The sequence below is a fragment of the Clarias gariepinus genome, chromosome 10, assembly GCF_024256425.1.
Source record: "Clarias gariepinus isolate MV-2021 ecotype Netherlands chromosome 10, CGAR_prim_01v2, whole genome shotgun sequence".
NCBI lineage: Eukaryota > Metazoa > Chordata > Actinopteri > Siluriformes > Clariidae > Clarias > Clarias gariepinus.
The window spans coordinates 7543558-7687736 of record NC_071109.1 but is presented as its reverse complement, the minus strand read 5'-3'; the positions used below and the strand labels follow the sequence as shown (position 1 = coordinate 7687736).

Here is a 144179-nt window from a genome sequence, read left to right as displayed (position 1 = left end):
TTTTTTAAGCAACTTCAGGAACATTCTGTAATAAAAATTAAATAAAATAAACTATTTAATTTAATTGATCGTACGTCTTATAGTTTTAGTTTTAACTAATTTATTAGAAAACTTGATATCCTTAAATGAAATAGCTACTGGTGCTGAGCAGTGTTGCCAACTTAGCAACTTTGTCGCTAGATTTAGAATTTTTTTTTTTTTCAAAAAAGCGCCTAGCGACAAATCTAGCGACTTTTGGACAACTAGCTAACATGGATGTGAATGAGTTGCACATGTGCCACGGGTCTTGCCACGGACCTATCACTTACCTGCTTCTACTTTGCTTGAAATTAAAAATATACGCATGACATCATCTAGCGACATGTGGCGACTTTTCGAGCAGACTTTAGCAACTTTCTGTTGAAAATAGTTGGCAACACTGGTGCTGAGTGATTGTTAGCTAAAGTGAGCGACTTAACCGACAACTTTGTTTACATAGCATCCTAGCTTAGCTAATGTCACAAAATAAGAATGTAGCTATTTATTTTCCCTGGTTAATGTGACTATGGTTATTTTCAATCAAACAGATTAGCGTTATTAAAACCACAAAATCCGTTGTCTTTTAATTTAGATTGCTATTTTTGGCAGGGTTTTGGGGCAACATGCTGTGTGTTGTGTTTTAATTTGCACGTTTGGATAAACACAGCTGGGGGTGAAGCCTCCTATAGAGCGTCGTCTTCTTATATTACATAAGTAATGTGGTATTTAACTTTGCACTCTCTCTCTCTCTATCCCAAGCTATTGCTTGCCTCAGCAACACACACAAAGTCAACACACAAACCGATATTTAAGACCGTTTATCCTGCTGGAAACACACACACCAAAACAGCAATTAGATATCAGAACATGGATTAGCTGAGAGTTTCATACTGTCGCTCCACACTGAAACTGGAATGATCTGCTCTGCTGCTGCTGTCGAGACGCCTCCAGTTTATTTCTGTACCGAGTTCAGACATGTTGCAGGAAATTAGCCAGGATTTCCCCTGGCATGATCAGCTGTGTAATAAACACAGTGTTTTCCTGCATGTGAGAGGAGGCAAAGTGGATGGTTTTTAAAAGCCAAGGAAGCCAGCAGAGGAACGGGGGAGAATGCACATCGCATCCCACACACTAAATATCAGGCCAAAGATGCACACAAAAATAAACCATGCTTATGAAAACACATTTTACTTTTTATCATATAAGGCAATAACTGTTGTAATAGTCGAAGATGCAATTTAAAGTAATACTCCAGCAAATTTCAAACAAATCGTGATGCATGATGTCTGAAGCTTGTGTGTGATTACAACAGGCTTTAAAAAATTACACTTTTCTATAAAGTTTGAAAAGAACTTGAAATTCCCTTAATGAAGACTAAAGGGCCGTTTTTGAGCTTTTGGATTCCCAACTCTGATTGGTTGAAAGGTGTTTTAAAGCTACAGTATAATTTGAATGTTGGAATTATATAATACGTGTAAGAATTTTTAATAACAAGCTAATAACAAAAAAATAAAGTTAAACGTGGGCTTTTGTTTGTGCAGAATAACAGGATACAATTCTGCCTTTACTTCTCTATATAATTCCCTTCTACACTAATGCACGTTCCCCCCAGTGTTTCACTAGTGCTTGGATACCATCGAGGTAGACTGTGTTCTTAATACGCCGGAGCCATAATCGGACTGTGAGCTTCACATCTGAAGCACTGGTCTCCCAGGAACTCTTTTAACTGACACAACATGTGAAAATCACATGGAAGTAACTTTCAACAGAGTTCCTGTGATATGCAAGTGGTGCAGCGGGCAGTATGAGGATGTGTGTGTTCCTGTAGAAACAGAATGCCTTTGGTGATCCAACCAGGCTGGGGTTTTTTTTTCCATTAAAGGAAAGGGCCACTAAAGAAGGTTGTGGGAGGCTAGCATTTCAGTAATGATGATTATGTGAAACAGGCAGTCCAACCATGCTTTGCCATACTTAGAAACACTCTACTTTCATCTTTCTAGTGCTGGTTTGATTTGAATGCCCTTGTAGTGTTAGATATAATAATAATAATAATAATAATAATACTTATAATAATACCAGATATGATAGTATCTGGAGCGAATAATAAATAGTGTAAAAAGAAAAGTTATTTATGAAGATAAAAATTATAATATTTAGTAGGAAAGTGCTTACTAAGAAGATTTATTAAACATTTAAGGTAGGAATCTTCAGTATTCATGTGGAAGGGGAAACCCTTCAGGGCATTCTTGTTATTGCAAAATAATCACCTTCTGGGTGATAACAGTAATGCCATACTGCACATATTTGAATTCTTGTGCAACACATGTTTTGAAGAATGCTTTGGTGGATGAGTCAATGATTTGAATTGTGGACAGGGGTGGGTGTGGTCCTACTTTTGTAATTAGATTTCAGATGAAGAATACGTGGATTGTTTTACTAAAGTGGCTGTGTGTGTTTGATACAACAAAACATGTAACACGTAAATTATATAGAACAACTTCAGAGTGTTGGAAAGTTGCATTAACCTCCACTGCGTTGTAGAGCAGCACGCTATGATTATTTACTTATGAAGTTCAACAGCAACCCATGGGCTAAATTAGCGAGGTTTATTGTTTCAAAGCTTGTACAAAATACAATTATGCAAGAGCATTTCTCTCAGCACATCCTACCATCCATCTGTCTCCTTTTTCATAGTTCCAACGTCAATGTGGGAGGCAAGGCCTTGTCACAGGACAGTGTCTTCACCTCTGATCCACCTTCTCCTGAGACGAACGAACCTCTCCAGTCATCACACGACAGCATTCACGGCAAAGTGAAATCCCTGCAGGTATTACAGAAGCTTTAGAGTTTAAGTTGTTGCTGTTTTTTGTGTTAATGTTTTTAATTATTCGTCATTAATTTAAGTGTGCAAGCTTATCTGGAGCAGGAAGAGGATATAAATTTCTTCTATCCTCAGGTTCAATTTGATTAATATTGAGGTTGGCATCTCATAGGGACCTGGTGTTAAATTAGCAAGTCTGAACATAAACCCCCAGACACAGGAAGGTGACACTCGGTTTTTTGACATCTTACTTTCATGTACTGTTCAAAAGCACAGGCACTATGTCTTTTTTTTTTTTTTTTTTTTTTTGATTTTCTCAGGCAGTGAACAAGATCAAGTTGTTGGAATAATACATGTCGTACAATAAAACATTACAGACTGAACTGATTAGGATCACTCTGTCTAAGACACAAAAAGTCCAGTTTAAGTCTTAAAATAAAATTCCAACGGTTTTCCCAGGCTGTCACAAACACACGTTCATTAACTTCATCTGTGCTTTTATTTTTTCCCCCCCAATCATTATTTTCTGCTAAACTAATGCCTCAGTCTCCATCATGTCTGCTGACATTGGAATAAAACTAACTGTACTGTTCTCATTGTGGTTGGATTCTTCCTGAAATTTATACCACAGTGACACACACGCTATCATCATTGAGCCAGAAATGTTGTGGGTGTAGTGCTGTTGTTCTTGTACTTAAGTCGTATTTTGGGGAGTAAATTGGCTTTCTATAAAGCCCCTATCGGTGATGATAACTACATTCATAACATTTTATAATAATATATTTGATATTGGATTATATGGATTGTCACATACATCACATGCAATAATACCTTAATAATAGCATATGATGGAATGTAGTACAATATAGAATTAGAGTTTCATTGGCACTGTGTTATAGTACACACACACACAACACAACACAGTGCCTCTAATTCCACAGTGTACTACAATATATCATACGCTTGTATTAAAGTATTATTGCATGTGGTATAATAATAATAATAATAATAATAATGGTATGCCAAATGTATAATAATAAATATAAATAATATAAATAATAACCATATTTATAATTAAAATATTTATAATACAAACGATCAGTATTGTAAATACAGTGTCATATTCTTATTCATAAAGTATAACAAATCTTCATTATTAATTACAACAATGTGCGTAAAGCTTTATCAGTGCTTTATACGAGATTAAGTCCATATTCTTAGATCTTGTATAACATAATGTTCAAAAGTGTAAGCAAATCAGATTCATGCCATTTTTCATCTGGATTTCTATTTCTTTTTCCAATGTTTTTGCTAAATTTGCTGTACAGATGCAGCTGAAGCAGGCGATCCGACTCGGCTCTCCTCCAGCGGTGATTTCCATGAAGAAGAGTGAGGACGGCGGGGTGGTTTCGGAGGATGACGGTTTGCCCTGCAGTCCCCCGGAGTACTCAGTCCACAGCGTGCTCACAACTTCCTCTCAGAGGGTATGACCGTCTGTTTCCTGCTTCCTTCTTTCTGCCTGACCTCAGAAATTCTGGAATTTTTAGCTGGAAAACATAGGATCTTAAAAAATAAATAAATATCTGTAAATAAATCAAGTTAACAAAATATATAAATATATTGAGGGGATCCAGAAAAAGTCTGGAACCAATGGGAGACAAATAGTGAGACGAATCCATCGAATAAAATAATAGCTGAGAAGATGGAGATGCACAGGATGTAAGGGAACATGTACACCAAAAGCCACCAAAATGCTCAGGAAGCAGAAACGAAAGTGCGACACAGCACGGCCTATACAAAAACAAACAAAAAAAGGAAAGTAGATGAATGGACATCTCTACGTTTGATACATTGGAGGACACGAAACCAGTCTCAGAAAAATTGTTTGTGTGTCTGTCCAGCCGGATTATGTCACAGCATCACGCAAAAACTGGCTAAACGGGATTGAAACTTATGCAATACTTGGATATTTTCCTGAAATGAGTAAAAGCAATGAACAGTTATGTGCCGGATTTAATAATCTAATTTAAAATAATAGTGTTTTTATTTCTCATCTGTGATTCTCACTCTGATTACCGGACTAGAAGTGTATTCGGCTGACGATGAAGGAAGTACAATTCAGCAGTAAACAAGGCGTGAGATACTCAACCTTACAGACAGACGTGTACTTGAAATAATATTACTGATTACATTAAATCTGATCAGCATTTAACCTTTCAACCGTTTCTTACAAACTCTTTTCCCGTCAATGACTGGTAATGACGCTGGTAATAAATATTAACGTAAATAGATGTCATTTTCCTTTTATTAGTTCTTGACTTGTTCGACACCCTGTATATAGTACTCAGCAAAATATGCACTCAGGATTCCGCCTGTAAAACAAACACATTTTCTTTTTATATGGAGCAGACAGCATGTGGATTACAGCTGTGTACATATGTTTTGGAGGATTTTCCATCCAGTATCTCAGAACTGTTCTGTGATTTACAGAATTCCTATGTAGATATCTTTTTAGTATGTAGTTGTAAGATTCCTACAACTAGGCACTCTTCTTAATCCGACATTAGCGAGCAGTCAGGAGTGAGTTGTGATAGCACCAGACATCACAGGGCCTGATTGCGGAGACTGGAAGCTCCCTGATGAGTTGTCTAAATGGATTAATCCTCCTGCTTGTCCGCAGTCGGATTTAATTAAGGCTCACGGTACCTGTCTCGCTTCTCCATTGCTAGGTTCCATGCACGGGGCTGTCTGTCTCCGTTTATCACGAAAACAGGATTAGTACAGTTTAAGGCTGCCTAAATTAAACACAGTCAAAACTCTTCTCCTTTTCTTTTGAGTCACAGTGAAGCTTGTGCAGCGTTGTCACTGTGTCGTGATTTATGTTGCTATGGCAGTGACATTAAAGGTTGCATAAAATGATGGAATAAAAATATACTATTTTTCTTAAAATGATGGTAATGGTTCAGGCATTTTCAGTGCTATACTGTACATATGGTGGTAGTTTTCAAATCACGAGTATTTATAGAGATGCTGATAAAGGTGCTCGTACACACAGTGGTTATTTAGATTCAAAATCAATTAAAAATACATTTTATTTGTATAGCGCTTTTAACAATCAAAAGAAATTATGTGTATGAAAAGTGTGTGAATTAAAATGATCAGATTTGAAAAAAATTACTCTTTCGTTCCTTGACTTAAAACTATGCTTTTTAAAACCAGTGTTTAATAAATTTTTTTTAATTGGATTGATGAAGTCGTTCATACATCATGCATTGAATAAATCACTTGTGGGTGAGCTGTAATAGAAAAATAATCAAATACAGGATAGTGTAATGTAGTCTAATGTGAAGTGAAATTCCTGTTAGGTCCCAAAAGTTAGATATATTTCTACAACAGCACATACTGAAGTGTTTTAATCCCCTTACACTACACATAAATGAAGCCAAAACATGGTATTTATTAAAAAGGCCTTGGTAAAAAAAATTCTTCAGAAAGGATCATATAACACCACTTTTCATATCTCCCAAATCCATGCTTCGTTTTTATGTAAATATACATACACATTGATACCTTTATCAGATAAAATGAAGCACATTTGCTAAATACAATTTCACAGCCTTTTATGTAGTGTCCGTAACTTTTTATTTTGAATTCATATCTTTTAATGATCTTAATTCTCATTTAGAGGAAACTTTGCCAATTTTGATTTCGCATAAAAAGACCAAAATAAAAAAAAAGATTCCAAAATGCAAAATTGTTAAGATATTGCAGCATGTATTTGACATGGTTACGGACACTGGAGTTTTTTTGTTTTAAGAAAAAAAAATAAAGCAAATTTTTACAGGCTTCTAAAAAACATTTTTTGTATCAATACATAAATATGAATAATTTTCATTTTTTATTATTATAGTTTGAAGCCAGACAGTATATTTAGGGGCACGTGCAGTATAAAATCATCTCTCAAACGGCTGAAGTTAGCAACTTGAGATTTTTAGGAACGCAAGATTGGTCACTTCTATGCAGCAAGTAGCTTCTATGGCGCATACGTATTTTTTTTATATTATATGTACAACAAAAAAAATAAATAAAATCAGCACTAATAGTGTGTTTTGGCCCTTAACTTGAATCAAGTTACTTTTAACATTGTAGAAAATCTGACGACTTAGATTTTCGTAGTTATAAATAGGTACTTTTTCTCCAGCTTCATTTTTCTCTTTTGTTAAGATAATGAGACGAAAAAATGCTGTTTGTCATGTATTAACTGTCAGAAAGCTTAGTATCTAGTTTCAACTCTGGGTGTCATGAAGCGCTGACACCGGAGATTCCTCCTAAAAATGCTAAAGAATCATCTTGTAGAAAATTTTACTTTGTTTGTTTTTGTAGATGTCCCGTGACAGAAAATTAACAACATTGTTTGACCGATCAGATTTGATAATTCAGCAGCACTGTAGTATAATCTGAGTTGAAGTCTTGATCCACCCCTCATTATTTATGTTAAAATTGCCTATATATACAATAAAAAAAAATTGGTTGTTTACGTAACAACCTCAACAGCAACCTCATCTCCCCTCTCATCTGTTCCAACCTCAGCCTTCAGCATCAGCGGTATAATAATCATCGGCCTGATCATCATCGGTCATCATCCGCTCCTGTTTCTCACTGGTTCATTCCTTAAGTTGGATGTTTTTTATGCTTGAATGTTTCATACATCACCGTGTGGCTTAACAAAGAAAAACATTCCTCTAAGTCTGCTCCAGGACAGAAAATGAGACTTTCTCACAGAACTCTATCTGGTCGACTGACTGAAAAAAAAACAACCAAGCAAATAGAAAACCTTTTAAATTCAGACAATTTATGAGAACACCCATATAAATAGTTAAACTTTTGTCTCTCTCCTTTCAGTCTTCAGGAGTGGTCCAGAGAAGTGGCTCCCTTAGCCTGGAGGGATCAGACAGTGATGATGAGCAGGTAACACATTTATCATCTTCTCTCCAATTATCTAATGCAACATGTAATTATTATGAATGTCAATACCTGGATTGTCGTTGTCCCTCGTGCAAAAAAAAAAAAAAAACATAGTGGATTCTTCACCATCTTGAGTATTTGTCTCATAGCTGCAACAAAATCATAACTACGGCAAATGTCAAATCGAACACATTTTACCCAGCAGCTGGACGTGTGGACCTGTGAGCAAGCCAGAACTAAATCACAAAAGGTCAAAGTGCAAAGTATAATTAAAAGAAATGTGACTCATTGCCTTGACATTTTGTCTTGCTGTGGACATTGGATTACACAGAGCCTCATTACACAGTGCCTTATAGTCATTCCTACCAGAAATACCAGTTTTCAGCTGAGTGTATATTGAATTTCGATCCTCGGCTGGGGGGTTTCTTTTCCAAAACAATGTTACAGTTGCCGTCAGAAGTTTAGATACACTCATAATGAGCATGAATGTCATGGACTTGCAAAGCTTTCTTCTGAACTGGTCTTTTTGCTACGGAAGAAGGAAAAAGGTTGAATTTGTTTTGTATATTTTTAAATCAGCATATGGTCAAAATTATACAGTACATACAGTACAGCACACAAAATTTTGTTTGGACAAGCTCGCCTTCTAAGCACAGTTCACATAGATTTTCATAGTATTGAGGCTCCGAAAGCTGAAAGTCTGCCTGCACCTGATTCGATGTGTGTTTGAGATCATTGTCCAGTTGGAACCCGTAATTCTGTCTAAGATTCCCCCAATCTAACTGAAAGTTTAAGGTTTATGTTGATGAATCCTGAAGTAGGTAGTCCTCCTTCTTCATTATGCTTGTGCAATGCACCAGTTCTACTGGCAGCGTAAACGGCCCCAGAGCATAATGCTACCACCACGCTTTACAGCTGCCCCAGTGTTCTTGATGTTAAATGACCTTTACTTCTTCAAGCATAAACCTTCCCATCTTTGTCCTGTGGTCATCACAAACTTTATTTATTTAAGAAGTTTTTGATTTTGAAAGAGAGGCTTCCGTCTTGGGCCGATTCGGTCCATGGAGATTGAAACTGGGTTATAGTGGTGTTCTCGTAACTTCTGGTACATGGCAGACCTGTAATCAGTGGCTCCTGGGTTGTTTCTGATGATCTGATCGAGTTGGAAGACAGTTTGCGTTCCCCCACGTACCAGTTTTTTAACAACTGCAGTTGTTTAAAAGTGGCTCCAAGAGACATTCCTGACTCGTCTACATCCACTACCTCTTTCTCATGAAGTCATACCAATATTTGGTTTAGATTTTGGCTTTGAAACAGACTTCATTATTTCGTTTCATCCAGGTTCGACGGCGGCTATAATTGCATCCATGCTATTTGAGCTAATTACAGTTTGCGTCTGCATTTCGGCCTGGTCACCGTAACTAGCATTGGTCAGAGTCTGGCAGGTGGTGACATTTGATCTCACTGTGGGTAAAAAAAAATAAAAATGACTTCAGTCTGAAAAAATTAATTACTGCAGCCAGGAAGTGCTTGTCTTCGCTGCCTGTCACCGTTGAAGGCAAACAGATGTTGAGCTCAGCAGGACAGGTTTATCTCAATGGACGCTGCAACTTGCTGGGCGAGAATCCTGAAAAGCTGTTATTTTTGGCATATAACATTTTGATTGTATGTATTAACTGATAAAAGTCGCATCGGTTACGCAACATTTAGTGCATGATGCACTGTCATGTGTTTCTTAATTATTATTATTTTATTAAATGTTGTATTTTGTTGTACACTGATGTTTGGTTTCAATTACGGCCAAAATTCTTGCATACAGTTATGGCTTAGTTTTGTTTATGGGTGAAAGTAACACCGCGTTTACGGCGCCAGTCACGGCCACGGTACCTATAAATTCTGGTTTCGGTCGTCCTTTACTTTCTCAGATCTCTACAGAGCTGCTTGGACTTTACCATTGTACTAAGTGTTGTTCAATCCAATGAATGTCATCAGTGAAAGCTACCAGCTGTAGTCAGCCATGATCACTAACAGGAAGTTGAGAGGTCAAAGGTGTACTCTGCAAAAGTCATTTTGGGACTTCCAGGACTCTAAATTAATAATCTAAGTGGGTTTATGTTTATTTTTGATCCTGTATGTATCATTTTGACTTTGTGTTGAAATCAGATCCATTACATTTAACCTTGTGCTCCCTGGACTTTTTCAACACGAGTTCTATAATCATCCTTCGGAGAAATCATTTAAAGCCTAATCTTGCCATAACATTCATTATATTCATGATACGTGTACATAAACTTCCAACCACAACCGCATTTTATGTACATTATCAAGGTTTTTCTATAAAACCATATGTGGATGTCATGTATTATGTACTGTATACACACTTTAACAGCAGAGTAAAAGAACGTTCCCAGACTCTGAGTGAGCCATCTAAATACTATTTAGTTGGCCCGACTGCCTTGTTTACACAAAGCACACTCAAACACACTGTATTGACTCTGACAAGAAGAATGCAAGAACTTGAATACTGTTGTTATATGGATAATGGCTGCAGCGCAACGTGGGAAATAAGGCAGTAAAGAGTAAAACGTCAAGCATCATAAAAGCATCAGATCCTCAGCTATATCTGACTCCGTAAGAAAGCACACTTTTAATCACGCTCACTTTTTCTCAAATCTATTTTGGTGACCCGGTGTGTCCTCGGCATCCACTAGTACAGTTAACCAGGCTAGGAATTCTTGATCTGACTGTAATAACTGGTCTTTCTGTTCTTCGGGTCATTTTTGAAGGATTCATCATCTGTTGCTTCACTCCTGAGGTTCTCATCAAAGTTGCGGTGCGGTCTGAACCCGCATTCCGGTGGCTCGGCTTGGCAGTCGTCCTGTCTGCCAGAAATGGGGTTATTACAGTATGCCGAGGCTGCCAGGCCGAACCCGGGCCGCAGCACAAACACACATTTCTCTTATAGCCTGTAGCCCCTTGGCACTCGTGATCTCTGTACACACAAAGAGTAGAGAGCACACTGACTTGTTTTTTTTTTTCGGCTTCGGATTTCCCAAGTTATAACTGCTTCTTTTAAGGACGAGATTGTTCATGTGAATGTTCAGTGTTTGTCTCATTTCCTGTTTTGTCATGAATGTGAATACAATGAACAGGACATTAGCGTCACAGTGCATTTACACATATTCAGGAATCGATCTGTAACTTGGTGGTCTAACTACTGACCCACCACCTTCACAAGCACACTGTTGGTATTAATGAACTCGTTGATGGTTTATTAAATATGCATATCATAATTGTCCATGTTTAAACTCAACAACAATGAACAGTTTCATCAATGGAATGCCATTAGTATAGACTGGTATGAGCATCCTACGTCAGGGTGTCATAATGTGTAAAACAAGGTTATATAATATATTATGAGGTTTCAGTATCATAAATAAATTCAGAGTTACCACCTGTATCCTAATTCTTCTTTAATTTTCTGTTTGATAATGAAGAAACTACTTAACTTTCCTGGGAATGTCTACTATCCAAATAATATTTACCAGCATTTCTTGGGTGGTCCTTCTTTTTTTTTTTTTTCTTTTTGGATTGCATAGAGGGGCTAAGAGTAACTGTACGCTCTCCTGGCTCGGAAAACAAAACGTCTCATACTCTAATATTTCATTTTACTGTCTTTGAAAACAGCACACGCTATGGTGGCCAATCCATGTGTTTAAATTATTCCTTATGCTCCGAAAAAATCACTTTTTCGAGTCCTGGAATATATACAGTACATGCCACCAGGGAAGGAAGAATCCATAGATGGGATTTAAATTTCTGCCTGGTCATTTAGTCCATTCATCTCGTCAGCTGACCTCGTTTTATTGTCACATAACGTTGCTCAGACTAGACCTGAGCGACTGAAGCAACCCCAGATCATAACACCCAAGTCTCCGAGGCTTGTACAGTGGACACTATCTATGAGGAATGCATGGCTTCATGCGGTTCCCCTTCTTACATCACTCTGGAATAGGGTCAATCTGGTCTCATCAGGCCACATGACCTTTTGCCCCTTTCTCCACAGTAAAATCTTTAGGCTCTTATGTTCGTTAGCCATAGCTGAGATTTCTACTGTCGGTTTTTTGCTGTGCAACTTCACCAAGCATTTAAGTGACTCATTTTTCCATGTCGTTGATGGTTCAGCACAATCCTTCCAGGTTGTAATAATGCAACAGACAGTTCTTAACCCAATTTCGGGTTTTCATTCTTAGCTTGATGCAGGCCAAACATTCGAACCTTCTGTATAAAAGGTCTGTCCATTGGGTGCATATCGTACTCGCATGACAATCCGGTATTAAAATACAATCTGTGTATTTTGTGTCGTTAGGACACTTGGCTTAGCAATGTGTCGAATAAGAAAACCCAAGTGTAAAAATATATTATGAAGTTTCTAGACATTGGTGATGTCAGAGGACAAAAATGCTGCCCCTCATCCGTGTTCCACTGTTGATCCAAGCGAAAAGACCTTTGTTTGTGTGTGTTTTTTCTTTCCTTTTGTTTTCAAAAAAGGAAATAACTTAAGACACCAGTCAGAGTTGACTAAGCTAAGAGGAAAGAGAATACAGAAGAGAGTACAGAACTGAAAGACTTGGGTCTTGGGCCTTAAATGAGACCAGGCCCTAAATATACTTCTGATCTGTTTCTCCCGTGGTTGAATGCAGGAAGGAAATCCATGATTATATTCTTAACCGTAATGCAAGTGAAAGGCCAGTTGTTAAAGGGTAAAGGATATGCCGAGTAAAAAAAAAACAAAAAAAACAGTGTGTCTAATATTCAAAAATAGTCCAGAGGTTTCTGGGAACAAGCTAGTTTACACTTCCATCGCCCCTCTTCCATTCTATTCACTCCTTGATTATTCTATTCATTATTCCCATAAAAGCTGTGTGCACAGATCATTAGACAAACAAAAGTGTCTGTGCATCTGAAAAGAACTGAATAGCGTCGTTCATAAATAAATTACTTCATTAAAACCCTGTTGAGTTTTATTGCTGGTTATGCATTGGAATAGAAATAGATGCAGATTGATGCTGATTTTATTTCTCGTCTCTCTATGTAGATGTCTGGGGCTTCATCGAGACCAAGTACCCCACAGACATCCATTCCTGTGGACTTCAGTGAGCCAGCCAGCTCCCTCTCCTGCCTGGACAGTTCTGCTGCCCATCACCGCATTGCTGTCAAGTCCAGAGCCTGTGCTAAAAGAAAACCTGCCAGTGTGAGGAATACCTAGCACTCACTCATTCACTCTTCTGGGAGCTAAAACTCATACTGTGTGCTTGTTTTTACGGGTTTTAGACCCTTCTCAGTTTGTAGAGTGGCAGGAAAGCATTTCTGGACTGTGTCCAAACCCACCACAGAGATTCGTATTTACATATTTGGAATTGGCCAAGTAGGTTGGACAATGGACGAGGTGTTCAGGGGTAGTTATCTAGACGTCATGCGGTAGCCTTTAATTTGACAGTTTCAACAAGCAACCTTTTTGCATGTATTTAGAGGGAGATGTTACAACCCAAGAGAAGAGACCTGAGAGAAAGAGTACTACTTCGAGACACAGAGGACAAACTGAGAGCTGCAAGAACAAGCACAGAAGAAGAGGAGAGTAAAGGTGGGTGATGTTCAGTTCTTACCCTAACTTTAATCTTAAGGCACTAAACTAATAGTAACGTTTAATTCTTAATCAGATAATGTTCCAGAAGAGATCTGCGAAGTCCAAGAGGAATTTCCAAAAAGCCCATCAGTGTTAGAACAGGATGAGGAGGAGCTGCCAGTGTCTTCTCAAAGTCAAAGATCATCTACAATAACTTCCAGCTCTGCTGAGGCTTCTGATGATGATGATGATAATGTTGATGATGAATGTGTCCCTGATGAGGATCACGGCCTCAGCTCTATGATCCTAGAAACCTCCTTTGAGAATCCAGTAAGACTGGAGCTCCAGACTGAAGACTTCCTGCTGGATGGAGGATGTGAGGTTGTCACTGAAGAGCAGGGTTCCCTGCTAGAGGAAGTGCTGAGTTCCCTGAAGGGCCCCCTTGTGTCGAGGCTGGTGCTGGAGTCCGAGGCTACAGTTGAGCCGATGGAGGTTGGAATTTAATATTTGAGGGGAATTACCTCTCTGTAGCTCATAAATAGGTCTTGCTAATCCCCAAGCAAAAACATCAGACAATGTACTTTAACCTAACCATGTTTAAATCTTACCATTTTCTACCTCAGGTTGAAGACACAGCTGGCGAAGATGGCCTAGATAACCCAGATGTGGACAGCGCAACAGAACAACCCGACTTCACAGATCCGTCCTCCGTCCTAGACGACCAAGTACCAGTTGAAAAGACTCTTTCTGAATCTGTCACACTTTTACAAGAGGTAGAGCAAGTTTTACAGGAAGATGAGAAGCCAGAGTTTGCTGATGAAGTTCCTTTTGAAGAAGATCTGCAGTTGCGTGAGGGTAGTATTGAGGACGAGGAGTATCAGGTTGAACTTGAAGTTCAGGATCAGGACAACAATAAAGAATTGGAGGAGGAAGTGGTTGAAGATGGTGAGAACATGGTCGGTTCTTGGGAAGAAGTAGTCATGGACCAAGAGGATGGGCCTAAAGAAATGGAGGAAGATATGATTGAAGAAGAGAAGCAAGAGTGTGAGGAAGATGCAGAAAATGAAGCTGATCAGGAGAAAGAGATCTTGGTTGAAGATAACAAAGAGGACACAGATGCTAAAGAAGAAGGAGGAGGAGGAGAAGAAGAAGAAACCGAAAATGAAACCAGGGATCAGTCCTGTCCAATGGAAGATAAAGAACAAGAGGTCGAATTGGTCACAAGCATTAAAACTGAAAGCTACCATGAGATTGACCAATCAATCAAAGATCGTGAGCCTGAGAATCTTTTATCACAGGAGTATACTGAGAAACCATCCTTTGTAGTGATGACTTCTCTTGAGCTCAGTTCTCCCAAGAAACTCTCAAACCAGCCCAAGGAGCTGGAGGATGTCCCTCAAATTCTACAGGAAGCCACTAACGAGGAGCAGTTCGTTCTGGAAGAATGCACCGATCATTCTGCGGAAAGTCTCCAGATTAATGATGAACATTCAGAGGAGGTCCTTCAGGAGGAAGTGTTGTCTGAGGGTCTCCAGTCAAGCTCCTCTGAAAGTGAGGCTGCTCAAGATTCGATTCACGAGGTCTCGGATGATGAACCTGTGTTTAAGTCACCAAGCAGAGATCTGTCCTCTGATTCAGTGAGAGCTGAGCCATCTCCCAGCCAAGTGGAGACTCTGAGTCTGCCCTTATCCCCACTCCAAGCTGATGAGGACACAACTCCAGAGAACCCTTTTGGAGTACGGCTGCGAAAGACGCCAGTTCTTCACCGCTACGCTTCTGAAGGAGAAAGCCCAACTCCTGTCACAGAGCCCATGGAGACACAGAAGTCACCATTCTTAGAGCAACTTTCCAGGAAACCTGCTTTGTCCAAGAAGCCCGAGGTGGTTGATGGTGTTGTGAAGCCCAAAAGAACCTCAGGTACCAACTGCTTATTTTGTATTATCTGCACTCACTGTGCTAAGTCACAATCAAGAGATATTTTATCTATCTCGTATCATGGCGTATCGTGTTTAAATGTTAAATGAAAGCAAAAAACATAAATAAATGATGATGCTGTTACAATTTACAGATGTAACTGGTAAAGCATCGGTGGAAAGCTCAGAGTCTCCAAGCTGGATCTCTTTGGCCAGGCAGAAGCAAAAAGTCTTCAAAGAGAACGTCCTTGAGGAATCACCTGAGAGCAGGTTCCCAACCCAGGTGAGCATTCCTACTTATCCTTGAAGGAATTGTTCAGGTTTTTAAAAAGCTGCCTTAAATCAAAATTGACTTGATTTGAAGTACATTAGCGTAGGTCTTGGTCATTATAACATTTCCTGCTCTGTTCACCGACTATTTTGTAAAGTTGGTCACTAAGAACATGAGTAAAGTGTAAGTAATCGGGTTCAGACTTTACATTTACAGCACTTGGCAGACCACCTTATCCAGAGCGACTAACATTTAATTTCATTATACATCTGAGCAGTTGAGCGTTAATGGGGGCCCAAGAGTAGCAACAGGGATTGGAACCTGGGCCCTTGGGAACCTGGGAGATAAATCAAGTTGGTATCTTTGGATGTTGTGGTCAGCATTTAGTACAAATTTAACATGGAGCTGCCATGTCGGTTTGACATGAAGACGTAAACAGGGAGTGCAGTCATATTTGATGTTATAAAAGACAACCTTCTCATTTACTCTTTCGAGAAAAAAAAAAACGTTCAATAAACGTGCAAAAATAGTAACAGCGCCATCACCAGTAGCAAATGGTGCATAAACATAGAAAAATATTATTTTAATATTTTGTAAAAAAAAAAAAAAAAAAATTTAATATTTGTTATAGATAATGATGTTAATATTCCTAAAACTCCAAAAACTCAAACGAAGGAGGCTTTAGACATCGAACTGCATGTTCGATTGAGTTTTCAGATATGTCAGGTTTATGTAAAGTTATGATCAGTTTTAATACACAGAAAAGGTTACTGCTACTGGAATATATGAAAATGGTGTCGCAAAAATGTTGAACTCTTAAAATGCTCGTATTCGTATAACTTTTGGTCACAGAAACAACAGAAAACAAACATAAAATTATATGATCTTATGCATCTGTGCTATTTGTTCGCCTGTGTGACCCATTTTTACATTTCTTTGCTCTGTCATTTTTGTATAGTAGATTGAAATGTTATTAAATTTGATGAATTATATTGCCCAGGTTGTGCTGGAAACAAAAACACTTATTTTATATCGCACAACCCTGACTCTCTCTCTCTCTCTCTCTCTCTCTCTCTCTATATATATATATATATATATATATATATATATATTATTTTTATATATTATATAATTATGGGTTTTAAGAGCTACACGACTAGCACCTAAGTACTTGTATGTAGTCTTCTTAGATTTACGGTCTGAGGAATTTACCAAACTGTGGAATACGTTTGTATACTGTCACACCCCTACAGGCTATACAAACAAAATGCATTTTCTGTTTGTTTCTCTTCTTTAGTCATCTGTCCCAATCCCAGAGAGCTATTTTTCCATGTTGTAACCAGGGAAATATGTAGTGCATCTAGAGTCGTTTTTTTTTTAAATATATATATATATATGTCTAAAGTAAGCATATACATTTTGTAAACTTGTCATACATTCAGTGACTTTTTCTTTTCTTTTCTAGGAGGAACTGAACAAGAAGAGTTTGACGGATGATCTGTCAGGTCCGGTTAACAAGGATCAGCTAAAACCTGTCGCTTCACCAGTTAAAGGTAATAACATTGTTATTGCATCAAATACTGTATAAACCTTATCCGTATACAGTATGCATACATAAATTCATGGTTATTCTGTTTGGACTCAAATGTGCACCATAAACAACAGCTGTTAAAGCCTTTAGTTTAGTCCTAGGACTGTTTTGAGGACAAACTGGAGGCTGAAGAACAAAATAAACTAGAGTAAAGTTGATACGTTGCTGCCCTCTAGTGGAAGTCTTAAGTTACTGTCATGTAAAATATATCTCAGTGGGATTTATTCCTCATTTACTTAAATTAACAATTCTTGTACATCACTTTAACATGTACTTTTTAGTCAGGAGTACTTTTTTAAATTTTATTCTTTTTTCTGGAACAGACTATTAAATGTCCTGTATGAAAGCTCACATACTTTAAGGTTTAATTGTACACCTATAACTGATTATATTACTTTTCCTTTTTTGTGGCCAGTGTCGTGTTCTTTGGAGATATCCAAACCGGCCGTGGTGGAAAAGGAGAAGAGAAGCATCAGCCACCCAGTTCCAGCTCCTCTAACCCAGGATGAGCCTCCATGGCTGGCCCTGGCCAAGAAGAAAGCCAAAGCCTGGAGTGAGATGCCACAGATTGTGCAGTAAAGACCAAGAAAGCTCCAGGCTCAACGCTCAAAGCTTCGTTTCAGGACATTTTGCACACACGGAAACGAACTTATCCAGTACCTGCGATGTCTTTCTCTCTTTTTTTTTTTTAGTCTTTCTTTTTACACACAAAACCACAAATCTTTAACAGACATCTAATTAACCTGACAATATAATCCACATATTAAACATTCTTGGGCCCTAAAGGTAAGAACTGACATTTTACTCGGTAATACATATAAATTGATCTTAAATCTTTAAATTAAACATTCTTACAAAAAAAATGTCTGATTTTTTAAAAAAAATTTTACTCAATAATGTTTGCCTTTGATCAGCTTCTTGAAGTAATTGTTTAAAAACATAGACACCTTTGTATTTATTTATCTCTTTCATGTAATGTTTTATGCAGTGTTGGTCTATTTTTGTATTATATTTACAGTTGTGTGTCTTGTACATAAACATTTAAAAAAAAAAAAAAAACTTCCTTGATTGATTTTGTTCATTTTAAAAGGCGTACAGTATTTACACAGACTTGTGTTAAGTTTCATGTCAAACATTTGTGTTATGCTTAATTATTCATTACTTATACACAAAGAAACAGAAAAACATTGTTGTTATTATTATTTATTATAATATTTTCAGCCTTAAATTCATATCTGGAATTTCAGTGTCTTTCTAAAACTAATTTCCTTATTGCCTTTTTTTAAACCAAAAATGAACCAACAATTTTTTTCCCCTTTTATGTCTGTACATCAAAATTAGTCTGTAAAAGCACCTTGGAAGAATTCCAAAAAAATGGATGAATAAGAGTTAGTCATATATTTGTGTATAGTTCAACAATATCACATGAGATGGAGTGCTGTCGTGCCGAATATCAGTACTGTGGTCATGGGGACAAGTTTGCAGCAGAGTACTAAAGATATCACAGATGTGCTGATATTTAGTACAACCTCATTCGAGACATTGCTTTCACAAAACAGTCCCATGATCATTAGATTACTGCAACAGACAACTAACTAGGATCTGGCTATCTGACTATAGGATCTGGCGACTGACAGCTAGTGTAATTAATGGGTAAAAGTAGTGTTAACTTCTTTAAAGTTCTGGGGTTGAATCCCAAGTAGCATTACACAGACCTTGCCTCTGAATTGCCTCTGAACTATTTAGAAGCAGTTACTAAGGAGACAAAGTGTCCATTATCAGGCGTGTTTTCTGAAAAGTGATTCCATGACTGGTTTTAAATGTGGGTTTTGACGGGACATATCCATACAGACCTTTTTTTCCCCCCATACTATGACTGACAGTGTAATTAACTATTGTGAGACACCAGTGACAGAGTATAATATAATATAATTAAACAACCCAGTGCTGTTATTTGCTATTATGCTGTCAGCACTATCACCTACCCCTCGTCCAATCAGATTACACCGTCAGAACTAATTGTTTAATTTACAATATCTGTATTATTGAGGCCCTATGTTATCATTGTGTGTGAAGGGCCCTCTTGTTCTTCTTAACATTATTAGGGCCCAGGCACTTAAGCCTAATGTCAGAATGTACGAGGGCCCTATTGTTTTTGTTTTTTTAAGGATTATTTATTATGGCCCGAGCATTATGACATTCATCACTATGATGTCATAGTCATGATGTCATCGCCTTGCTAACAGTCTATATTAATCTTTTTGCTGTAATACATTTATTGTTCCTCTTGTGAGAACCTACAGTACACTTAAACATACAGCAGACAGAAAACATTTCTGTGAGGAACAGTTAATGTTCAGTAAAAAGGTTTCAGCATCACCTGTAAAGCCTCCACTTCATATCAAAACAACCCTGGTGTTGATGATTTTCCCAGAACAGCATGTACTGAAATGCTTTATTCTTTTTTTATTATTGTTCTTTAGTTCCATTGTACTCTTGTACACTTACTTTAAAATGACACCACGCGTCTCCATCTCCATTAGGTCCATAATTAATGATGGAAACATTCAATCAAGCTGAGTCAATTAGCTAGAATATATATGCAACGTTACTTGTCGCCAACTTCAAAAAACTCAGCAACATTGTAAGTTAGGGGGGGGATTTATATATATATATATATATATATATATATATATATATATATATATGCTCTAAAATGATTTAAAAATTTAAGTAACCATAGAAAGCTGTTTAGTCCAGTATGTCCTCAATACTGTCTATTTAACTGTCTCTATCTTTCCACTATCTCTCCATCTCCACTAACTACATTCCTAAATCAAGCAGAGTCTCTTCTCACTCTCTTTTACTTTTCTTCTCCATCACTGCCATTTTGCCCTCCAGCCTCTTTAGTTGACTCTCCAGGGTGCTCAGGTCTGTCCCTCTTCTCCTGCTAGTGGCTACATTCAACACGGCGGCGACCATGGCCAGCAAGAACAGACGCACAAGCGTGGTTTCAGGGGAGGCCTTTGGATCACTGATGATCCGACTGAAGATCCACAGGAGCATGATGACCTTCAGCATCCAGAATCCACGCTGTAACAATGCTACAGTCACATGCATCACGGCACAAAGGATCCAGTAACTAAACACCGCCAGGAGCATCCATTTCGCTGCTAAGGCCATGCCCTCAGGGGTGAAGTGAGGCATGGACACAACATCTGGAGAATGGGAAATAAATGAGAAAAAGCATTAGATAAGATGCTAGCTTAGTGCAGCATAGAGCAGAGATATTTAAGGAAATAATAATAATAATAATAATAATATTCTTCTTCATAAAATGTGATGGATGTTCAAGTCAAACTGGGACTTTGATGAAATTTGTTGTGAATAAAGGTTTCAAACTGAATGACATTTACAGAAGTCTTTAGGCACAGAATGTTGAGACACTTCGCCGCAGTAAATCTTTTTTTAAAAGGCTGTCTGTAGGTGATGGACAATCCCTGCTTTGGAATGCCTTAACAGATAATTATTGCCACATCCCCCTACAGGCATGACCTTGCTTCAATCCATTTCTACATTTTTGGGCCATTACAGGAGTTCCTGGGAGGCCAGGGTTTCAGATGTGAAGCAGGCGGTCAGATCATGACTTTGGTTTACTGATTATATAGAGAAATAAAAACAGTTCTGTTATTCTGCACAGTAAAAAGTCTCGTTTTGACTTGAACACCCCTTGTATGTTTAGGAAGTTGCTATTCATCGAGTTTACCATTCTTAATCGGCAAAGAGTGTACCTGTCATGCACTCTTTCATTAACAGAATACCTTTCAGAGTAGCGACACATATATAGCATTCCTGTCTGTCTCTCTCAATCTCTCTCTCTCACACACACACACACACTGAAATTGCATCAATAGTTTCTCAAACATACTTTCTCTCTTACACAAGCATGAACTCTGGACCTTCCTGGGTGTGTTCCTGTGCGTGCGATTCATGTTTCAGTCAGAAATGTTCAGACATCCACCTGTACTACACTAGTAGAAAACTAATTTTTGAGTCTTGATATTCAACCGTAAGTTTTTACAAGTTACCTACCACCTAGTCCAGTGGCACGCAGAATCTCAGCCATGTAAACAACGATGACGTTCAGGCCTCCAGCAGCCCCTTCGGCTACAAACTGCAGCGCCATGTCCAAGAACTAGCAGGAACAGGGAAGAAATGGGAACACCGTGTGTGTGTGAGAGAGAGACAGGCGTCAGGTCAGATTTGACAGCATTAAGGAACAGACTAGCGTGTATCAAATGGTCTTTATCCACACACAGATAAAGAAAGCAGAGCTTCGTCACTTTGCCGATCATTAACCCGATGCTGCTTTGCACATAATGAGCATTCAGGGGATATGATAAAAGCATTAGGGTTTGAATGTGCTGAGTATGATGAGGATCAAAATCCACCACAAATATTGATCAGATAGGACATGGTTTAGTTTGGACTGAAATGACGTACAAGGCTGATGTAGACAACAGGTAATACAAGACGCTCTTACGGATGGGAGGCGATCAAGTTAAAGCAGGACTTTTTAATGTGCAGAATAAAAGAACACAGTTGTTGTTGTTGGTCTTTCGGTCTTTCCGATACGCACACAAGCCTGGCACAGGTTTTATGCCAGATACCCTTCCTGACACAACCCTTTTTTTTTTTTATCCGAGCTTGGGACCAGCACTACATCCAGTGGCTGAGGTTTCTGCATTGGCTGAGAATCGAAACGAGGTCGTCCATATGGCAGGTGAGAAACCAACCACTGAGCCACCAATGCCCTAATAACAGGACAAAATTACGAGAGTAAAAACCACCTTAATTTTTTTTATATAGTCCCCTGATACACTGATGCACTTATCCCAGTGTTTCACTAGTGCTTGAATGCCAATAAGGTAGAAAGTTTTCTTAGTGTGCATAAGTCATGTCTGATACGCTGGCCTCCCAGGAACTCCTTTAATGGCCCAAACATGAGGAATTCATTTGGAGTGAGGTCATTCTTTAAAACAAAACCGAAAAACAAAGTAACAAATTTAAAGACAAAATAACAATGAAAACAAAACAACAAAAACAAAAACAAATACAATATAACAAATCAGAAAACACAACGACATATCCAGAAACAAACTACTAAATGAAAAAACACAACAATTCAGTCAAACCGGAAAAGGTGGGTATAGTTCGCAAATTAAATTCTTATTGCTGATTGGACGAGACATCTGTCACTCAAAACATACAAGCAGTATTATCAAGTGAAGTCAGAATAATTTTTAAAGCACATTTAACACAACTTAGTTGACCAAAGTGCTGTATAATCCTAAAATACTGAAATGAAAATGCATCTAAATGTCCGTGTAGTTGCAGTACTTCATATATGTACTATATTTTGAGTGACAGATGTCTCGTCCAATCAGAGGTAAGAATCAACAAGTCAAAACTTAGGTGTGTTTTGCGAATGACATTCTTACCGCTGATTGGGCGAGACATCTGCCACTTAAGATCAGCACCAAGAATTTAATTCGCAAACCACACATAGGCATGTTGATTCTCACCGCTGATTGGACAAGACATCTGTCACTCAAAATACACAGGAAGTACTGCAGCCACACGGACATTTAGATGTATTTTCATTAAAGGATTCATTTCAGTATTTTAGGATTATATATTATTTTGGTCAACTAAGTTGTTGTTAAATGTGCTTTAAAAATTAATCTGACTTTACTTGATAGTACTGCTTGTATGTCTTGAGTGACAGATGTCTCATCCAATCAGCGATAAGAATTTCATTCGCGAACTATACCTACCTTTTCCGGTTTGACTGAATTGTGTTTTCTCATTTGGTATTTGGTTTCGGGATATGTTATTGTGTTTTCTGATTTGTTATATTGATTTTGGTTTTGTTATTTTACACTATTCGGCCACTGTAATTTTCCTTTACTTCAGTTATTAGCATACTGTGGTAAAAATCTGTGAATGTGAATCGGTTTTATACGTTCATTCACGAGAGAGTTCATCACAAGTCCCGGTTTGACTTGAACAACAAGTACTTTTGCACTTTAATCCAAATCAAGTATTGTAACCAGAATAATAGAGTGCTTATTGTAGTTTAATAATTTAATGAGAATTGGTGACCATATACAATACCTATTTTGACGGTTAGCTGCACTGGCCTCAAACAAACCCACACATACATTATTAGAATCAGTTGCCATTTTATTAGGTATGCTCACCACATAGTAGAATAGTACATCTGCTGCTCTAAAACTACACCAGGGTACCTCTACATCACCTGGATGCTTTAAATACACCGCTACTAGTATTGCAGGGACCTGAAAGTGATGTCCATGAGATAAAGAGCTATACCCACGTCCATGCTTTTATAACCTCTCGTCTTGACTATTGCAATGCTTTGTTCTTTGGATTTAGCCACACCACTATGGCGCGCTTACAGTTGGTGCAAAATGCCACAGCCCGTTTTTTAACTGGTATAGGCAGACGAGAGCATATTACCCCAATCTTGGCTTCCCTTCACTGGCTTCCAGTGTATTTTCGGAATAAAATTCTTTTATTTGTATTTAAGTGTTTAAATGGTCTTGCTCCAGCCTCTGGTGGAATTGTTGCACCCAGGTCTACTGACAAGCTGCTTCTTGAAATTCCAAAAACCCGTTGCAAACTTCGAGGTGATCGTGCCTTTTCAGTAGCTGGTCCTCAATTATGGAATGAGTTACCCTTACTCATTCGACAAGCTCCATCAGTGGCTGTTTTTAAATCACGGTTAAAAACTCATTTTTACTCTCTGGCCTTCAACTCAGTGTGAAGCATTTTGAGATGTTTTGTGTTTTATATCTTGTTTCTCTTTGGATTATTAGTATTTTTATTATGACTATTATGAGTAGTAGTAGATTGTGTCGTTATGTTCTTAGTTGTTTCCTTTTCTTGTTACGATCATTTAAAATTTTCTTTTTTATTTATCATATTTAACTTATTATAAAACAGCCTACTGTTTATGTCCTGATTGTTGTCTTTTGTACAGCACTTTGGTCAGCTTTGTTGTTGTTTTAAAGTGCTATAGAAATAAAGTGGTATGGTATGGTATGGTATACCCTGTAACTGTGCACCTGAGGAAAGGTAGCGTCTCATAAAAAGGTCATTGTTGATACAGTGTTTAAAAACTTCAGTAATTCTGCTGTACCTGTAGATACCTGTATGTAGACTTGGGAAACAGGTTTTCAGTTGTCTAATGAGAGCTACAGCACAACAGGCTGTGTGAAAACGATACTTGAGTTCAGACATAGAGCTAGTGGAACGAACAAACACACACACACGTTAATATATATGCATTCCTGCTACAAGGTCAGCTGCTTGCATGCTAAATGATTTAAATATAGCACCTGTTCGAAACATGGACAAACCTACACACACTCCTGAACCTCTGATGTTATAACCAAATGTTATGCGGGGACCTCACAAGGTTGTGTAAGTAATTAGTCCACTTGGTCAGATCACCAAGGATGCATTTTAGCTCAGGGGGCCAATCCAACACAGTGCATACACACATTCATTCACACACTTCAGGTAATTTGGGAACGCCATTTAGCCCAATCTGCACGTCTTTGGACTATGGGAGAAAAACCTGAGTACCCGGATGAAAACCCACCAAGCACGGGGAGAACATGCAAACTCCATGCAGACGGAAATCAAACCCAGACCCTGGAAGTATAACGTGATGGTGCCGCCCCATTTCAAACTCATTTCCCTTTTTTTTTTTTTTTTTTTAACTGTGTAGCTTTTTCGGGAGAACGACCATTGTTAAAAGCGCCATATAATTACAACTGAAACTACCAAGCCAAAAAAAAAATTGCACACCCTTATATTTCAGTCAGCTACCTTTATTTTAGATTACAGCACATTATGGTGCCAATCCATGTGTTAAAATGATTCCCAGAACCATTCGTTCACAATCTGAGTCTGGGAATATACCCGTGCCGTCACATGAAGAAATAAAAATGGGTTGATGTGATATCTTGGTCTTTCAGGTCGTCATTTTATTGCCACCGTGTCGCTGAGCCTAGGCCTGACCAAATGAAGAAACCCCAGATCATGCTATAACACTTCCTCCAGGGGCATGGCATCATTCTTACCCTGACACATCTATCACCCTGGACCCAGGTTTCAATAACGCTTTAGACAGTTCTTAACACCATTTTGGCCAGGCGTTGTATGTAGAAATAATACACTAGCAGTCCAAAGTCACTTGATAAACTTAAGGTTGAGAAGCACTATGGAGCATCATGGGCTGAAGGTTTTTTTTTTTTTTAGCCTTTAACCTCCCTGTTTGTTAAGTGACTGGAAAAGCCTAACTAGGTCGTGTCAAGAGATCAAACTGAAGGGGGAAAAAGTTATTCTAAAAAATAAAGTGTGAATACCATAATCAAAATATGAAAAGATAAAACTTTTATAAGCTTTCTTACAAAATTTACTTACCGTCAAACACTTCTCGGTTGTATGGGCTCCAACTACCGAGTCCACATTGAGGCGCAGACTCTTTGCCATATCCGTCAGTCTGCAGCCAATTCTGAAAGGGTCCTCACCCAGCGTCTTTTCCCCTTCACACCTCACTTTTAGCGCCATGAGCACAAGCAGCCCCACACCGAGCAACCTCTGGCAGCCTGCACTCTGAAGTCGTCTACCACACCAAATCATCTTCAAGCAAAATGTCTTATGAAATAAAAAAAAAGAAAAAGGAAAATATACACCCAAGTGACTAAAACTTGAATTCCGAAAGGGCCCAACTGGAGAAGTTCACTTGAACACAAACGCGACTGTCAGCCTTCAGTACTCTCAAATCAGCACTTTCAAAATAAATCCAGATGACAAGTGTGTCAATCTATTTCAGTGGTGCAGATTTCATGTAGGAACCTGTTCGAGTTTCACTGGGAGGGGGAGTGTAAAAAAAAAAAAAAAAAAACAGCAGGAAATCACATCACAATCCAATTCTTTTATACAGGCCAGGTAATACTGCATTAAGTTTTCTACGAATCTGCACTGAATAACGTCAGAGTAATACAGCATTCAGCTATACAATTTACTTTTAAGAAATAATTAAATTAAAAACTAACTTTACTTTCTGAAGAGAAAAAGAGAAGCTCAGTAAAAGCCAATGAATCATAGAAGTCATCAAAGCCTTTTGTTATATAAACCCTTAAAAAAGAGCAAAAGAATAAGCAATCAAATATCCTACAACAAGAAAAGCCTTTATGGAGGCGTCCTGTCTGTGCTTCTCTTAACGTTTGGCAAGTGTACATGTAACGCAGGTGAAACTTGTTTAACTAGCAGTGGGAGGGAGCAGGAAGGAAAGAGAAGGCAGGGCTGAAAAACAAACTCGAAAATAAAGTTGCTTTTTACAACTTATGACATTAATTTACATTGGCCTTTCCCAGATGGCGTATTTGTAGAAGATCATTGTTTATATACATCGGTGGTTCTCAAAGTGTGGGGCGCGCCCCACTAGTGGGGAATACAAACATGACAGGTGGGGCGCAATGAACGGGAGGGAATTAGTGGAAAATAATAGGAAAGTACCTATTCTAATTCATGCTTTTCTTTATTGACAATAAAGATCGGACACTCGAAACTAAACAATCACACGCAAAGAAATGGATCATTAATACAAGTAATTTAAAATCACATTAGAGAAAAAGTGGAGCCATAGTGCAACAATAATGGTGTAACGTCGGCATGTTAATTCCAGAGGAACAATATATAAGGAAACAATCGGTATTATATATGTCATTTCATTTATTCCAGTGCGTATGCTGATGTTTCTGTATTTTTGTTTAAAATTATTATTCTTTCAGACAGTACTAGTCTGGCATTTCTAGTTTCCAGTGTGGTAACAAAGTTGCTTTTTGATCCTTCAGGCGCTGAATAGAATGGAAGATCAATATCGTTCTACGCTTTTTGTTGGTGTGCAGCATTTTGAGATGATCCTTAAATCATTCGTTGCGCCGTAGAGAATAATGGTGTTTATGATTTTAAACATATATAATTTAAGGCTTAAAGACAATGTAGAGAGGAAATATATGTGGGTATCTTATTTGTGGGTTTATTTATGCAGCTATTGAATTCGGAGATGCGAATATAAAGCTAACTTTAGCGCGGACACAAACAGGTTTTATGCGCTAAAATGCCACCCTGCCACGGATTGCCCCCTACATAATCTCTATCAAATATTATATTAGGACATACATTCAAAGGTTTATTATTATCGAATATATTATTACTATTATAATTAACCCTAGGCACGTGACAGCCGTCGAGACAAATCCCCCAAAATGATAATTTTATGGCACATTTATTTTGCAGGGGTTTGTCAATGTACAAATAACTAATTATTTATACCAAGTTACACTAAATAAATATTGTTTGTGGTGAAAAATTACATCAAATGATTTTTATTATAAAATAAGCTATATAAAAATATACATGTTCTATATGAAACAAATATATAAGTTTTATATTTTTCCCCTATACAACATTTTTTTTATATTGCTTTTTTTTATAATTAAATTCATTTGTTATAATTTGTCATTTGTAAACCATAAACCTATGAATTTATGTTCTAATATATTATTTGAAAGAGATTATATGGGGGGGGAAATCCGTGGCGGGGGTGGGTGGGACATTTTAGGGCATAACACCGGGTCAGTAGCGTACTGTACTGTATGTAGTCAGCATAATAACGTCAATGGATACATTTGTTACATGGACCACAAAAAAGCAGGTGATTCAGCACCAACAGCCTAATCAACCAAAGAGCCAGCCAAAAGGAAAACATGATGAAGCCCACTGTATGTTGCGCTTGGATTCATGGTTGTGATGGTGGGGCAGAGGAGAGACCCGTGTGTGTTTTGTGTCTTAAACCGCTGGCAGCAGACAGAGACCCAACAAAGTAGAAAGACACTTAGAGACAACACACCCCAGTCACGTTAATAAGCCACTCGACTTCTTTGAAAGAAAGCTCTAGATAAGTGACAGAGTAAGCCTGTTATTACAATAGCACGTGTATTTTATCTGTTTTGAACTTGGTGTTATTTGATCTTACTGGTTTAGAAATTGATATTTCAATAAATAGTACATTTGGCCGATTTCGTTATCATTTTTTGACAAGTGGGGCTTGAAAATTCGCCCACCCCCTTAAGTGGGGAATGACAGAAAATGTTTGAGAACCACTGATATACATGATATATAAATTCATTTAATAGCAGAAGTTTTTTGTTCTCGACTTTTGAGTTCTTGGATGATGCTGGATGACAGAAGTTTAATGATCTATACAAGAAATGCAATTAACAGCTAAAAAAGTGCACACACCTGACCATTACACTCATATGTACATGATAAACATAACGTCCTTACTTCCTTAACCTGCTCCCTTTTTTAAGATTTCGAGCTATTTTATATATTGAGGTGCAAATTTTAATAAAATGAAAACAGAATGAGTCGTATGCACAGTTGGACAGCAATTTAATGAATTGCAAATAATCAACCCACATAGCTAGGCAGTTTTTGAAATATTATAATAATAATAATAAAAAAAATAATACAAAAAAAAAAAAAAACAAACAACACCACCAATCAGTCCAGATGACCGAAGATCAACAACTAGAAGCCTGGCAGGCAGTTCTTTGTCAGAGGAAGTCTCTAGCTTATCACTAATGATATCACATTGATCCGGAACAAAACCGGTTGAGGTGGAATGGAGAGCAAGAGCAAGGGCCACCAGATTGAACATGCCAGAATACAAGCAGCAGTTAAAGGCCTGAGACTGATCAGACGTGACAGAGCCGAGATATCATGTCAGGTTCGTTCCTTCAAACCTAAACTTTGTAGTCGGTTGGTAACCAAGCAAGCGTGATGGAATGTAGAGTTACAGCTGATCGTGGCTGGAGAGCACGCTTCACAGCAGATCCATCTACATCTAATGATCGCCTCGATCAGCTGGATAATCGAGTGACCGATCAGTAGACCAGGCCTATCCGATGTAGATACGGTGGAAATCGTTGGCCCCAAAAGCGGCGTTGCACTTTGGGCACTTCCTCTGGCGTGTATCGTAACGCGTCTTTACACACTCGAAGCAGAAGACGTGGAAGCACTTCGTCAGCACGGCATCCTTTACACGGGAGTTGCAGCACGGACACGTCAAACGGGCCTGCGAGAACAGGAGGCGTTTATTTACAAACTGCACCCATGCTGGAGTAATAATAAAGAAGCTGTGTTTAAAAAAATAATACCTTGTATTCATTAATTTCCTCATTAAGTATCTCATCACCATTGCGCATGCTTTCAGCAGGTTTCTTGGCTTTCTCGATCTTCCTGCGCAGTTTGGAAATGTCCTCCTAATAAGGCAAAATAACCATAATAAACATACAGTAAATATTATTTCATCCAATTTCAGTACATTACACAAAATGAATGTTAGATTGTTGTGTGTGAACACAGCATGTGTACCTGTGCGCGGCGAGCATTAAAGGACTCTTTCTCTCTGGAGATGCTGTTCTCGATCACCTCCTCACGGACTTCTTTCAGTCTCTGCTGCACCGTTTCCAGCTGACCCCGTAAGTCCTCTGAAAGCGACGCGGAGTCTTGGGCCTGGATGCGCAAACATACATATAGGTGCTGATTTAGATCTCCGGGAACATCTTTATCCCCCACCTTTATCTACTTTAAAGCAGGCTCAGTTACTGTGGCTTTTATTAGTTGACGTGGAAGTGTCTTTGTGCAGTTAATCTAACTTTAACGGTATTTTTACACTGCACAAAAAGCTAGAACTTTGCTAGTCCGGAATACTGCAATTGTGCTTTTGCTTTTTTAAGCTACCAATAGTTTTAGTTTTGTTTTAAATCCTTGTTAAAAACTGGAACTCAAAGAAACTCAAAGTGGGGTTTGCACTGACTAATCGATCAATAAACAAAACAAAAAAGTGTTCTTTCTAAAACAATACAAGTTTTTATACCACTTTTTCAATAATGTAATTTATTATATGTACCATAAAAATTCAGATATACCATATGTGCTAACCATCATGTATGTACCTTGCGTTTGTTCATGTCCAGGGCTTGTGTTCGCAGAGAAAGCTCTCTCTCCGCAGCGCTTATGGTGCCCTGCAGAAGGCGCTCTTTCTCCTCCAGCTTTCTCACGACCTGCAACTGAGCATCCACCTGAGAGGAGAATAAAAAGAGAGAACTTTATTAACAACGTTTATCGTGTAACCGGCGATATGACCCGGTGCTTTGTCCAAACTCACTCACCTGTGTCTTTAGTGTGAGCAGTTGGTCTGCCAGCTCTTCTTTTTCTTCTTTCAGAAGCTTGTGGATCTGATTGGATTTAATGCGCTCGCTCATGAGTTTGAAGTTGGCATCGTCCTTCTCGCGGAGCTGCTGCATCAAGCGTATGTTCTGTTCCTGCATGTCCTCGAAGGCCTGTCCCGTGACGTCCATCTCGATCAGTAAGGCGTCCTCCTCCTGATCAAAACAGACATTAAACCAGCTATTGTTACTAGTGATCATGGAATACTGTTATACAGATAGTATGATAAAATAAATAATTAGCTTTGTTTTACTGTGCGGCAGGGAAATACATTTTGCTGGAACTACTTGATTTTATATCTGCTCTGATATTCTGCACCATTTCCATAGTATAATTTAATAAGAGAGCCGGAAAACAACATTTAGAAGCTGTATAAGAAAAAAATATATATTTCTTTTTTATTTCTTTAAATAATTTATTTATTCTTTCCCCCCATTTATCTTCTATATCGCTTGTCCTGTACAGGGTCACCGGGGTCTGAAACCTATCTCAGGAGACTTTCAGGAATATCAAAAAGCCTAATCTGAAAGTCTTTCAACTCTGAGAAGAAACCAGAGACCCTGGAAAAAACCCAGCAAGCACCGTACACGAACATGCAAACTCCACATACACACACCAGAGGCGGAAATCAAACCCTCGACCCTGGATGTAGGTGCGAGACCAAAACATTACTGTGCCGCTTATATGTAATTTACTATTCTTAAAAAAATAAATATATAAATGATTAACAGTGCTTGGCTTTGTGCCCTCCAACACCTTATTCAATAATGTTGGTCACAACTTTAACTTGGAGCTTGAGTGCTGAAAAACTTCTCACACACACACACACCTGCTTGGCCAGAGAGAGTTTCTTGTTGAGGATGTCGATCTGCTCCTCCACCAAGCGGATCTTTCTCAGAGCTTCCTCGTCAGCCATCTTCTTTCCTTCCTTTCTCTCTCTCTCCTCTAGATCCCGCAGACGTTGACGTAGTTCCTCCGCCTGAGACATACACGAACACACACACAGACAGGTGAATGTAATATCCAGGGGCAACCATCTAAGTTTCTGTTTCATGTAAATACAAACTAATAGAGATTCGATCGTGTGCGTGTGTGTGTGAGTGAGTGAGAGAGATTTACTGTACGTGTACCTCAGCTTTGGACTTTTTCTCTGCAGCCATCAGTTGCACTTTGTCCCTCTGTTCTTTCGGAGCAGAGCGATACATGTCCAGCAAGAGCTTCATTTCTCTCTGAGACTCTTGAGCTTTCCTGCCATATAATTAACAACTATATAAAACTGAACATCGTTTGAATTAGACTCGCATCGTATCCGAATCAGAATAACTTACTTAAGCTCCACCCTGACGATTTTCAGTTGCTCCACTTCCTTTCTCTTTGGCCCTCCGATCACAGCGCAGCGATCAGCCTGTGCGTCGTCTGATTGACTGTTACTAGTGCCTGGTTTCTCCTTCTCCTCTTTCACTGCCACACGAGTTAGCCTCTCTCTCTCTTTCTGATCTTTTTCTTTCTTCTCCTCCTTTTCCTTGTCTTTCTCCTTCTCTTCTTCTTTTATTGTGCTTTCAGGGTCAGCTCCAGGCTCGGTCTTAACCGACACTCCTGAAAAGAGACACAGATATCGACATCCACATATTATGACTAATCCATCGTGTCAACTTGTTCTCTTCTGCTCTAATGAATTAATGTAGGAGTTATGAATTTTATTAACATTGATTCCTGTATAGATAATGGCAAATTGCAATGAAAATCTTGAAATTGTATATGCATGGTGTTTTATGGAAAAGGGGTACTCTAGATACACAACTCAAGCATTACCTGTGGTAGTGGGCGTGGCCGAATCATTATCCGATCCCGCTTTTACAGAGACATCGGATGCGCCTGACGTTAAAACAGAAGTGGGTTCTTCTTTTATGTCCATGTCAGTGCTTGATTGTGATTGGATGGCAGGGTTTCCCTTTGTAGCACGCAGCTATATGAAACAAAGTCCTGAATGAGACATTTTCATTTACTTATAATAAAAAAAGCATAGAATTGGACTAGTGTTTCCCGTGGATTAGAGGACTGCGTATGTTGGATACTGAAAATATCTTATGAATAACAAAGAACCCCCTGCTCGCTTACTCACTCACTCTCTATACCGCCTGGATCATGTCCCAGGGGACTTGGGAACAAAGTAAAATACACATTGGACAGCGTGCACACAAAAAACACACACACAATGGACAATTTAGGAACGCCAATTTAACCAACTCAAATGCCTTTGGACTGGGGAGGAAACCCACCAAGCAGGGGGAGATTATGCGAACTCCACGCTCATAAACCTCAGGCAGGAATTAAACGTTTGACCCCATGCTCATTTAATTAATACTAGGAGTCAAATCAAAACTGCACAATAACATTATATATTAATAACATACTGAACTCTATATCAACCATAATGAACACATCTTGTGTAATATTGAACTTCCAACTGCTTAACACACTGCAAAACAATTCCTGCTAACTGTTATCACAAATGAGGACAATCTGATCATTCTGATTCACACATTTTCACACATTTCATCATACTCATTTCCATAATTTTTTGATTCTGTAAAGCTGCTTTGCAACAATGAAAACCTTTAAAAGCACTACACAAATAAAATTTAATTAAATTGATCTGATGAAGCTTGGTTTTTAAATCACATGATCCAGCTTATTTAAATGGAACAAAATACATAGCTTAGTCTCTCTAACCTGGTTAAGCTCTTGCTGGGCCTCCCTCAACCTGATTTTGAATTTGACCACCTCTGCTTTCATCTGCTGGTTATGCGTCTGCAATGTGCTGATAAGGTGACGCATTTCGCGGTTTATTGGGCCTTAAAGAGAAAGAAATAAAATCGTAGAGCAACAGAGCTTTGTTTATTAGGAGTGCTGAAGGATTGTATGCCAGATAAACATCACACCCAGCAGTGAAACATGAAAGTGAGAGCAGTTACCTGCTTGTTCGTTGGCAGCGAGCGTTTGCTCAAACTCAATCCTCAGCATCTCGTATTCCTTACGAACCTGAGCCAGTGTATCCTCCAGCTGAATCACTTCAGTACGAACTTTACGCTGCAGAGACACCTCGTCATTCTGATACACACACACACACACCAAAAACAGAGTGAAAAATGTTTTACTTTTAATAATAGTCATAAGGTAAGACTAAGGTAAGTCTTTTAGTCAGTCACTCAGTCGGTCAGTTACACACACACACACACACACACACACACGGTCAGTCACACACACACACACACACACACACACACACACTCGGTCAGTCACACACACACACACACACTCGGTCAGTCACACACACACACACACACTCGGTCAGTCACACACACACACACACACACACTCGGTCAGTCACACACACACACACACACACACTCGGTCAGTCACACACACACACACACTCTGTCAGTCACACACACACTCTGTCAGTCACACACACACACGGTCAGTCACACACACACACGGTCAGTCACACACACACACACTCGGTCAGTCACACACACACACACACTCGGTCAGTCACACACACACACACACACTCGGTCAGTCACACACACACTCGGTCAGTCACACACACACTCGGTCAGTCACACACACACTCGGTCAGTCACACACACACTCGGTCAGTCACACACACACTCGGTCAGTCACACACACACTCGGTCAGTCACACACACACTCGGTCAGTCACACACACACTCTGTCAGTCACACACACACACACACACTCGGTCAGTCACACACACACACACACACTCTGTCAGTCACACACACACACACAGACACTCGGTCAGTCACACACACACACACAGACACTCGGTCAGTCACTCACTCTCACACTCGGTCAGTCACTCACTCTCACACTCGGTCAGTCACACACTCTCACACTCGGTCAGTCACACACACTCACACTCGGTCAGTCACACACACTCACACTCGGTCAGTCACACACACTCACACTCGGTCAGTCACACACACTCACACTCGGTCAGTCACACACACTCACACTCGGTCAGTCACACACACTCACACTCGGTCAGTCACACACACTCACACTCGGTCAGTCACACACACTCACACTCGGTCAGTCACACACACTCACACTCGGTCAGTCACACACACTCACACTCGGTCAGTCACACACACACACACACACACACTCGGTCAGTCACACACACACACACACACACTCGGTCAGTCACAAACACACACACACACACTCGGTCAGCAAGTACCTCCATGTGGTCAAGTTGGCGAAGGCGGGCAGATCTAGTTGTGTTCAGACGAGCTCTGGTCTCATCTAGTTGGGCTTTCAGTACCAGAGATTCATTATAAAGCACAGAGAACTGGGACTGCAGACACCGGTACTCTGCAGTCTCTCTGACCATTCCCTCTGCCCTGCACATGAGCTCAATCTATAAGAAATACACACAACCATTAAAGTAAAACTTGTTCTTTTTTGGATTTTTCACTACAAATTTAGTTGTATCCAATTCCCTCCCATAGTTGGAGGCTGGAAGTTACAGCATCACCCGGGAATCAAACTAGCAATCTCCTTGGATGATAGGGCGAGCACTTGACCAGTGTGCCACGTGGAGGTCTGAAACTTTTTGAAATAGCTCTCATTACAATGCAAAGAACATCATGTGACAAAAATTGTTTCCTGTAACAGAAGTTCATCTTGTAAAGGTAAAAGGTATAATGATTCTGATGCTGTAATGAAATGCATGTACAAATGTGTACCTTCATGTTGTTGTTGTCCTGGACAACTGTCTGCAGGTCCTGCTGCAGTTTCTGCAGCTCACTAAGCCGGTTCTCCGCTAACTCCCTGTTCTCCTCCAACTCACTGTTCATTTCTTCAAACTTGAAAAGGACATAAAGGAGTCAAATCAAAACTGCACAATAACACTAAAGACTAATAATAACTTGCGCTACTTTCTTACCATGCTAAAGATTATTAAAATCTTATCTAAATAAAGAAAATATTTTCAATAAAATAAGAAGAAAATTAAATAAGTGCTTACCTTTCTCTTGTTGATTGTGATGGTCCCACACACACTGCTGGCCTCGCCACAAACTTTATAGCCTTTACTATTTAGCTGAGGGAAAAAAATACATATATACACACACATCAAAAATATGCATTTTAGCACATCTAAAACCAGCACAGAATCACACACATACACACACACACGTATGGTGGAGCAAAAAATCTTCACAAGGTTTTCACACACTGTTGCTGGTATTTTGGCCCATTATTTCATGTAGATCTTTTCTAGAGCAGTGATGTTTTGGGGCTGTCGCTGGGTAACAGACTTACAACTCCCCCCAAAGATTTTATATGGGGTTGAGATCTGAAGACTAACTAGGCCACTCCAGGACCTTGAAATGCTTCTTACAAAGCCGCTCCTTCGTTGCCCGGGTGGTGTATTAGGGATCATTTTCATGCTGAAAGACCCAGCCATGTTTCATCTTAAATGCCCTCGCTAATGGAAGAAGGTTTTCACTTAAATGGAAACGACAAATGGCCCCATTTATTCTTTCCTTTACACGGATCAGTCGTCCTTGTCCCTTTGCAGAAAAACAGCCCCAAAGCACGATGTTTCCACCCCCATGCTTCACAGAAGGTATGGTGTTCTTTGGATGCAAATCAGCATTCTTTCTCCTTCAAACACAAAGTTCTCTTTTGGTTTCATCTGACCATATAACATTCGCCCAATTCTCTTCTGGATCATCCAAATGCTCTCTAGCAAACTTCAGACGGGTCTGGACATGTACTGGATTAAGCAGAGGGACACGTCTGGGACCGCATGATTTAAGTCCCTGGCGCAGTGCTTTACTGATGGTAGCCTTTGTTACTTTGGTCCCAGCTCTCTGCAGGTCATTCACTAGGTCCCCCCATGTGGTTCTGGAATTTTTGCTCACAGTTCTTGTGATCATTTTGACCGCAGGGTGTGAGATCTTGTGTGCAGCCCCAGATCGAGGGAGATTATCAGTGGTCTTGTATGTCTTCCATTTTCTAATATTTGCTCCCACTGTTGATTTCTTCACACCAAGCTGCTTACCTATTGCAGTCTTCCCAGCCTGGTGCAGGTCTACGGTTCTGTTTCTGGTGTTCTTTGACCGCTCTTTGGTCTTGGCCACAGTGGAGTTTGGAGTGTGACTGTTTGAGGTTGTGGACAGGTGGCTTTTATACTAATAACAAATGCAATTAATACAAGTAACAAGTGAAGGACAGAGGAGCCTAAAGAAGTTGTTACAGGTCTGTGAGGGCCAGAAATCTTGCTTGTTTGTAGGTGACCAGATACTTATTTTACTGAGGAATTTACCAATTAATTTATAAAAAATCCTACAATGTGATTTTTCTTATTTTGTCATAGTTGAGGTATACCTATGATTAAAATTACAGGCCTCTCTCATCTTTTTAGGTGGGAGAACTTGCACAATTGATGGCTGACTGACACACGCACGCGTTTACTCATGCACACATATACTCACACACACATATATACTCGCGCGCGCACACATACTCGCGCACGCTCACCCTTTCCAGCACCTCCCCTAGGTGTGTGTTAAGACGGTTTTCCCTGCGGCGGATCTTCTCCGTGTCCCACTGCAGCTCCTCTATTGACACCTGCAGTTCGCTTATTCTGGTATCAGCACGACTAGCGGCACGTGCCAGGGAACGAGACTGAAACACACAACAACATAACCACAAACAGACACAAACCATATTACTTAAAACACTTCAATCATCCCTGAGCATGTAAAATAAAACAATTACAAACATAGCCTATTGGAAAATTAGCTGCTTTTAACGCTGAATCAGGACAAAACATAAGCATCAAGAACAAGCACCAACATAAGCGTCCTTACATTTGTTCTCACTAGAAATGTCAAAAATGTATAAATATCCATGATTTGTTTGCTCGTAAATTAATTGCTCACTGTTAAACTGGACATAAATCAAACCTGTGACCTATATGACTGGATCAAATGACTCTTTCAAGAGGTTTTGCAGGACTTAAAACTTAAAGCTCTCCTATTGAACATGTTTTAAAATTAATAAACGTTAAATATGACACAACCACCCATCTGTATAACTGCACAAAGGCATCCGTGGAGCTTTTAAAGGGCATTGACATACTAAATAACCATTTTAAATAGTAGACACAGATTCATGCACCAGCAGATACTGTAGAAGCAAAAAATGTTTTATCTGTTGTGACAAGTGCAGTATTCTTTGCTTCCATCTGCTGGGGCGGCAGCATGATCAGAATCAATGACTCTAAGAAACTCAACAAACTCATTAAAAACTCCCCTGGAGTATTTAGAGTTTGTAATGGACAGAAGGATGTTACACAAACTGTAAATCAGCTCCACAACCCACTGGATAAACAGCGGACAAAGAACGCTACAGGAGGTCTTTTCTGCCAACTGCAATTAGACTTTACAATAACTCTACTCTGTGTCAGGAGAGGAATCTTTTCCTCTGACATCACAATAAACAGGCTCATGTACACTCTGTCTTTACTGCTCTACACTGCACTTTTATATCCTTCATTCCTTGCATTCTCTTTTTTATTAGAGGATACAGTATATTTGCTGGTTATATACTTGCTGGTTCATTCTCTCCATTACTCCTTGCTGGCGCATTTACAGTTTCATCCGCACTTGAATATACAAACATCATGCACATGCGGTATTTTCATATTCATATTATTTGATGCCATTTTCTATCTCTTTAAAACATCTTTAAGGTTTAAGGTGAGTGAGGTCAGCTAAGTTAAGCATGCAATGACTTACTGATATTGAAAAAAAAAAATCTTACAAAAATGCTTTCTTACCTCACTGGTCATGTGACTATGTTTTTGTTTGAGATCATCTGTCAGCTGACGAAGACGTTCATTCTCGCTGGCCAGAAAGGTGTTGAGGCGAGCAGCGATTTCCAAAAGGTTACCATCTATAGTTAACAAGACAAGTTATAAGGCTTGTAACAAAGACCGTAAAGTCTGTGGTACTTGTGTGTCTGTATGTACAATCCTACAATCTCTCTCTCACCAGTGTCAGAATCCAGGTCCTTCTTGAGTTGTTCTACAGTGCCTTTCACGCTTTCACAAATCTCTACTGCACAACTGGCCAGTTTCCGGCTGGACTCCACCCTCTGCTGTAGCTCCGCCTCCATTTCCTCAGTGCTACTACTTGCCAACATGGCAAGAAACGAGCTCGCTCCCTCTCCCTGCGGACCTGGTGGATTACGAATTTTGACAGCTGGTCTAGTAAGAAAATACAACACAACGCTGTGAAGATTTTGAATGAATTCATTAGTCACCTCTGTCTTTTGCTCTCTCTTGATTAGAATCTCCATCTGGCTCCGGTGTCCCGGGCTTTAGGCTCCGCCCCTCACCAGGCTGACTATCCACTGTCTGGCTTCCTGACTGGTCACAGCGGCGAGCGATCAACCTCATATTATCGTCAAACTACAAGCAGAAGTAAGCGAGAAAACAAATGGAGGTCAAAAGTAACAAATAAATGCATATACTGCAACTACATTGTGAGCGTTGGGTATTTATAGTATTCACCACAAAAACTAAAAACATTTTTTAAAAAGGTAATCAGTTAAGACCTGAAAAAAAAAAAAAACATGATAGAAAGCTAAGGCAAAAATACCACCTTAATTCAAAATGAAATGATCTTTAATCCACCAAATACATTATTATTAGGCTCGTCATGAGTCATGAATACTGAATATGGTGACACCTGTTGGACAATAAAAAGCTATGTTTCGTGGCCATGGTGTAACTTACAATCTGAAGGACCACTTACCTGATTCCAGTATCTATTGAGGATAAGTAGGCTTGCATCATCGGTAGCCTGGCGAGTCTCAAGCCTTTCTACTCGCTCTCTCAATTCATCTTCAATCACCTTAAAACAGAAAGACAACACATACATTCCAAACCTCCCTACAATCAAATTTATATTTTTGTGTATGTGTGTGTGTGTGTGTGTGTGTGTGTGTGTGTGTGTGTGTAAGGTGAGGGGACACGCACCTGTCTTTGGTCCAAGGCCTCTCCCAACTTTCTGTTTTTCACCTGCAGTGCTTTAATGTCCTGTTCCTCCTGTAAACAGGTACACACACAAAAACAGAAAGAATCATTAATGATCAGGAATTAATAGCATTTGACAGACATGGATAAAATACAGTTTATTTTGATCCTTCGACAAATGTGTGAAAGGACACAGCACAAAAGACTATAAATTGACATTACACACAACCAGAGGACACATACCTGAGTAGCATATTGTTTTCTAGTTATCATATAAAACACACAACGATCAGCCACAACACTATAACCACACGGCTAATATTGACTAGGTCTGCCTTGAGCCATCAAAATAGCCCGGACCCATTGAAGCATGGACCCCACTAGACCTCTGAAGGTATCCTGTGACATCCAGCACCGAGTAGCAGAACTTCTAGGTTCTATAAGCTATTAGGATGCTCAACTAGATTGCGATCTGTAGAATTTGGAGGTCAAGTCAAAACCTCAAACTCGTTGCCGTCATAATGTTACGTCCAATCGTGTGTATATAACAATGGTATAGACAAATGTTTTTCCTTACAACCAACTTCAAGAGATTAAACATGACACTGCTCACTTCTATACAAAAGTAATCACTTCTGTAAACACCAATCTGCTATTTTTTCCCCCATTATTAGCCAAACTTAATAAATGTTTGCAAAAGTAGATATCGTGTAAGAGGTTCATAACCTGTGTACTACACCAGGTTTGTAGTTCCAGCGCAAAAGTAGATAAGTACAAACGCAACCACATGCATCCCTGACTGCACTTAAGATAAGAGTAAAATCCTTTCTTTCACACAAAAACAGGCAGACAAGTTTTTGTCAGTTATCCACACTGCTTCCCTGTGTGTCAATGCGTCAAGAAACGACTCCATTAAAATCTTAATAGACCTCAGCAACAGAGACCACACATCTCACCGAGTTGGAGACGCCCCCCAGTTTGATGACTGTCTCCACGGCGTTGCTTGCCCCTGTGCTAAGTCCCTCGCCTGAGTCTCCTGCATCTCTGTCTCTCCTTTTCTCAGGGGGAGCACTGGCAGAGCTGCTGGGATCACACGGCCGCTTCTGAGCAGACATCTTGTACTGCCAGCTGTCCCTCTGTGACACAACAGAACAAAGGTTAAGAGGTTAGATTAAAAAATAATTTCATACGAGACAAGGTGAGGTTTAGATATGAGATAGGTCACATTATTTTAAACCTGGTTAAGTGAACATACAAGTCTAAAAGGAGTACAAATGTACTTGGAATTTAGCAATTATATTTTAGTTGACATGGTTGATATCCTATTTGTTCCTTTTTTTTAGGAACCATTTACTAACATTGTGGAAATTATGTATTTTGGTTAACAAAGTCAGGATTGTTCCCAAAATAATTCTTTATAAATATGTGACAAATAAAAGGGTGAGTCAAAAATTATTCCTATACTGGCTGTGGAATGTATTTTAATTAACTTTTAGGAAAGACAAATACAGAATTTTTCGACATAATCTCCTTGCTTTTCAATACCCCTCGTCCGTCTGTCAACAGGCTTTCATATCACCTTATTAAAACGAGTTTGAGCTGCAAGCCACGGAAGCACCGCTTTCTTCATTTCTTCATCAAAAGTGAATCGTCAACCTCATAAAACCGCTTTCAGGGGACCAAACAGGTGAAAGTACAACAAAGTAAGATTAGGACTATAGGAGGATGCTTTAACATCTCAAATGCATCGTCACACAAGATCACGGCGCCCTTGGATATCGGTCCTCTGCGTTCGATCCAAAGTTTAGGCTCTAGCTCTTCAATAAGCGTCTCACTGTAACGAACACTGTTGATTGTTTAATCTTTTTCCTGATAATGTTTTAGTACTGGCCCCTGAGTATCCACTGATGAATTTTCTTTTTGATGAAATTGGACTTTTGAACTTTTTCCAGCGATTGAGTTTCCGTCTCCGTTCCATAATTTGCTGTTTACTCTCAGGCTTGTAGTGATTAATCCGTGTCTCATCACCAGATTCGCAGAATTCGCTATCGACGGTCTGGCCCGAGCTGCAGACTTTCCTCACCTATTTCAGTCATGGAGATGATGGGCTTTTGCACTGTGAACACTATTGCTTCGTCTCAGGGTCGTACCCATACACTCAAGTTTCGTCAGCAGTAATAACCCTTGACAGAAGGGATGGGTTAATGTGGTTCTTTGTAGACTTTGACACAATGTTCCTTGTGCTCCTGGGTCAGCAGCCCAGTGGCGAACATGGCAGCAACACGGCGCATGTTCAAATCACACGTGATGGTTGCCAGGACTGTTCATTATGATTCCAACATTTAGTCTTCCACTCATGAATCATGTCAAACACCTCTGTGGCAGATTTGCCCAGTTTCACACAGAATTTCACATTCACTCTTTGTTCTAACTTGCTGTCTATAATGAAATAGCTGATGTGGTAACACATACAATCAGAATAGAACCAGTCGCACTGCTCCTGATGTACACAGGATGACGTCTACTGGGATACAGACTTATGATGGTCAGTGCTGTCTGTGACTGTGCGTGCAGCCTTGCACTGCCGTCTGTTTTTTGTGTTACAAAACTAGACTCAAACCTTTCAGATACTACCCAGTATGATAAGGGAACATTCTCTGACTTAAATGTGAACATTATATTTCTGTGAAACCAGTAACTGGGAACTGTCTAACTTATAGAGATAAAATACCTCACACACAAGAACAACCTTCACTTCACTTTTTTTTCACTTTTAAACTAAATACCCAACCTTATTTATAATCAATTAACGTTATTTTATTTTTCAATACTGTGAGATTTATTCCTTTTTTTTCTATTTTTTGCTAAATTTCGCACCTAAGCTAGCCGTGGCTAATCAGTGACTAGCTTCGAAAGCTAGCTTCAAAAGACTTAAAGATTAAATTAGTTCTATAATATTGTCCAGTTAGTGGTGTTTCTCAGACTTTCAAAAACTATATATTTATATATTCTTTTATGCATGCATTTATATCTCGTTTATTATTCGCGAAATGTATTCCAAATCACAAGTGAGCTACAGCTGGCTAATATGAAAAAACCGGAACACTTAATAAACGTTAGCTTATTAAACAACCAGAAAAAAGGACACGCTATAGTACAGACAGGACAGTTAAATAATGGTAAATAACAAAGTATATAAAACACATTTTTCTACATACAAACCTCGCTTTAGTGTGTTTACTGGTCAAGTTCTAAATGTTGATGTTGCGGAACATTTGGGAGTCGGAAAACGACCCGGAAACGGAAACTGGGTCTACATGCTTACTAAGTGCGTACTACTGAGCTAAGTAGTGGTTATGACTTACAGCGTAATACTGTTTTGTAGTGCAACCTGATTTAGTGCGCTAGTATGCGAGCAGCCAGAGCGGGGATTTTCTGCTGCAGCGCCCTCTGACGGTGGGAGGTTTAATTTCCAAACCAAACTAATATCCAAACGACCACAGTTGTAACTGTGGATGGATGGATGGATGGATGTGATTGTACACTGTATATCCAATATATAGTCAGTAGACATGGGGTAGATGTGAGAAAGTTACTAATGCAATGCTACAAACAAAAAAAAGCACTGCTCCATGCACACAAAACTTGAAGCGGGAATCGAACCCAGACCCTGGGAGTTGCATGGTGACAGTGCTAAACTCTAAGCCACTGCACTGCTCAGAATGGTATAAAGAGATAAAATATAATAGTGAGAATAATGAGCAGACCATGAAACTAACATATAAGAGATTTATGTGGGTAGCACAGTGAAGTATATAGCAGAAGAGTCTTACACCTAGATCTCCATGCCCCTGTAGAGAGGTGTTGAAAAGCAGACGGACTCTGGGGACAAAGGACTTCATGAGTCTGTCAGTTGAGTAGCTTTGCGAGAACTAAACACACTCAGAAACCATTTAAAAACACATTTTGCAGAAAACTATGTGCAGTGGGTGGTGGGAGTTGGCCGTGATGGACAGCACTTTGTTTAAATTCCTACCCTTCTTCACTTTGTTGTGGGAGTCCAGCTCCAAACCAACCACTCAACCAGCTCTCCTCACCACATTGTCCAAGCGTGTGGCATCCCTGCTTCTGAGGCTACCTCTCCAACATATAGAAAAGTCCGCATGGTATGTAAATTTAGGTATGAATCATGACAAAATTACAAGAGCATCTTTAAAAGATTAAGAGATTTATTAATTTTTATCCGCCATACCTTAGATTTCTTGATTCCTAGATATTTCCATTGCAAACATATTATTACATGCTTCCTGAGACTGGAAATAGTGATGGAGAGGAGAGGACTGATCCTATCACCAATAGAAATAGAAGGATAGAAAATAATTAAATAAATGAAGAAATTTCTTTTGGTGACAATATTATTTTATACTTCTCTGACTCACTTACTTACTCACTTATTCATCGTCTATGTAAAAACTGGAATTCTAACCAAAAAAAGTGGGTGAAATATTATTAAACACATAAAAAAAAAAAAATTTGACTAGTAGGTCAACTTCTTTATTACAAGCAACAGATTCCCGAATACATGGACATTTGCAAGTTGGCTATAACATGGAATGTCTTTAGCAGGTCCTGGGTGTGTGAATCAGAATAAAGAAATGTGGTTTGATCTTCCTAATAAAAGACATGGATGAAAAATTAGCAAAGAAATTATTACATTTCTGGGGATCCTGAAATCTTTGCATGGGTTAGAGAAGTCTAGACAGACCCCGGACCCACTGGGGGCATTCCATGTTACAGGATGATGTCTGGAGTCGACCAAAGTTATTTATTCATTTTCTATCCACTTCTTTTGGTAAGAAGGTCAGCCTGTATCTGATTCCCCTGATACCAGCACCATCATGTGACATGATATGCAAGTTTGCCTCACCAAAAGTACAAAGCATATCAGTGTGTTTCAGCCTGGAAAAGCATGCAAGTTTTATGGCTCATGGTTAGGTATAGGGTAGGCTTATATGAGGTGATGGATCATGTCCACTGAACTTGTGGATCTGCAGATCTCACTACCATATTCTGTTTGTGCTCTGGGCATGAATTAAAAGCTTATGAACTCTGTTCCTGCGTGATTTATGACCCTTTGTCCTAGGGTCCGGAGTCCATATTGTGAAATACTTCGGCTTTTTTTACTATTGGGGTCAGAGCCCAGACGTCAGCGCTCAGCTCTTTCACACCACTGCTGAATGTTTCTTAGTGTGTTATCCTTTTGACTTGCATCACCATTCATCAGTCCCATCAACCCACTCACATGTTCTGATATGATCACTCCACTTATTGGGAAATCATTTACTACCCCTACTCAATCCTTTTACCTGTGCATCTAGCTACTTTACAGATAATCTAAGTGCTCTTTTTTAATTATAGTAAAAAAGAAAAAATGATACATTTCTTTCAAAACCTGCAATTCAAAGTGAATGTAATTTCCCACCAAATTTCACTAGTGTACAGTACAAAGCTCTGTAGGATCGAATAAAATAAATAAGTCTTTGATGACATTAATTATGTTTCTGACCATGTCAGTAAAAATAATGTTCATACTGCCTGAAGACCATTGCCTTGTGTATAAATATTAATTAATATTTTTTCATTATGAATTCATTCATAATTAAAATTCATAATATTATCATATTTATAATGCTGATTTATGTATGAATCTGTAATCATATTTATAGCTCAATATCTATATTTTTGACATAGCTAATACAGTCAAATAGAAAGAGACGCAAGCAAACATTAATGTGATTTAAAGTAGCAGCAAACATGTTTAATCAAAGCAGAGTTTACGTAGAACAGCAGTGTGAAAGATGCCCATGGCCTGCTTTTTATGCATCAATTTGCAGAAATTGATCAGCAAGACATTCATGAATCCTGCAAGTGATGCATGATTTAAATAAAATTTATACATTTTTTAAATATAAATTTATTAATGAATAAATAAATGACTCAATTATAATATCAACAATAGACCATATATCCATCTAGGAACCTCTGTATTCCAACTAGGGACTGTGGAGGTCAATAGTAATCATTGAATTTATTCCCATTTTTATGACCATGGTAGGACCTCTAGTCAACATTCACAAAAATATGGACAATTTGGGAACTTATTAGACTAATCTGCAGGTCTTTGGACTGTAGGAGGAAACCGATGGACCTGGAGGAATCCCGCCAAGCACAGGGAGAACATGCAAACTCCATGGACACAGACCCCTAGGAGAGAATCGAACCCTTCCCCCTGGATTTGCAAAGCAACTGTGCTAACCACTAAGCCATCATGCCACCAATAACAACAACAAAATCAATAACAACAATACAACTGTATGCTGAATTATAGCAGGATATTGTAAGATAGCAAAGAAAAAAAAAACATGTGTATACAGCAAGATTGTCTGATCATTTTGACATTAAATATAATTTAATCTTTAAGCATCTTGCTGATTTATTTCAGTACTAGGCGTTACATGCAGCTCCATCCATGTGCAGATCCTGATGCCCGCGTGTTACCATTACCGTTACCTACGAATGGAGTGTGCGGTCACATCGCTGCCGCTCCTTACACTGCTTCAGTGTATCGCCAGATATATTATTACCTCACAGTTTTACATGACAGGTGACAGGGTGATGATAACACTGCCAACTGTTACACGGTGAGGGACACTTGTTACACCGGCTACCCAAACACTGCCCACCGGCGGCAGGCCAAACAGAATCTCTGTCAGGGTAACTACTCTACCTACCTATGTGCAGATCCTGATGCCAGTTGTTGATGATGCTGCCTACTGTTACAGTCGGTGAGGAACACCTGTGATGGTCACAGCTTAAATTTTTCTGGCAAGGCTTTCCACAAGGTTTAGGAGTGTGTTTATGGGAATGTTTGACCATTCTTCCATAAGCGGATTTGTGAAATCAGACACTGATGTTGGACGAGAAGGCCTGTCTCACAGTCTCTGCTCAGAGTCTCCGCTTTGTGCAGGCCAGTCAAGTTCTTCCACACCAAACTCGCTCATCCATGTGTTTATGGACATTGCTTTGTGCACTGCATTGGTGCGCGGTTATGTTGGAACAGGAAGGGGCCGTCCCAAACTCTTCCCACAAAGTTGGGAGCATGAAATTGTCCAAAATGTCTTGATATGCTGAAGCATTAAGAGTTCCTTTTACTGGAACTAAGGAGTCGAGCACTGCAACAAAAAAAAAAACAATAAAAAAACACACACCAGTTCCAACATGACGACGCACCAGTGCACAGAGCAAGGTCAATAACGTCATAGCATCAGTGCACAAGCAAACCTTCCCAGAAGAGTTGAAGCAGTTATAAAGCTGAATTATACACACAGCATGGGTTAAACCTTTCTCTCATGGTTTCTGGGTAAAAAAAAATTAAAATGCATACATTTTGGAAAAATAAAGTTAAGAAATGAAAAGTCTATAAAAGAGAGAAGTCTATAAAAGAAGTTCTTGGTTATGCACAAACCAAATGTGTTGCATTTCACATTCTTTACAAAAACACATCATGGTTCATGTTTCAGCTAGAAAGTATGGGGATGCATACTTTTGAACAAATGGTGGGTGTGTGCGAGTCTGCACAAAACACACGGAACGTTCAAAAGAAGCGCTTAATGATGGACAAACCAGGTGTTGAAACTTAAAAAAAAAAAAAAAACCTGACAGACCAGTCTGTTGTTATGAACAAATGATTTGGACAGAACTGCCTGTTAATATTTTTGTCCCCCGTACTTCCTGGTTGAACTCATTTCCTTTGATTGATGTACAAATTCCCTTTGATTGATGTACATTTTCGATACAAAGTAGCATTTAAAAGAACACAGCGCGTGAGTAGTTCGTTAATTTAGCTTTGTAAATGAGCACGGGGGTAAAAAAAATATATCTATACCGCGGTTATATCTATTTTGTTCCAGGGTTGAAAGGTTGAAAGAACTTTTTTTGCGTGTTCTAACAGAGCTACACGTACACGGACACGCACACGTAGACTTCAACCAATAGCTGGAGCGCAAAACGTGAACTCCCACACACGCAGGATCTGCCTCCATGTTCAACCGAAATAAATAGTGCTGCTGTGATCACTGGCTCCCTGCAGACTTTCTTACAGCCCAAGCAAGGGATCAAGTGCCTGTTTCATCCTCGGCGGTACATCAATACAACAACCAAGTAAGAACACCTTTGTGTTTGTTTGTTTATTTATTTTAAATACTGCCTTTGTTTTTAAACGTTTGAAAAAAAAAAACTCTCTTTGAAGTAGCCGCGCATTGCAACATTGTAATTGTGTTACTGTAACACACTGTTAACACTTTCTTTGATCAATTATATTTCTAAAAACATTCCTCAACTGTTCGATTTCTTTATTTAAGCTGGTAAACAATTATTTAATGAATGCTACATGCCTTATATTTTTAATACATGCTAAATTATTATTATTATTATTATTATTAGGTCCTTCCCTGACTGTGCACATTGCATCATATCTTAAACATAAAAAAAACTTTGCTAGACAGAACCATATTATGTCATGTATACATTATGTAGAATCAATTACGTTTTTTTCTAAGAATAAATTATTTGCGATAAAGCATGTTTGTGTAATACTGTACTGTATATGTTAAACATTAGGGCTCACTCATCCTGTATAACATCCATGTCTTGTTCCAAGCATGTTAGAATTCTGAGAACGTTCCCCTAAAAACCTTTAAACAACATCAGTGTTTATTACAAAGCAACCTTGGGTGAGTGTATACTTATAATAAGGCCTCATATAATTCTAGAGTTATAAAGTATAAGCATATATAGTTATATATAAAGTAAAAGCAAAAGTAGAATTTTACGAAATGATTCCTGAAAAAATAACTAAAGGAGAACCAAATGTTAACATTGGGGAAATGTTTAGATGTTAGTTTTAATGAAGATTGCTTTAACTTATCCAGGTTTAATATATCTACTTCTCAGTCATATCTAAAGCTTTTATGGTCACCCTGTAGACTAGTCTAACAGCCTCGTTTCCACCTTGCACGGCAGAATGGCTCGGTGTTTGCCCCGACTTGGAACAAATCACCAAAGCTCAGTGTTTGTCCAATCTCTTTCAAAATCCGGTTTCATTCCGAGCACAGATCAGCTTCTCCTAAGCAAAGCTCTTACTCAGAGGGAGGAGCACCTCTGGGATAAATGTGTTTCAGGCCAAATATTTACTAACTGTGCAAAAGTGCATACAGATGCCAAATCATAAGTGTAAACATGCACAGCCTTTAGATTTACTGTTTTAATGCTTATCCTTATCATTTTCATCCTCTGATCTCTTTTTTTGTTTTTTTGTTTCAGGATGACCCACCAGTTTCCATCCCTCTCTCCAGAGCAGAAGAAGGAGCTGGCCACTATCGCCCAGCGTATCGTGGCTCCTGGAAAGGGTATCCTGGCTGCAGATGAGTCCACAGGTGAATTCATGTGTTATCTTAGTTAGGGATTAGTTTAATCATTGTTAGTTAATCATTGTTGCATGGTGTTGACAAGGAGTTAAAGGTTTCCTTCCAGTCCAAGGCTTAAAAACTGCTCTAGTGGACTGGCTTGCACAAATGCAAAAGTAAGAACTGGCTTTAAATGAAAAGTTTCTTTTACATTTAAAGGTGAGAATGTGTACAAATCCTTGCCAAAAAAAAAAGGTGCATGACTGGACCTTAAGGGCTACTTATGCGCCTTTAACTTTTAAGGAAAAGTATGATGTTTTATTATGATATTGTACATGGAATATTTCAATTAGTGTCCCGTTGTGGGATTGCCATCCAGAAATAGCAAACAGTGGTTCAATGCATTTATGGGAAAGTAATCAGTGACATGTGGTGTGCCAGTTCCACTGCAAATTAGTAGCATAAGTCATAATCATGATTTTTCTCCATTTAGTTACTATGCTTTTTATTACCCTCCCTCCTATTCCTCCTATTCTTATCTTCCCCACTGTTTATATAAAGAGCCTTTTTTTTTTTTTTACAGTTTTATTTCTGTCTATTGACTCGATTATATCAAAGCATATTTTTTCTGATTCAGGCACCATGGCAAAGCGTCTGCAGAAGATCAACGTGGAGAACACAGAAGAGAACCGCCGCTTCTTCCGAGACCTCCTGTTCTCGGTTGATTCCTCTATTTCTCAAAGCATTGGAGGAGTCATCCTCTTCCACGAGACGCTGTATCAGAAATCAGACAAGGGCGTCCCTTTCCCAAAGCTCATCAAGGAGAAGGGAATTGTGGCTGGCATTAAGGTAATAATGCAGTTTGTGCAGTATTTAATTTCTTTCTAAACACTCAAGTGCCAATACAACAATGCACAGCCATTTATCTAAGACAGGTTATCATGGGTGCTTGAAGGAGATTGTTGAGATTGTCTGTCTGTTACTGTGCTGCTTACTCTTGCATGTTTAAAGTGCAATCGATCATTGTGTGGCTCGCCCAGGAGGACAAAGTTCACACAGAGTAATTGAGTATAGAGATTGCGTAAAAGCTCTTTTTTACGACTAGGCTCTAAAGCAGGAGCCGCCAACAAGCACAATGCAGTCGAAATGCAGACCAAGCAAACCAAAAAAAACTTGATTTGTGTATAAAATATATATATATATTGCTTACTGTTGCCAATCACATGCATTCAAATTTCTTAATTCATGTGAAATCAAGTGAATGCATCACATTGAGACTTTCTATTTTTTAAAATTCACCCTTTTATGTTCTGTATAATTAGTAAAGAGGCTTTTCTTTTAAATAGATAATAAAAAACAAATTGTGCAAAGACATAACTTTCTCTTTGCTTCCAATTCAAAACACATCCCATCTGTTCAGAGTGCATCGTGTCAAAAGATCCAATGTCAATTAAAACATCACCATTTTACATAGTAATTATATATTGCAAAAGAAATTGAATAACAAGAAGAACATTTGTGCATGTCGCTTCTCTGGGCCATTCTTAAAAAACGCAGGCATAATTAAAAAGGAAAAGGAATAAACAAAATTCAGGGCTGCGTGTCCAACTGGTTCGACCTGTATAACCAGACACATGAACACACGGTGTGTGAGAACTGTTTACTGACAATCATTTTCATTTATCTGTGTTCCCAAACGATCATTTATGTGTTAATTGGTCTTCCTGCGTCTTAAATGACTCTTTTTCCTTCCTCTTATGTCGGCAGGTTGACAAAGGCACAGCAGGGCTGAACGGAACAGATGGCGAGACGACCACACAGGGTAAATCTAGCATGATGGTTCGAGCCTGCTATTAGAAGACCGTTCGGTGCTTCATCAGTCGATTAAGTCTACGAGCATCTGTGAGCTCCTGATTAATCCTGTCCCCTTGTGTGTGTTAGGGTTGGATGGCTTGGGTGAGCGCTGCGCTCAGTACAAGAAGGACGGGTGTGACTTCGCTAAGTGGCGCTGTGTGCTCAAGATCTCGGACGGCTGCCCTTCTCCTCTTGCCATTGCTGAAAACGCCAACGTATTAGCCAGATACGCCAGCATCTGCCAACAGGTACACAACCAGAGCACATCCTCTTTTTTGATATATAAATCTTTTATTCTTAAGTGAGCTGAATAAGGAAGTAAGGTCTTTTTTTTAATTCAATAGAATGGCTTGGTGCCCATTGTTGAGCCTGAGATTCTCCCTGACGGCAATCACGACCTCCAGCGCTGCCAGTACGCCACAGAGAAGGTAAGCTTCTTCTGAGATCATGAACGGGACACACATCAGTGACTTCTGTGATTGATTTAATCTTAAGAACCGTAAGGTTTGCCACCATCCAAGGGATTTTATTTGTTCTCCAGTACAGTCAAAGAGGGATAAATCCTCATTCATGATTCTTGCACTTAGGTCCTCGCTGCTGTCTACAAGGCCCTGTCTGACCACCACGTGTATCTGGAGGGTACTCTGCTCAAACCTAACATGGTCACAGCCGGGCAGTCTTGCACCAAGAAGTACACCCCGCAGGAGGTCGCCATGGCGACCGTTAGCGCCCTCAGACGCACTGTCCCAGCTGCAGTTCCAGGTAATTGGTTTGGACTTATTTATTCATTTATTTTAAGTAAATTACATCCTCTTATTTGAATCTGCATTTCGTCTTTTAGGCATCTGCTTCCTGTCAGGAGGTCAGAGCGAAGAGGAAGCTTCACTCAATCTCAACGCCATCAACCAGACTCCACTGCATAAGCCATGGAAGCTGACGTTCTCCTACGGACGTGCTCTCCAGGCATCAGCTCTCGCAGCGTGGAAGGGGAAAACGGAGAACAGGAAAGCCGCCCAGGACGCATTCACCACCCGTGCCAAGGTGAGTAAAGAAATGTCGAACTAGCACAACCAACAAGAAACGTTTTTTTCCGATTTGAGTCGGTTGTTGTCGTTTCTAAAGAACGTATAATATTTTTTTTGCGGTTCTAAATGTAGAATAAGAATTAAGACATGACACCCTGCAGGGAATTTTATTCGTACAAGCGAAGAAGATGAAGAATGTTTCTATGAAGCAACAGATGTTGATGTGACAACTTAACTTTATGCTTCTGTTCCCCACAGATTAACGGTCTGGCATCTAAAGGCGAGTACAAACCGTCAGGCCAGGCTGACCAGGCTGCCACACAGTCCCTCTTCACTGCCAGCTATGTCTACTAGACCAAACATGCCAATGTTAATGCCAAGATTTCTTGGACACACCAAAACTGTGAATACACAATGACCAAAAACTGCTCAAGATAGCATTTTCATGTTAACTCAATTTATTAACATGTATATTCTGCATACACAGAATCTTAATCTGGAAGCTCATGACCAAATCACCAAATACTTTTATAGTTTATAAAGAAGATAAGGATCTTTTCACGTTCAATAAATAAAAAATATATGGACTAATGGTTTGTTGGTCGAGTCTTGACTTGATATTTATGTGGCCCCGTGATTGGGGTTATAACATACTGTATGTAGAACATCCGTCACTGACTAACTGGCAAAGACGCATCGTAGGAGAGCAGGTCAAAATAAAGGACAGGATGTTTAGCAGTGTATGATGCACACTTTGTGTTTTTTTTTTTTTTTTACATTTTTTATCAAGGTTAAGATTTCTTTATTTTTGTAAGTGTTTATGAATTTGCCCCACCCCTCCCCATACAGTGTGTAAGATTTTAACTGTAAGTAATCGACAACCACAACATTTATTCAAATATTTTTATTTGACTAAACATTAACAACCCAACTACTCTATGAATACACACATGCAAGAGCAGTATCTAAGTAGCTTTTCCACACTTACAATAAAATAGCACATTTGAAAGCAGCTTGCCAAGTATAAAGGAAAAAAAAAAAATCATGACAGTGTGCTTAAAAAAATAGGTGCTCGTAGACGACCTAACCGCTACCTGACTGGAAAAATCTGATGGCTGTGGAGTCTAAAATAGAAAACGTGTGCTTGAACGGCGACAGAAAACTATTTAGTGCTTCGTCAAAAAAAATGTTCATGATTATTTGAAGCATTTTTTTTCTTTTTCAAAATCACACGACAAAAGTGGTTAAGACCTTATCAATCCCAAACCTACGTAGCCCTTACCATTAAGACCTAACACAAAATAGGAAGACAGTCTATTTTTCAGAAATGGGAAGCAACAAATGATGGTCTGGTGAGGTATGGAGACACAGTGAGTCAGGCTTTATGGTGAAGCAAGTATGATGTCGATCTAACCTGAGATTCAGACACTACAGGCTGCTTTGGTGAATGAATACAGAGGTGTGCGTCGAGACTAGATCGCTGTAGGATCCGCTTGCGAGACGAAAAAAGACCTGGACGTTCGTTCGGTTTTACTGCCTGCTTTATCCTGGAAAATGATGTGGCGGTATGAATTACTCAATTCTTTCTAGTTCAGGAAAATAAAACTGGCTAAATTCATTAAAATATATTTTGTGTGAAATCCAGAACTGTGCAAGATCGGTCTTTTTCCTAGAGCAAATGAGAATGGGGTTTAATACCACCCCAAAAAAAAGGTGCACACCTCTAAATTAATGCATTTCTTTTGAATCCTAAAACAAAAATCTGGATACTGTGAACGATAGTATTATTTTTTTTTATTATTATTTAAATTTTTTGGTAACTCATTTCCTCACAGAATGTCCTCAAGAACCTTAACAGTTTAGACTTAGTCATGATAAAATCCTGCTACACTTGATCTAAAAAGTTGTCACAAGTATTCTGTATCGTAATGATGGACCTGTCAAAACACGGCATGTGATGTAAAGTTTAGTCTACTATACCAACCCTTCACAAATAGCTACCAACAAACTGTTATGTCTTTCTACACCTAGTTACATCAACTGAGAATTATGTGCGGAGTATTGCCACTGACGCTACTACATGTTCTATAAAGGTAACTGCGACGGCAGTAAGAATGTGTGTGAAAATGTGCGGTGTTAATTAACCATTTCATGGTAACAGATTTTACGGGTGCTTAGGCAAGATATTAGAAAGTGCTCCGTATTAGGCTTTAAAGACTTCTGTCTAAAAAAAGAAAACCCCAAAAATAACACGGACACCCGGTGATTCAAATGAATGGTCGTTTTTTTTTTTTTTTTTAAGCACGCTAAAAAAGGCAGAAGCTCTCGAATATATGATGTGGGAGCCGTGTCCTTTTGTCGTCACACAACTGTCAAGAAGCGAATAAAGGACAATGCCGGAATATCGACCTTTTTGAAATGATGTATTGTTCTTCCCTATTTTCACCATTCAGTTGTATAGTAAAAACCTCCAATAGATTAGAAACCTTTTTTTTAACCCCGCCCCCCTCAGAAAAGGTTTGGTCTCTGGAGGGCAACTGAATTCAGTCTCATGGGCTGAGGAACAGAGGCCTTCAAACTAGGTTTCTTTCCTTTCTTTTTTTGTGTTTTTGGGATTCCTCAAGCCCAGGGGGGTGTTGTTACAAAAAAACAGAAAGGCTTGAACTAAACTCTCGAGGTCTCATCACATGATGTAAACCTTCTCAGCCTGGGAGAAGTTGAAGACTTCTTTGGTTCTGGGGCAAACCACCTTGTCATCTTGGCGAATAGACAGGAGAGACTGTATAGGAAAGAAAAAAATAAAACATATCAGCATATTATTTAAATCTCATTGCATTAAACAGAAAAGCCAAAAATATTTGGACAAACATACAATTTTCATGTTTCTCCTCCCTTTGTTCACCACCACCACGGATAAAAAAAAAAACGAATAAAGATGTGATTGAAATGTAGACTTCCAGCTTTAATTCAAGGGGATTAAGAAGAATACAAATTAAACCCTGCAAACAAGGAGCAACTAAATACTGCGTTTCAAAGGAGGATTTGGATCCAAGTAACATGCCTTAGATTCCTAAACAGTAAATGCAATATTTCTGGTTAAACCTTTTGAATTATAGCTGAATTTAAGATGTCAATTATATCTTGAAATTTATATTTAAATGCATTGTAGTGGGGTATTAGAAAAAGTTTTCTAAAAGTTTTTTTATTAGAAAAGATTACGAGCATAATTCATTCCGTATTTCAAAACACTCATAAATCAAAGTAAATTTTCCCATAAGAAATAATGGGAACTCAAATTATTTATTTTACAACCCAAAAAATAAATACATAAAAAGAATTAACACAAAATATAAAGGAAAAAAAATAAAAGAAATTAAAATAAATCCAGACAGATCAGTGTTTCCGTTTATCCGCGCAGGCGTTCTGTGCATGTGTGTATGTATGTAAAGTAAGAGGAAGAATCAGCCTCCCCCTTCTCATCTTACACAGTAAACCTTTCTCCTCTCTTATTTGATTTTCACACAAACACAAACATTAACGGAAAGACTGTTTTGTCAGAAAAATTAGCAAGGAACACTAATCGCTAATGACACTAGTCGCTAATGGCCAGGGGTAGCTCAGTGGTTAAGGCATTGGACTACGGTTCAGAAGATCCCAGGTTCAAACCCCACAACCACCAAGTTGCCACTGTTGGGCCCTTGAGCAAGGCCCTTAACCCTCAACTGCTCAGATGTATAATGAGATAAAAAAAAAAAAAAAATGTAAGTCGCTCTGGATAAGGGCGTCTGCCAAATGCTTAGATGTAGATGTAGATGTAATGACACTCGCGTGATCGCATACTAACAGAATCACTGCTGTAAAGTAAAACAAACAAATGAATCTGCACTTTACTTTTGAAAAGAATCATGACAGAGCAGTGTTTCCGAGTAGAGCAGAGTGTGTGTATGTACAGTATGTGTCTGAAGCAGAAAGGGGGAGTTACGCGCATGCACATAACGACAAAGAGGGAGAAATTGGATCTTTAACCTCTCTAATGAAACTTTCTTTCGCTTTTGCGCACTCATGTGTGTTATAATAAACAGTACACACGAGCTGTATACATGCGCTTACAAACGCAAAATAAAATGTGTTTTATGCGCACACACGTAGTCGCAGTGTTATAGTAATCAGTACACACGTGCACAGACGTTGATTATATGAGGGAGACACGCGCACTAAGAACCAGCAGGACGACGTGCGAGAGAGAAGAAACATTGGCTCTGGTGTGATCACGTGACGCTCGGCGTCAAAACAAGAAGCGCATACGTGATACATGATACTCGTGAACCAAGACTTGTTCGTTTTTTCAAGTCAAAATTTATTAAAAATCTTTGCTAGTCTTGCGGAACACTAGCAAACTGCGTTACTCGCAATCCTAAGTTTCACTGTATATTCACACACATGCGCATCTCAATAGATTAGAATATCGCTGAAAAGTTGATTTATTTTATTAATTCAAATCAAAAAGTGAAACTCTTATTATATAAATTTATTACACACAAACTGATATATTTCAAGTGTTTATTCTTTTAATTTTGATGATTATGACTTACAGCTAATGAAAACCCAAAAACCTGAAAGTTTGAATATTACTTAAAACATAAAACAAGATTTTTAAACACAGAAATATTGGGCTACTGAAAGGATGAACATGTACTCCCTTTGCATGAATTACTGCAGCAATGCAGCGTGGCATGGAGGTGATCATCAGTCTGATGGCAACCTGCAGCTCTTCTGCGTTGTCGGGTCTAGTGTCTCGCATCTTTCTCTTCACAACATTCCATAGATTCTCTATGGGGTTTAGGTCAGGCGAGTTTGCTGGTCCATCAAGCACAGGGATACTATAGTACTTAAACCAGGTGTTAGGATTTTTGCTTGTGCACCTTTATCTACCATGTTTTTCCTTTCTTTCAAATTTCCATTAATGTGCTTGGATAGAACACTCTGTGAACAGCCAGCTTCTTCAGCAGTGACCTTTGCTGAAAGGAAACCTTTGCAGGTGTTTTGAGTTAATTGTGTGACATCCAAGTCTCCAGTATTGAGCTCATTCACAATATTAACATTTTCTGAAATATTAAATTTTGGGTTTTCATTAGCTGTGAGCCATAATCATCCAAATTAAAAGAAATAAACCCTTGAAATACAGCAGTCTGCGTGTAATGACTCTATATAATATACGGATTTAAATTTGTAAATTAAATTACTAAAAAAAAAAAATCGATAATATTCTAATTTATTGAGATGCACCCGTACACACACACACACACACACACACACACACACACACAGAGGTGACAAATGTAAAGAAATGTAAAGGCTGCCATGAGTCATTGAGACAGCTTGAATGTGCCTTTGTATAGATTGTACAAATCTCTTGGTCTGTACTGGAACAACATCCGGTAAACACTGCTGGAGATCAGCGGTGTAATCATTCTAAAAAAAAAAAGAAAAAACTCCTGTCCTGTCTGCATAGAAGTATTTTATCAGAGGCAATCATTGATTTTCAGTCATGTCAGCCAAAAATTAGGTGATATGAGTATTAATTTCATATCAGGTCACAGTCATACTTTTTTTTTTTTAATTTTTTTTTTTTATACTTTTGCATTAGTGCGTAGGAGGAAAACCAGCTTCGGGGTGCATATTCATGGAAATTAAAAAAATCCTCTCAGATATTGCAGCTCAGAAAACTTCTAGCTGTGAGTCTTAGACTTAGGACCAATGATTTCACTGAGGAGGCATAGCTGACCTCATTGATAGGTCTGACGCATTCTTCTCACTCACTCACTCACTCACTCTTCTTCTACACCGCTTTATCCTGTATTCAGGGTCGCAGGGACCTGAAGCCTATCTCAGGAGGCTTAGGGCACGAGGCGGGGTACACCCTGGACAGGGTGCCAATCCCTCCCAGGGCACACACATACACACAATCACACACATACACACAATCACACACTCATTTAAACACTACGGGCAATTTGGGAATGCCAATCAACCTAACCTACATGTCTTTGGACTGTGGGAGGGAACCGAAGTACGAGGAGGAAACCCACCAAGCACGGGGAATCCAACCCCGGACGCTGGAGGTGCAAGGCGACAGTGCTAACCACTACACCAACATGCCGTCTCGCATTCTTCTAAAGATGTCAAAAAAAAATTAAGCTAAAAATGTGCGGTTTTGAAAGATCTTTAGAAAAAAATATTGTGGGCAGGTCCATGACTAACAAAGTATATTCGGAGTCAGCCTAATTATTAATAAATATTCAGGGGAAAAAAAAATCACTTTCTGCTTTCTTTTCCCTTATTCTGGCACTTTCTCTGTCACCACACACACACGCGCGCACATACACACGCGCGCACATACACACGCGCGCACATACACACGCGCGCACATACACACGCGCGCACATACACACGCGCGCACATACACACACACAGGCAGATTTATTATTAGAGACTGACTTTTTCCCCTAAATGCATTAGCTTTTTTTCTACACTGCGGTTACACAGACTTCACAAAAACTCTGTTTTGGTCCTAAGTCTAACAATACGTTTATAATTTTTTTTCCATTTACTATTCAGTATTTATTAGTTCCTCCCTCCTCTGGGACAAAGAGTAAAATGCTCCCTCGTTTCACGGCTGTTTGCTGACAGTGCGTTCTTCTGTCCCATGTATCAGACTGGTGCTAATAAAATTCATCATGTTTTTTTTTTTTGTGGGTCGATGTGTGTCTGTGCGGTGCTTGATTTGTAAAGGTTAGAGCAGCTCAGGTCCTATCGGATCGGGTCGGATCTGGTGCGGGCATGAAAAATGACCCATGCATAACTACAAAGTGATGAGATAATCATTATGATACAAGTCTTTACTTTAAAAATAACAAGCAGCATTTTTTGCCGATTTTACCCAAATCACACATATTTATTTGCTTTAACTTATTTTCAGCTTATCCACCATGCTGGTCATTTTTGCACTTGATCTATTGGAAAGTAACTGGACTAAAAGTAATTGTCCTGTGACTGCTGGCGTGTCCTTGCGAGATTGGTAACATGCAGGCAAGTACTTCGTCTTTATCCATATATTATTTTCTCATCTGCTTTAAAAAACTCTCCAAGGCTCTCCACAACTCTTAACAGCTTTTAACCGTAGGAGCTCTTTTAATCAGTTAAGATATTTGATGTACGTTAAAAAACCTACTCTTTGATTTTAAGAAGAAACTGGTAAACAATTTTCTAAGAATTCCGTCACTAGGAGCAACTCTTTGCACTAAGAAGTTTTATGAATACCGCCCCAGATTTCTAAACATTAAAGAAATTATATTTATAAATTATTTTTCTTCCATTATAAAGACATAACCCAAGCTGCATGAGACCTGCTAAGGCAAGTGAGAGAGTCAAGGTCAGCAGCAGAAGTAGGACAAATGTCCACAGATTCTTAAAAAAATAACATCAACTGGTTTCCTAAGAAAAATCTTTTCTATAGACTTTTGTTATTTTACAAGGATGAAAGACAAAAATAAAAGGGAGGGAGGAGAGGGAGAGAGAGAGAGAGAGAGACACACACACACACTACTTTTTTTCCCCTAAATAAAAGTGTCATGTAACAGTACTCACATTGTAACCATAAACATAGCCATTAGGCAGCATCATGGGTGGGTTGTTCTCGTTCATGACCTCTCCGGAGATTTTACACACCAGACGAGAGTTTGCGCAGTGGGCCATAGGGAGCGGTTGAGCCAGTTTGTTCAAGGATTTACTGCATACAGGACAGTCTGGGTTTTTAGAGGAACCATCCTCTTTGTAACACTGTCTGTGAGCCAAGAGTCAAGGGCAACGACTTGGGTGAGAGGAGGAAGTTCAATATCACCTGAACCTTATTCTGTTGAAAATGATATATAGCAAGACAAAACATATGTGACAAATGGTCACCATAATTGAAGCCATGGCTAAATGCTAGCAGTTCTAATTTTTTTGCATGGAGAAAAAAAGAAAAGGAAAGGAAAATCTTAGTATTGTATATTAAGTATAATTCTAGAGCACAATTCAATACGCACTCAACAGCATACCAAGAATGTGTTAACTGTAACTCTACACTCTGCTAGAAGAACATGGTGTGTCGAAAGTAATCAAAGCCTATTACTGTGAGGATACGGGGTTTTGATGGCAGACAGCCCGGCTTGCAGAGTGATGGTGAACACAGAGTTGTTCCCCAGCTGGTGTAATCTGTAATTGTCGTATCGGAATTGCTGGATCAGCATTTTCCAGCGGCCTGGATCCAGAAGGTCCTACAAAGAAACAAGCAGCTTCCTGTAGATCATTTCATTGAGTCTGTTCACATCTTTTAAGAAACCAATTTTCCTTAGCATTTTTCCAATCTCAACCTTGAAATGTAATTAGGCTGGATTTCTTAGTGGATAGTGGGCGTTATAAACTTCAAACAGTTGAGCTAAACCTCTATTATCTTCTGCAATTAATGCTAATATAGCGCACAGAAATTAAATTAAAAAATAAACAAACAAATAAATATATGCAAGCCCATGAAAATTCCCAGATTAGTATCTTGGCCAATCTGAATCCTGGAACTTTGGGGGGGGGGGCGGGGATCAAAATAATCATGTGTATACGTTATGTTAGTTGAGCATGTCCTAAAAAAGCAATGTATTCTAAAAACTTTCCTGAATTATCTAACTGGATTGATCAGAAGGTGTTACATTATTGTTTCTATGGAATTTATACTGCATAATATTTAAGTGATTAAAAATACGGAAAGCTTTTGCACCGATTTGTGGAGGGAGTCTCCAGTTTCAGGTCCATTTGCTAGTAACTACCAAGCTATAAAAGGAACAAAACACATCACAGCCTGCCTTGCATTAAGTTAAATCCTAGATCTAGGAAGCTAGTCGGTTCGTAAACCTTACCTTGTATGGTGAAATGTGAGTGTCCGAAGGAAACGCCAGCATCCCCATCACCTGCCGAACCTCATCCAGCTGCCCGCCTTCTGCTTGGCTGAAGTGTTTCCGTGCATGTCTACAACACGCACAGATCATTAATTACAAACTATATGTACATGATTCAATCTGTTTTGATTAAAAAGAGGGAGTGGTCACCGTACCGTACTGCGTCCATGCGTTTGTTCTGTCGGATGAGCTCGATAAATTCCTGGATCCTTAAACTGAACTCCAGACAGCTCTGAGAGAAAAGGAAAAAATATTAAAGACACAGCAAAAGATCAAATTTCCTGTGCTGCTTTCACGAGTGTGCTAGCCTATAGATATTTACCGGCCCTTTAAAGATGGTTCAGCCAAAACTAAAGCTCTCTGATTTACACGAGGGGCGTTCAGGTCAAACCAGGACTTGTGAAGAAATGTCTGCATGAAAAAAACTGATTGATCTTTACAGAAGACTTCAGGCACAGTATGGTTATATGAATAGTTTGAACGTTTTAAAGAAGGCTGTACGTCCGTGAATTTCGATCCTGGCCGAGGTGTCTCTGAGCCCAATGGGTGAAGTGCATTAGAGCGGCAGGGGAGGGTATGACGAAGTAAAGTGAACTTTTGTTGATAACTGTGTTGTTACTACTCTGCAAAACCAAAAGTCTTGGTTTGACTTGAACGTTGCTTGTAATTCTAAACTCAGATCTACCTAACGAACAGATTTACCTTCATTTTCCTCAGACGAGACTTGTTGTCATGGCACCAGGCCAAGCAGGTAGCCGTTTCCTGCCTTTCAAGTGATTCCTCCACTTCTTTTGCAGTGAGGAACATCTCAATATTGACCAAATCCTGGCAAATATATACAGACATCAATTCAATTAATTTATTTTTAAATCAGTGTCAGTGAAGAAGCTTTATATTTTTAGTTTTGGTCACTTATTTAAGAGGAAAAGAGACAGAGAGAGACCCACCTCGATCCCACTTTGTTTGGCGAGCTTGACGGCGGTGTTGTAGTATCCACAGCGCAGCAGGTGCTCCACCATCATGCGGTCCATGCGCTTCCGTTTCCACACGCTTACGTTCGCCGGCTGGTCGCTGCTGTGCTCCTTTAAATGTTCGATACGTCGCTTACACAGTTTAGCACTTTCATCTTCAGCCTGGATGGATTCTGCAGCCTTCAAGAGATGTTACGAGGGGCGTTAGATTGTGGTAAAACTTATCTCTTATCTTTAATGACCAGAAACCGTCAAACCACCAAAGTCGAGTCACTGAACTATTATGAGGACGTCCTTACACACGGACACATAATACCACTAGCTCTGAAAAATATTTTAACATCTTAAGACAGAAGCCCCCCTCCCCCCCCCGGGCGGCAAACCAGTACCGGGCCATGGATGATTTGGTAATAAATATGAAATAAAAAAAACCTGCATTAAAGAGAAAATGCCAACCTAGTCCTGGAACATAAGTCATGTCAATTGGACAACTTCTTAGTTTAGTAGAAACGCTTCCTTAGTCCTTAGTCCAAGTAGCTTTTCAGTCTAAGGTGAGTTGGAAATTTCCTTATATTTAAGTCCTCCAAGGTCAAAAGGTTCCTTCCCTATCTAAAAACGACTTGTGAAACAGACGAGACCTAAGGAACACACTTCGAGTGTCGTCGTCCTCATCACCCGCCACCCCCAGATGGGACCGTCGTCTCGCAAGGACACGAGCTCAGGCATTCGCGCAGATTCTACGTTAACTGTATATTATATTTATCATGCGTTGATACGAGCATGCGATACATACATAAGTCAACTGTCAACTGGTCCATGGTGCAAAAGATGTTGTAATGCACTATTAATGACCGTAAGCTCTTGAACATTTTGTGGCCAGACACATTTTTTAATTAAAAAAAATATCCAAAAACATCCATGAACTCCTTTCTTACAAGTAACTTGTATGAACGACAAAACATACAGTACTGAAACTCGCACATCTCAGACGTGCATGTGCGTTTGTCAACAGGGCAAAGCTCCAGCTGTACGTGTTCCAACGTCAAAAGGAAGTTGTGTTGTTGAAAATGAGTCTCTCCACGGAGGAAGAAGTATTCATAGTCGAGTATTATTTCCGCTCATACGGAAGCGGTTTGTAAACGCGGGATTAAAAAAAAGGTGGCGGGACAATTTCTTTCTTTACCCCATCCCATTCCCATGATCTTACACCACCTGACGCCTACTTGTGTGGAATGTTAAAGGAGAGCGTGTTCAACTGTGAAAATCCGCAAAGAACTGTTCCTGCATTAGGCCAGCAAATCGTCTTCTTTCGCAGGAGTTTGCAGCAACAACGAACTTTGTTCTGGGAATCCGGGTTGAGAATCTGCGTGAACGATATGAACACTATCACTATAATATGCTTACTGCGGTAAATTACATGCTAATAGTATGTTAGTTTCTTTCACGAGAAATAAACTCATAGTTGACGACGAAGTCTTTTCGTGCCAGTACTGTATTTTTTGGCGCACACTCTAGTCAAATTGTAGGCTTGTTATTTATGTGTACAAAAACATCACGCTTATTTATTTGATGCATCACATGAGCCTGGAGCCAATCCCGGGAGATTTAGGGCACGAGGCAGAGTACACCCTGGACAGGGTGCCAATCTATCACAGGGCAAACACTCATTCACACACTACGGGCAATTTGGGAACGCCAAATGCTTTGGGGAAGTATTCCCTGGGAATTCCAAAGTACGCGGTGGAAACCCACCACACATGGGAAGAACATGCAAACTCCATGCATACAGAGACGGGACACGAACCTGGACCCTGGAGGTGCAAGGCGACAGTGCTAACCACTACACCACCGTGTTGACTTGATTAGTAAGTTGTTCCACCAAATAAACTCTTTCAATCACAAACATGTTGGTTTGTGATTTACTTTGTTGTTGTTTTTTACGCAGGTACATTTCATGCTCAGCTTTTAAATTTACAAATCGTGCTATGACAAATAAAAGAAAGTTTTAAATGTTCAATCTGTGCAACCTCTTAATGAACATTTTGTCAGAATGAAAACTAGCAATAACCCTGCAGTTCGAGTATTTAAGTTGCTAAAAATCCTCAAAACATTGCAGAAACAAGACATTATGGTTGTAGAACAATAAAGTAATGCTCTGACTCATTCCATCACTCATCCTACAATTCAGTCCAGCAGCATTTTCCTACTAACATTGAAATAAACCTTGTAGACTGAGAAGTGTCTCATCTAAGATGGAAAGTTCTAGAAACAAGAACTAGCCAGCTTGAAGGAAAAACAGACTCCCTTCACTGCACCTTAGTAACCTGCTACGGAATAACGTCAGGGGTGGCTCAGTGGTTAAGGCATTGGACTACGGTTCTGAAGGTCCTGGGATCAAATTCCAGGACCATCAAGTTGTCCTTGTTGGGCCCTTGAGCCCTTAACTGCTCAGATGTATAAAGAGATAAAACCGTAAGTCGTTTTGGATAAGGGCGTCTGCCAAATGACATATTATTAATGTAACGTTCCTACATTAACTTACCTTCCGTTTGAGCGCGCTCAATTTCTCCACCACGCCGTCCAGCAGGGAGACTACAGAGTCCACCACAGGGAAGGAACTGCTCAGGGTTTTCTCCAGCTCAGCCACCACCATGGTCACGTGACTCGTCTCACGGTCGATGTTCTTCTGTGCTGCGCGGAAGCGTTTGTTTAAAGTCTCATAAGGAACCTGCAGGGGAAACACAAGAACAATTCGTCATCACCTTAAATGCTTTCCTTTTGCCACGATACAGACCCCTCCATGATTTCTAAGTAAGAGAACTTGCAAAATCACAGAATGATCAAACAGTTATTGACCTCACTGTGTGTGTGTATTTATATATATATATATATATATATATATATATATATATATATATATATATATATATATATATATATATATCAATCATACAATGTGATCCGGAAATCACATTGTATGATTTTTTTTTTTTTTTTTTTTTGGGGAATTACTGTGTCAAATAAGTACTTGATCACTTACTTATTAGACAGATTTTTGAACATTTTGTTATTTTGCTTTTAAATAGTCCATATGCTTCTTACGGAGCCACTCCTTGATTTTCCTGGCTGTGTGCTTTGGGTCGTTAGGAGACCCAGCCACGACCCATCTTTAATGCTCTGACTGAGGGAAGGAGGTTTTTGCCCAATATGTCACAATATATGGCCCCGTTCATCCTCTCCTTAATACAGTGCAGTTGTCCTGTCCCCTGTGCAGAAAAACACCCCCAGAGCATGATGCTTCCAGCCCCATGCTTCACTGTAGGTATGGTATTATTGGGATGATACTCATCATTTTTCTTCCTACAAACACGGCGAATGGAGTTAAGACCAAAAAGTTCTACTTTGGTCTCATCTGACCACAGGACTTTCTGCCATGACTCCTCTGGATCATCCAGATGGTCCCTGGCAAATGTGCTGACTTAAGCAGGGAAACTTTCCGTGCGATGCAAGATTTTAAACCATGACATCTTAGTGTATTACTGATAGTAGCCTTGGAAACGATGGTCCCAGCTCTCTTCATGGCATTGACCAGCTCCTCCTGTGTAGTTCTGGGCTGATTCTTCACCATTCTTAGCATCATTGATACCCCATGTATCTACTTAGACTTTGGCTGATTGTGGTGCGCACAGGTGTCTTTATGACAGCTAAAGACCTCGAAGAGATGCTACTAATTTAGAATCATGTGTAGCTGGACTATTTAAAAGCAAAATAACAGGTCTCTGAAGGTCAGAAATCTGGCTGATAAGCAAGTAATCAAATACTTATTTGACACAGTAATTCACAAATAAATTGTTAAAAAAAAATCATACATACATGTGATTTCCAGATTTTCTTTTTAGATTCTGTATCTTACAGTGGAAATGCACCCATGATTTCTATGTAAGAGAAGTTGCGAAATCACAGGGTGATCAAATACTTATTGACCTCACTGTATATATATCACTCTAGCTGATATTTGATATAAAGTATAAAGTTTTTTAATGAGTATGTTTGCATTCGAGGTAGCAAAATTTGGCACATGGCAGGCAGCACAGTGTCCTGTGTGGTGGGGGCAAGTTATTTGTAAAGGTTGAATATAAAATGTGGGACACACACAAAAAAAAAGGTTAACATCGGTTCAAAATATTTATAAAATCCAGATACTTATATAATACAAATAGTATTGTCTGCCGGGTATCGTGATACTATTGTATCGGGTGATCCCTGGTGATTTTCATCCCTACTAAATTATTGCTGTTAAAAAAATTTTTTAAATCAAAATAATAATAAATATATATATCAACACTACAACATTACAAATTATTTTGTACTAAACCTGAGTAGGCCTTTTTTTAAAATAACAATAATAATTGATTCAAGAATGTTTGACATAATCAGCGTTTTCTTGTTTCTGAAATCTTTTTTAAACAACAACCACCAATATAAAGAGATAAGATTCTAATATAAAGTTATAATGTCAAAAAAAAGTAAAACCATGTGCTAGTTCAGGACTAGTGTTAGTGCAGGTTCAGAGACGGTTTAACAGCGATGCTCATAAGAACTGGCTTTGTTTTTCCATGAGTGTCACGTCATTACGTCACATCTGTGTACGTCTATAGTCTCCCAGAACTGGTTAAAAACAAAAAAAGAAAAGCATTTTTGTAATTTACTGCTAGAGGCAAGCACAACAACTTCCACAGGGCATTGAGAGTAATTCTCCTGGCTCTATAATTACTAGACAGCATTTGAGCTGCCTATTGCATATTGAGTCCTTTTTTTTTTAACATTATCACAAACTTTTAGTAGGTCATGATAATCCCCCCCCCCCCCAAGTGACGGTGTAAGTGATTCTTTGTTTTGCCCAGTACAGTAATGGTGCTGCCATGGAACAGGTTTTTCTGTCTAATGGGCCCAAAGGACTGGTTCGAAATTGGGCACCGGCTCCGAAACTAGCTCTGGAATCACCTTGGTAGGAAAGGGGTATAGAACCAGAGTGGGGGGAAAGGGGTATAGACCCCAACCAGTTTTATCATGATGATGCCCCTGTGTACAAAGTGAGACATGGCTGGAGTGGAAGAACTCGAGAACCCTGACACCGACTGCACCCCAAGCCTTCTCATCCAACATCAGCGCATGACCTCACTAATGTTTTTCTAACTGAATAAACACAAATCGCCTCAGCCAAAATGCTCCAAAATCTAGTGGCAAGCCTTCCCTGGGCAGATGAGATTATTATCAGCACATAACGAGTCATCTAAAATTTTCAACAAGGACGCTTAGGTGTAGATGTGTGTCAGGTGTCCAGAAAGTTATGGTCATATGTCCTGTGAGATATTATGTTTCCTACTGTATTGTTGTTTTATTACAACAACTAATTATTAATTTTATTTATTCATATTACAGGTACATGGTCTAGGTATATTGCATTTCAAAAAAATAGAATAACATTTGTATTTTTAAGCACTCAATACTGCTTTAAGTATTTTTGAATCTGCTGATAAACTGGGATTTCACACAGATTTTGGGAAAATCACACAGATTTTCTCCCTAATTTTGTCGTGTCCAATTCCTCCCCGTCACTAGGAGCCTCCCACATTAGGGCTACTGCTACCACTCAGTCGGGAGGGCTGAAAATATGTGACAATTTATAGTGATTACCACTCCGGCTGCAAGAGGTTACAGTATCACCCGGGAATCGAACTCATGATCTCCAGATGATAGGGCGCTAGAGCACTGAAAATACAATTCACACAGTCTCACCAAAATTAAACAAGAAACGATTGGAAAAATGCCCGATTTGATGAGTCTTGATTATTTCTGTGTGCGACATTCAGATAGTAGTAAACAACATGATAGCATGGATCCACAAAGCTGAAATCATCTCAAACTGGTTTCTTGAAAAAGACCGTGAGTTCACTGTACTCAAGCGGCCTCCACAGACACCAGACCTCAATCCAATAGAGCACCTTCGGGATGTGGTGGAACGGGAGATTCGCATCAGGGATGTAAACTTCACAATGCCATGATGTCAATGTGGACCAAAAAGTCTAAGGAATGTTTTCCTCCAGCACCTTGTTGAATCTAGTTCATAAAGAATAAAGGCAGTTCTGAAGGCTAAAAGGGTCCATCCCACTGCTAATAAGGTGTACCTAATGAAGTGGCCAGTGAAAAGACAAATACTAAAAAAAAGATAATTAAACACATCATTTTACACATAATCTAAATTGCTTTTAAAAGCACTTGGTCCATCGGTCAACAAGCTTTCTTATTTCATTATTGTTTTAAAAAAAGAAAAGGTTTTAGGATAAGCCGAGAGCCACAAATGCAATGTTGTCTTCGCTTCTTCATCAGAAGTGAATCTTTATCCTCGTAGGGCTTTCAGGGGACCAAACAAGTGAAAATCCAATAGACCAAGGTCCGGACTATAGGGAAGGATGCTTTAACACCCCAAAACAAAATTTCTGCAAAGCGTCGACAGTGTGGGCAGAAATGTGCAGACATTTGTCGTTGGCCATGGGCGTGGACGGGTGTTCAGCTCCTTTTTGAGGCTTACACTTGTGTGACTTCTGTATTTATTCATACACACTCCTTCGAAGACAAAACAATTCCTCCATACAAACTTGTCCACAACAAAGTGTTTGATAAATAACAGTATCAGGTACACCCTTAGACCAACCAAAAAAATTTTAATAAAAAAAAAAGTTAAAAAAAGAAATTTTCACTGCACGCTTCTCTTCTTCCGTGCAAATCACAAGTGGAACTAATGCAAATGAACAGTAGCCTCGACTGGAAAGCGCTGACAAGATGTTGTTAATATAACCCAAGTGTGGAATGGATTTTTGACTCACTCTCATAAATGGTCCCAGTAACTCTCACTGTGTTGTGTTTGCTGGTTCCAGACAGGAACTCTTGTGATCTAGAGTTTCAGTAAGACTGTACACACTCTGTCTTGTCAAATTACTGTTCTCAGCTGTCAGGATTGTAACTCAACATAGTCTTCTGCTGTTCTAGTCCATCTGCCTCTAACTTAAACATACTGTGCATCATCCGGAGATGCTTTTCTGCACACCATGGTTGCACTGGGTGCTTAATAAAGTTAGTGTCGTCTCAACAAGGCATATCCGCATGCGAAAAAAAATGCAGAAAAATCCCAGAACCCTATAGAGATTTTTTTAAATGAACTGCAAGCAAACAAACAGACGAAAATATTGCGTGTTTATTATGCGCGTATTAATCCGACCTATAATAAAGAAATCCATGCTCGAACAGAACAGTGGAGGTAAAATGATCTCGATGTTCTAGTACCATCTGACAGGAAGCAGAGGGACAAACGAGCAGATGACAGTAGCATTTAAATTCTGCATGCGTGCACAGGGACGGAAATGAAAGGCAAGCGAGGAAGGCAGGTCCCTTTCCAATGAATCCCCGGATGAATATCAAGCGTCTGATCTCAACATGAGTCTCTCTCTCTCCCGTGCAGCCTCACTGCATGCAAAAGGAAAGAAAAGAAAAAGAAAAAAAAGAAAAAGGCAGAGTGGCGCAGAGAACAAAGGTGGCAAAGCGGCCATGACATGATCTGCCATGATTTTAAAAAAAAAAGCAAGAGAGGTGAATCGTGAAGCATTGATGTGCATGGATGATCAGCAGCTCTGCTGTGTCTGCATGTGTGCACAGACTGTGCAGTCACTAGGGAGGTCAGACTGGTTGCTAGATAACGTCAAGGATGACAAATAACCTGAGTTACGCAGCAGCAATGCAATGCAATGCAATCTGGCCTACTGTACGGTTAAAGCGTTGATTTATTTTTGCTGAAACAGCCCTTGCCTGCAGGGGAGGCTATAACACGATCCGATGAGCATCAGAGCGCTGATAGTGAGTGACATCCAGGGTTTTTACTAAACAAAAGCAGAGCGGAGATGCGTTACATTCACAGCCTTAAAATGAAACCATTCTCAATTCAAGAATATCCATTAAAACCCTGATATTAACTCATCTCTCGTTCTCTCCTCTTGTCTCTCGTTCTCTCCTCCTGTCTCTCTCTCTCTCTGTCTGTCTCTCAGCTGAGTTGTTTTGCTAACTTGTTTAGCTTTAGCTCCCCAAACAAACCCGCATTGATTCCAAATCGCCTGACATCCCATTTAAACTCCGGTTTTCGCCACACGGCCGAACTCAACCACCTGAACCCGCACATACACCTCGCGCGGGTGTCTTCATTTAAAAACAACGCGGTTGCTAACCTTCAAAGTTGGATATTCCTGAACCTTCAGAGCCATAGAGAGTTGAGCAGCTGTTTCTTGCACCGCCATCTTGGATTTGGGGGAAAAAATGCTGCGCAAACGCAGTGCAAACCGAGGCGCTGTGACAGCCAGCGCTTGTTCATCAGTCGCCCATACAGTGGCTTTCACGGTGAAAGGTTTCGCTACTGCCTCCTATTGATGACAAGCGGTATTGCAGCCCTACAATCTATGATAAATTAAAATTTTTCAATTCAAATTTTATGTTTTTGTCACATACACAGTCAAACACAGTACGATATGCGGTGAAATGCTTACACGACCGCCAGTGACCTTAAAAGTATCAGCTTTACTTAAGAAATACAATAGGAAATAAAATTTCGCTAGGTGAAATAAATAAAAAAATATTATGTGCTATGTAGAAAAATATAGAAAAAATGGAAAATTTTGTGTAAATAAAAAAAATGACTGGGGAGGTGCAAATATGCATGTAAGTGACTTATTAAAGTGACTCGTGTGCAATGATCCAGGTAATGAAATATAAATTGAAGTGTTCATGAATGTGTCCATAAGTGTCCATGAGTGTCCAGGATGAGTGCGAGCCAGTTGTAATAATAATAATAATAATAATAATAATAATAATGATAAATGATTTGTCACATGTACCTTACAGCACTGTGAAATTATTTTTTCACAAATAGCAGTTAGGAAGCTGGGGTCAGAGCTCAGGGTCAGCCAGGTTACAGTGCCGCTGGAGCAGATTTTTGCACAGTTCTTACTTTTTTTTACATTCTTACATTTTATAAATTTTACATATTACTACTTTCCACTTTATTTTATTCCATATTATTTTTTACTGTACTGTAACAATTTACATTGTATGTGACTGTATTCGTCACATATACATTACCTCACAGTAAAATTCTTTATTCTTTACATATCCCAGCTTTATTAGTAGACAGGGCTCAGATCACAGAGCTAACAATTTTTACTTCGCACCTAAAGCAGACGGTATTAAGGGCCTTGTTCAAAGGCCTAATAGCGGCAACCTAGTAGAGATGGGGCTCGAACTACCGACCTTCCGATCAGTAACTCCCTTAAAACAGAGCCACAGTCCAAAGACATGCAAAAATCATCATCACCCTCTATACTGCTTATCATGAGTACAAGGTCACTGGTGGTCTGTAGCTTATCCCAGGAGACTTTTTTGAACAAGGCAGGGTACAACAGGATGTCAATCCATTGTAGGGCACACACACACACAGGGACACACACCAGTTAATCTAATCAGCCTGTCCTTGGAATGTGAGAGGAAACCCACCAAGCAAGAAGTGAACATGCAAACTCCATGCACACAGATCTGAGATGGGAATCGAACCCTGAACCTTGTAGGTGGAAGGCCACTTGCTAACCATTACTTTACCATGCCACCATTCCAAAAGTGTCTAGAATTTCATTATATGCTCTAGCATTACAATTGTATATTACTTAAACTACAGGGATCAGCATGGACTGGCAATGGTAAACACTGTCAATCTAGTCCGGGGTCGATTCCCACCTCAGGTCTGTGTGCATGGAGTTTGCATGTTCTCCCCATGCTTGGTGGGTTTACTTCCACAGTCCAAAGACATACAGATTAGGCTAATTGCCGTTCCCAAATTGCCAGTAGTGTGTGTGTGAGTGTGTGTGCCATGTGATAGATTGGCACTCCATCCAGGATGGTACCCCAACTCATGCTCTTAGTCTCTGGAGATAGGATCCAGGCCCCCCGCGACTTTACATACAGTTTGGAATGGTATAGATGATGAGTGAGTAAATGAGCGAGAAGAACTACAGGGATTTACTTCAAACATTTTATATGCCTATGAACTCCATAGACATGGATGGCCAAGACAGTGCTCTTGTGGATAAACGAGCACTGACATTCCAACCTGAAAGCCTTTCCAGAAGAACAGAGGCTATTATAAAAGTATGTCATTATAGAATTGCAAAGTGACTAGGAGGCTTAGAATTTGCTGTGTTAAAAACAGATGTTTTTCTCTTCTGTAAATCTGCTAAACCCAGAGTTAATAAAGCAGGGAAGCTGAATTTATATTCATGTGATTGTCTTAATGAGTAATGCACTAGATTTTTTGTATGTATAGTATATGTTTTGTCCCCACAACCCAATCGATTAATCAGTTAAGCCACAATCTCCATCTTTTACAATTTGCTTGTGGTTTTCAAAACATTCTTTTTTATTTATTTATTTATTTATTTTTAGTTCTTTTTTTAGTTGTGGTTCCTAAAACAGTTTAAAAACATTTTAATTTATTATATATATTTACATTTTTTTGTAACTAATATTCTAGGAATTTCTGTAATGTTTCTTGTTGATCTAATCACAAAAAATACACCAGAAGGGTGAGCCAGTTATTATTGTTATTATTATTATTATTATTAGTAGTAGTAGTAGTCGCAGTGGTATTGTTATAATAATAATAATAATAATAATAATAATAATAATAATAATTATTATTATTATTATTATTATTATTAATAATAATAATAAATACTAAAAGTGCCCTTAGTTATGGCACTTTTAGAGGAATGATCTCTGAACCATAATCCATAATCCATACTCCTTGTCAAATGTAATGTTTTTAAAAACCAAAAATCTCAGAATGCTTTAGAAACCAAATGCAAATGTTCTCAAAATGTCTTGGAACCACCCCCTCATCGTCTGTACCGCTTTATCCTGTAAACAGGGTTGTGGGGGGCCTGGAGCCTATCCCAGAAGACTTAGGGCACAAGGCGGGGTACACTCTGGACAGACAGGGTGCCAATCTATCAGGGCACACACACGCTCACACACATACAGACAGTCACACACACTTATTCACACATTGCAGGCAATTTGGGAACAGCATATCGGGCTAATCTGCATGTCTTTTGACTGTGGGAGGAAACCAGAGTACCTGGATCCACCAAGCACAGGGAGAACCTGCGAACTTCATGAACACAGACTAGAAGTGGGAAGCAAACCCAAAACCTGGAGGTTTAAGGTGACAATGCTAACTACTAGGCCACTGTGCCGCTGTGCCCTCCCATGTTTTTTATATATATATAACCAAAATGTTCCAAAATCAGTATGAAATAGGACAAATAGCACCAGATGACTTTTAAAATGGTTAAATAGAACAAAACACAGCAAACTCTTACTGTATTAGGGTTATTTCTATTAACTGTACTTTATAGTATTTTCTGTTGTGTAGTAAAATATTCATTATTTTTGAAGGCATCTTTGGTTTATAGCAGGTCTTTCGCTCAGTACTGAATGTGAACATGTTTTCCTAAAAATGAAACGACATATATGGAAAAAAAAGAGTTTAATATGAAAGGTGCAAAGCCCAAAGAGTCATAAACAACATAAAATATGTAATCACTGACAGAGAGTGGAATCAGAAAGCAGTAAATATATCATCATGGCGAGACATGTGGAAGCAATGTAGAAGTCATGCTGAAATGTAAAGCTCTCCACGGCTAGGATAATGGATAAAACAAATGCTATAACAGAAGAGACTTAAGTAGGTGCTTCTCATAGTTTATTTCAGGATCTCATAACGTGTTTCATTATCAGACCATGCAAATACTCTAAATTGGTTGAAGCTGTCCATAAAGTTAGATAAAGTAGGATTTGCTGTACATATCTACTTAAAAAGAAATGCATCACAGTGACGATGTAATAAATGTACACGACTGTGTCTTTCCTTTTTTCAAAAACAATGTATAAAATCCGAACATTGAACAGGAGACACATTGCAGCTCTTAAAACTCGGGGCATTTTAACCCTTTTTTTGTGAGTTATAGAGTGACAACCTTTTTCTTCCGCACAACAAATGCAATATGATGAACTGAATTTTATTACATTTTAACCAACTATACAAAATTAAAATGAGCAAAAAATAGGTCACAGAGGCAAAGAAATAGCACAGGTACACACAATCACATGTTTTTCTGTTTGTTTTCAGGTTGTTACTGTGAGCATGTACTGTATATGTGCCGCTTGGTTTTTAAGGGTTTAATGCTAGGTGTGAATGGCTATGTGTCTCAGGTGTCGACTTGTGATCTGATCACTTGAGTCTGGATTTTTACCAGGTGTGAAAGTGGTAGTGAAAGAGGCACGTCCAAACCCAACCATGCATTCCAGTTTTCCCAGTTTTATCAGCCATTTTATACACTTTTACCCAGGCTACAGCTTAAATCGTTCTGTTTGATTGTGTTTGCCATGACATCAATGTTAATTGTACAAATAGGAAGTAGAAAAATATTTATTGCACCTTTAACGCGTCTGGGAGTTCGTAAGTTGCCTTAGATGACAGTGTTCAAAATGGATCTCTTTAAATAATCCATAGCCAGCCAGGGGAAACACTATTACACTGACACCAGGTGTGAACAAATATGCGTCTCAGGTGTCCACTTGTGATCTGATCGCTCAAGAATTCTGGATTTTGATACCAGGTGTGAAAGTGGTGAAGGAGGCAGGTCCAAACACAACCATTTTCCTCAGGTTTCCTGATGGGTTTTCTCAGCCATTTTATATGCTTTTTCTGGGGTAACAGCTTAGATTTTTCTATTTGATCGTGTTTGACAATGTTTATTGCACCTTTAGTGAGTCTGGTAGTTTGTAAAGTAGTCTGCCTTAGATGACAGTGTGTTTGTTCAAAATGGATCTCATTAAATAACCCATAGCCAGCCAGGGGAAACACTATTACACTGAAATAATGGAAATGCTTTTTACTTTTTTATACTCAAAACTCATTTAAACCTTTCATCCTCGGCCAGCAAAAACAATTCATGTTAGCTTGGCCATTTCACCTCCTTCTCTGTTCATCCCTGGTGAAACAACAACCCCCCCCCAAAAAAAAACACACTCTCTCTTTCTCACACACACATTCACCTTGTTCCCTCTTTTCCCTCCTTCTCCACCCAGTACTCAGATTTCGGTTTCCTGTCCGAGCAAGCGAGCGTGACCCCGCCCTCATGAGACGAAAGTGCTCCAATCCCAAATCGCACAGTTTTGCACTACAAAGGGCACCCCGCATTGTGCAGCAGTCACTATTGCGAAGTGTACCTAAGTAGGAAGTTGGGAGGGATTTGAAACAGCGGTGGTAACAAGGCATGTTCCGATTGGCGCGTTCCCAAAGGTCGGGCGTCCCTGATTGGCTGGGTCGCGTTTCCTCGTCTGTGATTGGTCAGATTTTTTCTGCAATGGATCCCCGAATCCCAGGCACGCCGAGGGACTGATTGAGGCTCTGAAAGCGAGCGATATGCAAGGTTTGTGATTGTTTTTGCCCCCCTTTTTCTCCTACTTCCTGTGTGCTGTAGCCAGCTGGCTCGTCATGTGCATTGACACAGGCTTTTCTTGTTTTCCCCACAGGCAGGGAGAGGCAGTTAGAAGGGACTTGGTTTAGTGGCGGCCAGCTTTCTAGCTAATAAACACACTGCACTTGATTTGGTGTGTGTGAATGTGTTAACTCATATTTATGGTAGACAACTTTAAGTTACCATTCTGCTTTGATTTCTAACCAAGCATGTCGATCGCTTATTTTAATTAAACATCACATATTTAATCCATGTGGTTCTTAAAATCAAAGTGAGTCTTTTGACCTTATGAGAGCATATTCAGGAAGAAATGCAAAATAATATTTGTTAATTTATTGTAATAGTTGTTTAAATTGGGAAAATGAAAAAATGCATTTTGATGACTCGTCCTGTACTAGGCTTGTGTTCAACCAATTAAATGCTTCTCACAATATATTTGTCCCGCCCATCGGATATGATTGGATAGAATATATGAATAGAATGTTCTCCTTTATAAAAGTGGACACACCTAAATAAAAGCAAAAATAAGAAAATGTTCATTGTTGAAAAACGTTTTTATAAACGCGTTGTTGTTCCTTATATTAAGCTGTATATTCATTATTTTCCAAGGTATTGTTGCTCTACAGCATGTCTCTGTATGTGACTTTTGCCCAGTACTAAATGTGAAAGTAGGAATTACACTGGCTTGCTTTCCTAAAAATGAAATGATACGGAAAGAAGAGTGTAATCTAAAAGGTGTATAAGGTTACACATTTAAGTGTGAAAGCCAAAGTGTCCCAAACAATATGACATCAGTAATCACTGAAAGGGGGTGGAATCAGAAGGTGAGATAAGAAAGCGTTCACAGATGGAAAACTGTTTATGTTTAGTGTTGTTCCTTATATTAAGTTGTAGAGCCACACAATTTAATCAATTTTGCAATCATTTTTATTGAAAAAACTATTTTTGGGTCAGTTTTTGGGAAAACTTCCAAGAAAAATAACAATGATGATGATAATAATAATAATAATAATAAAAGCATCTGTTCACACTTTATTTAGGTAACGTAGGTAAGCTCCCTGAAAAATACACCACTGCTTTCTGAGAAAGTAAAAGCCACTTCCACCTTCCGCAAATAACTGTATTTTGTGAGAGCATAGCTTCTTCAAATTTTGAGTTTATGTGTGGTTTGCAAGGAAAAAAAGTCGATCGCTTTGTAAGAAACATGACCGTTAAATGGTCAATAAGACAAATTTTACACTATACTGTTTACTGTAGAAAGATAAATAAATAGATAGATACTTTATTGAGCTCAGCAATAGACAGTAACACAAGCTTGTGATTGCACACAGTATATTGTAGATGGTCAGTAGACACATGTAAGCTGATAAAAAGTTACTTGTGCAATACTAAGAACAGAAAGTTACAATATGTATAAAAAGAATATAAATAAGGCATATAAATCACAAGTTATAATAATAATAAAAAAAGCGTAAATTAATAATACTAAATGGAATAAAGTGAAATGCAGTGCAACCTTTATATGCAATTGTATGTATGACAAAGTTACACCAGGTTAAATAGTAGTCATTGTGAACAGCATGAAGGTGACAATAGCATTTAAATGTTCATAAGATATTATATAAAAAAAATAGAATAAATATGGCTGCTTGAGATGAAAATAGACAATAAACATGAGTGCTATTAAATCAAATTGAAAATCGCAATGCCTCAAAATTGATCCATTAGGGTTGTGGGACAGCACAGATGCTATTTAATTGTGTATGGGTCAGTTCACTTTAACATGCCTTCAATTTCTCTTTTTGTCTGAAAAAGAACTACATCAACATACAGAATGAAATCGTAGCTACGGCGCAATTTTATGCAGATTTTAACGAATTTAGAGAGGTCCTGTGAATGTTTAAGGTTTTATCCCCCTCTGTGAATAATACAATATCTTGGTATAAGGTTTATTATAGTAGAATGTTTATAAATATGTATGAGTATTTTACCATTTAAACAGAAGCACGTTTTAGCACGTTCATGTTTCTTTTAGGTTGAATTCTCATGTAGTTTTAGTGAAAGGCAGAACAAACCCAAAGGCACCTAGCATAGCTAACCCAACAAAATGAAGAAAAAATAAACAGCATTTAGCCTTAACTCAAGCGTAATCGATTAGCTAAGACATGTTTGGTCTGAATTTTTCTCCTGATAGTTTTGCCCCACAGACCTGAGACTAATGTAGTGAAGATGTAACAAAGTCTGTGTCTGTGTAACGGCAAGATTTTGTCATTCCCTCCTGTAAACAAAAGAGCACGAGCTTCTTTTCTCACTCACCTTTTATCAACATTGCATGCCATCATGCAGTAGTTAAAAATATATATAGGTCATAAGTCATTTACCAAGGAATTCAATCTACACCACCAGAAAGTCTTTAAACATAATGGAAGTCTATAATGCATGTAAAGATAACAGCTTATTTGGGTAACAAGGGATCAAAGCATAGAGTATTTTCAGCATTTGCCTTTTAGTCTTTTCCATGGGGAATATTCCACGGCTGTAAATATTAAACGTTGTTCCAACTTCATAACAGCTCTAATCTGAGGTGCTGTTTGTTAATTGGTGATTTCTGAGGCTGTTGACTCTAACTGAACTTCTTCTCTGCAGCAGAGGTACAGTACGTCTTTGTCTCGCTTTTCCGGGAAGTTCTTCATGAGAGCCAGTTTCATCCTGGTGATTGATCGGTTTGGCAAATGCACTTGACACAATACTGTTCCAGCTGATCTTCGTGTCTTAAAATGACGATGAATGTGGTTGTTGCTTAATTTCATAATTCCATGTGTTATTTCATTCAGTTTTTAAAATCTCCTGTATTGTTCTAGAATGTAGAGAATGAATCAGTAAACAACAAATAATTAGAAGGTAGGTGTGTCCAAACTTTTGACTGGTACTGAAATTCATCCACAGATCACAGACAACACCTCGAGCAACCTCAAACATGACATCAGCATGGTACATTTATTATAAACCAGGCCAAACAACAGATGTCGTGGGTGAATATTCCTACTGGTCTGTTTTCATAAGTACTGCTCTTTCTGGTTTCATGTTTAGTCATCGCTTTAGTCTTGGGCGAGATCTTCGGCTATGGAACATTGTCCAAAGGTCATGCTGAACTAGAGTTTTGTCAACATTAAGCATCTCAAATCTTCAGAAAAAGGAGAAGGATTGCTTTCAGGAAATGGCAACCTTGGCTGTAGGGATAGCGTTACCGCTGTGGGGATCGTTTGGATAAAATGGGCTTTACTGTAATGGTGGAGCGCAGTGTCATTTTTAGCACAACTGCTTCATAACCACAGGCTCTGTATTTCTTACGGGCTGAGTTGAATAGGAGGCGTGCAGTCACACAGAATTTATTACAAGGGGGAGGGTTGAGTTTTAACAATTCTCCATGCTGTGGCTGTGTGTGTTTATGTGTGAGTGTGTGTGAATGTGTGTGTCAGCGAGCCAGCAGCCGTGCATGCCTCAGACAGTTAAATCTTTCTTTCTCAGGGGCTTCTCCTTTCCTCACACATTTTTTTTTTTCTTCTTCCCCCAGTTCCATTCCACAATGGCACGTTGTTGTTTTAAGCTGTCCAGCTGTCACAGTCATCTGACAGCATTCTTCCTCCACTGTCTTTCTTTCTTCCTATCAACTTGATTGATCAAGCCGGCATGGGTGGAAAGTGTCACCAAATCGTTATAGCTTTGCCATTTTCACAGAGGAAACAGAACATGACGGAAAGTACCGCTAACACGCGTATTGACCGGATTTATACGCTTAAAGCTTGGGTTGTAATGAAATGCAGGGTTCAGTGCTTTTACCACTTTTAAATATGATCTTAACTCTCTTATTTAAAGACGGTTTCATTCTTTAATTGACCGAGTAATTACAAAATTGCCTGCAAAGCTCTCAACTTTACCCCTATTGGAAATTCTATGAATATGTAGTTTGAAATCGCCCACAAATCCGCCTACCCGCCGACATACAATAGCTATCTGACTGTTTAACCCTGCAAGTCGATGACATTTCTTATAGGTCAGTGTTAAGCCAGGATTTATACAGTAGTTTATACAGGCAGTATGATAAATATGACATTGATATCGTGATGGTTTCACATGATAGAGGATTTCTATTCTTAAAAAACACTCACAAGCTCTGAATGTGGCTGATTTCATCAAATTTTAAATAGTTAGATTGTTTTTCACATCATTATTTTACTAAAAATATTTTTTTCACATAAACCTTTTAATGTTTAAAATTAATATCAATGTAGACATTTAATCCAAGTTAAAAACACAAAATTGAAACATTTATTTCATTTCATTACATTTTTTAACCAAGCCCAAATTGCATCATGGAAATTTCATATAGTAGTTTCACTGTCCTTAAGTATCGTGAGAGATCATTAACAAATCTTCTACCTTTATTTTATTAAACATAAGCCTATCATAATTGAAATCCTCTTTTAATAAGATGTCACGAGGAGTTTTTGCATAACGGTATTAAGTCAACTGAATGCTGATTGGTTAAACATACTTTGTTACTTCAAAAAGTTCATGTTCACTTTTTTTTTTTTTAAATGTGACATTTGGACCATTTCAATTAATTATATATTTAAATCAGCCATTTAAGGTGAGGTACTTTGACTCTTGGATTTTATAACAGATAATGCATTTGTAATAAACGCGTTTACTAAGCAGAAAATAAATCCTTATCATTGAAATAAATGTTTAAAAATTTTCGGCTCTATATAGGTAAAAACTTGCTTTTTCCGTTTTAGTACAAATCTGCCTGGATTTCTGCACATGTGAATCGTTTGCTCAGCTTCCCAGATTGGCTCGTTAGCCAGGAAACTTAGCAGCTAGCTGCTGTCTGTAGTATAAATAGTATCCCATCATCACACCATTGGCAGTAAGAGACTTTGCAGAATAAGTGTAAAGTCACTTTGCCTGTACGATGCAGGTACAATGTCTTAGGAGAAATATAATGTATTTTAATGTATCTGCACTTATGTCAGTATTTGCTGTTAGCCTAGAAAAGTTTAAATTGCAATAATTGTTAAAATAATTGCATTTTTATATCAAATTATGCATCCCTAATGTCAGCCATAGATTTAATTGACAAACATAAAAAAAAAAACCCTGACAGCAACAAGATCATAATGAATGCAACACAACTGCATGTTAATGTATACAGTCTCTGAGGCTCTGACTTTATCACCGTTTTGATGTTATTATATAATTAGTTGGAATATTGCTGTTTATTTCATAACTAAGTAACACCACTTGCTTCGTGCTTGGAAAAGGCATGGTTTAGTCCTTCTCTACACTTTTATCATCTTTTTTGAGTTATTTGATGGAGTACAGCTACAGTGTTCAGAACTCATGTATCACTTTGTTGGAATACAGACGATTCCGGTTAATGATTATAGACAGATTTTACAGTCTTTCACAGGAAACAAATATTGGATAAACTTGCAAGCTCACTTTATTGCTTTTTATCTTAGTTCTAATCAATACCAGTGAAATATGCCTTTGACTTATCTTAAAATTACTTTTAACCAAGTATTAGAGCGTACTGTATATAAAATAAAATAAAAAATACTAAGAGATGCAACACTTCCTGTTCCAAAAAAAAAAAAAATTTATCTCTTTGTATTTGTTTTTTTAATTTTATATACAGTACACTCAAATACAGGATTAGGCAAAAACCCTTATCCAGAGCAATATACATTTGATCTCATTATACATCTGGGCAGTCGAGGGTTAAGGGCCTTTCTCAAGGGCCCAGCAGTGGCAACATGGCAGTGCTAGGGTCTGAACCTGGGACCTTACAATCAGAAGTCCAACATCTTACCCACTGAGGTATCCTTGGCCCCCATTTATTTAGCTTTAACTTCAATTAGGATGTGTTTGATACTGCTTTGCTGCCCATTTTTTTTCTTTTAACTCTTATAACCCTTAAATATTATGTATGCATGTATGAGCCCTAGTCACATGACTAAACACATGACTAAAACGCGCCTTTCAGGAAAATTGTCATATCGAAAAAGATTTCAAAGTTTTTAAATATTTTAACATTTTGACAACGGGTGTTATTATATTGTCCAAATTGTTTAAAATTTTAGTATAATGTATGCATGTATACACACACACACACACACACATTATATTGCCATTGTATCACTACAGTGACAATGAAGTCTCTTTATCTTTTATATAACATTTTGTACATACAGTGGCGTAGTGGTTAGCACTGTGGCCTCGCACGTCCAGGGTCCGGGTTCGATTCTCGCCTCGGAGTCTTTGTGTGTGGAGTTTGCATGTTCTTCCTAGGCTTGGTGGGTTTCCTCTGGGTACTCCAGTTTCTTCCCATAAGTTATAATGATTAGATGAAAAAGTGTATGTGTGTATATATAGTTTATAATATTCTAGTTTATTGAGTTTTTTTGACTGTTAGGTCTCAAATGGTAAAACAGCATATCTAATGTATAATTACATCACATGCAATGTTCTCTCACTCTGTCCTGTACTTGTTCCCCAGAATTTCCATTATCCCCCCCCCCCCCCCCCCCAACCCCCTCCTTTTTTTTTCTTTTCAGGAAACAAAAGATCAATTTTGCGCGAGCGGCCAGGCTCCACCCCATTCCTTCTCTCTCTCTCTTTCTGACACAGACACACAAATGCACTGACACTTGCGCTGCCATTCTGTGTGTTGAAATAGAAAGTGAGGAAGCAAGGAGGAAGAGAGAGAGAGAGAGAGAGAGGAGGCCGAGTGGCGGGGCGAGCGTGCGCATATGCTCGTGCGTGTGCGCGCGCGTGTGTATGTGTGTGTGTGCAGCTACACTACAGCGGAGACGGAGGAGGGAAAAAAAAGGGAATAAGAAATTCTGAGCTAGCCGCCATATGCTGAGGGGTTTGGTGAATGTTTCGCTGTTCGTTGTGGACCGTACACCATGGGGAGCTCACACTTGCTGAACAAAGGCCTGCCTTTAGGTAGGTAAAGCGTTTCGCTTTCATTGCGCGAGCCCCGCACGTGAAGAAAGCGGTTGTAAGCGCGTGATTGTGTGTGTGTGTGTGCGCGCGCGCGCTGGCGCGCGGCGATTATTTGGGCGTTGAGCGGTAAAGCAATGTGTGTGTGTGTGCGCGCGCGTGCGTGTGCGCGTGTCTCCCCCTCCCCCTCTTTCTTCCCTCCTCCTTTTTCTCATGCTTTTCCTTTCCTTTAGTCTTCTCTCTCTCTCTTTCCTTTTCTATTATCTTTCATGCTCTCCATTCATCCTGCACACAATACCTCATGCTTTCTATGCTGTGTGTGTGAGTGTGTGTGTGTGCACATGCAATGTGAGGTTCTCCCTTATTCCATGCTGTCTGTCTCTCTGTCTGTCCTCCTGCGTGGAAAATCAGAGAGGGTTTTGGCAAGGACATGGTGCCTCTCACATTTGGGAGTCCTCCCAACATGTTGTACAGTGGAAATGTGGCTTCCAGTCCCCGGCCTTGACTCGCTTCCTAATTTCTTTTACTCCCTTTCGAAAGGGAGGAACAGGAAGAGCTAAAGAATTTTTTTCTTCTTCTTTCTATTATTATGCATTAATTACAGATGCATAAAGAAATCTCATCTTGTCTTTTCTCGCCACTACTGAAGCCACATTTTCGTCCTCACTGCACTGTGCACCCAATAAAACCACATCCAGGGTTTTCAGACCTCATGTGTGTGTCTGTAAGTGTGTGATCAAGGGCTGGGTTGTTGGCGAGCGGTGTCGGTTTGAAACATCGCCCGTGGACAGCTTAGGAGGTAGACCGTATCTCGTTGCTATGAAGTGGCTAATTCAAACAGATCCAACACACATCCCCATAGGCCAGGCATTAAGCACACACACTGCAGTGTTCACACAGATCCACGCACAACACATGTAGGTATTTGTATTTCCACGATACAGTATGGTTCACCTGTTCTGTAAAAAACAGATCCCAGAGTTAACATTACTCATTGTTCTGTTCAGTCCTTATTTGGTCCGATTGCACGCATGACACAGATTAGGTACACTCATACTGTAATCACGCCGGCAGTTTGTATTCTTTAAAAGAATATTGAAGTGTGTGTGTGTGTGTTAGTGGGGTGGGGGGGAGTATTAGTCTAGGAAGCTAGACACCGCTAGACGTCACACTGCATGAGCATATAGAGGTTTATGAGAGTAACGTTAACCAGGGTAGAGAAATAGACTGAAATGTAAGTGTGTATGACATTGGGAACGTGTGGTTAAGTAATAGCCAGCATAAATAATGGTAGACAACTTTGTGTACGTGTGTGGAGGGAGGAGACCCGCATCTGGGTGTGAGTGTGGAAGGGATGTTGGGGAAAACAGTCACGTCATGTCTGCACATGCCAGATTAGCCTCAGTATACACGGATCAGGCATGTCTAATTCGCACATAGTAGCGTAATATGTTATGTCATACGACTAAACTGTGCGTGCCATTGGAGGTTTTGTACACCATCTCGCATTTAAATTACATACGTATACATACAGAGGGACGCGACTGACTCTGACTCAGGTGATGTAGATTGAGGATTACGTCATAATAGTAGTATAGTATACTGCTTAAAAAAAAAAAAATTATAATGCAATAAGAATAATGGTATTTATAAGGAATACCTGTTTACTCGTTTATCCTCAGCAAGGTTGTGGTGGGTACGGAGTACCGCTGTGTGTGTTAAGCGGGAATACATCTTGAATACACTTATAAACTTTGACAGAAGTAAAAGGAGGGGTAAATGTGTCTGACTGAATAAATGTGTCTGATTGTGCCCAGATGTTGATCAAAAATTAATTATGGAGTAGTCCGTTAAAATATTATCGTCACCTTTGTGACACACACCTGTCCAACAACGCACATATTGACCTTAGAAGGCGGAGAAACTTTAACAGTATAACAAACAGAGCCGACAGACTGAAGACTAAACTAAGGCTCAGATCGTCTTTTTTTCTGTCTAACAGACATCATTTGTGTGTTTATGAAGCCGTTATCAGCATCTCTTATCATATTAGAGAACAAACAGGAATGGTAACATTTACTGACTAAACTTCAGCACACACATGCACATGTGAACTTTTACCCTGCATATATACAGTATACACTACAAAATAGCACTACAACTATCCTCCCACCACAGTCGTTTTCTAAAAGTCTATGCAATCCCTGTTACTAAGCACATTTTCATGGATTTTGTGCAAAACAAAACTTTTAATGTGTGTTAAAGAAAAATAAAAAACAGGCTGTGCACGTTTCCTAATTGGAAAAAGAAGCACACGCTGAACTGGTGTCTTCCTTTTATACCACAGAAGTTTGCCAATGATTACAAGTTTTAAAATGTTTGAAACACACACACACATTTATTTATTTATTTATTTGTTAACTGCTTATATTAACATTTAATTTTAGATTAATGTGTAATTTTAAAGTTGGTTCCATATCTTGTCACGTTTCTGCAAAAAACTGAAAGTACAAATTTGGGATACTGAGGATTCACCCAAATTGAAACCTCCTGATTTTCTTTTACTTTTTGAGAAAATTTTAGCTCAGGTAAACTAGGAGGGTTGCTCCAGGAAGGGAATCCTGCGAAAAACCTATGCCAAGTTGTGTGCGGGTCGATTAGTCCTCTGTGGCGACCCCTCATTGGTAGCAGCCGAAAAAAACAGCACCAACAACATTATAACTATACAGGTATAGCCCTAAAAGAGAGTGAGACCACTGCCACACAGGTCACTGTGAATACACACTGACTATATAATAGAAAATTAGTGGTATAAGTATATAACATAGTCAATATATGAAACTCTGACTTTTGATTGTGCAGAATAACTGAACACACCTGAGAGTAAAAACTCCCTTTATTTCTCTATATAACCCCCTGCTACACCACATGCACTTATCCCTGAGTTTCGTTAGTGCTCAGACACCATCAAGGTAGAAAGTTTTCTGAGTGCGCTTGAGTGTACAGTACATCTGAAACGCTGGCCTCCTAGGAACTCCTTTAATGCTCCAAACATGTGGAACTGGCTTGGAGCTAAATCAGGACTGTATGTGGGGATGTGGCAGTAACTCTCATCAGTGGTGTTGGTGAATAATTGTATGCATAGTTAATACACAGTCCACAGGATGCGTGTCTTCTGCAAGTATGAACTGTCAGATAAGGCTTCTGCATGTTGGTGTGCCGGCTAATACTCACAAGCGTGCGGCCCATTCCTCATCACTGAAATGTGGTCCTACGGGTAACTTTTTTCCTCTTTTAAGCGCGGAAGAGGTGACCGAGAAAATCCGGTCATTTGTCAAAATAAAAGGTTTTTTAAAATAAAATATCGTTCAGACTCGGGTAATACATAAAACGGAAATATTTAATTATTTGTTGTGCGGCCCGGTACCATTTTATCCACGGACCGGTGCGTGGGTTGGGGACCACTGCTTTAAAAGGTTTGCACTGTTTGGATATTTTACTGTGGCTAAGAGTCTCATCACCGTGCTGTGCTTGAGGTCTTTTGTAAACATCAGTCGGTTCATTCTTAAAAAATTTCATCTCAGTAGTCATTAGTCCCGGTTTGATTTGAACGCCCGATTTTTTTTCTTTTTTCAAAATAAATTTCACAATTTTATTTTTGTTTAATTACTTTATGGTAAGTGTAACAATTACAGTGTTCAGAATTAACCATTTGACGTCTGTAATTGTTTACACTAAACACACACACACACACACACACACACATGTTATCAGGTGAAAATTTTAATAATGATTTAATAATAAAAATAATAACAATAAACATAATCCTACTTTGATGTTCTCATGAAGGTGACCTGCTGCCTCCTTATCCTGCACTTCCTTATAAACTGTGTGTGGGTGTGTAAACACGTCATTTGACGCGATTGGCATTTAATATTTCTAGGTTCTCAAGCTATCTAACAGTCCTCATCAGGAGGCATCTGCCTTGCAATATGTTCAGGAAGCACAAGTGTGGCAAGTGAGAAAATGACCCAGCATGCTCGGTTCTGTGCCCTGTAATTGGTAGCGACGTTTTTGTCAAAGGCTCTTTGTGTTCGTCCCAGAGATGAGTGAATAACTCACTGGAGGTCAAGTACTGGGTTTATTCTCCAGACTGTACATTATTTCAGGAATCTTCCCGGTGAGATTAACCTTGAGACTTAATGTTTATGTCTATCCTTGAAGCTCCTTTTTTTTATTTATTTCATTTTTGTTTCTCCTTACTTGCACAGAAACACAGCTGCCACAAGAGCGGAGTTGTTTTAAGACCCACAGGAGAGCGGTTGTTTAAACGGTTGACTTATTTTTTTGCATTTTATTACTTTATACTTGTATAATGGCCTGGTGAGTATGATTATGCTTTTTTTATTTTGTTTAGCCTACAGGCAAGACGTTTCCTCAGATCATGAGGGAATGTTAAAAAAGAATGGTGAAGTAGCCTTTTGTTTTTCTGCAACAGAAGATTTGGAGCAGAATATAAATAAAACAAAACTATTTATCAATTTTTATTTATTTATTTATTTATTTATTTATTTTACTCAAATGGCAAATTATATTTGTGTTGTGTTGTACTTCAGTTTTGTATTATTATTATTATTATTATTATTATAACACTGCAGTTATACATAGCATGATTTGTGATTATTTGGATATTTTAGGATTGAATTTTTTCCAACTTTTCCCCCTATTATTAAAATAATTATTTAATAGTAGTAGTAGTAATAATAATAATAATAATAATAATAATTATTATTATTACATTGCAGTTATACCTAGCATTGGATTTTATTTTCCCCAATTTTCCCCCATTTTTAAATTATCATTTAAATTATTAGATTACATGAAGTTATTATTATTATTATTATTATTATTATTATTATTTATTATTGTTATTTTTTTATTCATTTATTTATTCATTTATTTTTATTATGCATAAGTCAATGAAATTGTTTTCAAGTAATTCCATGGCAAATTGACTGTAAAGGGACATAAAGGAAAAAAAATAGCAAAAACGAAAAATGCAGTGTGAAAAATTCTCCTTAAATTTTTTTTTTAGAATAAAATTGCCAGATCCTGCAAACTCAGAACGGCTCATGTACTTCTTGGTCTTTTAAATCCTCGGACACTAAGCTTTAATAATAAGCAACTATTTAAAAAAGAAACTGACATGATTTCAGTCCCAGCTTCTGGTTTCTAACCAATCATAGACAAGAATTAATTCTTGTAACCAATCATAACGCAGAAGACGGGAAACCTCACCCAGAGGCTTGAACCCAGAGTTTCGCATTTTTTTTTCTTTGTTTTAAAGTGTATGGTAATTTACTTCTTTACAAAGAAAAGAACAAAAACAAAGTGTACTTGTCTAGCGATGACTCTTCCTACATTGACCTGGATATATTCTCACCCATCTCAGCTAAAACACACAAAAAAAGTCTATATATTTTCAGTTTCATTTTGATTGCATTATTTTTATTATGACTCCTGTCTCTTAAAATGCTATTTGTTAAAGGGTTGGAAGCATGTTAGATAACCAACATAAATCTCAGATTATTAGATAAACTTTAAATCTATGAGAAATCATAATGCATTAAACAAAACCAGTCCATAGACTAGGAACAGGGCAAAGTTGAGTAAAGAGCTCAAATTGAAGCGCTTTATGTTGTATAAAAACTAGACCTTTTTTCCAAATCCATTTAAGTTCACTGTGTAGATATAGACAGTAACCGGTACTGTGGAAGTTTTTCCTCTTATTGACTTTCTCTCTCTCTCTCTCTCTCTCTCTCTGTTTTGTCTTTATGTGGAGTCATTGAACCATCTTGCCCCTTTTTTTTTTAAGCCTGTAGTGCTGGAGTGTGGGGTGGCCTTGATTTCCAAGCTGCAGCTTGTATTGCCATGATTCATTTCACCACAAAGTGGAATTGATCCTTACTTCACGGGGGAGGCGAGTCTTTCTTTTTATGCAAGTCCAGTTGGTGTAACTGAGCCGTTCGGATGCATAGTGCATGCGACGGAGATGACAGACTCGATTGCGTGCGTTGCATTATTAGTATATTTCTTAAATGTCTTTTAGCTCGAGATAAATGTTTGAATAAATGCTTCTACTTGAAAGAGTCCAAACCTGGGGTGCGCTTTAAGACTTCTCAAAATTCAGCCGTGAAATGACAGAACCGGTTTGAGGTGTCTTGAGATCTGAGCTCTTTCTTAAGGTTACAGTATTAGACCCTGCATGCACATAAGCAACACCTCTGACCCCAGTGACCCTTGGATGGTCTCGCTTTAGTTTCAAAGCACCCAGAGGATAAAAGTAATAACTCAACTTCCACGTCTCTCTCTGTGCAGGCATCAGGCCTCCAATAATGAACGGGCCCATGCACCCTCGTCCGCTGGTGGCGCTGCTGGACGGCCGGGACTGCACGGTGGAGATGCCCATCCTGAAAGACGTGGCCACCGTGGCTTTTTGCGATGCTCAGTCAACCCAGGAGATCCATGAGAAGGTAGAGAAATCTTTTGTGGTGTTTACATTTGGGCCTGTTTGGAAGAAGAAGAAAAAATCTTGATTTGTCAGGTAGATGTACAGTATATAATATCTGTAGCTGTATACCATGTTTAGATGTATGTGAGAGTCGTGTGAAAACAACCTGTTGTCGATTAGAGAGGGTGGCTAGATGGACGATGGTTTAAACGGCCTCAAAAGCTACGATAAATCTTACAAAATAACCAATCTTGGCACATGCGGTAAGTAGAAAAGCATCTCAGAATGAAAAACACCAAACAGTTAACGGATAACACACCAAACCACAAGGTGGGTGGGCTACTATGAAGTCCCACATCAGGATCTCTTCTTGTCAGCCAAGAGCAGAAAAAGAGGCAACACAGGTTGTTTTGTGTTGTTACTTTTATAACTCATTAGCCAAAGGCACATTGTAGATATAGTTTAGTAGAGTATTTGATTGTATTGCTAATGATTGATTAGTTTGTTTTTGCATCCTGTCATTATAAGTAATATGGAAGAAACGTTATAGCATTATTTATTAAAAGTACCTACTGTACATATGTGTATTCCATTACTTTTAGGCAATGCACCTTGCATAATGTTGCACAGTTATATTGTACATTATGATATCACTATATGTACCATAACTCTATTAACCAATGCATTTTCTGATTGTATAACACATTGTATTTATGTATTTATTGTAAATAGGCCACTTATACACTTCTGGTTAGACACTAACTACATTTCATTGGCATTCTGTACAATGACAATAAAGTTTAATCTAATCTAATCTAATGATTTTGATAAATAATTCTTTTTTTTAAACAACGATAAAACATTTTAAATGAAAAAAGTATTACACATTCACAATCATTATTAATATTATTTGATGCTCTATGTTAATCATCGATGGAATCTGATGAGATCTGTTACTAATGTTTACTACGGGGTGTGTCAAGCATCACTAAATGGACTCCTGTCCAGACTCTAATGATTTAATGATGATCAGAATAATTAATATACCAGTAATTGTGTGCTTTTTCCCTCGAGGTGGGTGCGGCTATGAGGGCACTCAATGTATTTGGTAAATGACTTTTAGCTCGAGATAAATGTTTGAATAAACGCTTCTTGAACACACCCAGTCAACATGATCGTTTAACTATAGTGGTATATAGTATATAGTTATATATAGTATATAGTTTATAGATAGTTTAACTTGTATAGACAGTGTGTGTGAAAGAAACAAAAATTAAAGTGTGACAAAAAAAGGAAAGTAGACTATGAAAACTGAACTTTCAAAGATGAATGGACAGATCAATGTATGTTTATTTTTTCCGAAGGAAGTTTAAAACAAAAAACTGGTTGTTAGAGTAAACAGCAGTCTGAGGTGAGGGCGTGTAAAATACTCATCCCTTTCACATTAATTTCCAGCCCAGCAGCGGGTGAATGAAAACTTACTAAAGATTTCAGGGAAATTTACACGGCTTTAAAGATCAACCTGTCCACATGGTTGGTGTAGCTGTTGAAAATTGCCGCTATTTATTATTGAATCGCTATAGAAATTTAAAATTGCTCATTTTTTTTTTTTATAGACTTAAAATAACTGCATGAATACAGATCTGAATCCTAACACAAACATGAAATTCTCACCTCGGTTCAAAGAAAATTTCTAGTTAAATGTTTAAAGATGTTGTGATCGGATGTGCCTCAACATGAAGCAGAGTTCCCTTTGAACACCTCAAAGATTAGTTTCGAATAACAGCAATGTCAAAAAGTGTTTGTTTCCTCTTTCATCATGGCACTTTGCCACCGATTAGTGGTAATGGTATTAATTACAGAATGATGCATTATGCTTTTAATCGGATTATTGTTAACCTCATGGAACGTCCACAAAACAGGCTCAGACTTACAGTGTAGCAGCTGTAAACAGTCATCAATTAATTATCCCTTAGCTTTTATCTATCTTTCTTGATGATAATCAGAGGAACAAAATGTAGATGGTTAAGACACTGAGAAAGTGGAAACCACAAATCTTGGCTACTAGCCCTGCCGAATGACACTGGAGACTCCTTCAAAAATGTTAAATAAACCACTGTTTTAAGAAACATCACCATTTTGACAGATTAACTAAATCAATTAAAATTAAAAAAGCTATTAAAATCTTAGACATTTCAGTTGCAATATGAGGGTGAGCGCATAAATATAAAACTAATTTGTAATAAAGCTACACTGTTGTCAAAAAATATATATAATTTTTTTTCAATAACAGCGGCTCTAACAACAGATGTACAGTATGTGTGTGTGTGTGTGTGTGTGTGTATACACACACACACACACACACACACACACACACACACACACACACAACACCTGCTGTCCAATAAGGAGAGCCTTGAACTGTTAGTTAATTAGGTTTAAGAATAAAATATTTTTGTAATTTCGTATTTGAAAAAACAGTCGTGCATGTTCGCGCCACTTTAAAAATCCTCATTTAAAAACTGTCAGCAGTGGACCAGGACCATTAGTGCAAACTATACATGAATTAATGGCCTGTGAATAAATATGGATTTATTTTAAGTGTTGTGTTTTTTTTTTTCTTGTAGCTTGTAATCGTACAAGGCCATGAAGTGTAACTGAGAATATGCTGACTTCAGTAGATATGCCAGTTAATTTACATACCAAGCAATAAGCAGTAGAAACTCGTATGTAAATATGTTTTTATTCCGCTGTGAACTCATGCATGCTGTCTTGAATTCTTGTGGTTACAACTCGTTTAATTTCTCGGTCAGAGTGCCACCCGGTTACTACATAGTACTTTCTGTTTATTGCTGTAATTATCACATCAGTTCTTCACTATCTGCGGCTCTAAATCAAATTACGTTGTCGTATAAAAGAGAAAGTCTCCCACGTCTTCGTCGTACCACCATCAGATCGGACTGTTCCCGGTCTTGTTTCTGCGCTCCTCAATCAGGTCTTAAACACACCCAGGGCTTTCTGTTTTTCTGCTGACTTGCCGATCGCCTTTTTTTGGCATGTGTTGTGTATTTTTGGACAGGCGCCAGGCCCCAGCGTACCCTCCCAGAGCTCGCAGAGACAGATGGCTCTCTGGTTTTCCTCCCTGTTCTCTTCTACAAGCCAATTTCAACTTCCCGTGCTGAATGGATGGGGTTATTACACGGTTCTTTGTACAAAGAAAAGATGCTGCTGTTTCTCTGCTCGTGATCGAAATCCATGGCGTTCGTTAAACTGACCGTGAACAACAGGACTACACAGTTTTCTTTTAATTGGTCATTTTTGAAACGGCAATAACTTTTTAACATTGTTGTCAAATTTAACGTCTTGTTTATCCTTCTGCGACTTTGATTGACAGTTATTTAGGGTTGAGTTTTTCTTTTTTTATTATTAGAATCCTTTTTTTTAGGTAGGCAGCATTTTTAAGGCCTTTTAGCGTCCTCAGTAAGTTTCTGCATTCCTGAACTGTTTGTTACTGCACATGCTGAATTGTCCTGAACTGAATTTATTTATGGTTCATGGTAGGTCGACATCACATGCTGTAATTACTTATAATCATGATATGTATAGAACTCTAGCATGTGATATACCTGTGAAGTACCAGTGAATCCTCAAAAATTGGCTAGAAATGATCACAAATAATGGCACAAATGATCTCATTAAGAGGATTCATTCATTTATTTATTCATCTTCTATACGGCTTATCTCCTGTACAGGGTCATGGGGGGACTGGAGTCTATCCCAGGAGACTTGTGGCATGAGTCTAGGCATGGGTACACCCTGAAAAGGGGGCCAGTCCATCACTGGACGCACACACACAAACACACGCGCGCAAACACTCTACAGATATATACAGTACACACTACCACTAGTTTGGGATCACTTTCTAACTCCATGGTCGTTTTTGATTTTTATTTTTGTTCTACACTGTCACACAATGCTGAAGACATCTAAAATATGCAATAATCTCCTTTGAACAGATATCGAGATGCATCTCCTACTTACTCTCTTTAAATCCTTTATAACGGCTCTAATCTAAGGTGCTGTTTTTTAATTGGTGATTTCTGAGACTGTTAACTCTAAATTAACTGCAGCAGAGGTAAGTTTTGGTCTTGCTTTCCTGGAATGGTTTCATTATAATGCTTGATGGGTTTCACTAATGCACTTGACGGTACTTGCGTATATTACCTGTAATTTGGCAATTAAATGATTGCACAGATCCATGTTGCGATTTTGATGAGTAGTGCACTACAAAAAAAAAGCATGAATCACTTATGAAGTACACAAAGCATTCACAAGCCACTGCGATCCACTTTCAAATAACGTCCAATGCTAACTTCTAAAGTGTTTTTATTTTTAGTCATCGAGTGCATAAAAAAATTTCAGCCATGATCGAAATTTTCGACTGCTATGATTTTGCTCCGAACTGCCACAAGGCATAAGGAAAGCTTGGAGATCTTATTAAAATTTTAGTGGAGTTTAGTGATCATAAGTGGTTCAAGATCAGATTTGGTGTGTGGAAATGGGCCTTTATTTATTATACCACAGTGTTGTTAAATTCTCAAAGTTGATTAGTTCAAAGGTGTTGACTAATTCTATAATTCTATGTTTCTATAATTCTATTCCTACATGGCAGATTTATACTAATGCATCTGATCTAACAGATTATACATTTAGGTATAGTCATGATAAGTTTTGTAATGCAGGTTGTTTGATATAGAAAAACAGTATAATGTGAGGTTATTGAATTCTAAAAATTAATTTCCAGTATAATAGCAATAAAAGGAGCCGTACTGATAATTAAGCACAAAGTGCAAGTGCAGCCTGCGCTAAATGTGAAGCACCTTGTTGAGTATAAAAGTTAATAAGGTGTAGTTGAAACGCTTTTGGTCATGCGGCCGACGGAGCAGAAACGCTTCCATGGTAACCTAAAAACCGGACGAAGGGTCAACACAGCAGTGTTCATGGAAATAGCGTCCTAATAGACACGTACTGTGCATGAAGAGACTCAACATTTTTTTTTTTTCACCTGGAAATATAAAACGTGATTCATTTTGCTTTTGTTTTAATGCCAGCGAGCTCTCTGCAGTCATCCCAAGGAAATGCATTTATTAATAAATCCTGCTTTTATGAGTGTAGGTGTTTGAGGAGCCGTGCGGTATAATGCAGTGAGTAACTGTGGGAGGCATGAATACCAAACCTAACGTCATCAAATGCTTCACAGCACATTGACAATGGTTATGTTTTTCGTCTGCATCTTCATGTTAATGCTGTACATTTCACTGGTCATGACCACAAAAACCGGATGACTAAGAGCGACGCTGACTGGAATTTCTGACCAGTTGCTCCCCATGTGAACTGTGTTTTAGACAAGAGCATAAGAAAATCACAGTGTGGTTCAGATACAGAGCTCCACACATCTGGAATAAACTTCAGTGAACTGTTGTAAATATTTCCCTAGGGTCATGAATGTTTTTACCCGGTATGGTTTTACTGATCTTTTTTGGCCGGGTTTGAAAACTCTGTTTGAAAGCACTGTTGTGAATGATTGCTTTGCTTCTGTATGTTTTACAAACCTTAAACTCACCTCTTGCCTCCTTTTGTTTGTGAGTAATAATTTGTCTTAGATGGTTGTTCAGTATATTTCTCCTGAAACACAACAGAGCTGAATTGTAACTTCAGCTTAAGTATTCATAAACTGTTATATGTAATCTATCAGCAGAAATGAATACAGTACTCCCACACATGACGTTTCCTGTCTCACTGCTTCTTAACATTTTGTGTAAATCCAGGGCATCCTCGAAGTGCAGTCAGGATGTTTATAAGTATAGGAGGTATATTTGTATGTGTTTCTCAAATTTTAAAAGTTAATTAATTTATTTATTTTTTTCAGGTACTAAACGAGGCGGTTGGGGCTCTCATGTACCACACCATCACACTCATGCGCGAGGACCTGGAGAAATTCAAAGCCCTTCGAATCATCGTCCGCATCGGCAGCGGGTTCGACAATATCGACATCAAATCCGCTGGAGAACTGGGTAACCTCGTGTCTTTCCTTACCGTGTTAATACTGGTGTCGTGTATCTCTCCATGTGCACGTTTTTAATTAATTGATTCATTTATCTGTTGTTTTTAGGCATAGCAGTATGTAACATGCCATCAGCTTCAGTGGAAGAGACAGCCGATTCGACGCTGTGTCACATCCTAAATCTCTACAGGCGCACCACCTGGCTGCACCAGGCTCTCCGGGAGGGCACGCGGGTCCAGAGCGTGGAGCAAATCCGCGAGGTCGCGTCCGGAGCCGCTCGGATCCGAGGGGAGACTCTGGGGATCATTGGCCTCGGTCAGCTCACACAACCACGCTTAAATGTCATTATTTATTTTCTGTTTGCTGTATCTCCTGTCTGTGGAGCATATTCGACACGTAGGGATCCCTTGTCTCATGTGAAGCATCGTCCATCGCCATCACACTTTTATTATTTTATTTCCGTTTTTCTGGAAAAAATATGTGTATGGGGGAATTTTTTCTCATTTTAACAAAATTATAGATAAAGTATTTTTTTGAATATACTGTTGTATATTAATAGGATCTGGGTTTGAATATTATTTATTTATTTTTTTATGCATAAAATATTTTTCTATCTTGGCATTTTTCATCAGTATTTAATACTTTATTGTACTATTGAAAAAAAAATATATAATAATATATAATATATTCGTCCATATAATATATACTCCTCGTACCCGCTGCCTGCGACCGTGCCCAGGAATAACTCACATACTGATGCTAAATTATTGTTACGCGCTAAAGGATTTAATGCAACCTCTTTTCATATTTAATCAAGCACCACTTAGGGACTCAGAAGTCACAGATTATCTTTAATATAAAGTGAGTATGAGGCACCTCTTAATGAATCATTAAATTAATCATCCATTTAAAGCCACTTAGAAAATGTTTAAAGGGGAAATGAAATCGGTCTGATTTGGGTCGATCGAAAGGTTATCGATCTGTCTAATGTGTGTGTGTTTCAGGGCGCGTTGGTCAGGCTGTAGCTCTGAGAGCTAAAGCGTTTGGCTTTAACGTGATCTTCTACGACCCATACCTGTCTGATGGCATGGAGCGAGCACTAGGACTACAGAGAGTAAACACACTACAGGACCTCCTGTTCCACTCGGACTGCGTCACACTCCACTGCAGCCTGAATGAACACAACCACCACCTTATTAATGACTTCACTATCAAACAGGTATCCACTTATTTACCTTTTAAACGAAGGTAAAAAATCACAGCATGCTGCTTTACGATATCACTCATAATTGGGTCTTTTTCAGCTGATGTGTGAGTTTGGAATGTTTGATATTTGTGTAGGTGTTTTGTAATCTACAATATGAGATTTGTAATCTTCTGTCCCAAATCTGTTTAGCTACCCTGCATCTGTCTTTAATATAGGTGCAACTGCTTACTTATAAATATTAGTTTAAATACTGCTAGGATCAGATATATGATTAATTATTATTGCAATATTGGCGATATCAATGCTTTAACAAGTTTTTGCTTATATGGTACGCACCAAAACATACAGTACTGAAACTTGCGCTTCTCAGACATGCATATGCATTTATCGACAGGGCACATCTGTGTTCCCAGTAGCGAAAAAGAAGTAGTGTCTTAAAGTTGTTGTTGGAATTGAATCTCTCTGGAATTGAAAGTATTCACAGTCGAGTATTATTTCCGCTCTTACGGAAGCGGCCGTAAATGGGGACCGAGTTTAAAAAAAAGGTAACAGGACAATTCCTTACTTTACCCCGTCCCATTCCCCCGATCTTACACCACCTGATGCCTACTTGTGTAAAATGTTGAAGGAGAGCGTGTTCAGCTGTGAAGAGGCGGTGCACACACACTTTGACCTCTTACATTGCGCATACCGCGGTAAATCAACATGCTAATAGTTTCTATGTTGCATGTCACAGATGACAGTGTGATATTATTTCAGTACTGTATATTTTGGCGCACACTGTATTTTTATCATTCTTATTATAAGTTAGGCACACAAATATAGTGAACTATGATTTTTATTCATATTTTTTTTTACCTGTGTGTTAGATGCGTCAGGGTGCGTTCCTGGTGAACACTGCACGAGGGGGACTAGTGGATGAGAAAGCTCTGGCACAGGCACTGAAAGAAGGCAGAATACGCGGTGCAGCTCTCGATGTCCACGAAACGGAGCCCTTTAGGTGAGCCTTGATTGCTTATGGCAGAAAGAGAGAGAGATTACTGTGAACAATGAGTGAGTGTAGGTGTTTGTGTTCAGATGGCCTCAGGTGATTTGACAGAGCTTAACGAGGCTTTATCCGTGTTTACTCGTCTTTTTGCATGCTAGCATTCCACAGTGTAATCATTTCGACACTGACGTATCCGTTGTCTGACTGCTTTGACACTTCCAACTGCCCATCTCAGTTTCAGTCAGGGCCCTCTGAAAGATGCCCCTAATCTGATCTGCACTCCTCACGCTGCCTGGTACAGCGAACAGGCCTCCATCGAGATGAGAGAGGAAGCAGCTCGGGAGATCCGCAGGGCCATCACGGGTACGGCGCTCTTATGTTTATACATGAAATACGAGGGGCGTTCAAGTGAAACTGGGACTTTGAAATGTATTTATTTATTTGTGTAAATAAAGGCGCAAATCCGATTTAACGTTTACAAAAGACTTTCAGCACAGTGCAATGATGAGACTATTAGCTGCAGTAAAACAAATAAATGGTGCATGCTTTTTAAAGAAGACTTTATATCTCCGAACGACAGCAGTCCCTGTGAATATTCAGCAAGTAGATGGCGTGATCCCTAAAAAAAACGAATTGATGGATATCTTATTACACACTTTAACAGACAAACAAATCTGTTTGTGGGAATTGTACAAGACCACCAAGAATTTAGGAGCACCACTTGCACATTACAGGAATTCAGATGGGATCTGTTGCCATATTCGCCATACAGTCCTGACCTCGCTCCAATCCATTTCCACATTAAGCCATTGAAGGAGTTTCTGGAAGGCTAGTGTTTCAGACGTGAAGCAGGCAGTCCGTTCGTTCATGGCTTCAGCGTACTGAGAAAACTTGAACCAAGCATTAGTGAAACACTGTATTAAAAAACTGTTTTCCTGCTTGTTATTGTCATAAGTCTCAGTTTGATTTGAACGCCCTTTGTACATGGGTTTTAATAAGGATCTTGTATCCAAATAATGAATGGTAAAAATCTGTTTAATATTTGTTAGTTCTTGTAGAAATTATGTATAAGAACGATCTTATTAATATTAATCTTTGATTTTAAATACAGTCAGAGCTGCTGTTTAGTGGTTTCTTTTGGTCCAAATAAGTCTGTTTTTAGAGATCTGCAGATTGTGATTTTTTTTATCATGTTAGATAAGAAATTGATAATTTTTTTAAATTACCATGAGAAATTGTTTTGTGATAACTTCCTTTATTTGTTGTAAAATTTTTCTTCAAATTTTTTTTCCCTACAGGTCGTATTCCAGACAACCTGAAGAACTGCGTGAATAAGGAGTTTCTCACACAGACTACCCACTGGGCGGGCATGGATCCCGCCATCCACTCAGAGCTCAACGGAGCCTACAGGTGCAGATATGGAGTTAATGCTTAAAATGCGTTTACACATACATGTATTCAGTTTGTAGATGGTTTTATCAAAATCCTACGTTTGCTGCACTGATAACAATAACAATACGTATGCTATATTGCCAAAAGTATTGGCCTGTCTGCCTTTACATTTATATGAATCTGAGTAACATCCAATTCCTAATCCATAGGGTTTAGTATATGTTGGCCCCGCCCCCATTGCAGCTATACCAGTTTCAGCTCTTCTGGAAAGGCTTTCCACATGATTTAGGAGTGTGTTTATTGCTTTGTGCACTGGTGCGCAGTCATGTTAAAACTGGTGTTTACCTCCAGTAAAAGGAACTCCTAATGCTTCAGCATACAAAGACATTTCATGCTTCCAGCTTTGTGGGAACAGTTTGAGGACGGCTACTTCCTGTTCCAACATGACTGCGCACCAGTGCACAAAGCGAGGTCCATAAAGACATGGATTTGGGGGGCGGGCTATAGAGCCTGTTATGGATTAGGACGTGTTGTGTTGGGCTCTCGCTGAATAATAACGTTAAATATTTTGAAATCCTTTTTTTAATTTCTAGTTTATTTTAGTAACTGGTTGGCAATACACAATCATAACTTAGTGACAAGTTTAGTACTTTTTTCGTAGTCGGCTATGGCTGCGAGCTTGAGAAAATACAAATTCAGCGGATCATCCAGCACATCCTCGGCCCTCAGTCCTGTTAGTGAGCCGACCTCAAGCCGCACTGCCACTTCATCTACCTCTAATCCCAAATTCTTATATCCCTTGAGAGTGACATTTTAACTGTAATTAAAGATGAATTGAGGAGTGCACTGACCGAAGACCTGAACTCCATTAAGGATAAGCTACAGACGCTCAAGGCCGAAATCACCAGTTGCGTTGCGTCAACCTGCACAGAAATGGACCAGATTAAGGCTTCTGTGAAGGACATGGAGGGCGGACTGTCTACATGTTCGGATGAAGTGGTCTCAATGCTAAAAACTACTATATCGAGCCTGCAGGCGGAAATGACTGAACTGAAAGCAAGGTATGACGATATGGAAGGGAAAATGCGGAGAGGTAACATTCGAATTCTGGGCGTTCCAGAAGAACCAGGTCAAGCTCCACCGCGTGTTTCTAAATTACTGACCGAAGTTCTGCAGATGGACAAGGACCTCCTTATTGACCATTCATATAAGAGTTCTGGCCCCAAGAAGCAAGGAGGAAAAAGGCGCACCATTGTCGCCAAGTTACACTACCATCAGGACTGTATGGAGGTACTGCACCGTGCCCGGTCCCGAGGTCCACTTTGCTTTAATGCGGAGCAAATAGCTATATTTCCCGATTACACTCCGAGTGTGGCCAAGGCTCGTGCGGCAGTTAGTGTTAGTGTAATTATTTTGATGTTTCCGTTTTAGTTCCAGTGCAAAGTTATTTGTAATTAACCCTTTCATTACCATAATAAGGATGATGTTGACTAGTTAATGTTTAGACCTGTTTATATATATTTTACTAGTTCCAAACTTATAAGATGGTTCAGTGAGAGTCTGATTTTGGCTCAATAGGATCCAAACAAGCACAGTGTGTGGATTTGTTGGTGTGGGTTGGGTTAATCACCTGGTATTAATGGGTGTTTGGGTTAGGGTTCAGGCCAGTCAGCAGTACTTTTTAAAATTCTCTTTTTCTCTCTCTCTCTCTCTCTCTCTCTCTCTCTATTTCTTTCTTTTTTTTGTTAGTTGGAATGTTAAATCTCTTAACCCTCCTGTGAAAAGGAAAAAAGTTTTTCTTTATTTGCAACACTTCAAAGCTGATATTGCTTTTATTCAAGAGACCCATTTACGCACATGTGACCAATCTAAATTAAGGGAGGGGTGGATAGGACAAGTATATCACTCCAACACCTGCTCAAAGGCGAGGGGGCCTGCTATTCTGATTAATAAAAACCTACCATTTGTAGCAACAACTGTAGATGCAGATACTGCTGGCTGCTATATTATTGTAGCTGGGCAAGTATACGGACTCCTACTTATTCTGGCTAATGTTTTTGCACCCACTTGGGATGATGAAGGTTTTTTTGCTAACTTTGCTAGCTTTCTGTCTCGGATCCCAAATATGACAACCCACCACCTTATTATAGGAGGTGACATAAATTGCGCTTTTTCCACTGTTTTAGATTGCAGTTCCCCTAAAAAAACGCCCACCTCTAAATTAGCAAAAGTTATACAAAGTTTCTTGGAGGCTTATGGATTGGCAGATGTTTGGCGTTTCCCAAAATCCTACTACAAGAAAATACTCATTTTATTCTCCAGTACATAATACTTTTTCACGCATAGATTATTTTCTTGTAGATAAAAAGCTTTTTCCTCTTGTAACAGATTCGGGTTTATAAAGCCATAGTGATATCAGACCACTCTCCACTGACTCTGTCAATCCATATTCCCAGTGCAGAACTATCGTCCTTGGAGATTTAACTACTTCTTACAGATTAAAAGTTTGTGAGCTTTATGAGATCAGAGATAGATTTTTTTTTTAAAATGTCAAAGGCATATCTAAGGGGCAGATTATTTCATTTTGTGCAAAACAAAATAAGGAGACCAGCGAACAATTTACAAAATTAGCAGATAAGAAAGAAATTGGGTTCAATATGCAGTGTGTCACCTACACCAACTATACTTAAACAACGCCTATTATTACAAGTGGAATATAATTAAATTTCAACAAAACAAGCAAAATATCTGGTTTTAAAATCTCGCTCCGCATTTTATGAGCGCGGGGAAAAAACGGGTTGACTGTTGGCCAATCTGTTGTGGAAGCGATCGGCTGAACAAGCTATACCTGAAATTAAAAACTATCATGGTATAAAGTGTGCTGATAAGTTAACAATCAATAACTGTTTCCCACACTATTATAAATCACTATATACTGCTCTTTCCTCTGTTGACACCTCAACATTGGAGGCCTTTTTTCAAAATGTATGTATTCCTACAATAAGTGTAGCTACAGCATTACAATTAGAGGAATCTATATCTGATACAGAAATAGCCCTAGCAATCCGAAGTATGCAATCTGGTAAATCACCTGGACCAGTCGGATATTCTTCAGAATTTTTTTTAAACCTTTTCCAATCAGCTCTCTCCTCTGGTGGCATCAGTTTTTTGAGAAAGCTTTTCTTCTGGATCATTACCTCCAAGCAGTTATCTCTTTAATTTTAAAGAAAGAAAAGAACCATCTTGACTGAAGTTCATATCGTTTAATTTCATTGTTAAGTACAGATACGAAAATCTTAGCAAAAGTTTTGGCCCTTTGTCTGGAGAAAGTTATGCATTGTGTTATTTCACCTGATCAAACAGGCTTTATAAAAAATAGAGACTCTGTTTTTTAATATTAGGCGCCTGTTAAATGTTATCTATGACAATTTGAAAAAAAACAATTTTCTCGATGCAGAAAAAGCATTTGATCGAGTAAATTGGGATTTTCTTTTTTACACTCTTGGTAAATTTGGTTTCGGCCCTAAATTTTGGTCATGGATAAAATACTCGTCCCCACTGGCTGCTGTTTGGACAAATAACAACCTGCCCCCTTTCTTTGAGCTTCAGTGTGGTACTAGACAGGGATGCCCTTTGTCACTCCTTCTCTTCGCTGTGGAAATGGCTATTGAACCATTGGGAAAATGCCAATATTACAGGTATCTCTCGTGGGGGTGTGAAACACAAAGTTTCCCTTTATATGTTGTTGACATGCTGTTTTCCATATCCGATCCTCCTTATAGCCTACCAAAACTTGTGGGTTTACTGAAAGACTTTGGTGAAATATCTGTCTACAAGGTTAATCTAACAAAAAGTGAAATGATGCCAATTAAAAACAATATAGAATAGTTTTCTGATTCAATCCTCTTTAAGATTAGTCCCAGAAAAATCAAATATCTAGGGATTTGGTTAACACATAACCGTGCCGATCTGTACAAGGCAATACAATTATCAGGTTCTACTTTCCAAAACAAATTTAGATCTTGAACGATGGGACCTGCTACCTCTCTCTTTGGGCGGAAGAATAAACACAATTAAAATGAATCTGTTTCCAAAATTCCTTTATCTATTTCAGTGTCTTACAATCTTTTTAACAAAATCATTTTTATATAATAAAATGAAATAGTCAGATTTCTAATAAAAAACAACCACCTATTAAACAAAGTATCCTACAGAGGCTTCTAGGTAATTTAGGAGGAATTAGCACTTCCAAACATTCTTTATCATAACTGGGCTGCTAACATGAGGGTAGTGTTATTCTGGGCGAAATATGATGTCAATCCTCCTGTCTGAGTGGCTATAGAGGAAGCATCAATGGGATCAATATCTCTCTCATCATTATTATGTGCTAAATTGCCACAAAACAGCCCACATCTGGTTTTACCTCAAACCCACTGGTTATACACTTCGTTAAAATTTGGAATCACTATATATAGCTATCTAGAAAAGATTTGCTATTCTATAAAGGGATCCACTCAGGAATTTTATGATGTCTGGCAACCATTTATAAGCCATTTCGAAAATATAGATGCAGATCAGTTGGATCTGTAATAAAAGATTTCTTTTTTATTCTCTGTTTTTGATACTTCCTTTTTTGTTTGATGTGTAATTTATTTATTTATTTTTTTTCCTGCTGACTGGCTGTTTTTTGTTGTTGTTTGTTTGTTGTTGTCGTTTTTTGTTTGGGGTGGGGGGAGGGGTATGGCTAGAGAAAAGAAAATGTATAATAGTGTACTATGTATGTATATGTAACTTGTTTATATTTCCAATAAAAAAAGACTTTAATAAAAAAAAAAAAAAGAGACATGGATGAGCGAGTTTGGTGTGGAAGAACTTGAGTCGCGACCTCAACCCGATAGAACAACTTTGGGATGAATTAGAGCGGAGACTGTCAGACAGACCTTCTCGTCCAACATCAGTGTCTGATCTCACAAACGCGGGTCTCCTAAACCTTCTGGAATGTTTTCACAGAAGAGTTGAAGCTGTTATAGCTGCAATGGGGGTCGGGGCAACATCATAATAAACCCTATGAATTAATAATCAGATATTACTCATTTGCATATGAAGGCAGGCGAGCTAACACTTTTGGCAATATTGTGTATCTATTTTTTTTCCTGTTTAGTCAGTATAACATTTCACACCCTAGTTAAACCTTTAGGGAGAATGTGGTGTGGTGAGGGGACTACTTTGGGTCGCAGTTTGGGCGGTGCAGGAAAGGGTGTGAATGGTTTCGGCGATGTTTGTTTGTGTGAGATCTAGCATGTTGTTTCATATACGGTCCCAATCTAAACTCGCCAGATAATTAACCTGAAGATGGATGTCAGATTTATAATTTCCTTCTGGATTCTGTTGGCTGGTTTCTGACTCTTACATGTATAGTTTGAGTCCAAATATGTCTGAATATAATTTTGCATATAACAAATAGGACCCTATTCAACATTCGATACGGTTGCCATATCTCTGCCTCCCCTTTATTTCCTGGGTGCTGTTTTGGTTGTTTTTTATTCACGTCCCCTGAGAGTTTACTCTCCTATCTTGCACGATGGAGACAACATATCTCATTGGCTGCAGCTAACTTAACACCACACCTTAACCGACTATGTAAATATGTAGGTCTTATCAGTGCAACCAGGACATCATAGCCACAGACAGATAATCACGATAACAGTAAAACAGTACCAGTTAAACAGTCCACATTCTAGAACAATACTGGATATTTATATTCTATAAAATAACACATATGGCATTAGGTAATCAAGTAACAACAATAACAACAGTCAGTAGTTTTTTTTTTTTTTTTTTAAGAAATCAAGGTCAGGTTTGGGAATAGTTCTTACAAGAACAGTATTGTGTCAAGTGCATTTGCAAAACCCATCAAGCACCATGATGAAACTGGCTCTCATGAAGACCTTCCCAGGAAAGCAAGAACAAAACTTATTGCATATTTTGGATGAGGCCTTCAGCATTATTTTACAATGAAGTAAGAAAGAAAAATCAGTTTTACCAAATATGAACAAAATAAATGTAATTAAAGACAAGATTTAAATAGGTTCAAAGGTTTTACTTTTACTGTGGTATCCAATACAGTATTTTTGATTTACACTAACAAATAAAACTCATGTTTTACATTTCCTTTTTATCCCCCTTGTAGGCTATGTAGGGCGTCAGGCGTTTAAATAAGCATTTGTGCGAGGGATGGACTGACCATGATATGTCTGTAGCACTTTTTCTCGATTATACTGTGCACTAACTCTGCGTGTCGGATATTTTAATTGCAATAAATTAACTTTAATTAATTTACATACAAGTGTTATAAAATGTTGTAAGTGTTTTTAAATAATACTGTATAAACAACATATAAAGCAGATTTAAACAATAAAGTAGGATGATTATTTATGTTGTCTGTAAATGTCTATACTTAGTTTAGGTTTAATATGCAAAAAATAAAAGAGACCACTGCATTTTACTCCAGAAAACTTCTGGAATGGTCACAAACCATGACGCAAAAACTGTTTGCTTTTTTGCGAAAATAGTGGTATAAAGTTACCCAACAGCAATGTTAAAAAACATGCCAAAACACATGAAAGCATGTAATTGCAAATCAGGTTTATTATTTCATCAAATACACAATTTGTTTACAAGTTATTTGCATTTTTTTTTGTTGTTGAGTTTTTAAAGCTCTGCAAATACTGCATGATCATGGGTTGTTGTGATGATGTCATTTCCTTAAAATATACTGTACACGCTAAATACTGTACCAATAGTTATATTTTGAATGTATGTAGAAGAAATTTTGTCATCAGTTCACAAAAAATTAATCAAACCTCTTCATCTCACCAAATCATGCACCTGTAAGGGAAAAAAAACATTAAAAACTAATTATTTTGCAGTGATCCCTATTTTTTTTAAATACTGTTTAACTACTGAAGGCCTTTGACCCAAGAAAAAATTAACATATTAAACTAATTTTCTCATGTATGAAATTTAACTGCATGGCTAACACCAGATACCAGATGTGTTAATCTGAGTTCATCATGAACTCGTTCATCAGTGTGAGTCGCTCATGTACAGGACTTTTTGTTTTTGTTATTTTTAATAAAGTTAAAAGCACATGTAGGTGCAGAAGTGCAGAATAGCTGAGTAATAAGAACTTTTTAACAGAAATGCCAAAAAAAGTGGTGCAAAAAAAGATATTTTGAGCTGTTTGGATTTTTTTTAATTGTATGCTTGACTGTTTATACATATGTTTGAGGCCGAAATCGAACAGTTTAAATTGACCATCAATCGAGTGTTGAAACAGCATTGTAAAATGTACTCGGCGCATCCTTTATAAAAATCACATACATTTGCACACATCACCCACGGGTTTGACAAATGAACTCAAACACATCTGCTAACATGTGAACCCTGTACAGATGCAGTACAGAGCAGTGTCACATGTACAGTACCAAACCACATGGTAAAAAAAAATGAAGAAGGAAGTATAATATTTTGCTGTAGTTGACAGAACGAATAGAAAAAGGAAAGCATTGCAGGAAGCAGAGAAGAATTCAGTTGTACTCAGCCAGGTCGTCTGATACTCTTGCATTCGTATCCTCACATTATTTTGTGATGTTTATTCAAAATATGTCACTTCCCTGTTCTGTCCCGGTTGGTTTTCCACCAACTTTCCTTTTGACCTGCTTGTTTTGGTCCAAACTCAAAGAACACATACTCATGGAATTGTTCATATGTCTATTAAATATAAGACTTTAGTTCATAGATAATATAATTCATACTACAATCCATGGACTACTATTAAGTTCTCTCTTCTCTCTACAGGTACCCTCCAAGTGTAGGGAGCCTGGCATCCGGTGGTCTCCCGCCCCCTGTGGAGGGAATAGTGCCAAGTGCCGTTCCGATCAGCCACAGCCTTCCGCCTGTAGCACAGCCGCCTCACGCGCCATCTCCGGGCCAGACGGGCAAAGCCGAGCCCGATCGAGAGCAGCACCCCAACGAGCAATTGTAGCCACACACTCCTGATCCAGAGTTTTCCATACCACTAGAGAACTATCCTGGTCCTTCTTTACCCCAAAGAAGAGGAGCGCCACAGGCTGGAAAAAACAGCCAAGGAAAAAAAACACACACACACACACACACAAACAACAAACAGTGACTGTCTGAAGTAGCCAACCATTTGAACTGAAGGTGGTGGATTGTGCTCGCTCTCACTTTTGCTCTTTTTCCCCCCCCTTTTCTTTTTTTAGGTGTGAAGAAAAAAAATCTTATGGATTTACCACAAAAAAAACAAAAACAAACGACTCCCTGAAACAAATCCTGCTGGTTTAGATTGTAGTCTGTCTAAGTGCAGTGGGCGATTTATTATTATTTTTCCCATTTCTTTTGTGTCCCATGAGTTTCATTGTTAAAAATAGTTCTGAATGTAACCTGTTTGTGTACAGTTTTTAGGATATGATCAGTGGTTTGTAAAAAAGAAAAAGAAAAATCAAGGGAGGTAACCATCAACTAATAGACCCATTTTTATTATTGCTTGTTTTATTTTTTGTTGTTGGTATGATTTATAGAAAAAAAAAAAAAAGTGCCCGAAAGAGGCCTGTTTTGCACACCCTCTCAGGAAAATTATTTTCCCCTCCTTCCTCCCTCTTTGGAATTAAACCACACAGGCTTTTTTTTGTTTAGTTTTTTTTCTTTGTATCCATGTGTCTTTTTGTAGTCTAATTTAGCAGAGTACTTTCAAAAAGTATATTCAGTGTTTTTTTGTTGTTGTTTTTGTTTTATAATTGTTCATTATTTTCAGTTTTTGTTTGTTACTTAGCATGTACTACCTTATGTGTTAAAGGTAAAAAAAAGAAAAAGAAAAGAAAACTCCGTTCGGTTTTGACGGAAAAGAAAAAAAAACAGTTTGTCTTGTGAAAAGCTGGCGTCATGCTTGCCTGTTTCTGTGTGACTTGACCGTACCGTGTTTTACGAGGCAGCTCCGAGCTGCTGGGGTAGTTGCAGCGCTCCATTGCCTACATAGTTTCCTTCCTGGTTAAAGTGGTAGGCTAGCAATATACATACTATATATACTATGAGATATCATTATTTTTTGTTAAACAAAACTCAGAAAAAAAAAAGAAATGTTTGTGACTGTATGCATTTGTATGAATTATTTTAAATGAAATAAAGGTCCAAATTTAATGACATGGCTTTCGGGGTGATAACACTGAATTTCTCATGTACTAAACTGGAACAGTTTTACATCAGAAGTTATGCGGCACTACGTCAAGTAGAGCACAGATTGTGGGCATCGGATTGACACGGAGAGGAGTTCACGTCAATGGGGACTTTAGATTGTATAGAATAACTGTTATTAACAGGGAGTCAAAAATTTCTTTATTTCTCTATATAATCTCCTGCTACACTAATGCACTTTCTCCAGCGTTTCACCTGCCTGTGTCTGGATAGCATAAAAATAGAAAGATTCTCATGTCGCCGCAGTCATGATCAGATTCTCTGCTTCACGTCTGATACGCTGGCCTCCCAGGAAATCCTTTAATGGCCTAAACATGTGGAAATTACTTGAAGCGAAGTCAGGACTGCTACTCACAACCGAGTTTCTGTAATGTGCGGTGGACAGTTTGAGGTCATATTTTGTCCTTTGGTTCTTAAAAAGAAATGGGCATTTAAGGAGGTTCTGGGAGGCCAGCACTTGAGACATGAAGCAGGCATACTGAAAAAGATTTTTACCCTCATGGTATCCAAGCACCAGTGAAATGTTGGATATGTGCATTAGTATAGTAGGGGGTTATATAGAGGGAAAAAAAAGTAGTTTTGTTTACATGTTCTGTTATTCTGCACTTCCCGCTTTGACTTGAACACCCCTTTGTAAAATATCTACCAGATTATTTCAGGCGAGCATCACTACTTCGATGCGTTATGTACAAACTGGGGCATCACATGTTTACTGTGTCCGGTGTAAAACAAGGTTTACTGTTTCTTTATTCTCGTTTATAGCCAAGAGTTAACACTTTGCGTCCAGTTGAAACAGCCGTTACAGCTCACCCCGCTCTCCCCTACTCTCCCCCATCTGTGACATCTTCCGTGTGACATCAAATCAGCAGCACAATGATTTAGCATGCTTTAAAAAAAAAAAACCAAAACAACTTGAAAATCCAGTTTTTCATTAGTAAGTTCCTTAGAAACATTGTTCCTCGTTCAGACATTCACATGTCATGATTGTACTGCTTCAGTTTTAATATCTGATATGAGGAAAAGGACGTCTTAAGTTTACTGTCTCCTGTCTCCAGTCAAGAAACATGAAACCTGAGAAGAGCCACCAGATGGTGGATACAGTTCATAAATTCAATTAAATAAAGGGTCCGGGTTTGTTTGCATTCATCACTGTCAGTAGAACTCAGTCAGTTAGCGAAGCCCATTGATTAAGGATAATAATGTAAACATGCAGTAGTTATTTAAACACTGACAGGCAAATATATTTCCTGGTTTAGCTCAGTCCCTTGTGTTACATTTCATGCAGAAGTGCTGAAATACAGTCCCAGTCATAATCGCGGTTATAATATCCAGCATTCAATTATTATCAGGCTTTTGTGTTTATACTGAAAACGTGCTCTTAAGTTTTACGAATTTTTCGACGCGTTGCCGTCTGGGCTAAAGGTCGTGTTCAGTCACGAGCTGTGTCCTGTAACTGCAAAGGTTTGTCTTGTTCTAAATGATGGCCCCCGTGGTGTCCGGGCCCGTGTCTGTCCTGAAAGATGAACAGGTTGTTGCTGGCTGCAATGGCGATGATGTTGTCCGTGGGATGCCACGCCGTGTGCAGGACCTTCTTCCTGAAGTCCAGGCTGTCCACGCTGATATCGTTGTCCCTCCTCTTCTTCCCCACGCACACGCGGCGAGGCCGGAGCACGGCACGCCGCTTACACACCTCCCTGCTCGCCTCCAGAGTCACATCGCGCTGACTCGCTCGGTCGAACATCCGGAAGAAGTTATTGTACGCTCCTGTCATGATGACACTGAGAGGGGAGAATAAGGAAGTAAATGATGAAATGGGAATTATTTGGAATATTTTTAAGCTGGGAAGTCAGAGGTCACGGTTTTACCTGTCGGTCCCGTTCCAGGCGCATTCGAACTTATCAAAGATGCAGTCGCTCTCGTAAAGGGCACATAGTTTCGAGCGCAGATAATCTTGGACCTGCAACCACACACACACACACACACACACACACACACAGGCTATTTGTATACGCATAAATAGGGATGGGAATTAACAGGGATCACCCGATACGATATTATCACGATACCCGATATGATTTGTATTGCGATCCTGTAGGTATCATGATTTTATAAATATTTTGATCCAATGTTAAATTTCTTTAACAAGAAAATGCTGATTATGCAATGAAACATGTTTAAATCAAATTTTAAACTTTAAGTTTTTTTTTTTTTTACACAAAGGTCTAATGAGTACGTAATTGTTTATACTGTATGTCATCCATATGCATTTTAAAGCAGCCTCTTAAATGTAGTTATTAGCTGGATATTTAAAAAATAGCTATTATTTAGTATTGATGGGAATTAGCAGGGATCACCCGAAACGATATTAACATGATACACGGGGGCCAATTGTAATACAATTCTGTAAATATATATATATATACACTGTAAGTATTTAACACATCAGCATTTTATTAGTAGGGGGATTTCTAAGTGGGCTATTGACACAAAATTTCCACCAGATGTAGCCATCAAGCCAAATATTGAATTCAACCAAAGAAATCAGATCATTTAAGTCATAATAAATAAAGTGAAATGAGACAGAGAATAAGTATTGAACACACTTTATTTAGTACTTTGTTGGTGATCACAGCTTCTAGACGCCTCTTGTATGGAGACCAGTCGTCTGCATTGCTCAGGAGTGATCCTGGCCCGTTCTTCCACACAAACGATCTTTAAAAAAGGCTCCTTGGGCCTCTTTTATAAATTTTGATCTTCAGTTCTCTCCATAGATTTTCTAGGGATTTAGGTCAGGTGATTGACTGGGCCATTCAAGCAACTTGATTTTCTCTCTTTGAAACCACTTCATTGTTTCCTTGGCCTTGTGTTTGGGACCATTGTCTTGCTGAAATGTCCACCCTCTTATCAGGTAGATGGCAGCAGATTTTTATCCAGAATGTCCCGGTACATTTCTCCATTCATCCTGCCTTCAATAATATAAAGTCTTGCTAAAAACAGCCCCAAACCATGATGCGTCCACCCCCAAACTTAACTGTTGGTATTGTGTTCTTGGGGTGGTGGGCAGTGCCATTTCTTCTCCAAACATGGTGTGTAGAAGGACTGCCAAAAAGTTAATTTTTTTTCCATACTATAGTCTCCCAATAATCCACAGGTTTCTCCAACTGCTGTTTTGCCAACTTTAACCGAGCTTCAACATGCTTTTTGTTCTGCAATGGAGTCTTGCATGGTGAGCGTGCATGGATGCCATGGTGCGTCAGTGCATTGATTATAGTTTTCTTTGAAACAACAGTAAGGTCAGGCAAGGTCTTCCTGAAGTTTTGCCCGAGTGGTTCTTGGCTCTTGGAGAACTCTTCTGATTATTCTTTGGACTCCTCAGACAGGGATCTTACATGGAGCACCTGACCGTGGCCGGTTTATGGTGAACTGATGCTCTTTCCATTTTCGGGATAACGGCCCCCACAGTGCTCACAGTAACATTCAGCATTCTGGAAATGCGCCTATAACCATTTCCATCAGAATGCTTTTCAACGATAAGATTATAAAGATCTTGGTTCTTGGAGTTCTTTGCTTTTACCCATCATGAAGTCTTTTCTGTGTGCCTCCTGGGTAATTAAAAGCCTTAATAGGCCATCAATTACAGTAGGACTAAAGCAGCTGATATCAATTAGTACTGATAGGGGGCAGGGTTTCACTCTCAATACTGGCTTCCTATGCCATTTTGCACCTTGTTATCTTCATGTGTTCAATACTTATTCCCTGTGTCACTTTTTTTATTTTTTATGACTTAAATGTTCAGATTTTTTTTGTATGAATTCAATATTTGACTTGATGGCTAATAATTACATCTGGTGGAAGTTTTGTGTCAATAGCCCACTTAGAAATCCCCTTACTAATAAAAATGCTGATGTGTCAAATACTTATTTTCCCGGCTGTATATTTATATCATGAATTATAACTGAATTTTTTTTTTGTTGTACAGAGTTTGCATTTTTTTTCTTATTAACATTCACATTTTTTTATTAAACATGTTCCTGTTATTGTGTAATAGAAGTTCCCTTCCAGTAAATTGAATTAAATTCAAAAAACATTTCCAGGACAAAACAATACAATGCAATAAGGCCTGGTCTGTTAGAGAAGAAGGGTGTAAGAGTGAGAGGAGACCTGATATATCTCCACCGGTTTGTTTTCCATGTTGATGTCCCAGACTTTAGCAGTGAGGTAGTCTCGGGTGAGCAGGTAGCGTCCACTGTGGCTGAACTTTACATCCGATACAGAGGAAGTGATCTCCGAGAAGAACGATCGATGGGCTGGGTCCACTGACTCCTCAAATACTGAGAGAAATTACACACCGGCAGAAACAGAGATATTCCTTACAGACTTAAAAATCTTATTATAACAAAGGAATTCTGAAAAGCACTTCGACCCTTATGCTGTCATTGCCATCAGATGGGTCGAAAGATAATAACATCTCTGCTCAAACATGAGTTATGAGGCATGCCATTATTTACTGTGTTGCACAAGATCTGTTAAAGGGAATCTTTCAAGATAAGTTTTTTTTCGATGTAATCGAGATTGCTGAGATACAGAGTGCATCAGTGGGATTTTCAAGTAATGTTTCATCAATTATTAAGTTTTAAACTTTGAACATAATTTTAACCCAAGTTTTATCAGTGGTACCTTGGCATATGAATACCCTGGCTCAAAAATTTTGCCTTAAAAACCGACGTGTCGCAATAAATTTGCCTAAATTGTGCATATAAACAAACCGAACCAAACTAAACGCTAAGTTGCGCGGAAGTCCAGGAGCAGTTCAAAACCTTTTTTTTTTTTTGCTTTTTGTGCAAAATTTAGTTAAAGCGTAGAACCATGGGTCCCAAGACTGTTAGCAATTATGGTAGCAAGAAGAAAACGGAGCCGCTTTTAGTTTTGTTTTTAAAGCAGCCGATGCCAAGAGAAAACATAAATTAAAGTTGAGTGTGATTTAATGTCTATGTATTTCATATTTTACTTCATTCACATATCTTTTCTTAATATTCTTGACGCAAGAATATGATTATAATGTTGGAAATTGGTAATATTCCTCATATTTTTGAGTGGCTGAACGGATTATCTGCATTTACATTTATTCGTGTGGAAAAATGTGTTTCGCAATACAAGTTTTTTACCTTAAGAACTCGCCTTTGGAATGAATTTCATTCGTATGCCGACTGACCACAAAACTCAACTTAACTTACTTAACATCTACAAAAAAAACACTATTCAACAAAGAAATGATAATAATCACGTAGTAAAATATATTCTTAACTGTTGAATCAGCTGCTTGATATGAGTGATTCTCTTGGAAAAGTGCTGTTATTTTGTGACATAATTTTATTACAGTGTCAGCATTATAAGGTATAACGAATAACACACTACAGTCCTGGTATCTATGTTATCTATTAAAGTATTCACCGCATACATTTTGCTCATTTATATGAGAAGCGTTCAAATAGAACTGAGATTTTTGACTTTCAGAATAACATTTACAAGATGAAAAACTCCTTTTATGTCTCTATATAATCCCCTACTACACTAATGCACTCATCTAAGTGTTTCACTAGTACTTGAACTGTTAAAGTAGAAAGTTTTTTCAGTACTCCGGACTCATGATTAGAATGGCTGCTTCACGCCTGAAACGCTGGCCTCCCAAGGACTCCCAATCATGTGGAAATGGCTTGAAAATGACTGACAGCCGAGTTCCTGTAATGTGCAAGTGGCGTTAATAAACAATTGCGTGCACAATTCCAACAGACACGTGTCCGAACTACCCGCACTGTTCAAATGTTTTACTGCGGCTAAGAGTCACATCGCCGGACTGTGATTTAAGTTTACTGTAAAAGTCAATCGGTTTAATATCCTCATTTACCAGTCCCAGTTTGACTTGAACGGCCCTCATAGTTACATTTACAAAAAGCCTCAACAGTAAGCCTCCTTCTAAAAATGCCAATTAAATACAACGTTATGGAAAACTTTACCATAACAGTTTTATTTAGAGTGTGAAGGTGCGTTTCAAATTTTTTTCTATAGAAATGACTACTTCATTTCAAAATGTACACATTTGTCTAGAGCAAACCTGGCACCTAAAACAATTGATAGATCTGATGTTTTAGGGATTTCATCATATTCCATTTAATCAGATAAAAAAATTTAAACAAGTTGTAGTATAAAGTATATAAGTATTTAGTGTGTTATGTTTCAATAATTGGTTAAAGTGCATCTTTAAATCTTTACGGTTTTAAAATTTTTTAAGTAATTTCAATATCCGTTATCACGTTAAGTAGGACGAGGGAGAGAGACTCACGTTTAGCAGGTCGGTCACATAACGCGCGAGATCTCATATCACACAGGCGTGTAGCACCTGCACTGCTACTGAAGGCCAGCAAGTGGCAGTGATGAGGGTGAAACTCAGCCACGGTGATCACCTCGCTCAGGTCCTCCATGTTTTCTGGCTTCAGGTCCACAATGTCTGAGAAAGGTGTTAAAGGAAACACAGACCCACCCTGGATAGACATGAAAGCATTTCTGACATGCTAGATTCCTGGAGCTTCAGTAAAAGTACAGTAGTAAAGTGCAAAACCCTTGAGCCACCTTAAATTTCTAAATATCGACTTTAATTAATTTCATTGAAAGGAAATGTTTAACTGCACCAGGCTGCAAAGCTCCTCATTTTTCCTCTTGTCTGTTCCAACCACTCAGCACTCACTCACTCACTCACTCACTCACTCATCTTCTATACCGCTTTATCCTGTATTCAGGGTCGCGGGGACCAGGAGGCTTAGGGCACGAGGCGGGGTACACACTGGACAGGGTGCCAATCCATTGCAGGGCACACATATACACACTCACACACTCATTCACACACTAAGGGTAATTTGGGAACTCCAATTAGCCTAACCTGCATAGCTTTGGACTGTGGGAGGAAACCGGAGTACCCGGAGGAAACCCACCAAGCACGGGGAGACCATGCAAACTCCAAGCACACAGAGACGGGGTTTAAGCGTGGCCGGGAAGTACAACACCGTGCCGCCCCATTCAGCATCAGCAGTATAATAATCACCGGTTCATGCCTTAAATTAGATTTTTTAAGATTAAATGTTGCATAAGTCATTTTGGCTTAACAAACAGAAAACATTCCTTTAAAACTGCTCAGGTACAGAAACTAGACTAAAGATCAAAGACAAAAACGAGAGATAAAAGATAATCAATACTTTTGCTGTTCATCTGAAACAGTAATATTTAACTCTACATATGTTGTTGTTGGTCTTTCGGCTGCTACTGGACAAGAGGTCGCACACAGCGGACTATCTGGTCCACACATACAAGCTTGGCACAAGTTTTTGCGCTGGATGCCATTCCTGACAGAACCTTCCTATTTTACCCGGGCTTGGAATTGGCACTGCATCCAATGGCTGGGGTTTGGGCACTGGCTGGGAATCGAACCTGGGCCTTTTGCATGGCAGGTAATGTATGTTTTTAAAAATTCATCCTGCTTAAAGCATACAGTACATGTATGCTTTAATATACTGTACATGCTTTCATACATCCACAACGTATCCCAGGAACACTGTGTATGAGGTGGGAACACACATCATGAATCAGATGCCATCTGACACACATTTAAACACTTATACAAACCCTGGGACATCTAAAAAAAGCCGATCTGCCTACTAACAAGTTTTTAGAACATGGAGGAAAACCATGCAGATACAAAAAGAAACTCAAGATCTGGTTTAAATACAAGTTTAAACACCAGGTGGACCCAAATGAAATGACCTTGAGTCATGAAAAACACATGCAGAAATCAGGATACTGAAGCTGCGATCTGTGATGTTGAGATTCCACAGGTTGATCCTCAAGTCATCAGCTGACAGGTAAGTCTCACAGTCACTGTTAATGCTGATAGAGTTAATGTGGTAGGCATGAGCATTAGCGAACACACGCCGCGGAGACGCTTCCACCAGCAGATCCATCGGCCGTAACACAGGGACCTGTACGAACATGCAATATGAGTAAAAATATCCATGCAACTGTTCAATCTGTGATCTTTTCACATTAAATATGTTTATATATAAAAAATATTTGTGATGTGTTTAGTGATTCTAGTGCTAATGTGTTGCTTGTTGTGTTTTTTTCTTCAAATCCTGTGAGTTATGTTAGTGCTTATGTGCCACGTTGATATTATAAAGAAGGACCCCAGACATAAGTTATAACAGTCAGGTTTTAGTGCCTGTATTTAGGCCTAGTGCCCATAAACAAATGCGTACAAGAGCTACTCACTGTTTCCACTGGTGTTTAATGTTATATGAATAGAAATAATACATGTGGCAGTAGTGGATACACAGCTGGACTTAGCTCAGTTATTTACGGTATGGAATTATGAGGTAATAAGCGTAATGTAATTAACAGAGGTATCATCATGAAAGGGGGAGATCATTCTTACTAGGAGGTAGTCAAGTGCATTGTGGGAAAGCATTAAACAAAGTGAAACTAGACGTTTACGGCATTTGCCAGACAACCTTATACAAAACAATTTACATCTATCTCATCTAAACATAAAATAAATGTGTAAAGTTGTTGTATCTGTACATTGGAGATATTTGTGAAAAAATATTTGTGAGGGATGTGAGATGAGTCATAGAACAAATCAAGATGGTTTTTGAAATTTTTGTATGTTGATCTGTTTGTTTGTGAACGTATCACATAAAAACCACTGAAAGAATTTGACTGGGGTTTTCACAGCTGTATTTGGCCAAGCCTGAGGTAACATATAGTCTTTGTTTCAGCACAATCGGGCCACAGGAAGAGAAGATATGCTACTTTTGTAATTTAAATAGAAAACACTCATATCATAAAAAAATCAACCTTGAAAAAAATCATTAGTTCATCTCAAAATACAACAGGTGGTGCTGTACATCTTTTAATAGGTTCTTATGAGTGAGCAATCTACTTAATTTACTTACTAAACGCGATCTCACAACTTCATTAAGCACACTTCACAGTAACACGTAAATATTTGAGTAGATTCAAAAATCCACTAGATGGCGTTGTACATTTTTATAAATGCACTCATGAGTAATTCAATTCCACTTTAAATTAGCCATAGGCACATACAGGGGCAACTTGGTGGTGCTGGGGTTTGAATCGAGGACTCGATTAGTAATCCAACGCATTAACCGCCCAGCTAGCCCAAACACTAGGCTAGCTGAGCTAACCACGAAGCTATCCCTTCCACAGACCAATATGTCCCTTAAAATAAAATGGGGAACTTGCATTTGTAACACCAAACATATTTATATTATATCAATTCCAAATATTTATACTGTATGTAAGTGACCTTTTGGTACCACTTTAAAAATGACCTATTATGTTAATTTCACTTTTTTTTCTTTCTTAGAAATTTTTCAGATGGGTCTCCATCCTGCTTTTTGTCCTTTTTTCCCATTTTTGTATTGTGGCAATACAAAATATTCGTAGGGTGCCAATATTTTAGGAATAAACAATGTCATTGTGTATACAGTATATGTTGGGGTCCAAAAGTCTGAGGCCACGGTTTAAAATGCTTCTAATTTGCCCCTTTCCTAATTTAATAGTTTACAAGTTATATACCTGAAAACAACTTGAGTAAAAAGTTTTTTCTTTGAAAGTTTTGCAGGAAGTTCAGAATTTCGTAGTGTTGTACTTGGACCATCTTCTTTTTGGTTTAATGCCAGGCTGCACTTATGCTGACCACAAAGATCCATTTTAGATCAAATCTATCAGTGTTATAGGATCAAATGCTTCAGCTGACGTCACTAGAAACCTGATATTTTGTTCAAGTTCAGTAGGGACGGAGATGAAATTTCTTACGAATAAAGGCGTAAACCCGATTTACAGAACACTCTCAGCATAGGACAGTTACTAGACTCTTATCTTTAAAACGTTTGAGCCGTTCAAATATTTTAATGATAAGAGTTTGACAATCCCTGCTAAGCTGGCTCAGAGCCCACTGCAGTGTTTTCTGTAAGTATTCAGCAAGTGTTCCAGCTTACTGAAGAGACGCATCTGTCTGTGGGAACTGTACACTCGATCATCCGCAAACATCACTTGCACATTACAGGAACTTGGCTGTGTTATTGTCACATCCCCTGTACAGTCCAGATCTCGCTCCAGGTCATTTCCACATGTTTGGGCCATTAATGGAGTTCATGGGAGGCCAGCGTTTCAGACATTACGCAGGCAATCACATTATGGCCTTGGTATACTGAGAAAACCTTGATGGTACTAGTGAACTAGTGAACTGCTGGGAAAAGGGTTTTCACTCTGATGAATGTTTTCTGTTATTCTGCCCAATCAAAAGTCCCTGTTTGACTTGAACACCTATTGCACAAAGCAGCAGTTAACACGGTCAATATCATACATTTGCTTACATCTAAATGGGGACCTGAAAATTGTGCAGAATCTTGCGTTTGAATCCATAATATGGAATATTTACAATATTGAATGTTCATTTTTAAAATGCTGTTCCAATTTTTAAATGGCCAAAAAGAAAAAAAAATCCCATTTGGTAAGATGGTCACAGACTTGTGGACTCCACTGTATCAGAACTTTGCATAGAACTGCACCTGAAGAGATGTGATTCTGGAAATGTCCTTCATCCGACCCTCCTCATCTTTCAGGTTGTAACCTTCAGGCCTCTTGTCTCTCTCGCTCACCTTCCACAGCTTAATGGTCTTATCTGAAAAATATATGTTGCTAAATAAACCGTACACTTAATTAAAGCTAGATATGACCAGAGGAATATACTGTATGTATAACCATTTGGTAAAGAAGTAAAGACTACTCTGATTAATCAAGTTCAAGGTATTAATCACCATTGGTGGTCAGAAGGAAGTGGGTGGAATTGATTTGAGGTAACCAACGGATCTTATTGATTTTCTCCTCTATCTCTAAGCTCTTCAGGCAGTCGAATTCGGGCTCATGGCTCTGAAATGTGCTGTACACATTATATTCCCCCTGAGAGGAAAAAAAAGATTTATCTTATAATTATAACATGTCATATGGGTCCTTGTTGTACTGTAACTTATTCAGAATTACAGTATTTGTCCAGTCGAGTAAATCTTACCTGAGGTTCTCTTTGAAAGATGACCACTCTCCCCCCCTTGTCCCCGGTGGCCAGAAACTCTCCTGATTGGCTAAACTCCACCGTAGAGATGACATCAGCTGAATCAGGGTTTAAATGGAAGACAAAAGAACAGTATATACTTAAGTGTTTTTTTCTTATGGCATGTTCCTTTAGAATAGTTTGACATGGGCAGCATTGGTGGCTTATTAATTAACACTGTCGCCTTAAACCTCCAGGTTTAGGTTCGATTCCTGCCTCAGATCTGTGTGCTTGAAGTCTGTGCTTGGTGGGTTTCCTCCAGGTGCTCTGGTTTCCTCCCTTCAGACTAAGTGGTGTTTACAAATTGCTTGTAGTGTGTGAGTGTATGCGTGTGAGTATGGATTGTCCCATATGTGTTCCTGCGCTGTATACTGCTTTATCCTGTGGACAGGGTCACCGGCGGGTCCTGGAGCCTATCCCAGGAAACTTAGGGCATGAGGCGGGGTACACCCTGGACAGGGTGCCAATCCATCGCAGGATACACATACAGTACACTCACACACTACAGGCAATTTGGGAACACCATTTAGCTTGTCCTAGGTCTGTGGGAGGAAACCGGAGTACAGAAGGACATGCAAACTCCATGCACACAGACCCGAGGCGGGAATCAAACCCGAAACCTGGAGGTGCAAGGCGACAGTGCTAACCACTAAGCCACCCTGCCGCCATGGTGTTTTTTACTGCAGTGAAATTTGGATTAAATGTGGATTAAGTATTTTTAAAGTATATTTAAATACTTTTCACCACTGGTGAAATTCTGTCTTATGGATATGATGCAACTGAAGCAGTCCTTCACAATCTGTACAAAAGGTTCTGTGGTTAATTAATGCATACTACTGAAAGCATTAGGATTAATAGGGAGAGCACTTAAAAAGCAGCTTTTTTCTAAGGTGAACTTGAATGTCATCCCAGTTCAGGATAGTACTCATCCCCACCAGCAGAGGTCCTTCTCGCTACCTTACTTTAAAAATAAGAAAGTGGTGAGAGAATTAACCCGAATAATTGAGATGGAGAACTAATCCTCATACACTTTGTGAAGTCCAGCTTCCACTGCAGTGTGTGTGTGTGTGCATGTTCTAAGAATTGTTGTGTATTCTGTTTCCTGACCCTTGCCTTATTCTACTGAATAGTCTTTTGGATTTACTCACTGCGTCTTCATTGTCTCTGTGTTTTTTCAACACTTAATGAATGAATGAATCAGTACTTAGTTATAATATTTTGCTTTTCTGGGAAGACCAACTCTAGATTGGAAAAAATATATTACTCAGACACTTCTAATCTAATGCCTCACATCTAGCAGGTGACATATTAATGTATGACAGTTAATATTACCACTGTGATGAATCTTCTACATATCTATCTGGCTTTCCCTTCAAGTCTGCCTGCCCTTAATAAAGTAGCCATTTAAATTGCATTAGGATCTGATAATAAGCAATAATAAGTTTAAGAAATATTTAGGTATTGAATTATTAAATTGCAATACAACACATACAAATACCTATTAGTGTGTTTTACTTTTTGCCAAAAAAAATACTTTGTCATCTGTTTATAACTTATTATTTGTACTTTAATTCCATTTTTAAAAATTGCTTGCTTAAGCTGGTTTATTTATGGTTTCAAGGGTCTTGGTTTATAAATACATACATAGATTTAATTTAATTATATATGATGGAATTATTATTTGTTTTGTCCAAACTACTTAATAATAATTAAATATATAAAATAATTAGTTTTACTGTTGTTATAACAAGAACACTGCCACAACTTCCATAAATAATAATAATAATAATAATAATAATAATATACAATTATGATAATGCTGATGAATAGGGCACTAACCAGATCAAATGTTTTTTTTCTTTTCTTTACAATGTGGCCTAACCCACAGTAATCAATTGTAAGCTGTCACTTTGAGTTTGTGGTTTGATTGCTCATATGAGTAGCTACTAAAGTTTATTTTTTGTCCTCTTCATATTAGACATCTGCATAAATCTTCTGATCTGACATGATGAATGGGGCATTACTGTGTGTTTCTGGTTTGAGGCACTGTTAAAGTCATGTGAAGGTAAAGTCATGAACATATACTTTACCCTCTGTGTACTCCGGCTCCAAGGCCGAGAGCTCAGAACGGAGAACAGGGCTCAGCATAATTGGACGGTGTTACAGCAGCTACATCTGAACCAATCCTGCAAAAAAAAAAAAGAAAAAAGGAGAGAACTTTCCTAAAATCCTAGAGAGATTTAATGAAGTGAGTGTATAAAGATTTGATTAGGTAATTAAATATCGGATTTAATTACACAAACACACACAATTTGAAACAAAATGTGAAAGCCACCGATACGTGAAGTGATCATTGATTATCTTTTATTAAGACACCTGTCATGGGGTGTATGTTCTTAAAGTTAATGTTTTAGAAGCAGGAAAAATACGCAAGCGAGTGACTTGGCTGGACAACTGGACCAAAGCATTTCCAGAACAGCAGGTCTTGTAGGATGTTTCTGGTATGCATTGGTTAGTACAGTACCTACTGAAAGTGGTCCAGAGAAGTACAACTGGTGAAGATGGGACTGGGTCACATCATCTATGGCACACTGATGCAAATGAAGTTCATCTGGTCTAAGATCTACTGTAGCACAAATGGCTGAAACAGTTACTGCTGGCGCTCATGTAAAGGTGTCAGAAGACAAAGCATCACAGCTTGGTGTGCTTAGCTGGACCAATGCAAGCCAGTCCTGATGCTCATGGTCATTTTAGGTCAGTTTTTAACATTGGAAGAAGATAGCCTGGTCTGATGAATTATGCATTTTATCTTATTTTTTTTTTTTTACATCATGTAGACGGTATCTATGAGGAGATGTACTAAGGGAAAAAGGCTATAGCACCAGTTGTTACCTAACCATTTCTGCTGACCTAGTAAACCCCTCCATGGCAATGGTGCTCCATAATTTTAGTGCCCACTTTGAGCAGGATAATGCTCCCTGCTAGACCGCAAAAAAACGTTCAGGAACAGCTAGAAAAACAGTTTAAGGTGTTTCTGAAACCATACAGTATAACAGGTGCTACTGTAACAAGATAATCAATAGTATTCCCTTCACCTGTCTGTACCTTTAATGGTATGGATACAGATGCAACATTTTTTTTCAACTTCATGTGGGCTTTACTTTTATAAATCTTTATGTCTGAATATTTGCTTATGCCCACATGAAAGTAAAAAAATCCCAGTCCCAGTGTTTTACTCAAATCTAAACCAGATGACTTGTGAACTCTTCTGGCAAGCTTTGTACAGTAGAAGAAAAAAAAAAGTCTATATTTGTATCTGTTTAGGACTATCTATTTGTATCTGTTGAGTAATATTATAAAGCTGAATAATATACTATACTGCTTTTAAAATGAAGGTATAAATATATACACTCGTCCCCGGCCAATACATTAGGTACACCTATTCACATGTTTGTAAACATAATAATAATAATAATAATGATAATAATAATAATAATAATAATAATAATCAGCCAAATACATGACAGCAATTCAATAATTTAGACAAATAAACATGGTCAGGACGATCTCCTGATGGTCAAAGCCGGGTATCAGAATGTAAATAAAAGGTGATTTAAGTGACTTTGAATGTGGCGTAATTGATGGTGCCACATGGACCGGTCTGTGTATTTCTAAAACTGATGATCTACTGGGATTTTCAAACACAACCATCTCTAGGATTTGCAGAGATTGGTTTGAAAAAGAGAAAATATCCACTGAGTGGCAGTCCTCTGGGCAACATGTTGAATCTTGAAGCAGATGGGCTACAGGAGTAGAAGACCACACCGGGTGCCACTGCTGTCAGCTAACAACAGACGACTGAGGCTACAATTTGCATAGGCTCACCAAAATTAGGCAATAGAACATCGGAAAAAGATTTACACAATTGGCGGATGCCCTTATCCAGAGCAACTTACATTTTTAGCTCATTATACTGTACATCTGAGTAATTGAGAGTTAAGGGCCTTGCTCAAGGGCCCAACAGGGGGGAATTTGGTGGTCATGGGGGTTTGAACCTGGGATCCTCTGAACCATAATCCAGTGAGCCACCCATGCCTCTCGACAGTGCCTGGTCGGATGAGTCTCAATTTCCCTGCGATATTCAGATGGTAGGATCAGAATTTGGCAAAAACAACCTGAATGCATGACATGGTGTTATTTTCTTGGCACACTTTGGGCCCCTTAGTATCAACTGAACATCATAAAAATGCCACAGCCTACCCGAAAACTGTCACTTTATGTCCAATAGGGGTCCAACCCAATACTGTAGCAAGTGGTATTTAATAAAGTGAATGTGTGTCTATGTGGAATTTCAGTTGGATCTTTAATTCTTCATGCATATTACGTACTCTAATAAAGTCTCCAAGTATTGTTATACAGCCTCTGGTTCTTAATTTCTTTCACCTGTCTACCGTTCACTTCATTAGAATAAAAGTTATAAACATGTTAATGTACAAAATGAAGCATACCGTACTATAACATTTTTTTGGTTACTTATTCACATGTGTGAATAAATCAAGTGCCAAGAGACTCAGAGACCGAGCAGCAAGGCTGGGTTATACACTCTGAGAGAAAAAAAAGGTAAGAAACATCAATTTTTAATTGGGTCGTCCTACAGCAACGTTTCTCCATTAATGTTCCATGCAGATCCCTTTACCAAGCTGCGAACTCATGACCATCTAATGAACCCATAGAGGTGTCTAACAACAATAGTGTATATTATATTGATATTAATATTGCGATCAATTATGCCATAGTGCACTTTTCTGGGAGTACATTTAAAAAAAAAAATTATTAAACCCTTTTCTTCAGTAATAGTTTATTTAGGAAATACTGTACCGATTGCGTTAGATCTCCAGTTTATATACAGTGTTTAAACATCCTCTGGGATTTAAGCCAATTTCCCAGACGTTCCCGTGTAGAGATTTACTGCTAACTATTACAAAGCGCTGACACTGGAAACTACTTCCAATAATCCTACATTAACAGCGCCCTAAAAAAAAACACCCAAAAAACCCCCACCACATCGATGATTATATTTCAATCTGTTTAGTATAAACCATGCTGTCAAAACTATTGCTGTGAAAACTGAATCAACACCTTCTGAGCGATCAGAAGGAAGACCAGCAGTACTGGACAATCTGATGTAACTGACCAAATGGGTCCATTTGCTTAAAACTGATGCTGAGATATATACGTTCCTACTTTACACAATTATGTCCAAAAGTAATCAGACACGGGGTATCCAAGGTCTAAAATTCAGACGCTCGTACATCTGGGGAAATCGTTTAACCAGCTCTATATCGAGACAGAGATATTGTTCTAAGCCTTACTCTCTTTCATACGCACACACACACATACACACATTTCTTACCCTCAGTCACATTGTTGTATCTTCAATCTTCAAATGTCTGGTGGTTGATTACTTCATTCGGCCCCATGGCTGATCCCCGTGTGTGTGTGTACGTGTGTGAGCGGTGGTGCATCCATTCTTCCTACATCAGCACATCCACTTGCTGCAAAGCCTAATGGGCCAAGAGGAATCCCAAGGAAAAAAAAACGAGAGTGTCATGCACACACCCACACAGAAGCTCTCCTGTATCAGCTCACCTAAAGAATACACACACACACACACACACACTTGCTGGTAAAGAGAGGAATGCCTGATGATGCCAATGCTCAAGCCAGCCTAATCACTTACAGCGCGAGTGCTGATGTGAAGCAGACCTCGCTGTAGGCGTATCGACGTGTGTGTGTGTGTGTGTGTGTGTGAAAATGAGAGGGGGACTAGAAATCAGTGTGTACGTTCTGCTGCATAGACTCCTCCCTCTATACTCAGAAACAAAGGTCCTGACTGACTCAAGCTTAGCCAGTCTTGTGTCAGCTCGTGAAGCCCAGCCAATCAGAGAGCAGCGCTCTGGCTTCACGGTCCTACAGCCTGGTGTGGTTGCCTAGCAACCGCATCATTTTACCAGGGATAAACAGGATTGTGGGGGAGCAATGCGAGATAAGTGTGGGAAAACCTGGAGGACACTGAAATGCTTGCATAACATAAAAGATGCCCATTTCTGTCTGTGTTTATATTACAGACAGAGTGCGAAGAATATGTTTAAGTATAAAAGGTTTACACTGCTATAATGAGGTGATGTTTTTGAATTTATGTACAAGTTAATTATTAGCTAAACTGTGGAATGGCATCCCTAATGCTATATGTTTATAGTGAGCCATATATATATTTAACCTAATGTGTATTACTTTGCAAATCCGACTCAATATATGATCTAACACATCAAATATACACATCACATAGATGGAAAAAAAATCGTAACTTTAAGGAACTGTACGAAAATGTTTAAGTATAGATCAAAAGATACAGATTAATTTATCACAATTTTATGTTAAGGAAATGGTTATTATTGGTTTTTTTATGCATGTCAGATCATTTCTCTGTCCAAACCAGGAATTACCACATTTTCTAAATGTATGTGGCAATAGAATATAGTGAAACTAAATATTTATTCATTCATCTTCTATACAGCTTATCCTGTACAAGGCTGAAGTGGCCTGAAGCCTGAACTTTGGGCACAAGGGAGGGTACATCCTGGAAAGGGTGCCAATCCACCCTTGAGAGGAAACCAAAGCACCCGGGGGAAACCCACCAAGCTCGGAGAGCACATGCACGCTCCATGAACACAGAGGTGGGAATCGAACCCTCGACCCTCAAGGTGTTGTAGTGTTAACTAATGCGCCACTGTGCCGCAGTAAATAAAATCCATTTAAATTGTAAATAAGTTGCATCAACTATAAGACTTTAATACAATATCAATATAATTATGACATTTTTTTTCAGTTACAAAACTAAACACACCAAAAAAAGGTTTTGAAAACTGTTTGGGGTAAAAAAAAAAAACATGCACATTTTATGAATTTATAGGCTATAAATAATTAAACATCTGCTGTTGAAATGCTCTTAAAAGCATTTCATAATGTTTAAAACATGAACCCTAATGAATTATGCAAATAAATAATAGAATTTTTTTTTATTCCCATAAGAATTTAAACATGTCAATTCAAACCCAATCACAAACTGCTTTATGCATTGTTTTGCAAAACCTAGAATTCTCTGAAATGACCAGGAAGTACATTACAATATATTAAGAAACATTTTTACCCGCAGTGCAATCACGTGTTAATCACAACTATCATTACAAGTTAAGCCTTTATTTGTCACATATACTGTACAATACTGTACAGAGAAATTCATTCTTAACATATCCCATGGGGTCAGAGCGGTGGGACAGAAATGACACGGCACCCTGGTAGCTGACAGGGCTTGAACCACCAACCTTCTGATCAGTAACTCAGACCCTTAATCTGCTAAGCTTCCACTGTCCCACACCATCAAAAACCGCCATGGCTATCTATTATTCAAGTCATCCATGCAGGACATCAGGTTTTTTAACCAGCAACGATCGTCCCTTGGGATTACCTCACAAGTACAGTACAACATACAGGGTAAATGGAAAGTGACTAGGCTTTAGAAATTGGTAATAAAGTTCTTATTTCTAATACAAATTTATTGAACCAAAGTGTACATGTACTTTTTTTTAATCACATAGGGAAATGAAAGCAAATCTTTAAAATTTCAACATAGGCACCAGTGGCGTCAACCAGTTTCCTCACACAGCCGGGAATTGAATGCACATTCTTCTAAAGGAAGTCGTTTGGGATATTGCTGAAAACCTCCTGAAACCGGGCCTCCAGGTCCTCCATTGTGTCCTCCAGCATTTTCCAGGACGTTGGCTGGGGACGACGTGGACCTCGTGATTGTCCTGCAAGAAGTCCAGAGTGATTTTTTTCCTGTGGGGCTACACAAAGGAGGAGGTGTACAGGACAAAGCCTCGCACATTGGAGCACTTGGAGGTAGTACATGTACAATTTGTTTCAATTAATTTGTATTAGAGATATGGGCTTCATTACTAATTATTAATGCCTAGTTACTTTTCACTCACTCTGTATTATATTTAAATGAACTGTGTCCTAGACCTTTTTAGGATAAAAAAACAAACAAAGAAAATGACATACTTTTCTTTTCTTTTAATAACTTTAGAATAACACAGTACCCTTACACATATATACATGTACATTCACACACATTATTGGGAGAATATTAGTCACACTTGAACAGCAGCATGACAGTGCGAAGGCTAAGATTGGGAGATGTCTCATTGGGAGATGGACATTTAGATAAACCTTTGCTGCTCCATAACCTCGTAGAGACATAAGACATATCATAATAATACTACCATTACATTAATATCATAATATGCTGATAACACATTCCTCGCATTTTCAATGCTTTTATAATGTCGACAAAGCCCATCTTAAAAATTACTTTTTACATTTTAGTTTAGAAATGTACTCCTAAATTACTTATTTGTTATTTTATTAGTTGAATAAGTTAGCATCTCATGTTATAAAAAACATTCAACTCCCTTAACGGAAATGTGCCGCGTCTGGTTTGGCTTGCACTTTCTTTACAAACACATTTTGCGTTTATCATGAAAATCTCTTCAGGTAACTGGTAATATTCACATCATGGCTCTACGGCCTTTCCATCTTGTTGCCCGGTGGACGTTTGTCTCGAGGCACTCGTCCCATGTTGTAGAACTCCGTGTTGGGTCTCATGTCTGTGAGGTGCGCCATTCGGTTGGACAGGGCGAAGAAGGCGGCGATGGCAGCAATGTCCCAGATATCCTCACGATCAAATCCGTGAGCCTCCAGCGAGTTGAAGTGCTCGTCTGTCACCGTCTCACTGCGGCACACAGTCATGGCAAAGTCCAGCATGGCACGCTCTCGTGCGTTAAGCTCTGCAACTTTATAATTCACCGCCACCTGGTTGGATGAGAAAAAAATCGGCTGTGTACAAACTGCATTATCCTTTCTGAACATAAAGGCCAACCTATTTGTTTTTGCTATACATCAAACAGCTTTGGGTTTAAGATCAGAAGATGAATTAGACAATGACATCCATTTCATGTTACTTACATATAGATATGTTAAACAGCTTAGAATGTCTTAGCTTTGGTGACGGACCACTCAAAGTGAGGTGACCAAAAGTATTGGAAATAATATCTAAAATAAACTAAAGTAAACAACACTTACTATGTGGTTGTTTATCCCTTGCTTGCAATAACTTTAGCGACCCACTTACATTGACAACCTATTGCAGTCGTCTTTTTTGATGCTCTTGCAATTTCTAATGTAGCTTCCTTCAGTCTGCTGTTCAGCAGGTAAAATGCACCAGGTGGGAAAGTCTGGAATTTAACATACCCAGTCTAAAATCTTCCATCTTCCCCGCAAAGAAGTAACTTGTCGTATTGGTTCACGTCCAATGTCCATGAGTCTTAGTCTTACTTCATTATGAAGTTTCTCCTACCTGGATGTGTTAATCTCTAAACTGGCTCTCTAGACCTCCAACTACATTCTGGTGCCATCATCACGAGTTCCATCACCAATATAAAGACTGAGTGGGAGCGTTCCATGAGACGTCATGCAAGCCATGGATACTACCTCCACCATGAATCAGTCTCAGATCCTTTCTTTCTTCACACTTTGGCTTTTCCAACACTTGGATAGAGGTTAATATCGGCTCCAGAACTTTTATGTCTAATCTCTTTATTTCTTTGTGAAAATCAATCGCTTATGCTTTAGAGTGGTTTGCATTGTGTTGTATGGCCACTAGTTGCTGGTCATAACACTGACTTGTTTATTGTATTTTCACATTTCTCAAAAGGTTTCCAACATTAACTGCTGTGGTTTTCCTTGAACAATTTGTTCCATGTATGATTAATAGTATATCTGTGATTTCTTTCTTTTTCAGGACATTTCAGATTGTTGTATTAGTGCTGTACAATGCTTGGGCAATATTTCTGATAGATTTTCCCTCTTCTCTCAGCTTTTAAATTTTATGTTTGTTCATTATAGACAGTCTCTGATCTTCATTATGGTTTATATACAGTATACATATACATAATTCTTAATTAAAATTCTAAATTTTGTCTATGCGCATAAAGCTTTCACACAACTAGCAACTAATACCTAAAAACTGTCATAAATATTACAACACCTCACTATAGCCTTACTTTGCATCTCTCAGTGTCCTAAAAAACAGTTACAGGAGCATCTTTCTCCTTGCTGAAAGAAAGAGTAGAAAGCTTTATAAACAACTTTTATGTCCTCCTCGGAGATAGGAGTATTTTTAGCCCTAAATTAACTTTCAGTGCGATTCCTAGGAGTGATCCTGAGACGCTTAGTAATTACAGCCCCAGGTCCCAGGAGGTTAACTAAACAAAATTAAAATAAAAGCGGTTTTAGGGACTGAATGCTCAGCAGTAATGTCTGGCACAGTGGCTGAGCATCCCTGACCCAATTTAGCCAATATTTTCAATTTGAAATGTTTCGAATAAAGCTGATAATCATTGCTAATGATCATTATGTCGGTGAAACCGACAGATCACTAATCGTCTGTGCCGCTTTATCCTGTGTACAGGATCGTGTGGGCCTGGAGACTATCCCAGGAGACTAAAATACTGAAATGAATCCTTAAATGAAAATACATCTAAATGTCCGTGTGGCTGCAGTACTTCCTGTATATTTTGAGTGACAGATGTCTCGTTCATCAGCGGTAAGAATCAACAAGCCAAAAGGTAGGTGTGTTTTGCGAATGACATTCTTACCGCTGATTGGACGAGATATCTGCCACTAAAGATCAGCAATGAGAATTTAATTCACAAACCACACTTACTGTAGAGACATCTGTCACTCAAAATATACAGGAAGTACTGCAGCTACACGGACATTTAGATGTATTTTCATTTAAGGATTCATTTCAGTATTTTAGGATTATATATTACTTTGGGCAACTAAGTTGTGTTAAATGTGCTTTAAAAATTATTCGGACTTCACTTGATAGTACTGCTTGTATGTCTTGAGTGACAGATGTCTCATCCAATCAGCAATAAGAATTTAATTTGTGATTTATACCTACCTTTTCCGGTTTAACTGAATTGTTGTGTTTTCTCATTTGGTATTTTGTATCTGGATATGTCGTTGTGTTTTTTGATTTGTTATATTGTTTTCGGTTTTGTTATTTTGTTTTGCACTTCTCGGCCACCGTAGGAAGCTGATGTTCACAGATGTATTCACAGCAATTCGTCATAAAACAAAGAAGAAATTAGCATACACACACACACACACACACACCTGATCAGCTAGCGTGGGCTTCTTAGAGTAAATACGGTGTAGTGCGCTGTGCGATACGACGCAGTACAAGCAGTTATTATGGGCGCTGGTTGCCACCACTATCAACTCCCGATCTGCCTTCGACAAACCACCTGAAGAAAAATGAAACAAAAAACAGACAAATTAATAAATCTAAACACAATTTACTAAATGATCAAATATGAATCGGAATCTGTTGCGTGCATAAATAATGCCTGGTTTCCTCGGCCTCGTACCCGTCTCTTTGTTCATGAGCAAATTATAATAACCGAAGAAAGCTCGGAACTCGGCGGGTCGGTGAGCGAGCACCTTGAACACGTTTGGCAGGAAGCCACCCTGAGGACAAAATGTGTAGATCATATAGTATGGTACTGTTCATCATATAAACATATACACTGTATAAGGTAAGAAAAAGGAGAAGATTGGGGGCGTTACCTTCATCTCCACCTCCTCCATCAGCTCCACAATGTCGTACGGCAGGTTTTTCTTGTAAGGCACAGGATAGCGGCTGATTTTCTCATCCTCGCCGCTGCTGCAGAGGCGGACGCTAACCGGAGTCCTGCGACACACGGTTCTCCCCTTCAGCGCAAGACTGGACTGTAAGGGGTTAAACACAATAGAGATTTAAGCTTAATGACACAGAGTCATGTTATTCTTCATAGAGCTTATAACAGGCAGTAGATTTTTAAACCTTCAACATCTCTCTTCACTCATCATCTACTCAATCATCATCTACTGTATATTGCTTTATATTGTGGGGTCGCGGGGGGCTGGAGCCTATCCCAGGAGACTTAGGACATGAGGCGGGGGTACACCCTGGACGGGGTGCCAATCCATTGCAGGGCACACACACACATATACACACATTCACACTCTATGGGCAACTGGGAATGCCAATTAGCCTAATCTGTCTTTGGACCCGGTGATGGGAATCGAACCCACAAAAACAATGCTAAGCCACCGTGCTGCCCTCGCTTAACTTCCTTCCATTTTTTATTTTTAATCTTTGGTGTTTTTTTTCTCCTGGATTGTACACATAGCATAAACCGTATGATAGCCAACCAAAAGTTCTGGATTGCAATTGTAACAATATATAACCATAGGGATGGCTCAGATAATTCATGGTTACTGTGATATTATGTAAAGGCTCTGATCTCTGAATCATAGAAAATAACATTTCCGCTCGACACGCAAATCATTTCATTTTATATTTTATGTTTCTTATAACTACTTATACCGCTTCCTCATACCTGCACACCATATTTTTACCCTTCTATATCTTTTCTATTGCACATTTTTTACATCCTGTAAAATATATATTAAAATTGTATTTTATAGTAATTTTCAAAACCTTTAAAATTTGACATTTTTTCTAGTGCCAATTTTTTTTTATTGCATTAAAATCTTCCTATTTTATCTTATCGTTCCATTTTTAGGTCCCGAACAGTCACGTAACCACTTCACTGCATATCATACTGTATATGGTTGTGTACGTAACAAATAAAAATTTTAAGTAGACTTTTAACACACAATGTAACAGGAGTTTTAGGACAACTCACTAGTGCTGCATCACTATAGACAAAAGATATGTTTTCCCCTAACTTTAGGAAAACTTTTCCCCAATCATCTCGAATAAGTGCAATGTTATTTAAAGGTCAGGAGAACGTTAAGGAAACATCTGATGGATTATTTATTTTGGGCAATGTGACACAGATGTTAGATTTTCGTACAAAAAACTTTCCTGGAAAGCAAAATGGAAACTTAAAAGATTAGGTGCAAGAAGGTTCCAGGAACCAAAAACCAAACACTCTCTGAGAGATCTGGGCACACTGGAAGAACCGTAATCACTTACAGTGTAATATTTACAGTGTCACTGCTATTTACAGTATATGCAATCTATACATTAGTAGATTATACATAAAAATCTGATTTATAGGATTACATCATCTCAAAAGTACACAACCTTGATGTAATAGTGAAACAAAGTAGTAAAGTTTAAATATATTTAAGCACAAGATTTAACACAAAGAATAATGAGTGTCATTTTAGTAGTCCAACAAAGAATTAGACAGGAATGCATTAGATAGGTGTGGATTAGACAGATTCGTATTAGAGTGGTGTGGATTAGAGTGGTGTGGATTGGACAGGTGTGGATTAGACAGGTGTGGATTAAATAGGTGTGTATTAGACTGGAGTGGATTAGAGTGGTGTGCATTGGACAGGTGTGGATTAGACAGGTGTGGATTAGACAGACGTATATTAGATTAATGTGTATTAGACTGGAGTGGATTAGACAGGTGTGTATTAGACTGGAGTGGATTAGATAGGTGTGTATTAGACTGGAGTGGATTAGATAGCTGTGTATTAGACTGGAGTGGATTAGATAGCTGTGTATTAGACTGGAGTGGATTAGATAGCTGTGTATTAGACTGGAGTGGATTAGATAGCTGTGTATTAGACTGGTGTGGATTAGACAGGTGTGTATTAGACTGGTGTGGATTAGACAGGTGTGTATTAGACAGGTGTGGATTAGACTGGAGTGGATTAGACTGGTGTGGATTAGACAGGTGTGTATTAGACAGGTTTGGATTAGACTGGAGTGGATTAGATAGGTGTGTATTAGACAGGTGTGTATTAGACAGGTGTGTATTAGACTGGTGTGGATTAGACTGGAGTGGATTAGACTGGTGTGGATTAGACAGGTGTGGATTAGACAGGTTTGGATTAGATTGGAGTGGATTAGATAGGTGTGTATTAGACAGGTGTGTATTAGACAGGTGTGTATTAGACTGGTGTGGATTAGACAGGTGTGGATTAGACTGGAGTGGATTAGACTGGTGTGGATTAGACTGGTGTGGATTAGACAGGTGTGTATTAGACAGGTGTGTATTAGACAGGTGTGTATTAGACTGGAGTGGATTAGACTGGTGTGGATTAGACAGGTGTGGATTAGACAGGTTTGGATTAGACTGGAGTGGATTAGATAGGTGTGTATTAGACAGGTGTGTATTAGACAGGTGTGTATTAGACTGGTGTGGATTAGACAGGTGTGGATTAGACTGGAGTGGATTAGACTGGTGTGGATTAGACAGGTGTGGATTAGACAAATAAGCATTAGATAGATGTGAATTAGAGAGATGTAGATTAGACTGGTGGTCATCACACAGGTGTGAATTAGAGAGGTGTGCATTAGACAGAAGCGGATTAGACAGGTGTTGATAAGACAGGAGAGGCAATAGGACAGGGTAGATGTACACCAGAACTGCCATATTGCTTTATTCTCCCACTCGACATGTTTCAGTATAATTCTTACCATCAAACCCACAGCAGAATGACGAAGAGGACTCATGACACCGCGACACAACATTCCCGAAACAGTTTTGATCTAAAATATCTAAAATATTAGAGTTTAAAAGTCAGCGAGCTGAAAAAAAGTCCACAAGCAAACTCAAGACACTATCAAAATAGTACACTACTCTCTGTGGTGGCTCTACAGCACGACCAATCAGCGCCAGGCATTTTGTCACGCCCTCTTTTCTTCGGCCAACCGCATTTTGGCAACCGTGACAACATTTAGGTCTCTTATTTAACTTCCGTTATACAAACGACTGCGGGGAAGCAAAATAAAAGTCACATAAAGCCGTTTGTCTTCTTAATTCTATTTTTATCATTAATATTTCTTCGTTGACTGTAATTATTATTATTATTATATATTATATATAATTATATCGTGCTAATGCTCTAATAGTAATGGCATGGGGGGACGGGGGGGTCTTGTGAAGGGATTTTTTATATCGCAAACGTTTTAGCCATGGCAGTACCTTAAACAAATGCCCAAAAGCGATTAATAACTGACATCATATTAAATAATAACAAATAAAATTATTTAATAAGCGTAAACCTTGTGATATAAAGATAAAAGGGAATAAAGTTTTGGTATTTATTTTTTTGGCGTATTTAAATCATTTTGGCTAATCAGAGCAATTAAATACAACCTCATAGTTAAATACATGTTAAATTGCATTACTTGAAAAAAAACAGAACAAATAATATGCAGTTTTACATATTCTTGTTTACTGTAGAATTTACTATGAGTTTATATATAATTTAATTAAATTAAAATATAGATTTTGGAATATTAATTTATAAATGAATAATTTAATAAAGAATCAAAGAAAGCGTTTTAGGCCAAACAGCAGCAGGACTTGTAGGTCTTTAATTTTGACAGCATTGAGGCGGAAATTTGATCAAACCGGAAGTTTATGTTTCTTCTCTGGTCACATCACGAAAGTGAATTCAGGTTTTGTTTTGGTAAATAGTGGTTTTTCAGTTCTTTGTTTCTTTTGAATCCGACAGATTAAAGCGCTGTGCTTTTGCGCTTGTGATGGGAGGATTCGGAGTGATGGCTAATGAGGAATCTTTGGATTATTCCGTGCATGAAGCCTGGAACGAAGCGACCAATGTTTACCTTCTGGTTATTTTGGTCAGTTTTGCGCTGCTGATGTACGCCAGGAAGTAAGAGCATCACCCACTGAACCTACACACACTATTCACACACACACACACACACACACACATACATACGGGAATGTACATGTACACTTAAAAATCTTTATATTGCATTCAATATCTCCATTGAACTTGTCAACATGATGTTGTTTTAATTAGGGTTATGTATCATGAAGAATATTCATAGAATATATTAAATTTCCTGAGGTAAATAGATATTGTCTGTAAAATAACAATGCAATAAATATAAAATTTAAAAATTGTTGTGTAATTATGAAGAATCTAAATGAAGTGTTATGTATGTGTTTGATCAGAAATAAGTAATTAAACAAACAGCATCATAAAATAAAAAAATCCCAAAGCAAAGGTCTGGAGAAACAGAAGTAAGGGTTTACATCAGCGGTACTGAATTAAAATCCAACAAGGTCCGGTCGATAAAATGTTCTTTGATCGGTGTCCGAATTTCATGTTTGTGATAGAATTCAGATCTCTCTCTATATATGCAGTCAGTGTAAGACTATAAAAATTGAGCAATTGAAAATTTCCATAGCATTTCAATGATATTTATTGTCAATTTTCAGTAACTGAAAATAGTTAAGTTAAACATGTGTACAGTTTGATCTTTGATGGCCGTGTATATTTGCTTGTACTTGTGCAGAATGCAAACAAAAATCTTCAGTCAGTCATTTGTGAATCTTCATTTGTGCGCTGCTGGGCTGTAAATGAATGTGAAAGGCCTCTGGTTGCTCTTGTCATACCAAGATCTCAGTTCGGGTATTTTACATGCCCTCACCTCAAACTGCTGTTTATATCTTTATATAAGTTTATGTCTTAAATCATAAACTGTTATTCAAGCACTTTTCCATATTTGGGATTCAGTTTTAAGGATGAGTCAAAAATGATCTGCACTCTGGCTGTAGAATTTATTTTTAAACAAACTTTTAGTGAAGACTAATACATAATTTTTGGGGATAATCTCCTTGCTTTTAAATTTACTTGTTCAAGCCACAAAATGCACTGTTCATGCACCACTTTCTTCACTTCTTTATCAGAAGTCTATCTTCGCCCTTGTAATGCTGCTATTAGGGCACCAAACAGGTGGAAGTCCAGTGGAGCGAGATGCTTTAACAAGACAGAAGCAAATAACAAAACTGGAGTGCGGATAACTTTTGATTTACTCTTGTAGAAACAATATGTTAATAGATTATGTTAACTTATTTTTACCGTAAGTTCTTTTTTTAATTTGTATTTTCGTAATAAAAAAAGCTTAATTTACAAATTTTCACAGAAACAAGAGGAAGATCATGCGCATCTTTGCAATGCCTCCCACAGTGGGATCGGCTCCAGAGCCAAATTTCTACGACAGCCTGCAGAAAGTACGGCTCAGGCAGCAGCTGGAGATGTATTCTCTCTGTGAGTCAGAAAACTGTTCTGATTCCCTGCTTTTTTACATTACTAATTCACAAAAATAATCATTTTTCCTTCTTTTTTTTTTTTTAATCTCTGTAGCTCGAAAGTTTGATCAACAGCACCAGCAGGGCCAGGCACAGGAGTGTGTGCAGCTGTCGATGGAATGAACAAGAGCCAAGAGCTCTGTGTGAAGGACAACGGATTATACAAATGTGAAGATGCTGTGTGTTGATGCAGTAATGTTTCGGCATACAATATTTCCAGAAGTCTGAACATGTGAACACACACATACACACAAACTAGTCACTGGTAAACTGCTCACCCAGGGGGAATATGAATATTTTACTAGAATGTTTTTCTTTTGAGTAATTGTTTAAAATGGTAAAATAAGCAGTAAAGAATAAGACAAATCTAGTATGAGTGACACTACTGAATTATTATTATGCGCAAGTGCTGCCACCTCGTGGTCATTTTAGGCATTACGCGTTCATAGGCCATTACATTACTCTTTCTTTTCCAGTTTATACATTAAGATCAAATTTAATGATTATTAGAATAAATCCAACAATTCTTTTACAGTTAGGTCAAAAAATATATAAAAATTAAAATTTTTGTATAGGTTATATGTGCTTTCCTCTGTTCAGGTTTTCTGTTGTATTCTCATAAAAGATACTTAAAATATTTGCACTTTCCTATAATATCAAGGTTTACAGGTGTTTTTTTAAATAATAATAATAATAATAATAATAATAATAATTATTATTATTATTATTATATTGTGTCATTGAGATTTATTGTGCATTATTTTTTTGCATTATGAAATTCAGCATCTGACCTATTGCCCTGTAGTGGTTGTGCGAGGTAACAGCAGTTTGTTGTGTATAATTCTTTATTATTATTATTGTTCTTGTTGTTATTACTACAGTGATTGATTAGAATTTCACAGGAACACACCTTGCTTAAGCCATTTTTTTTCCATTTTCAGGAATCAGTTAGTAAGCATATTTAATTTAAAGCACATTTTAAATTATTGAAGGTGAGCTTCTTAGGTTTTAAGAACAGACTAGGTAATTCCTATAGTTAAATTTAATTTCATTAAGATTAAAACATAAAAAATTACTCTAGAAATGTTGCTCTAAAATTAAGGGCGAGCCTAGGAAAAAGCAAACTGTAAATAAAGTAATAAAAACCCCAAGTAGCATGTGTGAATGCCATTATTCTTTAATAATTATTTTTTGGAGCAAATGATCCACTCGTACCACTATATTATCATCAGACACCACTTCCTTTTCCATTTTTTCCAAACTGTGTGTAAGGCTGGTATGGAAACTGGGCTGGATGGGGATTTTCAGGACTTACCGGTGAATCACTAGACACACATCTGTTTTCTTTTTCCTTATCCCTAAGCACCAAATACAACTAATATTTCAGTTACAGACATTTTTATTTAATTCAGGAAAAAACCCAAACCTGTGTGAAATGTTAACATTTTAATAAATGTTAATAAATACATATGTATTAAGCCTTATTAAATCACAACTTCTGCCTGCAGCTAGCTAGGGTCAGAATGGATAAGGTATGGATAATGGATAAATACAAGGTTGAGTCAAAAATTATCCGCACTTTGTTTATATGAAAGCTCCCGGTGGCTGCACTTCACTGTCGCCGCTGTCACTGCTGTGCAGAGTGCTACATCAGTCCTTTTGTGGTGCGAGCAAAAATAGATGCCCCACTTCTGAACATGAACAGAAGTGTTTAGAGATCTGCAAACTAAATTTGGACCGGTACTCTAAGGAAGGTGAAAGTTTCTTGAAGGGAATTATTACTGGTGGACAAACCATGGATTCATCAATCAGCCAGAGAGTAAACTGGAGAGTACGGAACGGAAACATCCTCAATCGCAAAATGAGAAAAAGATTGATGTTTACAGTTTTCTGGAATTCTCAAGGGCCGGTACTGAACCATTATCAGGAAAAAGGTTCAACAATCAACAGTGCTCGTTACAGTGAGACGCTTATTGAAGAGCTGAAGCATAAACTTCGGATTAAACGCAGAGGACGGCTATCCACTGCTATCCACTTCTGCTCAAACTGTCGTCACACTGCAAAAACTTTTTAAGGTGTTAAAGCTTCCTCCCTATAGTCCTGATCTCGCTCAGCTAAAATTTCACATGTTTGGTCTCCTAAAGCAACCCCATGAGGATGAAGATTTACTTCTGATGAAAAAGTGAAGACATCGGTGCATTCATGGCTCGTAGCTTAGACTGAAACATTTTTTTAATGAGGGATGATGGAACCTTTTTGACAAATAGACAAAGTGTAGAGAATAATGTATTTGTCTTTCTGTAAAGTCAACTAAAATAAATTCTACAGCGAGAGTGCGGATAATTGTTGACTCATAGCATTTTTTTATACAGCACTACTAATTTGGTCAGAGGGTGTTGATTATTGATCTATAACAGCAGCTTTGATAGTACTTCTGGTTGCAAGGTGTATTAATATTTATTAATAAATAATAAGTTCTATAGTAAAAACTTCACAATCATTAAGATTTAGTTTAAGTTTCCCATTTTGGTAAAGCAGTTTGAAACACTGCCTCTGGTGGTCATTTCAGGTCATTGCATGTTTTTTTTTCATATGTAAGATGTGAAAAATGTATTTTAATGTTTATATTAATTAATAATTAATAACTTCTATATAAAAAAAAAACTAATTCAGAAGGTATTGTATGGGGGTGGTTCACATGCATGAATTTAAGATGTAATGGAGTTGTTCATCTGGTGCATTCTGTGATTTATTAGATATTTTTGGAAGGAGTCTCCAGTGTTAGTGTCAGAGTTGAGCAAATTTTTAATACAGTGAAGTCTTTAGGAAAGATAAGTTTTTTTAGGACCCATTTTCAGTTTCTCCTGTTATCTGAATTTGATCTTTAACTGTCCCAGATCGCTGCACATATGGAAAAATCTAAGATCTTCTTTTAGGAAAAAAAAAGATATATAGCATAATTCAAACATAAATGCCCATGTGGGATAATATTTCATATCTTGAGGTGTCTGTTATATTTTTTTCCCTTGCCCTGCGTCGCTCATCTTTTTGCCCTCGCTCACTCTTTCGTTTATGCTTTTGATTGTTTTATCCCTCTGCGCTACAAGAAATGGAGAAATCTGTCAGACCAGAGATACTTTATCTCTCACAATCCCTTGAGCTCAAGTCTCCAGAGGTTTTATATTCTGGGCTTATTTTCATCCCAAGCCCAGGGTGTTGGAGACGTAATTTGTTACAATTCAGCGTCTCTTTCTTTCTTTCTTTCCCATTTATCCAATGAAACTCTGCTCTGTTGTTATTATATGAGACAATATTTGAGTGTCCGCACACGTGTTGCACGTGGCAGACACCAAGACATGTCACATGGTCCTTTTTTCTTCCTCTCCCCTTTTTTCAGCTATCAAATAAAGACTTGCGCAAATGATTTTCAAAGGAAAATATTAAGTGTCGATATGGCACAAACATCAATAAACATCTTCGCTGTTTGTTTCGAAAGGCTCTCTAATTCAAACAAACAGGAGGGACCCAGGGCCAGCTGATTTCAACATGTCTGTCAGTGGCGGTTTTGTGTTTACGGCGGCGGTGCCACCCTGCCTGCTCCGCCCGCCCCGTCGGCCTGCTCTGTGCTCTGTTCAGCTCTTCTTGGAGCTGCTGATCCAGACAGACATAAACATGTCCTGACCACACGGCCTGGATCTCCTCCAGCAGACTGCGAAAACACGAGCGCATCCACAGACTCCAGCTTAACATGACAGCGAAGACTCAAACACTGCTGCTTTATAGGGAGAGTGCGACTACAAGGAATTATAGTGTGCTTTCAAACATATTTGCGTAATCCTTATAACGAATGACTGGATTAGGATTCAGATGTCTGGGTCTGCGGGCATCTGTGATGAAAAATGAACACATATTCGTCTCGTTATCTCCGTACAGTGGCAGTCTTGTATTCTTATTAATGACAGAAACTGGAACACACTCGGGGATGTGCCGATATAGAAAAATAATCAACACTGAACACCATCAGTACCTGCTACAGGAGATGATTTCTAAACATAAACAGTGAACTTTTAAATAATCAATTCTGCATTTTTTGTAAATAAGTAAATAATTACTAAGTGTTCCAAAAATTTTGGCACCTTGTAAAAACATGGGTGAAAATCATAGCACAAAAATAAACATTATCTTACAAATCCTGTAATACTAAAATAAATAGTGTTTTCTTTAGAGTTTAGTATTGACCCTGTATACTGATTCACTCTTACTCATCGTCTATAACCGCTTTATCCTGTATACAGGGTCGCGGGGGGCCTGGATCCTATCCCACACAAGGTGGGGTACACACTGGTTCCATCACAATCCATCACAGGACACACACACATGCTCATACACTACAGGCAATTTTTGAAATGCCTATTAGCCTAATCTGCATGTCTTTCAACTGTAAGAGGAACATGCAAACTCCATACACACAGAGACGGGAATCGAACCCAGACCCTGGAGGTGCAAGGCCTCCTGACTATATGCCCTGAGAGCAATACGAACAGTTTAACAATTTGGATATCTAAAAAAGGGGTGGGTTTTTTATATATCATTTGTTTTGCAAACAAATAATAAATTAATTCCACCCATTTTTTTGGGGTCTATATAAACAAATAATCAATAAAACCCACCCCTTTCTCAGCTATCCAAATTCTTAAACTGTTTGTATTGTTCTTAAGGCATATAATATATATATATATACTGTATGCATGTATATTTATAGCTTAACTATATCATCCCATAAATCTTTCAGTCAAACCTCTGTATAAAAGCAAAAGACAAGAAGAATATAATTCAAATGAAAGTATGCATAAAGCTCAGTCTATCTAGAAAAATGCAAAAACTTTGAGTAATCTGTATCTCCAAGTGCAGGACAAAAACCATTAAACACTATAATGAACCTGAATCTCATGAGGACTGTCCCAGGGAAGAAAGGCTGAGACTCACCTCTGTTGCACAGAAGCTAATTTACCAGCCTGACAGATCTCACATTAACAGCTCCTGCAGATTGAAGCCTACATGAATGTTTTACAGAGCTCAAGTTGCAGATGTATCTCAACATTAAATGTTCAAATAATTGTATTTATTGTATATATACATATATATATATATAAACATAATAAATAAACAGCATTGGATTACAAGATGTGTTCAAACTTTTATCTATTAGGGTGCTATTAATCCTGTAATTGACCAAAACTCTGAAAAAGGCATTTTGATTGTCCTTACTTTTATTCTGTATTAATTACATTATTTAAATGTATGCCTAAGTAGTATTTCTGTATGCATAGGCTAAAACTAAATTCTCTCTGTAAACTTCGTTACAGTGCAATACTGTGTAAAAGTATCCAGCCACACACATTATACTTCATATTATGAATTAAATAATATGTTCATATATTAAATGAAAGAAATATAAACAAAAGTTTAACCTCAACAAGCTGTAAAGTGCCTAAAGACGCAATTTAAAAGTTTGTTGGTTTATGGACCAACCTCAGCAGCGAGCTCATTTCCCCTCTCGTCAGTTCCAACCAACTCAGCATCATCATTTTTTGAACAGTTGATATTGATATTGATTGTATCTGCTACTTATGATCTATAAATCCTTTATATCAGCTCTAATCTGAGGTGCTGGTTGTTAATTGGTGATTTCTGAGGCTGGTGACTCTAAATGAACTTCTCCTCTGCAGCAGAGATCAGTTTAGGTCTTGCTTTCCTGGGACGGTCTTCATGAGAGACACTTTCATCCTGGTGCTTGAAGGGTTTTTCAAATGCATCGACTAGAACTGTTCCAGAACAGCTGACCTTTGTGTCAGACAGATTGTTTGTTACTTAATTACCCAATTACCCTATAAGTGTTATTTCATCGGTTGGTTCTAGAATGTATACAGTATGTGGTATGTTTTTGAAGTCGACTTGTCAAACTTGCACTTTAAAGCCGTTACAAATGGAGACGACTCTGTGCTGCTCATTTGGATTAATTCACAGGGACAAATGTGGGTCACAATCAAACAGGCATCTTCTTGTGAAAAATGTGCATCTTTCATTTCATCTCTTTCCATTTTCTCTCAGTTCTCGTCAGCGCTTTCTTCTTTCAAAGGCCTGCACAGGCACAGCGAATGTGTGTGCATCCACATCGCACGTCTCTGGATCTTGCTGCAGATCAGACGTGACAATTGCCTTCATCTTCCCCTCCGCTCTGGTGTTCCGAGTCCCTTCTCATCTCCATCCATCCGTGCTCTCCCTCTCTCCTTTTCTTTCTGTCACAGGTGGAACGTGGCATTGGTCGGGAGGCAAAAAAGAACAGGTGCTAATTAGAGAAGGGGAGCGAGACAGCACAGTGAATAAGAAAACATTTAGAAGATGAAACTCTAATCTGGAAGCAATGGAAGCATACACGCCTGGTGCTTGTGCGTCCTCTTTTATAGTAGCTTTGCTCAGGAGACACGGGCGGATCAATCGGTAGACGGTGGAGGTGTGTGAAGCTTGCATTTCTGTTCTGCCTTGTTTCTGAAAACCTTAAACCAATAAAGAAGAGTTGGGTCATTCGTCGTCACTAAGCAATAAAGTTTTTTTGCCTTAATTTTACCGAAGAGAGAGATTTGAAAGTGTTTATTGCACAGATCACAGTCATTCTTTTATAATGACAATTAAAGAAAAGCAAAATTCTGCTTTTTTTTGTTTGTTATTAGAGATATAAGTCAGTAGATACTGACTTATATCTCTAATAACTGGCTATAAGTACAATTTTACCATGTGTGTATAAAATTAGGATGATCCAGAATAGTTTTTTGAATCATTCCTAAAAGGAATAAAATGTTAATTTTAAAGCGGCAGCAGGAAAAACAAAGTCAACTGTAAGACCAAATTTTTTGTCTTTTCATATGTACTTGAGTAAGCTTGCTCTACCCCTATAATGACTCTATTTCTATAAGCATAATTCAGTAAAAGGTTTCTGTACTAGAGTAAATATAGCATGTTACTACACACCTCTCAGTATAAGTCCACGACTGTCTCGGTTTCAGTCTCCCTCAAGGCCATCGTGCCTTCACACCTGAGCTCCACAGTTTCTCTCTCAGCCCAGAGTCATCCGTCATGGCCACTGTGTTTAACTCTGCGCTTGCTAGAGAGGCCCTCGGGGGCTCCTACATCAGGTCCGCTCCGGTCACTGGCAGAGAACAAGCCAGGGCAAAGCCTGAGTGCCAGCCGCCACCGAGGCCAGACTTCAACAGCAAACACAGACTGACCTTCATCTCTGGCCCAGGTTTAGGCCTCACACGACCCCCTTCCCCTGCTGAGTGGAGCCGGGCGGACTCTGTTCATCATCTCTAACAAAACAAAACAAACAAAAAAAAAAGTGAGGAGAAATAGGAGGCAATGATCATAGACGGCCAAAAGGACACCTCTGTCAATATTTACCCCATCATTAAAAGAGACACAAGATGAACAAACCCAGCACAGTTTGTTTGGGTGGAGTGCCAGCTGCTTCTGTGGAGCCGGACTTCAGCGCTATAAAATCCAGCAGGTTAGCTTATTTTGATTCTAAAAGATATAATCAGCAAAAAAAGTATAGAAGCAAAAAATAGCTTTTTTTAAAAAAAAAA

At 38.6% G+C, this 144179-nt stretch overlaps 9 protein-coding genes across 21 annotated transcripts in view; 4 read left to right on the top strand and 5 right to left on the bottom strand.

Moving 5' to 3' along the window:
• zgc:66433 (uncharacterized protein LOC321250 homolog) overlaps nucleotides 1-17887 on the top strand; it is a 33921-nt gene extending 16034 nt beyond the window's left edge. For all 10 annotated transcript variants that reach the window (XM_053505684.1, XM_053505681.1, XM_053505677.1 and 7 more), the window contains 10 exons: nucleotides 2713-2845; nucleotides 4168-4323; nucleotides 7742-7807; nucleotides 12903-13058; nucleotides 13337-13448; nucleotides 13525-13922; nucleotides 14054-15347; nucleotides 15499-15626; nucleotides 17080-17167; nucleotides 17621-17887. In XM_053505684.1, the coding sequence (XP_053361659.1) occupies nucleotides 2713-2845; nucleotides 4168-4323; nucleotides 7742-7807; nucleotides 12903-13058; nucleotides 13337-13448; nucleotides 13525-13922; nucleotides 14054-15347; nucleotides 15499-15626; nucleotides 17080-17167; nucleotides 17621-17784 (2695 nt within the window). In that variant the 3' untranslated portion in view covers nucleotides 17785-17887. The remainder of the gene's footprint in view (nucleotides 1-2712; nucleotides 2846-4167; nucleotides 4324-7741; nucleotides 7808-12902; nucleotides 13059-13336; nucleotides 13449-13524; nucleotides 13923-14053; nucleotides 15348-15498; nucleotides 15627-17079; nucleotides 17168-17620) is intronic.
• Nucleotides 17888-18089: 202 nt separating this feature from the next.
• si:dkey-74k8.3 (uncharacterized) lies at nucleotides 18090-26511 on the bottom strand. The gene is made up of 3 exons (XM_053505685.1): nucleotides 25723-26511; nucleotides 21298-21400; nucleotides 18090-20423 (listed from the first exon to the last, which is right to left on the bottom strand). The coding sequence occupies exons 1-3, from the start codon at nucleotides 25939-25941 to the stop codon at nucleotides 20059-20061; spliced, it is 687 nt and encodes a 228-aa protein (XP_053361660.1). The 5' UTR covers nucleotides 25942-26511; the 3' UTR covers nucleotides 18090-20058.
• A 2233-nt stretch (nucleotides 26512-28744) lies between these two features.
• rnf20 (ring finger protein 20, E3 ubiquitin protein ligase) lies at nucleotides 28745-43004 on the bottom strand. Its single transcript, XM_053506453.1, has 22 exons — nucleotides 42908-43004; nucleotides 40642-40821; nucleotides 39689-39757; nucleotides 39465-39563; nucleotides 38971-39118; nucleotides 38700-38885; nucleotides 38486-38601; nucleotides 37183-37329; nucleotides 35663-35737; nucleotides 35382-35501; nucleotides 34874-35053; nucleotides 33579-33714; nucleotides 33337-33458; nucleotides 32416-32569; nucleotides 31932-32199; nucleotides 31734-31851; nucleotides 31433-31582; nucleotides 30546-30758; nucleotides 30330-30455; nucleotides 29746-29886; nucleotides 29529-29633; nucleotides 28745-29446 (listed from the first exon to the last, which is right to left on the bottom strand). Exons 2-22 carry the CDS (start codon nucleotides 40798-40800, stop codon nucleotides 29270-29272), a joined length of 3009 nt encoding a protein of 1002 aa, XP_053362428.1. The 5' UTR covers nucleotides 40801-40821; nucleotides 42908-43004; the 3' UTR covers nucleotides 28745-29269.
• Nucleotides 43005-47758: 4754 nt separating this feature from the next.
• On the top strand, nucleotides 47759-52619 carry aldob (aldolase b, fructose-bisphosphate). Its single transcript, XM_053506337.1, has 9 exons — nucleotides 47759-47905; nucleotides 49067-49179; nucleotides 49787-49998; nucleotides 50917-50971; nucleotides 51091-51251; nucleotides 51348-51431; nucleotides 51591-51765; nucleotides 51845-52044; nucleotides 52287-52619. Exons 2-9 carry the CDS (start codon nucleotides 49068-49070, stop codon nucleotides 52380-52382), a joined length of 1095 nt encoding a protein of 364 aa, XP_053362312.1. The 5' UTR covers nucleotides 47759-47905; nucleotide 49067; the 3' UTR covers nucleotides 52383-52619.
• A 298-nt stretch (nucleotides 52620-52917) lies between these two features.
• Nucleotides 52918-70388, bottom strand: maea (macrophage erythroblast attacher, E3 ubiquitin ligase). The gene is made up of 9 exons (XM_053506360.1): nucleotides 70266-70388; nucleotides 64532-64717; nucleotides 61966-62169; nucleotides 61721-61843; nucleotides 61174-61250; nucleotides 60980-61088; nucleotides 60213-60346; nucleotides 59676-59871; nucleotides 52918-54807 (listed from the first exon to the last, which is right to left on the bottom strand). Exons 1-9 carry the CDS (start codon nucleotides 70332-70334, stop codon nucleotides 54712-54714), a joined length of 1194 nt encoding a protein of 397 aa, XP_053362335.1. The 5' UTR covers nucleotides 70335-70388; the 3' UTR covers nucleotides 52918-54711.
• Nucleotides 70389-75505: 5117 nt separating this feature from the next.
• On the top strand, nucleotides 75506-108021 carry LOC128531626 (C-terminal binding protein 1). 2 transcript variants are annotated; one of them, XM_053505649.1, is made up of 9 exons: nucleotides 75506-75578; nucleotides 89016-89170; nucleotides 95078-95222; nucleotides 95321-95527; nucleotides 96217-96431; nucleotides 97289-97419; nucleotides 97643-97770; nucleotides 98706-98817; nucleotides 106660-108021. In XM_053505649.1, the coding sequence occupies exons 1-9, from the start codon at nucleotides 75572-75574 to the stop codon at nucleotides 106844-106846; spliced, it is 1287 nt and encodes a 428-aa protein (XP_053361624.1). In that variant the 5' UTR covers nucleotides 75506-75571; the 3' UTR covers nucleotides 106847-108021. The 2 variants fall into 2 exon arrangements, with proteins under 2 accessions (XP_053361624.1, XP_053361623.1); XM_053505648.1 differs by lacking the exon at nucleotides 75506-75578 and adding an exon at nucleotides 82340-82640.
• Nucleotides 108022-108857: 836 nt separating this feature from the next.
• On the bottom strand, nucleotides 108858-125056 carry ppp2r2cb (protein phosphatase 2, regulatory subunit B, gamma b). Of its 2 annotated transcripts, none has more exons than XM_053505735.1 (11): nucleotides 124992-125056; nucleotides 124665-124815; nucleotides 121342-121437; nucleotides 119213-119310; nucleotides 118962-119103; nucleotides 118713-118825; nucleotides 115922-116099; nucleotides 114413-114577; nucleotides 112234-112403; nucleotides 109938-110029; nucleotides 108858-109850 (listed from the first exon to the last, which is right to left on the bottom strand). In XM_053505735.1, exons 3-11 carry the CDS (start codon nucleotides 121397-121399, stop codon nucleotides 109502-109504), a joined length of 1365 nt encoding a protein of 454 aa, XP_053361710.1. In that variant the 5' UTR covers nucleotides 121400-121437; nucleotides 124665-124815; nucleotides 124992-125056; the 3' UTR covers nucleotides 108858-109501. The 2 variants fall into 2 exon arrangements, with proteins under 2 accessions (XP_053361710.1, XP_053361711.1); XM_053505736.1 differs by having other exon boundaries at nucleotides 124665-124900; nucleotides 124992-125037.
• Nucleotides 125057-126959: 1903 nt separating this feature from the next.
• Nucleotides 126960-137681, top strand: smim19 (small integral membrane protein 19). Of its 2 annotated transcripts, XM_053505015.1 has the most exons (4): nucleotides 126960-127213; nucleotides 134930-135088; nucleotides 136371-136495; nucleotides 136592-137681. In XM_053505015.1, exons 2-4 carry the CDS (start codon nucleotides 134958-134960, stop codon nucleotides 136657-136659), a joined length of 324 nt encoding a protein of 107 aa, XP_053360990.1. In that variant the 5' UTR covers nucleotides 126960-127213; nucleotides 134930-134957; the 3' UTR covers nucleotides 136660-137681. The 2 variants fall into 2 exon arrangements, with proteins under 2 accessions (XP_053360990.1, XP_053360989.1); XM_053505014.1 differs by lacking the exon at nucleotides 126960-127213 and having other exon boundaries at nucleotides 134838-135088.
• Nucleotides 127253-134055, bottom strand: si:ch211-175m2.5 (uncharacterized protein LOC568697 homolog). Its single transcript, XM_053505013.1, has 5 exons — nucleotides 133887-134055; nucleotides 131009-131170; nucleotides 130810-130909; nucleotides 130556-130686; nucleotides 127253-128185 (listed from the first exon to the last, which is right to left on the bottom strand). Exons 1-5 carry the CDS (start codon nucleotides 133938-133940, stop codon nucleotides 127895-127897), a joined length of 738 nt encoding a protein of 245 aa, XP_053360988.1. The 5' UTR covers nucleotides 133941-134055; the 3' UTR covers nucleotides 127253-127894.
• Nucleotides 137682-144179: the final 6498 nt, after the last annotated feature.

Excerpts from the sequence above, each read along its gene's own strand:
- maea (XM_053506360.1), bottom strand. The coding sequence starts at position 70,334 with ATGGCGGTGCAAGAAACAGCTGCTCAACTCTCTATGGCTCTGAAGGTT. Across the intron at positions 61,089-61,173 it reads AAACGCATGGACGCAGTACG|ACATGCACGGAAACACTTCA; the intron begins GTACGGTGACCA and ends TGCGTGTTGTAG. Across the intron at positions 54,808-59,675 it reads GCTATGTTTATGGTTACAAT|TCTCTCCTGTCTATTCGCCA; the intron begins GTGAGTACTGTT and ends TTTCCTATACAG.
- si:dkey-74k8.3 (XM_053505685.1), bottom strand. The coding sequence starts at position 25,941 with ATGATTTGGTGTGGTAGACGACTTCAGAGTGCAGGCTGCCAGAGGTTG. Across the intron at positions 21,401-25,722 it reads CAACCGAGAAGTGTTTGACG|TTCTTGGACATGGCGCTGCA; the intron begins GTAAGTAAATTT and ends TGTTCCTGCTAG. Across the intron at positions 20,424-21,297 it reads GCGTGCCACTGGACTAGGTG|ATGTTGTGTCCATGCCTCAC; the intron begins GTAGGTAACTTG and ends CCCATTCTCCAG.
- rnf20 (XM_053506453.1), bottom strand. The coding sequence starts at position 40,800 with ATGTCTGCTCAGAAGCGGCCGTGTGATCCCAGCAGCTCTGCCAGTGCT. Across the intron at positions 29,634-29,745 it reads TTAATGCTCGCCGCGCACAG|GAGGACATTTCCAAACTGCG; the intron begins GTACACATGCTG and ends TTGCCTTATTAG. Across the intron at positions 29,447-29,528 it reads AGGAAATTAATGAATACAAG|GCCCGTTTGACGTGTCCGTG; the intron begins GTATTATTTTTT and ends CTGTTCTCGCAG.
- ppp2r2cb (XM_053505735.1), bottom strand. The coding sequence starts at position 121,399 with ATGCTGAGCCCTGTTCTCCGTTCTGAGCTCTCGGCCTTGGAGCCGGAG. Across the intron at positions 116,100-118,712 it reads CCAGAATCACATCTCTTCAG|GTCCCTGTGTTACGGCCGAT; the intron begins GTGCAGTTCTAT and ends ATGTTCGTACAG. Across the intron at positions 114,578-115,921 it reads CATCACAGATCGCAGCTTCA|ACATTGTGGACCTGAAGCCA; the intron begins GTATCCTGATTT and ends CACCTTTCTCAG.
- smim19 (XM_053505015.1), top strand. The coding sequence starts at position 134,958 with ATGGGAGGATTCGGAGTGATGGCTAATGAGGAATCTTTGGATTATTCC. Across the intron at positions 135,089-136,370 it reads CTGCTGATGTACGCCAGGAA|AAACAAGAGGAAGATCATGC; the intron begins GTAAGAGCATCA and ends AAATTTTCACAG. Across the intron at positions 136,496-136,591 it reads GCTGGAGATGTATTCTCTCT|CTCGAAAGTTTGATCAACAG; the intron begins GTGAGTCAGAAA and ends TAATCTCTGTAG.
- LOC128531626 (XM_053505648.1), top strand. The coding sequence starts at position 82,601 with ATGGGGAGCTCACACTTGCTGAACAAAGGCCTGCCTTTAG. Across the intron at positions 97,420-97,642 it reads CACGAAACGGAGCCCTTTAG|TTTCAGTCAGGGCCCTCTGA; the intron begins GTGAGCCTTGAT and ends TGCCCATCTCAG. Across the intron at positions 98,818-106,659 it reads GAGCTCAACGGAGCCTACAG|GTACCCTCCAAGTGTAGGGA; the intron begins GTGCAGATATGG and ends TTCTCTCTACAG.
- si:ch211-175m2.5 (XM_053505013.1), bottom strand. The coding sequence starts at position 133,940 with ATGTTGTGTCGCGGTGTCATGAGTCCTCTTCGTCATTCTGCTGTGGGT. Across the intron at positions 130,687-130,809 it reads GCTCATGAACAAAGAGACGG|GTGGTTTGTCGAAGGCAGAT; the intron begins GTACGAGGCCGA and ends ATTTTTCTTCAG. Across the intron at positions 128,186-130,555 it reads AGCCCACGCTAGCTGATCAG|GTGGCGGTGAATTATAAAGT; the intron begins GTGTGTGTGTGT and ends TCATCCAACCAG.
- aldob (XM_053506337.1), top strand. The coding sequence starts at position 49,068 with ATGACCCACCAGTTTCCATCCCTCTCTCCAGAGCAGAAGAAGGAGCTG. Across the intron at positions 49,180-49,786 it reads GGCTGCAGATGAGTCCACAG|GCACCATGGCAAAGCGTCTG; the intron begins GTGAATTCATGT and ends TTTCTGATTCAG. Across the intron at positions 49,999-50,916 it reads GAATTGTGGCTGGCATTAAG|GTTGACAAAGGCACAGCAGG; the intron begins GTAATAATGCAG and ends TTATGTCGGCAG.